Raw genomic sequence first — 112913 nt, forward strand, 5'->3', positions numbered from 1 at the left:
CATTTATTTCAATAATATAAATAATTTTACAAACGTAATAATTATATATGATATACATATTACTGGTTTTCATGTTAACAATTAGTTATTAGCTACAATGACGTAGCTAGGATATGTGCCGCCCAGGGCGATCCATAAAATTGCCGCCCCCTCTCCATACATTTTTTGCAGGGTCATAAAATCAGCATTTCTTAAAATAAAAAATGCTTAATATTAAGCTCTAGTTATTCGTAGATTTATATATGTTTTAGTGCATTCAGGGTTAAGAACCGCATTAGACGATCCCATCGCGAATATGCCGCCTCCAAGCAAGTGCCGCCCGGGGCGGCCCCCCCCCCCACCCTAGCTACGCCACTGATTAGCTATAATTTGTTTAAAAAATAGGAATATATAAAAAAACGTTTCGAATTTTACTCATTTACTATTCGATGTTCAAATATTTGAAAATAATGAAAACTCAAATGTCAAGTATTTTTTTTTATCAGAACTGTAAAGTTCTGAAAAAAATTTATAAAAATCTCGCGCTTGCTTTTTGCATAACCATTTCTATGAGTAGTTGATAACATAATCCCTAAAAAACAATTATCTACTTTACGAATTAACAATGCCATTATAATCACACACCACTACTGATCAAATATCAGTTAAATTATAATTTTGGATTCATAATATTTTTTTCCGTTTTTTCAAACTAATTTATTTGGATAATGTATTTTTTAACGCATCTGTACGAACAAATCGAGAACCGTTGCTGACAGGCAATTCTTAATGAACCGAAACCAGCTTCCCTACATACTACGTGACCGAACAATTGCCCTCCAAGTGCCTTTTGTCTGTAGGCGACCCTCTGGCATAAACAAAAAATCGAGATCAGATTAGTTCGACCGACGAAAATTCTTATCGAGCCAAAAAATATTATGATTTTTTCGTTGACCATAAATCATCCGCAAAGCGAAGATGGTCCCCCGTTGCAGTTTGCGCGTGACGCAGGAAACAATAACAAGGGATTATATGTAACATGGCATTAAAAGATGCGACAATAAACTGTTGTCGGGGATTATGTAGGGTGCGAGTCTACCCCAACCGGCTGCCCGGGGATGCGGAATAAACGGTTAGCATTAAAATTGACAGATCAAGACACAATGGAGGAGTGCGCCTTGGCGAATGCAGATTTAAATACATACACACGTTTGTGTGTTTATGTTTGAAAGCAAAAAATATTTCATATTTGTGTAGTAAAGCACATCCCGCGGAGATTTCGCACATTTGTCGAAAAAGATATTGAAATATGACAATCAATAGATTGATTTTTAAATGCTGTTGTAAAAAAACTGTATCATGGCACCGTGCTCATGATAATATTTAAAAAAAATATGATGACTCTGCGTTTTTTAATCTTTGCGAATTTAATACAACTATCAATTATTCGACAAAATGCACCAAGAACTGCGATGTCCGATCTCTGCACTCGTCAATGGAAAAGATCCAATTCTCTTACACGAGAATGTGCGACCTCACATTGCACGATCGATTCTCCAAAAGTTGAATGAGATGGGTTATGACATATTTCCTCATCCACCATATGTTTTGACAATTTATTACGGGCTGCCAAAAGTATATGAAAAGATTTTATAAATTCCAGAACTCACTTGTATTTTATTTGCAAAAATGTATGGACTCGATTTAATACCTGAGAAAAATGTATTTAATCCTCTCTTTTTAGTAAACTAATTTAATTAAATCCTATCTAAAGCACAGTATAAATTTCATGATATTTTTAATAAATAAATATTTAAAAAGTGCGGAGCTTAAAGTATGTGACAATTTGGCCCTGCTTTAAAGTAACATAATTATTAATATTTTTTCAATGTTTCCATATATAATAAGATTGAATCTACAAAAAATAAGAATAGCAAAAATAAAATATCAGAGACATACGAAATCAGTGAATTAGAAGTTTTTAAGTCATTTTTACTATTAAAAGCTGCAAGATAAATCATACGTATATGATTTCGATTATTCATTGATTTCATCCTCTAATACTCAATTTAGTCATGCTATTAGATTCGTTTTACAGAATTCTTATATTTATATTTTTCTTTAGGCTTAAGCTTAAAAAACATATAAATAAAAGAATTCCATCCTTCAAAGACCGCAAAAATTCGGTATATTTATATATATCTACATATATTATAATATATTACAAGTGTGTAAAAATAAGTTTTGTATTTAAATTTTTATATTGTTTTGATTTAATATCAATTAAAGGATTTTTTATATTTTTTTTTAATTATTAGCTCTTAATTTATATTTCTAATGTTTTACCTATTGACTTTTTTTAATAAATATTTTTTTAACAAAATTATAATTTTTAATATTTTTCAATAGCCGCTATTTTACAACGGTTCGGTGATTTTTAGGGACAACGTGTTTCTGGACATGAATTTAGCAGATAGATTTTAACGGATACATCAATTTTGTGAACTATAAAAATAATTTTAATAATGTGTTGTCAGTGTACCAATCAATTTGAATTCAATGAATCATATTTCATATTTCGTGAAACCCCTGTTTTTTTAAATAACATTTGTTGGTATTTTGATTATTTTTATAATATTTGTAACAAGTTGGCGTTTATTTATTAAACGAAAAAAAAGTATCCGCTAAAATTATGTATAAATCTATCAGTAAAATTCGTGTCCGGAATAACACCTTTTAAAACAAGGTAGCCAATTAGGTTGACTAACAAATTGAGCTATGATACTTGTTTGAGCTATTTTTAGAACAACTTTCATGTCAATTACCACGGTAGTTGTCGTGTTTTATACCACGCAAAAATCAAAAAAATATATTTGAATTAAATAAATATTTTAAAAAGTTATTTTTATTTTAAGATATTGGCTGTCATTTTGAAAAATTACGGCGAGTCAGACTGGCTGACGAACATAAATAAAATGTTTAAAATATAAATAAAATTACAGCAGTTATCGTTTCCTCAAAAACATGATCAAAATTAAAAAAAAATCACAATTAGTTACCAAAAAAAATTTTTTTTTTATAATAATTTTATTTATATTGTAAACATTTTTAAAGAAGTTATGGTCATTTATGTTTTTATTAGCTGATATTTTTAATCTAGATAGCAGATTAAGTAAGCTATCAAACTTAGCCGAGTTATTTATCAAAGCTATTTAAACTAGTTTCAGAGCTATTTAAATAACAAAAAAACTATTTAAATAAAAAAAAACTAGGAACGGACGATAACCATATCGATGTCAGAAAGACATTAAACAGAAAAAAATACACTGAAAAAAATTAAACAAGGAATAAATTACGCATGAAAGAATTATAAAAGAAAAAAATACAGTTACATATTAAACCCTTTCAGTGTATTTTTGCTTCCTAACATAGAGAGAGAAATTAATAACAATCCTGAATTTTTAGGCGTTGTTTATGTATATGATCAACTTTTTTTATAAAAAAATAATATTAATGGAAAAAATAATTCTATATTTTAGATTTGTATTAAAATGTTTTATTAACATTTTATATATGTACATACGTTTGTTAAGAAAAAACTTCTAAATAATTCAATAGATAAATAAATATTTAAATAATGCATTAGGTGCGCTGAAATTAAAATAAATTTCCAATATATTTTAAATTAAAATAAATAAAATCAGAATAGATATGTAATAAAATAAATACAAAAATGCCAGTATGTATGTCACGCACTATACTCGTTCTTCGAGTTAGTTACCGTAGTAACGGCTCCTGCTTATTTGCCCTTACTGAGCGATTTTTTCGGACGAGCGCACCCGCCACTTGAGATCTTCGGGATTACACGCAGCCTCCTTACCCCATAGACCAGCCGATCACGTCCGTCGACTAGAATTCTCCCTATACATATACATATACACATCTACCCAAATACAAAGTACATGAGTACACATATTTTCTGTCAAGAAAATGAAAAACGCCTCTCCAAGTGAATATACAAAATTGCACCAAGATGCGCGACAAGCGAAATCCCAGGAGCCAAAGGGGAAGAGCAACCCCTGTGACGAGCGAAGGGTAGCTAAGACGTAAACGGTGTCAATTTGGCGATTCATGAGCTCCGCCCCGAGACTCTGCCATTATAAATACAAAACAACAAGACAAGACACGGGGGATTTGAATAAATTTCGCCTAAATCACGACTCGGGACATGAATAACAAACTGCGTGATTTCCTCGTGGAAATAATGCAAACGGCGTCGAAAAGATCAAAAAGGAAAATCTCGATTTTATTATGTCGTTTGTTCGATGAAAAGGCATAGAAGACGGCAATAATGCGATCAATTGAATATTTAAAATATGCATGAAGCATATCCATTATAATTCTTAGAATAAACAAGTTAACGTGATACAAAAAGGTTACTCGCGCACATCAATTATTATTATTACACACATACACACACACACTCGCTTCTATGTCAAAGCTTTTCATTTTGTATTGACGTGAACAGAATTGCAAGTCATTTTGGGCTCTCCATTATTTGTTTTTCGTTCGTGGGAGGTACGACCGTGTGAAATTATACAAAAATAGTTGAACTTCCATTAATAACAATAACTAATGATTATAAAATAATTATATAAACTGACACGCAAAATTTATTTATTCACTTCCAACTTAAATTATTTTTTGTCGTAAATGTATTTTTTTTTAATAAATGTGAATGTGAATGTAAAAATAGCAAGAGTAAAATTAGAACTTTAATAGTCGATTCTGGCTTATATACGGTTGAGGAAATGAAAGGAAACCGACGTATTTACTCTTCTGAGATCTTTTGAGCAATTTAGATAAATATTCAAGGAACCGGGATAAATTTTGCAATCCTTTTGGAAGTATTACTCGACAAATTAGACAAAAATTCATTAGTTTTTGTACCATTTTTAAATGTTTATTGGCCCGATCATTATTAATATAATTTAATAAAATTAATATTAATATCATACATAATCTGATACATCAATATGATATCTTTCTACAAAGTTTCAAATATCTACATTGGATTTGATGGCATTTGAGAGTAATAAATCATTTCTGTGGATAACCAAGCAAGTCATTCTAATATTTTTTAATAATATTTTTTTTATATAAATAAGATAATATTTTTGCGAAAAAAACATTTATTCTTTTTAGCTGTATTACTAATGATATTGTATCTAAAAACCGTTTTAAGATCTATAATGAGTATATAAATTCTGATATTTCAATATTGAATAAAACACAAATAAATCGTAACAGAAAATCATTAGGTATAAATTCTACTATAGTATAATAATTTAGTTCAACGTCTGTAACATTACAGTGGTAGGTATATTTATTGTAATGACAATAATAATTTATAAATATAAGTCCGATATATAATTAAAAATAAAAAAAAATAGCTATAGTATAGTTTTATGGTAAAAATTATGTATAAAATATTATAAAAAAAACAGATGGATATGTTATTTTAGATACGTATTTAAGTGCAAATTTTATAAAAATATTAGGTTCAGATCTTACTAGTGGCAATGTGACATTGTGGCATTTCTTGCTTCTTTTACAAGCACATTTTCTGTTTTGATACATCGATTTCGATCGATAATCTAGTTAAATTAAATAGGCAATGTTAATATTATTTTGTATTGTATTTGTAAGTGTTGCATTTGTTTAATTCATAAGAAAATCACATTTGTTTTTTAAATAATAAAATTACTCTCAATATAATTAAATAATAATTAATATTAATATTAAATATCATAGGTTCATTTTTTAATATTAAAAATAAAATAGATACCCGTGTCAAAAAAATTTTGATATTTACAATTTTTTAATACACTGTAAATTATTTATATCTATGCAAAAAAATAAGGTGACTTTCTGATTATATTGTTGTTTCTTGATATATTTATATTACTAAAATATGGTTTACGTGCAATAAATGTATTTTGTCAGTCATTAAATAGCTTGTTTTTTTATTGTTTTGTATTTTGTGACTATTTTTTTAGATTGTGTGTGTGTTCATTTCGTAAAAACTAAGTTCAGTGTTTTCTTAAGAATTTAGTACTCTATTATTCATTAATAGATACATTTGTCAGTGAAAATAAAATGTGTTCATATTTAAGCAATTTTTGGATTTGGAATTCGTTATTAAACTGTAAATTATAATTTAAACTAATTTTAGGGTATAGCAAATTTTTTCTCGATGTATTGCTGCTGTTGTATTGTTATGTTATATCTAAAATATGGTCATATACATACATAGTTCAGAAAATCATAAATCATTAATACATCTGTTATTTAAAGTACATATATAATTTACTATAAATTATTTTTATCGATGCAAAACCAACAATAAAAGCTGTTTTTTTTAAACAAAATTAATTCTCTATACTGTTTTACTTATGTTCCATGTATAAAATATATTATAGTTAATCCATATCTAAAAAAAAATATGTTTTGTATAATGATATTTATTTTAAATATTTTTGTGATTACATTTTATCATATTATAAAAACAAACTCTAAAACAAACACTTTTTATTTTAACAATTTTATTCGAATTTTCGATTTAGTAGATTGTACAATAACAACTGATAATTTTAATCATATTAACGTGTAAATAAAACTAAAATATAAAAAGTATAGTTAAGGAACATATCAATTGACTTCGTAGTAAATTATTGGGCTGTGACCCAAACATTGCCATCTATTTATGAGTTATGAATATTTATGAATAAGATTTTACTCTACAGACTGTAATTTTTAAATTGCGTATGTTAGTATGTGGACATTTATTTATTTAATATAAATATTTTATTGCAACGGAGTCAACGCAGTCAACAACATATAACACCATATTGAAATAAAATATATTTATTAATTATAAACTATTATTAGCTCGATTTTAGTGTATTGTTTATCTTTGAGATTATAAAAATATAGGAAAAAATTATAATTATTTATTAACTATTAATTCTAATCTCCCGAACACGATAGAAATTGAAATACCCAAGAGATCATATGGAATTTAAATTCAGATTTTTTGGTATCTATACCATTGATCTATAGTGCTTTGACATATAAAACGGTAATCGATTCTGCATCATAAATAAAATGAGTTATGTGATATATTATCACTAGATCTTGAATAACTCGTTTCTCTCGCACAAAACGTTGCACTGAATCTTTTGACAAATTATTTTTGCCGCTCCTTGTTAACAGCGCCCTGTGGTCCTGCACAACTCTATTAGAGTACTGAATAAAATATACTTTTAGTAAAATAAATTTTATGAGTTTGATGATCTTTTTTATCATGAAAAATAATATAATACGTACATAGGTGTATCATTTTATATGATAAAGAAAATTATAAATTTTGTGGTGGGTGGTATATGCTACATCAAGATAAACAAGAACAAATCGCGTGTGGCCCACTTGGGACCGTTTAAATCGATGTTACAAAATAATGATGACAGGTTATTGGAGATAATCATCTGTTGTGAAGTGGAGTTCCTTTTACTAGTCTGACTGCTGTTCTTTCATTCTTTGCTTAGTCACAACTGACTTTTTTTGTCGCTATTGTTCACTAACATTGCTATTTATTTTAATATGACTTTAAATATTAATTGATTATTTAGTGATAAAATAAAAAAAATCTTTTCTAAACGATGTGCAATAACTGTACTATCATCTGATTCTTTGAACGTTGCATTGTGTTAATTTAATCGAGTCAAATGTTTAATGTTATACCCTCTTGTCACGCCCATTTCATTATCAGTAAACGACCGCGTCGAATATTTAAACAAGAAAACGTATTGACTAAGCTCTGAAGTGTAGGAATGATAATTAGCAACCGCCGGGAGATGACTGGCATTACCGAAGGCACCTGGGCGGCCATCTTGTCAATCAAAACTAAAAAGGTTCAACTATATACCTTTGTGGAAACGTCACATGTTTTTTTTATAAAACGAACGCTATTGATCAAATTATGCTGAGAGCTTAAATTAATTTAGATACATAAATATATTTTTATTTTAATCGTTACATCTTTCAACAATAATTGCGGTATTCATGATCGTGCCCCGTACATGAATTTATTCATTTTCATACTCCATTGTTAAAAATCTATATAGAATTGGTCCATTTCGCGATAGCATTTTGCGCGCAGCGATAATGGCGATAAAAAACTGTGATGTATTTATTTATGTATAAAATATATTTTAGGGGGTTGCCAACATACAATGGAGGGCACTCGTTGTATTTTCAAGTGTCTGGGGGCTGAATTTTAGCAGCAGAGTCCAAAGGGCGGACACCCGGCGCGAATGTACGCGTATTTAAGCTACTGGGCTGAAAAACTTTTTCCTACTACAAAAAACGCCATCTTTTTAATCGATTAAAAAACAAAAATACACACGAATCATATGCTATTTTAAAATAATATGTACATTGATATATTTAAAGTTATGGTAAAGAAAATTTTAATATGATTTAATATTTGTTCATGTGAATAGAAAATTGTGGTCATATCATTTTTTATTGCTAAAAAATATTTCATCGGATTCAGTTTTATACCCCTGGCATTACCGGTCGGCATGTGCGCCAATAGTTGCGACACAAAAGGGCATTAAACGCTTCGTGAAAATGTAAAACAGCAGCACATCACTTCAGATGTAACAACTGCCGACTGAATGTAAAAAATCGACATATTATTACAACAATGTCGAAATCGCTAACCACTCATGCGTGCAAATCGACGACATTTTTTTTCTCTACTCAACCATTAGATAGGCATTAAGCTTATATTATTAAAAAAGGAGATAAAATCAACAGTATTTAAGCGCAATGCATATTTATTAGACCTATTTATTATCATTATAATAATACTGAACTGACAGATGATTAATTATCGCAATGAAAAAAATATATATATATATATATATATATATATATTTTAGTTGGAAAAACTAGTTGTGTTTTTTCACTCTTACATAAAAAGTCATCGACTATCTGAATGATTTGATTAATTGATTTCCATGATCCTAATAACATATTTATTTCCTAGCCTGCGCAATTTTAACACACAAGTAATAAACGTATATACTGGTTCAAATTTTAATGTGGCTCGTTTGTATCGGATCAAAAAACGCAATCGATTGCGAGAAACACAGTCGCCATTAGAGGGAAAGAGAAAAGCTCGCAGGGGCGGAGCTTTGCGTTGATTCGTCAGCGCTTAGCAAAGTTAACGCCTATTGGTTTTTCATTCCCCCACCACCGCTCGACCCTCGCGTTATCACATTGCTAAAAGCTAGTGCGGAAGCTTTTGTCAATTTGTGGATAAATCAAGTTTGACTATAGGAGTTTGCACTTGAAATTGGCGATTTCTGTACGCATGATATGATTATTTACTGAATTAAATATCTATATTTAATTCAGTAAATATAAATATCTTCTTATCTTCTAGGTCTAATCTACTAATGTCTACTAATGTCGGTATTATATTCATTATTATCTTAATGCAAACAAAAATTTTAATAGCTATGAAGTATTATTTGCTTAAATTTAAAAACAATATATTATTGTCCTTAAAAATACATGGATTCTAAATTGTTATATAAAATAACCTACAGTAAAAATATTATTAAATCTTCTGTTTGATTAGTTACTAAACCACGATGCTATAATATATTTCTTATGGAAAACGAATGAATTTTCTTGGTGTTTAGAACTGAATTTATACAACTGAATTTCCGTGTCGTTTCTATCACGTTTTGTAAGTTCTGAAGCATCTGTCAATAAAACACATACAGTAAAGTCTCTTTTTAATGCGATTTAAAAAGTGTAATTTTTAATTAGTTGCTTTTTTATAATCATTAGGCCTAGGTGACTGCTGCTCTATTTACCAAATGGTTCACGAATTGCATTTTATCAGAAGTAGAAAGATATAGGTAGTAGAAGGCTCTCGTTTTTAATTTATTTTTAATTGTCAACAATGCAACTTTTCCTGCTTCGTGTATGCTAAGATTTTAACAAAACGGCTTTTTATTTTATAGGGTAGGTTCACAATCAACCAAGCCTGTCGATAGGGGAGGGGGAGAGGGAACAAATTCCCGGAGTCCATTCTCCTTGAGGGGCCCAACTCTGGAAAAAATCACAGCAAGAATATATTTTTAATAAAAAAAGTAAAAACGAACATCAAATAATGAATCTGAAATCAACTACAGTTGCTTGAGATATACCTACATATATACTGATGTATTTTAGGTATAAGTTCCTTTAGCCCTTTTTATATTATATGAAAAAAAGAGAGAAGCGGAACATTGCCTTCAAAAGCACCCACTTTCTAGGTAGTACTTCCACAATAAACATCATTATCCAAAAGGACAGATGGTAGTTTTTGACGTTTGTGCTAAAATTTGTTTGCAGATTATTTGAGAAGTGTATGGATATTTGTACAGATGGTGCTTGAGCAATGGTAAGAAAGATGAAGGAAGTTGTATCACGCATCATGCAAGTATCTACAAGAGTCACCAACAGTCATTGTATTTAGCATAGGAAAACACTGTAACGGAGCAATATGGGAGATGCGACATCTGTCTAAAATTTTTCTTCCGCTTATTCTTCCTTGAGAGAAGAGTATAGTTCGAAAACTAAAATTAGTTTTACAATTTTTATCAGGTTAGGTTTGGGTTTGAACACCATTCCACATGAATCGTTTTAGCTATTCACAGCTATCGTTAAAAATCATTGTGTCTGGCTAGCTTATTGTGAAGCTATACTAGATGGCTCGTGTAAAGGAGCGTTCACGAGCGCTGACGCCTTAACGGCCTAGGGATGCAATCGCGACTCTCTAGGGCACTCTATAGCTCGTAGCTAAAAATGCTAAGCATCGACGATACTCCTTAGACACTTTAAAAGCTTCATTTAAATACATGCAATGAATTGTATTTCAATACTCCTAGCAAAAGGTTACTAGGATACAAATACGGATACTATCCGTATACCCAATCTTGCAGAGAAGTCTGAGAAATTTTCTCCTAATCCTCTCTATCAAGAAGGAGTACTTTACTTTGCTGAGATTTCAAGCAGTAGAGCCAAATAAATGATACGAACTAACGTATCGTACAGAAAGAAAATCGGCAATAAATTGTTTAAGTGACACGCGCTCCTCATAATGAAGCGCATCAGCTCCTTATAATGAAGCGGAGATCCTCATAATGAAGCGGGGCAGATTTAGTATGTAAATCTTGGCGATTTACATACTAAATCTTTATCTCCCCGACATAAATATTTCTCGATAAAAAACTTATTCTTAAACTATATAGACAATGGAATAATACTTTTTAATAATATTTTTTACTTTTTTAAATGTACTTTTTCTGAAGAGGTGTCTTTTGATCTGTGTATATGTAAATATGACAAGAAAAGTTCTTCATGTGCACTTACAAGTTTATTTGCATTAAATCTTAATCTCAGATATGATCCGCTAGTGATCAATAACGTACAATGTTTTTTACAATAAATGGACTTTGTTCGTTGGTTGTTTCATTCGATGGGTTAATGACACCAAAATATATCTACAAAAGTATACAGATATATTAAAAATAATCCGTTGCTAATGTTTCAAAGGACTGAGATGAAAATAATGGACTCATGAATCTATAATGCTGAAAAAAACTTTTCTTTAAAACATCGAGTTTTAGTGAATGAGCGATTGATCTACTTACTACTTATTTGTCATATAGTATATTTAAAAATATATATTTTCATTTCTCATAAAAATATATATGTCAATATAAAAATATATTATTATAATTTATTCGCTCGAAAGATGATGAGTTAAATCAAAATCTCCAATTTGTTCTCGTCTCGTTGAGATCTCGCCTCCTTTGCCTGAGTCGCGAATATCGAAATCACCGGAGCGAGCAGACGCGATTTCCTTTGACGTTTGAACAATCGAGACTACACGAACACGGCGGCAGTTCAAAAAGTCACGCTTGATTCTCTCAATAACATCAAAAGGCATTTGGCTTCGCCTTTCATGTGCAATTATGCAAATATGTCACTTCGCGTTTCTCACGAAGCAACCGAACGCGTTTCTCACGAAAATCGCTCAGATCAAAACACGTCTTCCGCCTAGTTGGTCATTTGGCAATCGAAGTGTGATTAGAGTCAGGAAAAGTCCAATAATGACGCGTTTTTTTGGCGAGGTGTCCCGGGCGATGCTGCGAGGCGCAATAGGACCCCGCGGAGCGACAAAGCAGCGCCGCGCTGAGACTACTAAATGTCTGATGTCAAAACTTCGCGGGGGGCACCCCTGGGATGGAGGCGATCTGGCGATGAACCACCATATCCAAGGGGGAATATAATACAAATAACTGCGAATCAATAATAGGGATTGTGTAGTTAACCGCATAAAGAGTATTTTCGGTATCGATTAGAATTATGTATAACATTTCTTAAAGCTAGATAACACATTTCCGTTAATTTATTATTCATATTTTGACTGACTATGAAATCCATTCTAAAAAGAAGATAAAATAAATTGTGTATAGGTCCTATAATACATGTACTAGAGACGTGATGTGATACTATAAAGAACTTTTTATTATTTTACTAAAATATTGCCTTTTTATAAATATTTATTAGGAATTGTGAGAAGAGTTGTTCTCAAATTAAGTTTAAGCAACCTGCTGCAAATAACATGTATTATCAAAACTCCTGCATCGCGTAAGTATTATACAATATTAATTTAGATCATATTACCTAGATTTCATCTCATATATCGATACATCAATTTGTTGTTTAAAATCAATGTGCGTGGTCATCTGCTAAAATAGATTAGCATTTAGCAGCAAAATATGTCATTACATAACATATTTTAGAGAAAAAAACACTACTAATCTGTGCTTATTATTATTAGCATAAAGAACTTTTTATTATTTTACTAAAATATTGCCTTTTTATAAATATTTATTAGGAATTGTGAGAAGAGTTGTTCTCAAATTAAGTTTAAGCAACCTGCTGCAAATAACATGTATTATCAAAACTCCTGCATCGCGTAAGTATTATACAATATTAATTTAGATCATATTACCTAGATTTCATCTCATATATCAATTTGTTGTTTAAAATCAATGTGCGTGGTCATCTGCTAAAATAGATTAGCATTTAGCAGCAAAATATGTCATTACATAACATATTTTAGAGAAAAAAACACTACTAATCTGTGCTTATTATTATTAGCATAAAAGTGGTAATCTATTTGAGTGTCATATTTTGAGAGGACTACAGATTCTATCCGTATTTAAAAAATACGTGCAATAGACGTTGGGAATTGAGGAGCTCAAGGGAAGTGTATGCCTTATATAATCACCTACTACGCATTACCCTTAAGCATTCTTCTCTAGTCTCAATGCCAAATATTGCAACCGATAATCAAAAACATGCAATTTGTTAATTGAATAAAATATATACATATATCTATAAAATAGGGAATATTTAAATTATAAGAGTAGACTGAAATCTGAAACAGAATTCATTTAACACTTAATCGACGGGTCATTTTTTGCCGCGTGATTTTCGCGCAGCACAGAGTTACATAAATAAAATTATTTAATTAGTGAAAAATTAATTTAAATAATAAATTTCGATCATCTGGGATTTAAAATCAGAAGAGGCGGGAATAATGCCAGTTTAAGATATATTTTATTGCTCTGCTTGCGATTGAATAAAGTTTCCGGTGACATTTTGCGATCTCTGTGTATAAATTATACAAATAAATAAATATATTTCCATACCAGGAAAAATAAATCGTCGAATGAGTAAATGTCATAATCCGTTTCTAATCGGTTGTAGTCGCCAAATGTCAGAAGCAGAGTTTTTCAGCTTTTTTATGCTATATGTATATTTTTTGCATTTTCGTAATATTCGTCCGTTCACGATATTTGGTATACAAAATATTTTTTAAATATACTTGAAAAGTAAATTCCATTACAATTTATTAAAATGCCAGAGCGGCGTCTTGGCTCAAAAAGAAGTATAAGGGTGACGCCCTGGTCTCTGATCATATAAAAGACATTCCCTGGGATTAACTGTTGGGGGATCAATCGTCACCGAACAGTATTGGACAACTTCACAAAAAGCATAGACCACAAAATCTCTCTCTGCCCTGCGCATGTTTTAAAACAAAAAAGAAAGGCATGTGAATGTGGTAAGGAACAGCGATATATAGAAACACATCTCTCATTAATACTGTTTCAAGCGCAATACCACATTCATAGCTTAGTCTTGATCATCCAAATCCAAACCACTTTCCATTTTGCATGAAAAAGCTGAAATCACTTAACCCAGTGCTTACCCACTGGCGCGAGGGCGCAGTCACGTTCGGCGGCCGTTTTTATCGCTCTTTGAACGTGCGCGAAGTCCTCCTCAGCCTCGAGGCTTTCCAATAGAACAAAGGGCGTAGGTGGCACTCGGCGCGGCCCGGGAGCAGGGTAATTTGCAGCGCGACAAATCCTCGCGCGGCTATGCCGTAGGGTGAGTTTTCTCCCAGCCCCGACCGACCATTGTGCCGCGTCGTCGCGGGGGCAGATGTTCTCGCTTTGTGCTCGCTCCGCAAAATAATCACACAGGCTTCCTTGCTCCTTGTCGAGTGGCTCGCGGGCACAAATCTCGAGTGTTCGGCTGCTGCGTGCCAAGTACTCTGTCTCTCTCTCTCCTGTCTTGGCCCCGACATTGGCCCCGCTGATCAACTTTCGAGCTTTAGCGGACGTGCCCGCCCCGGCAAATTTGGATATCAACGATTCCCTACGACGTTGCTGATTTTGCGAAATATGCGATGAAAGTTTATTGAGCTAGTAGATATGATGCCCAAGAAGGCAGACTGAAAATTCTGATTCTCGGCACTTTTCGGACAGGGATGTCAGAATAATGCATGTCATTTAACCCAATTTTGCCCGGTGTTTCAATATTGCAACATTTTTTTTATCCCTACTCCAATACAAATTTAAATTGAATCAATCGATAGCTAGCAAACGTGGGGAGCGTCTGGTGCAATATTTTTTCAGGTTTGAACCTGTCAGAGTGAGCAGTGTTTTTTATAAGCATATTCGTTCAACAAGAAATGTCATCTGACTTTTGAAGTTTCATTTTTATGACAATATTTATCATAATTAATTATTGTTCTAGATTCGTTATGTGTAGTGCTTTATTTTATTTTTCCATCTGTATTTCTTTTTTCACAAAATTTTCCATGTTCCTAAATTGGATTTTTGGAACTATAATTTAAATAATTTTTATTATTTGTTCAAACAGAATTTTAACAACCTTGAAAGTTGTAGAAAATGATAATTTTTGGGAGAGTTTATACCCGGTGTGGTTGTGTCAATAAGGAAATTGAAAAAATCATCCATAAAAAAAGATCATTTTTTATTATTAACGACACTATAATCCCGGTATATTTATTTTATTTTATGTATATTATTATATTAGGTAAAATTTATGAATATTAACACATAGTGCAACATCATAATAATTTTTCAAATTTTGCCTCTCCTTGTGCAATGTATTGCACACCACGACGAACAATTTGTAGAGCATTATTTTTTTTTCATATAATTTTAAGTTATATTCAGTGGCGGATTTATTATCAGCCCGAGGTGTTACAAATTTCTGGGGGTCTCTATATACATAGGTACAACTTTTTAAAGCCCAGTTTTAACCCCCCCCCTCTCTCTATTACACATAAAATAATTTCTACCAAGAACTGATATTTTATATTGTATTATATATCATGCATAAAAAAGTTTTTCTTTGTCAGAAGCGTTAATAAAAAAAATAGAATGATCAACTTTGTATTAACAAATTCGTTCGGTGAAAACCACGAAAAGGTGAAAGTTAGTAGGTGATAGACAATTAAAGTAAAAAATATGTAGCATGACCCGTGAAATTGTAAAGCGATTATATAAAGAGAAAGGGTTTCAATAATTTAAAATGATATTAAATCGTAAAGCGATTATATAACGGGAAAATGTATTGTATTTCAATTCTATCAGTAAATAAAACCGAATAACAGGGATTTTTGTGTTCAGTAGCATTATTAAATAAATTTTAATTCTTATTAATGCCAAGAATTATATTTCTTTAGATCCACTATAATTAAAATGTTGCTAGTTACATAATAAAATAATTAAACTTAAACAGTTGATTCAAACTTAAATATTGCGAGCACTTAATTTAAAAAAACGTTTAAAATGTAATATTTGAGAATCAAGCGATAATCAAATGAATATTACGTCATAGCATTACGTAATTATATATTTAAAAAAATTATATTTTTTTCTAAATAAATTATAATATTAAATTCTATTTTATGATTCAAAATTAATAAATGTGCCAATTATTTAAAAAAAAATCATCTGAGAAAATAAGTAAATTAAAAATTATTAGACAGTTTTCATATTTACAGTAGTATTTTTCTACTTTTAGCTGCAGCAAACTTATCTATGATGACATCAAAATTTAATTACTATGTGAGATAATTTTCTATAAACATAATCGAAATATTTAATATATTATATTGTTCAAGATTGTCTCTTAAATGAATTTTAATGCGCTTAAGAAACGAGAAAGTTGTATTAAATAATGGTAATAATAAAAAAAGTTCAAAACTGTTTCGATATTTGGGAAGGTTGACTAAGCCATCAATGATTGTTTTGCATATTTCAAAAGCAATTGTAGTGTTACTAAGATATTTTATAATTTTGTGATTCGAATCGCTAAATTCAACTGATGTGTGGATGAAGAAAAAAACACATAAATGCTTTTAACAGATTCGAAATAAAATACTGCTTCTAAATAAGCGTTCGCAGCACAATCCTCAACTGAATTGAGGGTATGACTCGAACATGGAATAAAAATTGCGGATTCGCTCAAACTTTTAATTCTCGATTACAAACCGTTTTATTTGCCGGCCATATTAGCTGCATACTATATACCTAAGCTTTTTTTAGAGATTTTTTCATAACATATTTGCACGATCAAGCTTCATTTTAACTAAAATAAACAATTAAACAAATATTAAAAACTAAAGTATTTCCTCCTACACTTGTTCACAAAGTCTTCAGTTAAATCTTAAGTTTTCATTTCATTCGCTACTTTTGTCTCTATTGCTAATATTGAAACACCATGTAATTGTAAACGATTCTATGTAATCGAATTTTCTAAATAGTTTTTCATTATTTTCTATTTTGAAAACAACCTTTTAGATGTTGCAACAACTGGCCTCACACGGGAGGAATAGGTAGTGTTAATTGAAGTAATAAGAGTGTAATTCCTTCTAAAAAACTAGTCGAAATGGTTACTTAAAATTTATTTTTTTATCTACAATTCCTCTTAAATATTTTAAATTATCAACTATTTCTATAATAGTTATCTACAACTATTTTTGTATAATTATCTAACGTATTTTTTATAATTAATAAACATTTAGTTTTATTTTAATTTGGTTTAAGTATATTATTTTCATTATTTAATTAGTCCACAAAAAGATGTATTTTACATTTTTTTTATTACTGATTATATTATTAATATATAATATAAACAGCAGTTGTTCCAATTTTGACCCCTGTGGTACTCTGTAAGATAATCTTTCTTCTTAGGAATAAGCATAGTTAGCTTTTTGCTTTCCTTTTTTAAATAATTATTAAACCATCTTAAAACTATTTCACTTATACCGATATACTCGAATTTCTTCAACATTATTATTATGTCTATTGTTTCGAAAGCTCTCTTGAAATCCAAGAAAACTGCTCCTATGATTTTGATTATATTATTGGCTAACAACAAATCATTTATAGCTACTTGTAATGCAGTCTCAGTGAAAAGTTTTTCTCTGAACCCCGATTGTTGTTCACATAGAATGTTTTGAGAAATAATGAAATCCTTTAATTGTTGATTACTACTTATTCCATCACCTTTTCTATACAAGGCAACACGTTAATTAGTCTCATTTCCTTTTATTTTAGGTATAGAGTATAATAAATAGTAGCATTCTTCAAATTATCGGGTACTTCTCCTTCGGAGAGTACTTTTTTTACTAAATAATAAAGTTCCTAGTATTTTGCAAATTTCTTTAATTATACATCTAATTTATCAGTACTGGTTCCTTTTTTTATTATACACTTTTTTAATCGATATTTTATTATTATTTATATTTTTTAAATTTCCTACTTATATGTTGTATTTATTTCCGAATATTTTTACCGCTTTTTCTTTTTTTCATGGATCCTCTTTAGTCACAGGTTATAATTAAACCACCGTTATTTATGGATCTTATATTTTGAATGCCTTCCAAAACTTCCAATTCTGTTGATCTTATTAAACTTTTGTAATCAATTTTAGTTTTTACATATTTTGTAGATTTTTTGGTATAATTATCGCTTTGTTGTCGCCTTTTTAAACCATATCAGTCATATTTTAAATATTGTTGTTTAAATTTAAATGTTTTATATTTAAACACATTCGTTACATTAACAAATAGGTTTTCTAGCGCAAGGCGCGAACTTATGAACGTGCTAGTTAATATTATTTTGTAAAACTAAGATTTTAATTGTCGTATCTTTTATATTATTTTACTTGTAACTGTGACGCATGTTCAATCAGCCGTTAAAAATATATCGTAAATCTTTTGTCGCCTATTGTGCGTGGCACATTTTATACAAACCTTTCACGAAACGCAGATGCAGGATCGTGCGAACATTTGTTCTCGACGGAATCAAGTGGCTTTCGAGTGGACCGCTGATGCTGGGCGCTCGCCCTATGCTTGCACCCATTCCTGGATCATTGTATGTTACTTGCCCGCGGGCCCGGAACAAAAACTCGGCCGTTAACACTCCAAGAACAAATCGTTCGGAAATTAACGATTTCCTTCTGTTCCCTCTACCGTCGAAACGAAATCTAGAATAATGCAATACCTTTATTTGTATTTAGGAAACATATTGACCAATAGGAGAATAAGTAAAATGACAAATAGATTTAAATTAGATTTTATTTATTATACATAAAATCTACAAAACCGTTCAACTATACATTTATTTATTTAAGATCAAATTAAAAATATGTTTCTATAATTTTAATTATACGCTTTAGATCACAAGACAAGAACGATTTCAAAATAAAATTATCGCTATAATACCTTTTACGTAAAAAAATCGCACAATTAAAAAATCAACACATTGATCAATTTATAAACTTAAAATTTTACCCACTATTGGAATGATCAATATGAAGGTCAATACAAAATTGCAGTACTTTTCCGACTCTAATAAAACTGCACGTCTCACGTAAGAGATTCGATAGCAAAAAAGTGCGACCCTAAAGTGGAGTCTGTTAAATGTATACAAGCTTACTTAACGCCTTTGGTAACCGTAATTCTGTCCGCCGCCAGGCTTTGAACCGTAGCCCCACTGATTCTGCTCGGATCTTCCATACGGATGATTCCTGTCTCGTCCGTGTCCACCTCTGTTTGTATCGTGCCCTGGTCTTGAATTGGAATAATCTCGATCGCGATTACCACTATTACCGCCGCTACCGCCGTAACCTCCTCTGTTGTTATAGCCGCCTCTACTACCACCTCCTCTATCAGAATTGTATCCTCCACCACCACCGCCGCCGCCGCCGCCGCCGCCGCCTCCTCCTCCTCCCCTAGAATATCCAGAGCTTCTTGAGTGATTCCCGTGACTGCCTTCGTCTTCATACCTCCTCCTCTTGTGCTCGGGCTGTCCTTGGTTGTAGTCGCTTCGTCCTTGGCTGCTGTAGTCACTGCGTCCAGAGTTGTATCCTCCTCTTCCTCTATTGTCAAACCTCTCTCCTCGGCTGTGGTAGTTGCCTGTAAAAAAATAAAAATGTTCAATGTTTAATCTCTAAAAGGACTATCGAGCGGCGGGAAAGAAGTGGTTCGAAGAGCCTTTGCCGTTTGGAGTGTTTAATCGCGGATTTGCATTAGGGCCGCATTGTGGGTTCCAATTGCGGCGGGCGATTACATCCAGTTACGATCCAGGGCCGCTTTTGTGTGACTAGTGCCTATTCATTTTATCACTTGGCTCGCGCGAGCATTAGTTCTGGGTTATTTTCATTGTTCGATATGACACAGTTAGGGATTGCAATAATACCGGTATTACCGAGAAAGAAAACAGTCAATACCGGTATTGACTTTATTTTTTTTTATTTTTTACCCGAAAAAATAATCCGAGTGCCGCTCGCATTATACACCGTGTTTATTAATAACTTCCTAAATTTTTATACCAGGTGACCAGAGCATCAGGCACCGCAAAATATATTACTTATTATTTTTTGTCAGTTACGATTATCCTAAAAAATGAGAAAGGAGTGCGTAGAAAATTGTAAATATTCATATTAAAAAAAAACAATTGATTAATATTATTGATGATTGTGATATTTATGTGATTGACGTATGATATATTTATATTATTGTATATTTAATACTTATTTTAGATATTTATTATTTATTTTCGATTGATTATTGATCTCTCGTATATTTATTTATTTATATTAATGTTAAAAGTAACATTAATTAAATTTATGTAAATAAAAATACGTAAATACTGCATAACCATTTTAGTTCCAGACAATTTGGCCAAACATACGCGAATTTTCTATAAAAAAATCATTGAAATACATTTTTAAAACAAACTTTTTTGTGTATTCTCAATAATGTACGGTTATAAAAAGCAATAATATTTAGTTTTTACTACAATAATAGATAGGATTATATTTTTAATATTTATTTACTCAGAAAAATAGAAGATTTGATGTAAAAAAACACCCGTCAACACATTTTAATTATATCGTCTAGTATTATACAATATATTTTTAGTTGTTAGCAGAAAAAAATAACATTGCAATACTTTGCTTTGTTCAAAAAATAAACCGGAGTAATGATAAAAATATCGAACGTATATCCGTATCGTGTGCTTTAGAGCTAATAATATGAGCGCGTAAACCCAAATTTGCCTTCTCTTTTTAAATTATGAATAATGATGAAATGGATAGCTCTCAAACTGGTTGTGTTAATGCAAATATAGTGTAGTGCAATTATATTTTAATATTCATCCGTGAGGTTGGAAAAATCTAGGTAAGCCAAATTTTCGATAATCGATCGGATCGAATCCATATAAAAGATCCACACGGAAGAAATTAGAAAAGTTGTTCTTTAACGAGTTGACTAACGCCATTTTCACATAATTTGATTCACTACTTATTCCCCGCGGAAACTTTATAATGTAAGATATATGTGCACCAAATTCCCTGCAGACGCATATTTCCGCACGTTGTGGTCTCGTTTAAAAATAAATTTGAAATAGCCCGCAGTGTATTTCTTACATACACAGGCCACCTGTAAGATATTTTGTTAGCCCTCTAGACAAATATCTACATTTTTATTGGAAACGCATGTGAACTATGCTTTTTGAAAGTTAAACATGTTATATATAAACATCAGCTTCGCTCGTGATAGATTTAAGCTCATTATTTATTCATTATAGTTCATTTTATTCATCCAGTTATTACAAATATATTAAAATACTTGACTAGTCACAATATTTTTAGTCTCCTGTCTCGTTCAACAACACTGTTCAGCTTAACTTTAAACTTAAAAGCTGAAAAAAAACAGAGTTGACCTAGTAATGGCAGCCATAATGACATGTGCAAATGTCACATCGCTACTGTTCACTGTTTGGGAGAAGTTATTGTGACAGACAAACACGTATATTTTCTGAAAGAATATTTAAAAACGTTATCAAACAGTACAAAATCTGAAACCTTCCTTAATTTATTGAATACTAATAATAAAATTATTATTATATTATTTACACGTGTGGTTTTCGCGTCACAAATTGCGTGCAACCCAACGGCATTGTGCCGCAACGGGGTGCTGAAAATTTAAACTCTATTCGCGTGTACTATTTGTTCGTTTTAAAAGGTTTCCCTTTGTCAGTTGTCGTCTTTGTGCGCGACGGCTTCCATTCCACTCATCTCGTAGTAATTTCGTAATTCCCTTTGTAGCGCTCTCTGACGCCATTATCGTTCTTTCGTTGCGCCCCCGCCCGCGACGCCTCCGCCCCCTTTTCCGTTATTATGATTTACAGCCTCCATTACGGGACCTGTCGAACGCCTCCTGGCGAATGAAGCCTTTAGCTTTTAGCGCCCGTTCTCCCGAATTACGCGCAATCTGGGACGGATAATGGATTTTGTATGTGAAAGAGTTATATTTAGATTTTTTTTATTCCTAATTATATTATAATAAATGTGATAATAAAAGATTCAATCAAGTCAAAAGGATTTTATTAACCCTTAGGTTGCCGAGATAATATGAATATTATCTTGGTTAACCCTGATATATAATATAATACGGGAAACAACCAATGGTTTATAAAAAAACTTGTACATCTTGTTGTTCCATCGTCTTCTTTAGTTAATCGATTAGTGACAATTAAGAGGAACTTGTGAATATTTACATATAAAAAACCCTTCGTTAACTTATACAAGTAATGCATACCTATGTATGTGGGGTATTAATCACATATGGCGTATTATAAACCAAGCGGATTAGTCAGTGTTTAAAATATAATGTGTTATGATTAGTTTCCAAATATGCGTTATTTTTAACTATTATAATATCGATTAGTAAATGACACGTGTTTAAGTATAAAAAAACTAGTTACTTCTATTTTAAAAATAATATAAGAAGTACGTATTTAAATCTTTAAATTAGTACGAAGTTTAATTTTAAATATACCTGATTCTTAAAAATTGGTACCATAATAAACTACTTCAAACAGATTTTGAATTAAACATTCCTATTGATTCAAAATATACACAATCTACATCAATCCAATCATTAAAAAAGTCCACAGCAACACAATACTAACTTAGTAATTTCTGGAATTTCGCTAATTAAATTTTTTTTTAAAAAAAGATGAATTTGCAATATAAAAATGACTGATTGTAGTACATCGAAAACATATATCACTACCAGCGATATACAACTATGTTTTTAGATGGAAAAAATTCAAAATTTTCTGCTACAAATCTAATCGAATAGTCGGGACACATAATTTATTAACATGGAGTTTCTAGTTGTGATGTATTGATTAGTCAAAAGATTTAACATGATACACGTAACAATAAACACACTCCTAGTTTCAAGTAACAAAAAAAATTTTGGCACAATATACTGTAGCACCGTTAAACTGATATTAAACCGATATATAAAATTTCATAAAACATTTTTAAAGCAATGCTCCACGCTAATATATAATATTATATAATGAAGTCTTCTTCTACGCCTCACCGAGTCGGCAAACGAAATTAAGCCCGACGTCTAGCAACTGTGAAGATTGGCTTTGCGGTATGTGGCGGCGGAGCGGAGCAGTGATTTGCGCCAGCGGAAGATCAGCTACGTGCTCGAGTGGGACGCCGCCCCAGGGAGGATCGGGGGCGACGGCGAAGGGATGACACACAATTAGCGAGAGACGGCGCCCGGGGGGTGGAGGCGAGCATTCGACGCCGCTGACAAAAAAATATGAAAAATCCCAACTATATCCATGTCTATGAAAACTTTTGTTCGTTGTTGCGATTAGTTTGAGAACCACCGAAAAAAATATGAAGAAACACGCCCAACATAATTGTAATATTATACTAATTTACCTATTGTAGATAGATGAAAGGACACTATTATAAATATTTCAAGCAGTTCCAAACAATGACGCATATATGCGTTTCCCGACGATAATGTGATAAGCTTAAAATTACTGCTGTTCTAAATTTTGAGCTAATATCTGGAACATTTAGCTGCAGTAAGTAAAGCAAAACGAACCCATTCCCCTTTAGGGTTTTGTATTATTTTCTCAAAAAATATTGGAATAGCGTAGTTCCTAGTCTTAGGTGGTAACTAGAATTTTATTTATACAAATTTGCTAATAATAAAAAAGGGCCCCAGATGCAGTGACATCTTATAAATTATAATACACATAATCATTTATAGTTGATTACATAGATGTCACAGATTCCCAGACTTTTATTTTGGTTATTAGTACTTATTTGTAGGAATTCATTGTGTCTGATTGACTTAATAGGTAATCTGTTGGTACAGATTTACTCGTTATAACGCATTAGCTTAAGCTGGGACGTCATTTCAACTTTTTCTACGATGGGCAAAGTCGTCGTCGCTTTTTTTTAATATTTTGATAATCCGAGAATTTCAGATTTTTTAATGGGGGGGAGCAAAAGATGGCCAGTCAATGGTCGTTTTTTCAATATTTCGATTTCAATAAAATTCACCGTATTTCGATCTATGACATGCTTTTTTCTGGCGATACTCAGGGGGGAGGGTCAAATGGCCCCTGCCCTCCCCCAAATGATCACCCAGTATTTAAGTCTGTCAGGTTACAACGTATAATTAAAAATAATCAGTGATTAAAACGTTTATTTTTTTAGGGAAAAATACATATTGTTTATTTTACTATTCGATATTTAGTTAGTAAATCCAAAAGAATGCATTCAAAGGTTTAAAATGCAACATCATTTAGACGGCATTATGTTTTTTATTCTTTTAATTTGTTTGAAGTCACCTCTTAACATAACATGTAACAGCTTATAGTCGACAAACAAGCAATCGCATACAAAATAATATAAACAAATATTGTAATTGCATTTTTATAAATTACTCATATTTTTAATGCCTAGTATTGAATATTTCACTTATTTATTATAAAATTCCACAAAATTGGGTGGCTATCAGTGGCGTAGCTATGGGGGGGGGGGGGCGCCCTGGGCGGCACTTGCTTGGAGGCGGCATATTCGCGATGGGATCGTCTAGTGTGGTTCTTAACCCTGAATGCACTAAAACACATATAAATCCACGAATAACAAGAGCTTAATAATAACCAATTTATTATTTAAAAAAATGCTGATTTTATGACCCTGCAAAAAATGTATAGGGGGGGGGGGCAATTTTAAGGATCGCCCTGGGCGGCACATACACTAGCTACTGGTGGCTATTAAAGACTAATACGAATATATTCGCCAATTTTAACTTTTATATATCTATATTTTTTTTGAAATAATACTATAAAAACACTCAAATTTTTGAGTATTACAACAACGCAGGTCACGTTTTCTATTTGTCCGATTTTGCCCATTTTTATTATGCGATATTTATATATTTTTTAATATCTTTATGTTATTTATAACAGCTATGGCCATAACAACAAATAACCGTCAAATAAAATAATACTTTGTAATTGCCGAAATTTCAGAAATTACTCACATTTCCGAAATTTCAGAAATTACTCACATTATCGAATAGTTGAAAATATTATGAAGCTGTGTCATTAGCATAGCTAGATATTTTAGAATTAGATCAAATGACTGATGAATTTTCGTTGAACTACTGAAAATAATTTTAAAGATATTTTAAATTCATTTTTTTTAAATAAATTATGATACACTGGACCAAGTAGCGAGAAATTTCATGATATTTGTTTTAATAATACTATTTTTAGTTTTGATTAGCCAACATTTAGTTAAAGCAACTATTGCTTTCATAGACTAAATATTCACCATTTTAGATATATTTTTTAAAGGAGTAATAAGAGCAATGTGACCTTAAAATGAAGTTATTTACACTTTAAACATTAGCATGAGAAATTAAGTATGAAAACATATTAACCATTTTTACATTAGGCTGCGCAACAAAATGTTTTACTTTACATAAAAATGTGACAGTTGTCTTTATTATAAAAAACAACTATATTTACCCTTGTAAAGACATACCAATTGAATAAACCAGATAGCGGCATAGAAAAGCAATACCCTTAAAAGTTCTAGAACTGGAAGCACTGGCCTTATTGATTAAAATAGTAACTACCCTTAGTACACACTTCCTTCCGAAAAAATTCAAATAACAATGAAACCCTAGTTTTATTTTCAGCTCTGGGAGTTCAGCGCAAATCCCGAACCACTCGATCCGGTGCTTTCTGGTGTCGTCGCTGCGCTCATTTGTCTTTTCATTATTCGTACGTGATTTTTTTCCCATTATTTTTCGCAGCCGCCGCCGACGTTCCACTTCCGAATTTCCTTTTGTGATTTCGATACGATAGCGCTTTTTATTCTTCACTTTGCCACCCCCTAAAACCCACTCCCCATCCATCCGTCGACTTGGTTCTTTTGTTGAAGGCACGCACCGGTGCCGAGAGATGGAGGATAACGAACACCTCCGGCTTCCTCCTTTTGTCATTCCCTCGTTCCGACAACCGCGAAATTGAAACAATGAAGGAGAATTTCTGCTAAAGCAGCTGATATCGTTGGGATTTTTTATTATTGGCTTTCGGTAAATATGCATGAAAACTATTTTTTCTGTACTAAATACAAAAAAATCATGTTTTATGGCTGCAGTCAAATATGAATAGAGATAAATTGGCAGCAGAAGAGGTAGGAATCATACTCATGTGGAAGTCGCATGAACATTACTACTTAAAACTCAATCCACTCGGATGGATTTATTTCGGAAAATATTTTTAATCCAGTCCTTCAGATTCAAACATGACAACACACCTGCAATTATGAGTTGATTTGCGTCAATTTGAAGAAGAGAAAAAACATTATAAGACATTATAGACAGTAATAAGTTTAAATAGCACTCGTATTTGTTGAATGTGTGGCATCACCTTAACATTTGACCCGCAAAATCAATGAAACCGTCAAACGACAAACGCGCCAAAGATCACCCACTCCAAATTCCGTCGCCAAAACTACCAAAATTCAATTTCACGCAAAGCCCGGATTTGAACTTTGAACCCCGCCCCCGGTTAACGAATGCAAATTGTGACCCTAAAACGAAATTTGCGCCCCCCGAACCGCCGCCCTTGTTAGCGGTGCGCGCGCTAATTGTTATAGTGATCATTAAGCGGAGGCGTGCGGGCGTCAATAGGGTGAGAACGTCCCAGCGACGTCCTGCGGACCTTCCCTCGAAAAGACTGAAAAATACTAGGCATATTTATATACACATATATAAGTACATGGAAGAAAAAAATACGATTTGAGAGCCGCATTGTAAACAATATTTCCGATTTTTTACAAAGAAATCTTCAAGTATTCCTTTTTTCACTGACAAAAGAGTCGCACAAGTAAATAACTCGGAGGAGATTACGTCGCCCGCAACAACGAGGCGAGGCTCTAAATTTTTTGCCAGAGAATAATAAATGCCTAAGTGCAAAAGTACGAACGAATTTAGTTATTTTATTTAAATAACGCTTCTCAAATAATTTGTAATACGCTGATAATATAGAAAGTAATAAGTGTCTAATTTTAAATTTTAAATTCGACATCGTCGATAAAAATCAAAACCGATGGAAGTGTTAATTTATTGATTTTTGACAAGAAAACTGCCGGGACTATCCGTAATCGTTGTTACGAAATAAGGATCGTTAAAAGGATCTTAAAAAACGAATTGATTTATTTGTGCCCCTTAGATATTTTTTGGATGTTGCGTATCAGAGTGCACGGATACATTAAGCAGTATCCATAAAAAGTTTCTAAGCACTTTTATAAAAACCGTAGACAAAGCCGAGAGTTGAGGCATGATGCACGCCGATCAGTCTAATACAATTTGTACTGCATAAGAACAAAGAGTCTGGTTCTGCCCCATATCATCGAGATTAGTAAGTGAACCAAGGACTGGAAGTTCTGTTTGAATTCCTTAAATTCGCAATGGTATGTTAGCCAAAATACTGCCGCCCTGAATCACTTTTTCAAGACACTTCAATCATGCGCTTCATAAAGGTTTCGAATAAACGAGTTCAGCCAAACTCGTGCCTCGTGCAAAAACGACTAAGACGACCATAAGAAGTCTTGAAAAAACTTGGAGGCCAAAAAGGCCGAGATCATACACATATTCATTATTTCACAATTTTAAATTTAAAACTTTGTAATTAAAAGTGTCTCCAGTTGGAATTTTCATAAAAGCATTTAAACAATTCCATAAATTAAAAAGACCACATCTCATTAGAAATAGCTAATGTTGTTTTAATAAAGGCATGCATGACAACACCACGAATATTTTTAACATAAGTTCATGTCTTACTTTTTAATAATATTTTTTCAAGTATTTCTTAAAATTCTAAATCCAAACGTCAAAACATGTTCATGACAAGAATATGTAATTAATAGTTTAAAACATTCTTGCTGCTAATAATATATTTGGCTTCCTTAGAAAAATGCAGTTAAAACGTTCTTCACTTTCTGATTTCACATAGTTCATTTGAAAATTGTTTAAATATCAGATAACATGTTATTGCATTGGTATCTTCGTGTATTTAAAGAAACTCGTGACTTGTAACAAATGCAAGAAGTAACTTGAGTTCAAATAATATTTTGTCACAAGTACGAAATATTAACATATAACCCTTTGGTTGCCAAAAATCCTATGCGTCGACTTTTGCTAATTTGGTAAGAATTGCTGGACCTGACGTCGAATATATATTAATATATTATTAATGGTTCGAGTATTTGCTTAATGGGATAATAATAATCATATTTTTTTATTATGATATAATACTAATATATAATATTTAGATAGTAGTCTTAAAAAGCTCGGAATTCAAGGGTTACAGATGAAATTTGAACATAGGCATATGCTGAAAATATCCTGTATACATTTATTTATGTAACACATGGTTTCCCAAACTATGTTCCGCGGAACACTGGTGTTCCGCGGAGCCGAAATAGGTGTTCCGCGGAGCCGAAATAGATATTTCACAAAAATTTGGAGTAGATTAAAAATATTTTTAGTCTTGCTAATACATAAAAAATGTTTATAAATCTGATGAAAAACTTTAAAATATGTGCTAAATATTCAACATTGATGTGTACAAATTCTGGAGGGAAAAGTTACATATGTCAGTGTTTGTTATGAAAACTTTATTTATGTGATGTCACTTTTATGCAATTTCTTTGGTGCCACGAATGCCACTTTTTACACGATTAATTTACGCAAATTCACTTGTACGTGATTTTTATACAAGATTTTTCAATCTTAGGATCCAATCTGTCAAATTTACAAAAGGTTATGGCGGATAATTTTTCACGCCATTCTACGTATTAATTTATTGCGTTAAAACAGGATTGGGTGTATACTTTTGGAAATGTAAATGAATTAAATGAAGTTTGCATAAAAATGAATCGATTTTCTTGTACATTAATTTAGTCTGATTGCTACAGATTTTTTACATTTTGCCAAAAAAAAAAATTACAGAATTTACATATTATTCAAAAACTACCCATGGATCTTTGGTTGAAAACAGGAAATTTGACGAAATAAAGGCCAAATACTTTTACTAATACGTCTACATCGAAGAAGAAAATAATCCAAAAACTGTGATTTCTTCAAAATCGAATAAAGAACAAGTGTCATCTATGAACAGACCAAAATTAAAGTACGATGAAAGTTATTTAAATTTTGGATTTACGTATATTGGCAATTCAGATGCTCCTGATGCAATGTGTGTTTTGTGTCAAAAAATACTCGCAAACAGTTCTTGGGCTCCAGCTAAGCTTCGAAGGCACTTCGAAACGACACACTCTGATTCCAAGGAAAATACATGCAATATTTTAAGAGACAGCGTGACTCACTAGAAAAGTTCAAATTTCAAATGATTACAATGGCTGAAACTGAAAATGAAATGTTTCACGACGCATTAAAGATATTTCTACTAGAGTTAATTCGTCGACATGGACTTTGCAGTGAATATACATTGCAAATAGATAAATCTACAGATGTTGCAGGACTAGCTGTGCTATTGGTATTTGTTCGTTACACATATGATAAAAGTATTGAAGAAGATTTACTCACGTGTGCATATATACATGGAAAAACTACAGTATTAATGATTACATTACAAAACAAGAGATGGGCTGGGAAAAGTGTATTGATATTTGTACAGATGGTGCTCGTGCAATGGTAAGAAAAATGTAAGGTGTTGTATCACGTATCCTGAAAGTAGCTACAAGAGATACTAGCAGTCACTGTATTTTGTATAGACTTGCACTGTTGACTAAAAAAAATTCCACAAATTTAAAAAATGTTATGTAGAAGCCGTGAAAATGATAAACTATGTAAAATCTAGACCACTTCAATCCAGATTAATTAAAATTTTGTGCGATGAAATGGGTAGTAAACATAAAGCACTTTTATTACATACTGAAGTGAGATGGCTATCCAGAGGAAAAGCACTATTAAGACTTTATGAACTTCGAAATAAATTATTAGTCTTCTTGAAGGCACAAAATAATTTGCAACATTATTTTATCAAATTTTTACCAAATCCTTCCTGGTTGATACATCTTGCATATCTGGCCGATATTTTTACAAAGTGCAATGATGTTAACTTATTACAAGGAAAAAGTATTATAATTTTTAATATGAGAGATAAAATTGAATCTTTTGATAAAAAATTACAATTTTAGATTTTATCGGTTGAATCTAATAATTTTGATTGTTTTCCTGTCTTGTTTGAATGTTTAATTTAATTGAATTTTTAAGTTGATAAAAAAGTTTCACAAGTATTTTTAGAACACCTATAAAACTTGAAAATAACTTTCGGAATATTTTCCGAAAACTAGTAAGGACGATTCCTGGGTTCGGTATCCATTTTCCGTGACAGTTAAACCAGTGGACTTAAGTGCAAGGGATTATGAGAATTTAGTTAAATTAATTAGTGACTCTGATTTGAAAGAAAAATATAAAGATCAGCCTTTAATGATTCTGGGCGAGTGTGACTGAAGATTTTCCCAATGTGTCAAAACAAGCTCTGGTTTGTTTACTTCCATTTTCCACGACGTATTTATGCGAAGTGGGATTTTTTAAATACATTTCAAATAAAACAAAATACAGAAATAGACTCGACGCTACGGCAGATATGAGAATACAACTGACCAATATTGTGCCTGATATAATAAAATTGTAATTTAAGAACCCAAAATCATCAGAGTCATTAAGAGTTTTATTTTTTTGGATATTTTTATGTTTATTAAATAAATTTAACCCAAAATTTTTTTACCCAACCTAAAAAATAAGCTAAGTGTTCCGCCAAAATTTTCGGATTTGCCAAGTGTTCCGCCGCTGAAAAAGTTTGGGAAACCCTGATGTAACATAAAAGGGCATACATGTGTAACTGTGAGTGAAATATTACATATTTTTATTAGATTTAAATTTTTTACACTTTACATGGTTTTTAAATTAAATTATGTAATATTTTTCCATAGGAAATAAAAAGGGACGACTTTCTACTTGATACTATACTACACTATTTTTTATTTTAGAAAGCAAGGCAGCAAACAAAGACGTCCATAAAATAAAGGTTTGACTAATTTATTCGTTTAAAGTGGACCAATTATTTTATATATCACTGACTGTGATTTCTGGACAGAATAAAAAACAAAAGTTTTCATTTGAAAAAAATCTGATTTTCTTATATTTTTAATTTATTAAAATTTATATATTATACAAAGAGCTGAATTGAAAATATAATCTATTTATTAGAATAAATAATATATTTAAAGTTCGTTTTTAATTATAAAATCATTTGCAACTAGAAATACACGCATAATTTACGTAATCGCTAACAACACGACTAAATAAATAAATTAAATTAAGAAATTCACGTAGAGCAAGGCAATGCGTATAATTAATACAATATATACATAACAACAGTGAATTATAAATCATAAGCTCGATAACATAAAACAATACCGCCCTGTGTTCTTACGTACACCCGTACCACCCCTCAGGGCGATCGACTACTCACAAGGCAGATATTTGAGAGCACTAATGATCACACGTTAAACGATTTTTTTGTACGTCGACGAAAGTTAAATACAGCATCAAAAATGATATCATTAATATTTAATGTTAAGGTTTTTTTATTATAAAAAATAACATTGAAACGAAACATATTGTAAAAAATATGATAATAGAAACCCCATCGACAATGACACAAAACCAAAAATGTACCACAATAAAAAGGTAAGATCTAATAGAAAACGCAGTTGAATAAACTATTTATAAGAAAGGTATTTCAAGTAGGTATCTCACGCAAGAAATATTGCATTGAATTGTGGATTAATAAGATTTACTAAATCGTACTATATATAAAAAAATTTATACAGAAGCATTACAATATATTAACATTAAAATTAAGAAAAATAAGACAAATAGGAATAAATAAGCAAACCAAGAAAAGCGAGCGACATTGAGCAAACATCTCACAATGGTGTGTATGTATTTATGGGGTGTAGTCTGAACTACCCCAAGCGGGGGCGCACGCTCCGTCGGGCACGATAAATTGAATATCTGGTGGTTGGTTATTTGAATTAAATCGTGTTATGATTCCTCGTGAATGGTCCCGTAGAAACGGCGTTCCGCCGATCGGGGGATAGCGAAGCCGCAGATCGTTAAGCGAGGGTGACTATCCTGAGGGTCACCCTCTGAGGGAATTTTCGAGATTGTATCATTATTGAGCATGTTATTAGTACGCAATCTTAAGAAGAATATTAGGCTCAATTATTGCTAAAAAGTGCATCACGAATGGTCGGTATCTGAATAAAGACACTTGAAAAGTGGATGTATACTTACATACATATATATGCCGAGTATAATAATAATAATAATGAAACGATATAGTCATTTAATGGACGATCAAAGTACCGGAGCACAATGGTCGATCCTTCGCCATGAATGAGGCGATCCTTTGCAATGGTTTTACGGCCGACGAAGAATGGAACGCATAGAGATTTTTTACATATGGATGTGTGTGTATATCTTTTACTTATCTTTATTGAAGGGTCCATTGAATCGTCGGCGGATAAATTGCTCGCTGTCAAAATATTTTACTCGGTTTTTGGTGAATGCGCGTTAAGTGGGATGGATGCGTTCCCAGATAAAATCACTACGAAGATTCAAATTAGATAAATGAGAAATCAGAATACAATTTGTCAGATACCTTTAAATGTTTTTAGTGATATTTAATTTTACATCAAATCTCACACGCCCACCCCTTAATTTATTTAATAATCAATTGAAAGAAAAACCGCATCAAGAATGTAAAAAATTATAGCGCCCTAGCGTAACTTTAGTTGATAAAAATATATTATCTGAGATGTAAGTATAATATTCTTTATCTTAAAAAATTACATCTTTTAAATAAGAAGTTAGTATATTTGGCAAATTTTGGTTTATATTTATAAACCATCAGGTCAGCGATAATAATGGTTATCAAAAAACCGGAAAAGAAAAACTGTGTACTAATAAAATTTATATAATTTTGTTTATGTGTATTTACAATGAAGAAATTCAATGGCACTTAAGTCGATTTCATGGCGCAAAATTTTCGAGTTCAAAACCCGCAATCATCTCGCTCACCATATAGGAAATGTGTATCATTAGGTCGCATTACGCCAAATCGCCTCATTGTCCATAATGCCACTTGCCTCACTTGAATACGTATTAAGGGGTTCTTCTTTGTGTAAAAGGTGCACCGCCTAGTGCACCTTATTCACAATCGGATTAGGCTTTATCATTTTTTCGTGCTTTCGCAAAGCAGTAAGGAAAAAAACACCCGCGTGTGAGCGCGCATACGCTCAGATAGAAATCTCACGAGATAGAGCATGCTCAGTGTATATAGTCGTGCGAGCGCATAATAAACTTGTACGGTATGGCAAAAAAATCAGATGCGGGTTAGAGGATGAGTGCGTAGGAGAAAAATAAAAATACGGCCGGCGTTCGTAAAGGGTCCTAATGCGGCGTCGGCCTCTTCATAGAAATAATCGAATACAGTATGATATTAAGATCATATATATATATATAGACGGTCCACCTAAAGTGACTATCAAATTTATATTTTTAACATATTGATTACCATGCGCACAAATTTGTGCTTTTCGTCATTTCAATTCCATAAAACAAAAATCACACGTTAAACTGCATATTAACAGTACCATAATAATTTAGTGTTCTAGCCAGAGATGTTACTAAAATAATTGAAAAAAAATTGATATCCAAAACTCCAGAGGGTCAAAACTATAAAAAAAATGTTGTTTCAAGACAGTGTTTATAGATTTTTTTTATGAGAATATATCCCACATATCATTTTTTTTTAATTTTAATATGTTTATCTAATTTTTTAAAATAAGCCCGGCCGCATGGCTTCATTTTTAGGAACAATTCCCAGTGTGCAATGTGTTAAATAGCTATAACTATCTATACAATCTGAATTTAAAATAAACCGTAACCTTCGCTACCAATAATTAACCCTTGACATTTACATTAAATATAAATACATAAAAGTAGTAATTCTATCCCGACATTTCTTCTTTATGCGTGGACCCATTTGAAGTTCCGCCTCACAAACAAGTTTACCAATCGAGCCGTCATTGCTGCTGTAATCTCGTTGTACGTTTAATTACAACCACCCCCGGGCGTTTGAGGGTTAGTTACCTGTGCCGTCCGAATCCTAGGACGTCAATTACGCGCTCGGCCGAGCGCACTGATTGGCCAACCGATCGGGGGTGACAGGAAAACGACCCGATCGGTATTACGCGAGGAAACGGAACGACGATATTCCCAAGTCGACAATGGACTATCGTGCAGAAGCGGAATAATTGAAAAGTCCGATCCGAAAGTTCGACCGGAGGAGTCACTCGACAATGAGGGAAGATTTCTCAATGGAGAAGATGAGAAACATTATTAAACGTTTAGTGAAATAGCGATTTTCTAAACATTTGCATTCCCTTTATTTACTTCAAGTTGACCGGCCAACGCACATCCCTAGCCATAGTTTAAAATATTGCGTAAAATCAATGGTGTGTTTTATAAAAATGAAAATAAAAAGTAGTAATGGGCTCGGCTGCAAAAATACTTTTATTTTCTTTAAGTTCGGCGATTAATGAATGATATTTAGCTCTCCACGCGATGTTAAGTAGAGAACACAATTACTAATGAATTATTTTCAAGAAGAATTTGTATTTTTTAATAACAAGCAATTAAAAGTTTGGGTTTGGCCGGTCGTAAAATGCATTTTTTCATATATTTTCGAAAAAATCCGCTAATTCATAAAAAAACGAAGAATTACTGCCCTTGTGTTTTAACAGACGTGTTTATTATTTGACAAGAAAAAAATCGTTTTGTAATAAAATAATGTTAATGGATCAGATGGTCCAAAACTTTTGCACAGTTCTTTGACGAATAGTTTATAAATTGCAAAAAGTTGTATCTTTGGGTATTTCAGAATATTATTCGTTAGTATACTGTGAGATCTTGTGAAGTTCAGTTACATTAAATTTGTCTCACTCCAATTTCATGAATTGTAAAAAATGTTATATCTTGATTTACGCAACGTAGTAAAAATTAAATTACGAATAAAACATTGAGCAGATTTGAGTTAACAGGAAAATGAACAGTCTATTTAAATCACCAGTTACTGAAATATCAATAAAAGGCAAACTTCAGCAAATTATAAACCAAAAAAGTAATGGTAAGTTAAGCCACTAATACATAAACATAAACGATTCTGCAAAGAAAGTAGGATGAAAAATGATATACTTCATCCATCATCAAAATATTCATCCAACTAGTGTAGAATCAGATTTTTCTTTTCAACATAAGTGATCTACACTAAATAAGATGACACGTTAAACATGTTATGTTTTTTAATGTTCATTTTAATATTTTTCTGAAAAATAATTATTTTTATAAAAAATATTAAATACTGTTGAACTCATCTTTTTTGATAAAAAAAGAAAATGGGGACAAAATGGACAGGATTTTATTATTTTGCGTATTGCGATAGTCAGTCATTGATTTATACATGATTACACATACACAAAAGTGGTTTGAGTAGCACTGCTATAATGCTTTCCATTTGCAAAATATTGCTGAATACGATTTCTAAAATATTTATAAGTAAGACAATATGCTCACCATTGAGAGCTGATGGCTCTAGATTAGATAACACATTCTCCAGACCTAAATCCACTAAAAAAATTGTGATATAAACAAGGTTGACTAAGACAAAAAAAGGAAAAGTTGTCCCCGTACATTTATATAGCATATTTTTTTAATATACTTATTAGGGTGTCCTACTGTATACAAACACTTGCTTGGTGTTTGTCTATTTAATATTTAGAATGCCAGTTCAATAGTGACACCATCGCTACGCACAGCCAAGACGCGCGAATTAACATACGGACAAGATAAATAAACGTTTGGTTATTTTGCTGTGAGTCGTTAATCGAATTCGCCCCCAGTTCCATCCCGTCAGTCCGGAGGGACTACCCTTCTGGCTTCGACAACCTCCGGTGTTATTGTTGTCGACCCCTTGTCATCAAATACATCGGGGCGTTAACCTTAAAAAATTACCACCTATATTACCCAATAAGTAAATTTTGAGACCATGTGCCAAAATACATGAATATTTTATTGATTGAAAATAAATAAATATTGATTTATTTTACACAATGATCTATTTTGAAGCTTAAAACCACGTAAAAACAGTTAGGGGTAGCGGTAGGGGTCGCATCATTGTGTGTTGTGAATTTTCCGGAAGATAAACGCTCAAACGCCATCGCATTGTTAATGTGTGGCGTTGTCGTCGCCAATTGCCGACGATTCGCACATACACAAATAGGGGAGACGGATAAAATTATCGCGCCTCCAGCCATGGCCGCAATTGTGCGCGTTATTGCTTCCTCGTTAACTTTCGGCGCGTCCGTTGTCTACGGTTTCGATTCAAAAGGGGCAACGTGTACAATTTGTCAGTCATGTGTGTTTATTTTTGTTTTGAATTCGTGTCAATTTTGCCATGGAAGTAAAATAAATATTTGGTCATGAGCGTTTTGATCCTAATTGGCCGCCATTGTAAACTTGTCACGATCAGTAGCAGTCTCCCCCACCCGGTTTTAGTATTAGGCGAGTGGAGACATTTCTAGGAATTTTATCGATTTTGTTTGCTTGTCCTGCTTATTTGTTCAAACGCGTGACGAACCTTTAGTTAAGATCTTAATTTAATACACAATGAATCGCATGTCGAGTTGTCGTAAGTGGTGAATCTAGCAAATCGTTTTTGTTAAGCCGCGCCTTAAAATGTATATAATATATACTTCAAAAGCTAACGCAAAACTTACGTTGGTTTTACCTGAACCCGATTTATCTCATGTATATATATGAGTTAATGTTGCGTGTGAATATAAGCTGGGAAATCTACACGGTAATAAGAAGTTAAAAAAAATTGAAGTGTGAATTCGTTTCGCTCTTTTGCAGCAAAGTGAAAACAGAAATTGCACTTAAAACTCAATTATCAATTGCTTAAATTTATTATGAAACTGGTTTCTCTAGCATAAATTAAATTGAAACGAAAATATTATGCAAAAATATTTATTAAATATATGCATATTTAAATATTTATTTTTATCTATGATATTGAGGGTACTGGGAAAAAGTTCTTTAACCTAGGTCAATTGTGACCTGTTTGCCAGCTTGTTTTTTAATTCTTTCGGAATATATTCGACGCATACATATTTTTAAACAGTTCAAACAAGAACATTTTGCAACCACAGCATCCTAAATGCTGGTTTAAATGATTCGAGCAATTATTCAAATCGGGAGATTTTTGTGTTGAAGAGAAATATCAAAGAGTAACCCATAAATTTAACGATGAAGATCAAATATATTTCAATTCAAAAACAATTACCAATACTGGGTTATTATGGCCGAGTGTTCAAAGGTTCATTAAAAAATCTGGAAAGTTTGAAAAATGAGACACGGGTACGTGCATTAAGGGATGATAGCGTACGAAAGCTGTTAATAAAAAAACACCAATATCCTGAATAACTTAAACAGGTCAGTGTATATTTAATAAAACATTCGTGGAACGATTAAGTTTGAATTCCTTAAACAAGGAGAAATAATACTTTTTCTGTGTATTATATATTTTTTAAAACAACATAATATTTTCTAAGAAATCTGTCAGTATTTCGTTAAAATTTTTTAAAATACCCATATTTATCCTATGAACGTATATCAACAGTAAACAGTTTGTTTTCAGAAACGGATTAAATTTGGAAGACGTTCATAGACGCTTTGGTGCCAAAAATATTTTTACAGATGCTTAATAGTAAAATACTGAAAAACATGACTCGACCAATTTCGTTTAGGTATTTTAATTATTTAAAATAAGATTTGTTTAAAATATCCAAAAACTTTGTTTTTTAACATTTAGTTGACTGTGGTGTACACCGAGTGTACATGACATTTTATTATGTGAATATCTCCATAAACGTGTTAAATGAACTATTCATATTCTAGGTATTTTTCTGTAATACACACACACACACACACATTAAATCAGATAGTGACAGAAACATATATTCTGTCAGCAAAATCAGGTATCCATTCCCTAATACAATCAAATATATATGTAAGTGTTGCCAGCAGAGTTACTAAAGTATTTTACTGAAGTTACTAAAGTATTTTACTGAAGGTGCAATATATTTTCGAGTCTACATTCCGGGTACGAGTTGACTGCGTCACTATTAGATATTTTGACAGATAGACGCACATTTCAATCTGGGAGGGCCTCCGCCCCCGTTTGATAATAATCACGGCACGCGCCGCGCCTCTTCACCTCCCGCAGCCGGCTTTGTGCCCGTGTCACTCGGCACAATGCGATCAATTAGCGGGGAAACATGGCGAACGCCCGCCGAATCGTTTATTAATCGTCAATCTATTATTTATTATGTGAGCAGTAGTAGTAGTGGGTACATGACACGGTTCGGAAAATTGATCTATCTCTCTTGTGCCATTGGTCGAAATTCGCAAAACGGAAATTCTGTCGGTCCCTTTGGAGTTGTCCCCGCCCGTGGCGATCGCTCGCCGTCCATTATCTCGTTAACGCCCCTGCAAATAATCGCCTGTGGACGACGATCACCCCTGCCCCTCTTGATGCCTATAGATTGCTGTAGATTGGCGTATGTAAAATATATCACTGCCGGTTAAAAGTTTAAGACCAAAACATATAAAGATGTTCATGTCACGAATTCACACTTGGTGAATAAAAAAATATATACCAAATTAAATAACAAATTATTATTTATATTTACCATAATATTATTATATTATATTATTTTTTTAATCGCTCCTTATTTTACGCAGAGTCATAAATGCGGACAAGCGTGACTAAAGCGCTTCAGATGTTAATTATGCGTCAGTGAAGGTTTAACGACTCGTTTAATTTCTTTTCTCAGCACATTGATTGACATGAATTCGAAACTACTAAAAGCCATAATCCGGAGAGTATTTGTTTTGATTTAATTTCATTCAAACGATTGGACCTTTTACATTATGTTGCTTTTGTTTACATTCAAGTTTAAACTCTCTTGCTATAATGGAGCGGAAAAATAATCTGACACTAAAAAAGAGCTTCAATCATTACTCTTCATATGGAGAGCAAAACTCCATATGAAGAGTAATGATTGTAATGATAAAAAAACTCGTTACCGAGAGTTCCCACTGCGACGGCATGATTTTATTGCTTTTGACGTGGATTTTTGACTTCTGAGAAGGGACAATCGTTTGTTGCGCTATCCTATTGAGTAGCTCAAGTAGACCGCGACTGTTTTGGTTGGATGGAATAGAGACAAGAGGAAAGAGCGAGGTAGAAAGCCCCACAAGAGCTATGATAATGCAAATAGTATAATTATGGGATTTGCTTACGAAGCAAAGGTGTCAAGCTCAATTGTGATACGGTAGTATGACATCGAATGTCTTGACAAAAAATATAATAGACTCGAACGCGTTTGAATCGAAACCCGAAACTGAAAGCACGCTGTGATGTTATCCCCATTTTTCCCTTAACGACATGCAAATAGGGCATAATTTATTGCAGGGAGCACGTGAAAGAGCACAAGTGGTCCGGGCCATTGTTTCTACGGAAGGCGGCAGCTAATTTTCTCGTCAGAGGACGGCTTCCTTCGACGGGGCGCCCTATTGTTGTCGCACTAATTACGCCCGCGCCCCGTCAGAACGCCGGAGCACGCTCCCGTCCATTGTAGTTCGTGTTTGCGACACGCGCACTCGGTTTGCTTTCGAGAAAACTCAGGAAATTGACGGCATCCCCTTCCACTTTAAAAATATCTACGAGATACCCCCCCCCCCCGTACACACACATATGTAAATATTTTTAATTGATCTTTAATTAATTGTGAATAGCCTACGCAACTTCTACAAAAGGACAATACTTAAATTTACGTTAGTTATATCAGTAATTAAATGATATTACTCTTAGATATATGTAACTTCATTGATAGAAAAATTGAATAACAATAAAAGATAATTCAACAAATTACACAGGAAGATTTCGAGAATTAGGTAGTACCTAGGTTTTTATTGCATTATTTATTAATAATCTGCACTGATTGAAACTAATATTTCAATTAATTGAAACCAATATTTTTTTTCAAAAGGAAATGATATCAGTACAAAAAATATTAATGAAAAATTAACTGTATTATACTTTGTACATATTGTAAATATTATATTGAATATGTGAAAGATCCAACAATGGGCTTTTCGGGTTTTGATGCTGAAGAGGTGTGACTTTGCAGTCAAAAATAGACGCCGAAAAGCTGCTAAAAAATAAAAACGTAAAAATCCAGATGAGGATGGACTCGTAGAGCCCCAGTACTAATGACTATAAACAGGATCACGTGTAACGGCTGAGTCGCTCGCCATCAACCGTGCATGCTGGCGACGTTTTGAATCTATCACATGTATGGACGACACGTCACTGATTTGAAGATATACAAAAAATTAGAGGAAACCTTCATATTTTTTAATTATAAATATATATACCTAAGTATCCTGTATACTTCAACTGTGAATATACGAATATATACTTTGTTTACATATGTTTCATTGAATAAATTATATTGTTATCATATATTATACACATACTTGTGGTTCTAGTTATTATAACTTTAATTAATTATTAATTATTGTAGCATATATTTAATACAAATAAAAAATTTAAAAAAATAATTACTAGGAGCTGAACCGAAAACTAAAAACTGTAAAAACTGATATCTATTCCATAACGAAAACCGGAACCGAACCAATTTATATATTTTTTAATTAAACATTGTTTTTTCCTGTAAGTATCGTTTAGTTAACCTTGGCGTTAACTGCGTGAGTGTATGAAGACCCTCCCATAGGCTGTCAAAAATCAAGAACAAGAGTGTATGGCTAAACAATCGTCATTTAGGAACAGCCAAGAGTTTGCTGACAATAACCATACAGACTTTCAAAAGCTTCGAGGCACACGTCTAGAAACAATACTCAAAGCCTTGTGCAACAAATAGTATTATTCCAAGTGTCCTGTGTAATTGTCTAATGATCACCCACAAACGGCCACTTTTAAATTATATGCTTTCACCAGAGATATGGTACAAAAGGTGAAGTTAAACAATATTGCTATTGGTTCTAAATTGACTTCTTTCCCATTCGTCCAAACTTCGTCCAAGAGAATGTATAAAATACTTTATATCAAACAAGTACTCCGGCATACAAATCCCCAAAAATAAACCTATATCAGGTTGTGCCTTATGGAATTGCCGGATTTGTAGGTGAAATTAAAAATGCGATATTTTCAACATTTACAAATCTATTTAATCAAAATAAGCTGTACTCGCTTCTTACGTCTAATTCTAGCGAGAAAAAAAGTCAAAAAAACTTGATTTTTTTACTCTATCAAGTCTTCGAACCCCTTAATTACTTCCGCCTGGGCTTGGAACGTTTTATTCCATATAAATGTGTTTTATATATTATGACATACATTGTAAATGTTTCTCTGTCGAACTTTAAGACTGGAGAAAATATACTCCTCAATATAAATGTGAATTATGTTGAATAATATCAGTTACAAATTTTGCACATTTGAACTCAGGAATTAAATTACCTCAGAATGTAACAATAGTTTTTTATCCTAAAGCCGGCTACAGACGTAACGAAAAATCGTAGTATTTTAACTGTGTAGAACTGTGAGTCCAAACTGCGCAGTTTTATCGAACATCTGGATGATAAATCGTTGCAAAAAAATACAACTGCACAGTTCATTGGAGCCAGTTCGTTTTTCGGTCAGGCCAAAATCGTTGTTGGTTTCGACTCCACAGTTTTATCGTAAATGTGTACTGTGCAATGAGGAATAGCTCAGTTCTTGTCGTTGCTTGCCACGAGTCATTGAGCATTTTCAAAATGTTGCAACAAGAAGACCGCGAATATTGCGACCATTTAACACAATTTATTACTTATTATAAAAACGAACCATCCCTTTGGAAGGTTAAAACTAGACTACTATAATAGAAATCGGAAAAAAGCCGTCTATGACAAATTTATTCAAGTATATAAAAAAGCATCAATCCCAATTCCAAAAGGAAAATAATTGTTAAAATATTAATAATTCCAGATCTAATTACAAAAAATAATCAAAAAAAATCATTAAAATCGACATGTTAGCGCGAGCGTTCGCTGAAAACTGACATAGATGCAGTTATAACTGCGCACGTGTTGGCAACAGTAGCGTTTGATTTTACCGTGCAATTCTATTTATAATGATTTTTACGTCCGTAGCCAGCTAAGACACATTAAAAACACAATCAAATTTCTACAAGATGACTGATGCGAAGTAAAAACTGAGTCGAAGATATGCAAAAAATATATAAATATAAGAATGATGCGTACAATTTACTCAAAGACAGACTAGCGTAAACATTTACTCATCAAATGAGGGTATCAAATTACCAGACAAGTTATACCACATGATGAGCGAATAGAAAGCCACTTATACACCCACTTACCTAAAAATACTTGTATGGATTTATTCACATATATAATTTTTAACGCAATTCGAGCATTCTCATTTGAATATTTTCAAAAGCCAAACAAACAATAATTCCGACACTAGAATTACAACTATGACATTTTATACATCTTTATGAATAAAATTATTATCGGCTTGGTAAAATAAATATAATATGTACTCACTCGCTTGCATATAAGACGGTGGTTGTATAGATGCGTATGTGCGATCGTTGGGTAACTGATGACCAAGCATCCTGTGTCCTGAACCTCCCAGCGATGCTTTTGTGTTCGAATGAACCATACCTATGTTAAAAAATCATATATCAAATCATTGTAAATGTGTCTAATTTATTTTAATATCAGTTTTTACTCTGCTTTTTAATTTAATACAATAATAAAAGCTCTCACCGATCATCGGTCGCCAGTTTCTGTTCTCCTCGTGCGATAAATCACCGGGTTTCAATACTCGCTGTGGTTCAACGGCACCCTTTAGTCGAATTGCTGGAAAGATGAAGTCGACAGAATAGACTGGATCACTATACCGTGCGCAGATAGCTCTGTTATCAGTTATGTGCTGCAACGATGGTATCGGCGATAGGAGTTTTCTTAAAAGAAAAACATAATTGAAACAATTTTTTTATTGTGTTGTTCATATTCTTGTATCAACTCACCCGCCTTCAATAACGCAATCGTCTGCAGGCATTATAGTACCCCTCATGTTATCGCAAGCATAAGGAACTTCAACTTCGGGCATTAGATTACCTTTGCTGCTCTTGGATTGCTCCATGTAGAAATTCTTTACGAAAGCATAAGACGAGCTTCCAATCCCGACGTAAATTCGATCACTCCCATTTGCGTTTCTCCTCTCTAAAATTAAAAATAAAAGTTTGAAATACAAATTTAAATTTTTTAAATGTATAATTTAAATAACATACTTTCCGCTGGCGTCAACATATTGTAATAGCTTTCAAGAGCTTTGAATAGCCTCTTTTCTTCAACGAATGGCAAAAGTGCCACTCCTTGCCACGCAAACTTCTTTCCGTTCAAATCAATCTTAAAATCTTCCGGGTAGAAGTCAATGATGGGTGAATCCTATTTGTACATACATATATAATATTAATTTAACGTCCGTGCACATAATCTGATTTAAATTCTTTTAATAGATCATTTAGACAAGATTTACGGAACCCAACAAATTGACGGTTTCTGATTTGATTTGTATAAGACAGTATTTTTCTGGGTTTTCTATGACTTTTTATATTTGAACAATGCAAATAATTAACACTATTTTTATTTTTGAAAATCTGGTCACTATATACATATTTTTATCAATTTACCCGTAAACTGAGTGTTAACCACTTCATGTCTTAAATATTTTTCAAAAGTTGTTCAAAAAACCAATATTGTTTTCTTTTCTCTTTTTTTAGGTAAATAATTTTTTTTTAGAACATTTACTCGAAGAAACTTGTTTTGTAGAGGACAAACTAAATGAGCAATATATAAAATAATTGTTTCAGAACAGTGAGGACCCATGAATAAAGCTCTACAACAAATCCTTTTCCGAAAAAAAAATCCGAAGATTTACCTTACATAAATGTACAAAGAATTAATTTTATTGTTCAAAGTACATATTTAAATGCACATATCTCTTAAAATAATTCCCTGTTATATCGCACTCGTTTTTTATTATATGATAATAATAAAATTGAAGAATAGAAATAATGATTCATGATACATAATTCCATCTTTGTCAGATTGTTTTAAATTCTGAGAAATAAAACAAAATACGCATTAGAATAATAATATGTTACTAAAATAAATTACTAAACGCAAAGGAAAAAATCATATGAAAAATTCGCACATATGTGTATAGTTTGAAGAGTGAGTGATAGGTGGCAGTACGAATCAGGCATGCAACATGAAACACAGTAGTAGCGTAAAATATAACAAAACAGAGCAGGATTAGTGAAAGGGTTAAACTATTTCAAATTTTTAATGAATACATATATGTACAAGTAGACCAGAATGTTCCAAAATAGCATGAGTTCTGCAACACCTCTGTAGACTACTTGATTAGGACTTGATATCAGAGTCAATCAAGGCAGTTTTTATGAAATAAAATCACAAAGTATCAGTAAACAAAATTGCCTTATTTTTTGTTCAGTTGTTAAGTTATTTATCAAGGTTTTTATTGTTAAAATTCGAGCAGTTTTTAGAATATAGTCCGTCTTAATTATAGGTTTTGAATGAGAGATGTTCTACTAACTGGTTCGCTCATCAATGTGGCCCATGTTTTAGGAACCAGATTTCCACTTGCAGCCGGAAAGACGCTCATAAGTTGCTCTAACGGACGGATCTAATTAAAAATAAAACGTTTGTTAAAATATATACTTATACATTAACCAGTTAACTGCTGAATATAGTTTTAGAAATCTCTTACTTTTTTTATATGAAATACATAGCAGTTTTATTAGTAATATAAAGAGAACATACACGAGTTTTTATAGTAAATGGTAAGTTTTTATTATTATACACGACTAACACAGTTAACAGGTTAATTTAGTACATATCCTTTGTACTAACCGGTTTAGTGTCTTTGTCAAATTGAGTAGAAAGACCACCAATATTGACAAAATCTGAAGCAAACGGAGCATAGTGATATGGGAAATGCCATTTCCAAGAGGCACAACCTTGATAGTAATATCGTAAAACCCAACACAATCCTCTTACATATTGTAGGGCAACGTTATACCTAAAAAAGACATTTGAATCAGATTTTTATTATTTATAGTAAAATAAAATATAATAATCCATACCTAAATTCAACGTTATCAGCGGCTACGTCAAATTTGCTCTCGTAATATCGGTCTTTAAAACCATCTTCCCAAAGTCGAACTTCATCATGAGCCTGTTCGTCTTCTTCATCAGATTCCTGCTTATTATCATGAGTGTTACCATGATCTGAATCATCAGATTTCCTCTTTGTGCCTCTTTGGTCCGTACCTGAGTTTGATGGCTACAAAAAACATATATTATTTTGGTATTTTCATATATTAAAATTCGATTTTATTCAAAATAAAAATATTACAGCTTCAGATCCCATTCCAGCCAAACGTGTCTTGAAAGCTTCGCGTCTAGCATTCCTCACTGGATTTGCTGCTTCACTTAAAGTCTAAAAAATGAATGCAATGTTAATACATAAATTAAATGCTTGTGCTTTTCTATCCTCACCATGGGTGCAAACTGAGTTTTTTCTAAGGCACCAAAATTTGGCTTTTGCATCTTTTCTTGTCTCTTTCTAGCCTTATCTCTAGCTTTAAACATGAGCTCGGTTTGTTGCCTTTTTTTGAAAATTTCATCTTCAGCTTGTCCCAAATCGGACATGATCATTTGCACACTATCCAAGTTAACGTCGCCAGAATCCGTCAACCAGCCCTTTAAATATATAAATTGTACGATTAATAACTAAACTAACGTTATATGTATTATAAATACGTACCCTCGTTTTATATATAGTCTTCTTGTACAAACTAACTAATCGATTTATAGCACCTTCTCGAATTTCCAAGCTAGGCAAGTGTGGCAAAAAATCATTTCCTACAAAGAAACACATGAAGACCCAATCGTCGAGTGCTCTTTCGAAGTCATACTCGAATGGTAAGTTTGGTAACTGCAACTCCTTCTCCAAATATTCTCTGAGAACGTTAAGACGAACAAATATGAACTGATCTCGACCTGCAGCTTCGATATTAGGAGCTCCGGCCTCTTCCAGCACGTTACCGGCGCATTCTTTCATCTCGTGGCCTAAAAGTAACATATTAAATATAAACAATCCTATTAAATATATGACTTGAACTGAAGTATTTACCGATCTGTCCGCAAATATCGCAAGGTCTCGGCTTATTCGGCTTAAACTCTTCCCTGATGATTGTAAAATTTGGTTCGTGAGTGGCTAACCCCAACATGATGAGATCGGCATCGGCTCCGCATAATACGTGACTCGTGTTCGGATCGTGATCAGGTTGAGCTATAAATACAATACGATTATTATAATATACAAGTATTAATATTGTAAATATAACTTACCTCTCTGTTTACGGATATAATCCATAATCTTGTGCTCTCCTTCGCCGGGAACGGTCGCATCCGAGAGAATAATTTTGATTCCGCGCCAACCAGGATCGTTATTCAGTCTGTAATATAATCAAAATATGAATACTCAGCAAATTTACAAATAATACAATTTTTAATAACCTCTCATGAATATAATAATGAAGACATTGACTGAGCCTCTCCATAAATTCAGTACCAGGAGTAATACAATTCAAATCGAAATGATTCTCTTTTGGCTTTTCAGGCGGTAAAACGACACCCTTACTTTCAAGTTCTTCGCGAATCCGTGCAATTTCGATCCTTTTCTCGTGAGATTCTTTAGACGATCTGAATCTTCTTGATCGTTGTTGGTTCATTTTAGCGCACGGAGCCTACATTTATTGTCTCAAATTATTAAATATCCAAATTAGAATATGCAATACATCTTGGATCAATTTATACTCACAACGCCATCAATAGCCATGTACAGCAACTTTCTGGGTCGCACTATTCTGAAGAGCCTGTCGACGCATTCAAAGATGGCAACCATCATCTCATCCTCGTTTTTAGGCGCTAAAATAGCACAATAACAAATAAATGAATGCCAATAATCATAATCTTGATAATCGTGTATAAAAATTTTAATACCCGGTTTATCTTCAGGATGCGTACACGGATGAATAATACCGTTCATATCCAAGAATAAGTTATCAAACTCCATTCCATTCGGATTCGGCTGTGAAGCGTCGATCGGTATTTGCTCTCCGTCGACATCTGTGGGCTAATTATTAAACTTTGTTAGTAATCAGTAACTAAATTATCGACAAAATAGACAACACCAAAATTAGAAAATAAAAAACAAAGCCATACATAACCTCAAAATTGATTCGGTTAACATATTACAGTATGCGTTAAATACACATTAGTCTAAAAAAGTGTCTATTTAGTTTAATATTATAATAGTCTTAAGCGCTGTTTTAGTAAATTTATAAAGAAATAATAAGGTAAAATGGCCGCTCAATATGTAAGCAATAAAGTGCCTTTTTTTGGTAACACAAAAATGGTACATTGTTCAGAAAATGAATAAATAAATGCTTTATACCATTTGCTCGATGCATTCTACAATAACGCTGGGATATTTGCGGCTGAGCCATCGAAAGAACGCCGGGACACCCATGGCGTCGGTGACAGCTCTTGAGACCTAACCTAACTAATGTCAACCATAACAAAACACATATATTTATTTTGCTAATATTGCAAAAACATCACAATAAAACTCTTTTAATTCTATAAAAATCAGTGTAATTATTAATTATTATTAAATAAAACTACAAAAATTCGTCTTTTTTTAACGTATGTGGTGTGGTATAATATCGAACAGTGTCTAATTCATTTTATCACTAAATTATTATTTGTAAAAAAATAATATAGCCTCTACTTGTGTCGCTCCATTGTTTTTTTATTTTAATAATAAGTCGAATGACTTCAATGTCATAAAAAAATATTTCATTTTATATCAGAGCAGGATATACGCAAAAGTTAACGATTTTTATAGTAATATGATGTACGTGCTAAAATATTTAAACCTTTATAACCATGTAACTACTGCGTTTCCCCAAAAATAAAACCCAGACTTTTTTATTTTTTGAGCAGGAATGGTATTCCAACTTTTTCTAGGGGGGAGGGTAGAACTAAGCCACTTACCGGTCGTTTTTTTATTATTTTTATTTCATTAAGATTCATAGTATTTAATTAAATACCATACAATAAAATCGTGCCGTCGCCGTCATAGTGAAAACGTTCATATTAAGACTTTTTATAACAATATTACAACTTGCTAAGTGAAAAGATGGTCAATAACACAAAATAAAACATAAAACAAAAATAATAACACAAATTAAAATAATTAATCGAATTGCATATAAACCAGGTACGTGTTAACCGTAAACATGTTACACAAATTTACTATGTACGAGGATTAAAAGTTAACGTCGCTCAAACGTATTTTTTTATCTTTTGATATTAGAAGTTTGTCATGCCGATCGTGTAACAATGATTATAAAGCAAGCGGTTATTTAACTAAGTAAGTTTGGTTCTATTTCGGTGGAAAGTTATCTTATTGATCGTTCATGGCTTCTGAAAAAGTATTATGAATAATAAAAACTATATTCAATAATTAAAATTTTGACCAGTCTAATTTCATAAATATGTTTTTAACGTTTTAGAGTGCTACAACGCTCGGCATCAGCTGTGGATACAGGTGTCACTAAAGTAATTTTAATTAGTTTTGCCACATTGGAAAAGGTATCAATTTACTGTTTTGTATAAATCGGGAAAAGTCATTGATGTGCATACATACGAGTTGTGGATAACATGAGTATTATATCATTCATATTCGAAAACAGTTATAGAATACTCGATTATGTACACTGAACATATCATCTTATGCAGTGAGTATCTTTATAAATATTAAAAATAAATTGTTTATGTTTTAGGTATTTCTCATTTTAAAGTGGATTATAAAATCATATAATTTATATTAAAAATAGTACTTAAGATAAAACAATGCCAATAATATCAGAGTAATCACATTTTTATATAATAATACCATATGATTTGAATAATTGTTCTTTTAGTCAGTGGCAACATTATTAAAATGTCAAACTGCTTTTTTTAACCTAAAAACTTTGTCAAAATATAAACCTATAATGACTATAACGACAAGATACTTCCGCGTTGCAAAAAATATAGAAATTTTAAGACGATACTTTAATAGTTCGAAAGTTAGCTATGTGCCAAATAAAATAAGGAATATTGGAATATTAGCCCACATTGACGCTGGTAAAAATATTATCTCTTTATCATGTGAATAATATATAAAGTACACAACTATTTAATATCATAATAGGTAAAACCACAACCACCGAGCGAATGTTATTCTATTCTGGAACTATTAAGTCTATGGGCGAAGTTCACCATGGAAATACAGTCACCGATTTTATGGACCAAGAACGTGAACGTGGAATAACTATCACATGTATGTGTCAAATATTGTCAATACAATTTAACAATAATTTATATTTATATACATATATTTAACTTTTATATATTTAGCTGCTGCCGTTTCGTTTGAATGGAACGATCATCAATATAACTTAATCGATACACCTGGTCATATTGATTTCACTATGGAAGTCGAACAAAGCTTATCCGTAATAGACGGCGCTGTTGTAATCCTTGATGGCTCTGCAGGTATGTGAGATAATGTACTTAACATGTTTTAAATTAATGTTTGTAGATTATTTTTCTTTTGTAACATTACCTTAAACGCTAGGTTTTGTTTTCATTCAACCAGTTTTATTTAGGACTTGCTCCAATCAGGTGTGGAAGCCCAAACGTTGACTGTGTGGCGACAATGCGACAATCATTGTCTACCTAGGATCATCTACTTAAACAAGATGGATAGAAAGGACGCAAACATTGTAATGTGCTTAGCGACGATACACGAAAAATTGGAAGTTGTCCCACTTTGTATACAATTTCCAATTAAAGACGAAGAAACAAGGCTAAAAGGTAAAATTTAATATTTACCGTGCAAAAAATAACATATTACAAGATATTTTTAATAAATATATTTTTTTTTAAAACTTTTTATATTTAAATAAATGATAAAACTGTATCATCGGGCAATAATTTAATAATCCCTTGAAATTAATTATTCAATTCTTAAAAATCTTGTGGTATTTTTATTCGTAGCCTTGAGATCCATTAAAATACGGAAAGACATGGAATTAATCAATAATTCAACTAGTTTACGATTAAATTTGTTGAGCCATACTCTTTCGATCACTTCTGTAAGATTTTGTTTGCTCATTGAGTTGTGCAATCGAATTTTTATCTTAATTATAACTCTAAGATATTATATTGCTTTAATTACGGATATTATAGAGTCAGCTCAAGAGTCTTCCACATTTTTTCTGGTATATTTTATTCAATTTTTAATCTTCATATTGATGAAATTGATAAAAAAAATTCTGAAGTTGCAGTCCAAACATCAATGAAGTTGCAATCCAAATTTTAACACACATGCTTTTCTATTGAAGGGACGGAAAAAACATATCTAGAAGAGTTTTTATATCTACCGCTTTCACTTGTCGATAACCTAATTGACGAATACACAATAATATCGCATTTTTTACTCAAACTAAAATGTGGACGATTTGTCATTTTAATTTTTGTAAATATTTTCATCACAAAAACTGACTCTCATTTGGCTAAGTAACCATCAAAAAAGAATATAGACTTGTCTCTAAATGAGTAATAGGATGTTTTATTTTAATATAATTGTATATCTTAAATTCTTATGATTCGAGATTTTTTCACGCTAACGTATGTATTTATTTTTTCAATTTAATAACCGTAATTTTGCTTTCAGGTGTGGTTGATATTTTAAGTTTAGAATATGTCAGCTGGAGCAAAGAAAATGCTGGCAGAAAGTATACACGACATCAATTATCTGAAAGCGAAAATCCGAAAATTTGGGAAAAGGCAATGGAAGCCAGACGTGACATTACAGACACTCTATCGTCTCATGATGACAATTTAGCTGAAGAAATTATCAATTTGGATTCGTTAGACAATATCGAAGCGATCGTTTTAAAAGATGCACTAAGAAGAGCGACTTTGAAACAAAAAGTCATTCCAATTTTGTGCGGTAGTTCTTATAAAAATGTCGGAGTACAATTATTGATGAACGCCATTACGGATTACTTACCTTCGCCACTCGAAAGAAACGAAATTTATAGCTGCTTCAAAGACAAATTATGCGCACGGGCATTTAAAGTGCAACACCACGATCAGAAAGGTGTTTTAACGTTTTTTAGAGTATTTTCTGGAAAGATGACCAAAAACCAAAAAGTGTACAACATTCATAAAGATGAGAATGATCAGGTATTAATATTGTTTTAAAAATGTATGTAATTCTATTGTATTGTATGAAAACATACCAAAATCTATTTATTTAATTATGACATGATAATAATATTGTTTTGTTCTATAAAAACAGAGTATGATATTACATAACAATCTATTATAATTTATATAAACTTTAATTATTTTTATATATGTATATATAGATATATATATATATATATATATATATATATATATATATATATATATATATATATATTATATATATATATATATATATATATATATATATATATATATATATATATATATATATATATATATATATATGTATTTTTTACTTATATTTTAAGAAAACCCATACATTTTTTAGGACATACTATTGACTAACTTTTTACGTGATATTTCCATTATATATCTCGGTCACGTCCACTGTTCTTGCCTGTATAGTCTAGAACTGGAGCACTTGTCAACTCTTCTCTGCCAAAGGCCGTTCGTCTGCTCAATACAATGCATCGAGATATTGACATTTTCTCGTGCACATATGGGGTTTTGATTCAATTCGTGTGGGACAATGCACACCTTTTGAGGTGATTTGTATCTGTTATTTTATCTTGTTTTCGTGTTTTTACTTATATGTGTATCATGGGCGGGCGGTAAAATACTATTCCTCTCGATCGCTTGCGTGTTAAGTGACGAGAGTGAATGATAATCACTCACTTATCATGCTCTTGTCACGTAACACGCGAGCGATCGAAAGGGAAATTATCTCACCGCCCGCGCCTGATGTGTATATGTACATATGTGTGTGCGTATATGTATTTGTATGTATGTATACGTATATATGTATCAGGCGCGGGCGGTGAGATACTTTCCCTCTCGATCGCTCGCATGTTAAGTGACGAGACAAAGGCATGTGATTCGCATGCCTTTACAATTATTTTTAATTGAGCGAACATTTTCTATACTCCATTGTGTTTGACTTTGGTGATGGTATACGTAGGGGTGGTCTGCCATAATGAATCAGAGGCCTGAAATAATCGTATTGTCTGAGATTATAAATGAGATCTCTTATACTGACAATCCTTTTTTTTCTTTTGTTTGCTATGTGTGACAGTAGAATTGTAATGGCTTGACTGCCATTTATTACTTTAAAACACCCAGACTATTATCTACGAAAGGATTAATCAGTAGCTGTATCCCATATACGATTGTTTTGTATCATGTCAAATCATGTAGGATCCTAAAATACAAAATTATTCTATATCAGAAATAATGTAACAAACAACATGTGAAAACTGATGCTGTTAAACGCTGTAACTTTGACCACATTTTCTAGTGCAATAGTGAGGTGCTTAACATTAATAGAAATGATACCTTATTGATTGAAAGAAAAATAAATAAAACAAAGTGCGAGTCTTTGTACTATGAACATAAATTAAGTAGCCAAATTATTAAAAAATGTATTCTATATTTTTATACAAAATTCAGTCGATGAGCTCAATGTTAAATAATATTGATATAATTTTAGGGCATCAATTTATTTATACCGTACGCTGACGAATATAAAAATGTTGCCGAGGTTGAATCTGGAAATGTTGCTGTATTGAGTGGTTTAAAAGTAATTATAACAAATATTTATTTTGTAATGAAGTTGTTTGTCTATTTTATATAATTACGTTTATATTTTTAGTCTACCATGTGCGGTAATTTGATAACTTCCTCTAACTTCAACGCAAATGCAGCGAAGGATGTATTGACCGAATATTTAAAAGATCCGTTAAAAAAGCAAAAGCTGAATATTCCATTATTCATAGCGAATAAAATTACGTTGAACGGCCAAGATGAAGATCATGCTGCAGCCGCTTCGACCATCTTAGGAATAGGCACAACGATACCCGATTCTGTGTTTTTATGTTCGATTGAGCCACCGAATCTGAGTAGTCAGATCGGTTTGGAAGTCGCTCTGGCTGAGCTGCAACGCGAAGATCCTAGCATGAGAGTCATCAACAATTTTGAAACGGGTCAGACAGTGTTAGCTGGTGTGTATTTATATTAAATTAACATTAAATATATCTCCAAGATGTTTTATAATGGAATGAATTGATTATTTAACAGGCATGGGTGAATTACATTTAGAAGTTATCAAACAGAGAATATTAAATGAATACAAAATAAAGGCCGAGCTTGGTCCATATCAAATAGCTTATAAAGAAACAATGCACAATACATTAAAAGACTCTCATATTATAGATAAAAGAATAGCAGGTCATAAGCACTATGTGAATATAACACTCACGCTGTACCCTTTGGATGATCCAAAAACAGATACTTTAAAGTGATTATTATTTATAATATATTTTATATAGTAAAGTATAAAAATTACGAGTTAATGGTGAATTTTTAAGGTTTGATAATACACAAGAGAGTGCCTCGAATTTGGCTCACCTTTACCATAAGCGATTGATAGCTATAAAACAAGGAATCACATCTGCATTTTTAAATGGACCAAAACTTGGATATCCGGTTTGTGTTTTAAAAGTTTATTGTCTGCTTATTTTTGTTACGGCTCTATAGTAATTGAATTACTTGTTATATGTAGGTAGAAAACGTTGGTGTGATACTTCACTGGTTAGAAGTTGAAAGAGGAACTGCGGATTCGGTCATCGCTGCTGCTACAACACAGTGTATCAGAAAAGTATGCTAAATTAGTATTAAAGATTAAATTGAAACATATGTACAAAGAGTAAACTAAGTAAAAAAATCAATATCATATTGTTAAGAAAAGTAAAAGAACATTTTTTTTATTGGTATTTAGCTAAGTTGTATACATATTTTCAAGTGATAAAAATTTCTCACTCAAAAATGTACTTTGTCAACAGATGCCACTATTGAATAATATTAAAAACGCAAAAGTGCGGGAATGGTCGTTTGCGTTATTTAATATCGTTGTGCCAAATTTTTTTTATTAGAATATAAATATATTTGTGAGGATTTCAAAACAAATAATTGAACCAATCTAATCAGTAACAATATATACTTGTAGTATAGAAATGTCCCATTTATACCATTAAAATCGTCTTTATGATTTTGATTCTGATTTTGAACACTCGTATTTCTTAAATTATTCTAATGAATTATTTCCATTTTACAGATTTTAGAAAATGCAAACACATCTTTGTTAGAACCAATAATGTTTGTGGAAGTTGTTAGTCCGACATATAATTTTTCTACAGTGTTCAACGATTTGAGTAAAAGAAGATCTATCATACACAAAATCAGTTACAGAGGACAAAATAAGGTGTGTTTTACTTTCGTAATATATTGTGAACGCAAATCTCTAATGTTTACTTATTTTTATAGGTATTGCAATGCTTTGTCCCATTGTCGGAATTGATGGGTTATTCCACAGATTTGAGGACAATAGCTTCTGGTATGGCGACGTTCTCTATGGAATTCCACAGCTATCAAACGATGAATTCAGCTGATGAACAAATAACCATAAAGCAACTCAGAGGATATTGATGAATAATAGTGTAACTATAGCATATTTATTAAAATAAAAATTTGTTAGTAACTTTTGAGTTTTATTTCCATATACACATGTATATTATTATATATCCATATACATTGGTAACTATACATTGTTAATGTTGATTATAATAACAATACATAATAAAGAATTTATAAAACATTCGTAAAATAAAATGTGCATCTAAATGTTACATTTATTTGATATAGAATTGAAAATGCTAATTTCAAACGAAGTGTGTTTAACATGTGTCATTAAAAGCGATCATATTTAAATAGTACATAATATGGCTAAAGCATATATACTTAAAAAGTGGTAATATCTTAAGAGAAAAAGGAATGCGTTATAAAGATTTCAATGCATGCGACAACATTTATATTGAAATAGGAAGACAATGTTGAGGGTTCTTTTTATATTTAATAAAATATAGCTCGTAAAATTTATACTTCTGTGTAACGTCACATATTAAAAAGATTTGTTAATATTAAAAATTCATTTGTGTAACTATTACTACATAACTTCTAATATAGCAGGACTTTAAGGCTTCATGTTTTATCTAGTGTTTTCAATTTGTTTTCTGTGGTTCAGTCTTGAATGATCAAATTGTATAATAAATCTCTGTGTTGCATAATATTATTCATAAACAAAACTTGTTTCTGTCAGATATCTATCAATTATTAGGATCTCTTTCGTTAATCAGCAATTCTATCACATTCTGATATCAATCTTACGATATCTAATTATCACAATCACGAATAGTTCTATAAAAATCATTATAAACACTATGTAATGCATATTTCAGAACAAAAGTAGAAAAATATGGTATAAAAATTATACTCCTTACCATAACTAGTTTAACAAAATAATGTTTTTATCTAAAGCTATAGCATAATAACACTGTAAAACAATATTATTGCCATAAAGATAAGATAACTTAATGTTTGACAAAAATGTATATATATATTAAGTTAATTGCAAGCAAAGTTTAGGGATTTTACTGAAGATACAGTTTGTAGTCATTATATGTATATTTGTAGCTAAAAAGTGTACAGTGTAATTGATAAGAATAAAAAATAGCAAAATCTATTTATTAACTTTAATTATAAATTTTCTTTAATAAAAATGCTCGTAAATATTAAAAATCAATAAGCATTAGAGTGAATAATTATAGAGAATCACCTTGCAAGTTTATTTAATGATAAATTACACCTTGAATATATGTAATGTGTAAAATGTTTCTCAAACTAACAATGCGATAACAAATATAAGCACCAGCCACCATAAAGGAACGTCAATACAGCGGTTTAGTGTGAAAGTTAATACAAAAATGTCCAAGTTAATGAAAGTGAATAAAATGTAATTTTTGACACAATAGGAAAAAGGTTACATACATAACAACATAAACTAATAAGGATTTAAACATTAAATATATTTTAATATATATATATGTCTGTGTGTGTCGGTTGTAATTGGATATTTAGCGTTTACACCTTGTCAGTAATCTCTCCCTGAAAATAACAATGTTAAAAAAATTATGAGTGTTATTATTGTAAATAATGTCCAACTTAAGGTAAGCATGTGGATAATAAGACAACATTTGTTATGTTAACGGATGTAACATTTATAATGTATTATAATAAAAAATAAAATAAACAATGACAAAAGCTAAAGCAATTATAACAATAGTAACAGTGAATCTATGAGAAGTTCTTTCGTTTGAAGATTTCCTTCTCATAGAATGAATACTGAACAAAGTTATGCATTAGAAAGAAAAAAATACCATTATAGTACCAATGGGTTTAAAGTGATTCAGAATCAAAAACTAAATTGTATTTTTCAATAAATTGTAATACTCTATGTATCATATAAAATATACATATTTCAACCAAAAATATAAATAAATAACTAATTTAATTAGAAACAGAAACCTTGAATATATTCGATAGTTCGTCGATAAGCGTCTCGTAGCGGAAAGCCACACGAATGTCTGGCACGTTGGTTCTTGTGATGTCATTACCGGGCACTCCTTCTTTAGTATAATTAGGTCCGAGCCAATATTGTTTAGACTGCAACAAATTCATGAATTAATTCATCACATATCTACACAATGAGAAGCGTAGAGCTTACCTTATGAGGGAAGCCACTCATTATGACACTGTTAAGTGCCAATTCGCACATGTCGCATGAGCTCAACTTCCATACTTGCGCGGCAATACTATACTCTTCCATCAAAGGTTCCTAATTAAAAAAAGTAAGCGATAAATATGAGATAATTTCAAATGATATTATGTTTATATAGTACCTTGGTGAAGTGGAACTGCAACGGATCGTCAGTACTGAGAGAGACGCATAATCCGCGAGCTAAATACTCCGGCAATGGATTTCGATGATAGTTAAGGAATAGTGAATTGTTGCTGAGCGGTGACATAGCTATGCCTATTTGCGCCAAGTAGTAAAGGTATTGTAAAACAGGAACCTGTATAGCATCAATTTTAATTAGTATATATTATACTTATAAACTACATAATGGGCAAAGAAAGATATAACTTCTGTAAATCTACCGTTGCAACACAACAGTTAGTTAGCTTGATGCATTGCAACAGGGTTAACACAATCAACAACTACTGAGTAAGTAGTGAGACACCAAACTGAAATACAAGTCTGTAAAACAGTTACATCTATATTAATAATTAAAAGTTATTGTTACAATCAATAGAAACATGACAGCTCGATTTTATTTTAATTATTCATCAGTGAGACTAGAAAAATCTAGGAAAACTTAGTCCGTGATGATCAATTGGAATTATAAACTAAGCAATGAACCAGGTCTAAAATAATATTTTTTATAGTCATTAGTATAAGAGGAAGACTGGCAAGAATAAAAGGACGAAGAGCATAAAATAAGTAATGACATTAATAATTGCAATAGAAGACAATATAAATAAAAATTTAATTTAGTTTAGTGTAATCAATTCTGACCGATGATCTTAGTGCAAAATTTCAGGCTCGTTTTTCACTTCCTCAGGGCTTTTAACAAATCGACGACAATATGAATGTTAATAATCGAGTACATCAAAAGCAAAATTTTGTCCCATAACAAACAGTATCTCAATGATATATAACATAAGAGATAAAGAATATACATATGTCTCACTAAACCCATCCTGTACAATGTATTATTTATATAACATACTTTTCTAAGTAGTAAACCGTGAGATATATTTTCAGCCATCATGAATCCGCAAACGAGATGCTGCACAGGACCAGCTTCTCCACAATGTGGTCTGAACACAAACGTGTTCATTCCTTGTTCCCTAAATAGACATGTCATTAAAAATAGATATATCAATCAATGTATTATCATTTATTAATTATTTATGAAACTTACTTTCTAAAATGGTTCAAAACAGTCATATTGGCGTAGACATAATACGCGTAATAGGCATACGGTGGATTCTCAATGTCGTTCCATTGATGCGGAACTGAAACGTCTTTATCGAACAGTGGGTTTTCAGGTTTGCTTTCGTCGTCCACTGAATCGAATCCTACCACATATTGCAAAAATTTGTTCAATTCTGGATGTTGCTCAGGATTATTGGTCGCTTCGAACAACGGTAAAAATATATTATCTAGAATATCTTGGAAGCAGGTCATCATCTTGTTTAACTTGAATATGTCACTGTAATGGTTTGAAAAATATGTATTATAAAAATGAATCATGATATTATATTTACAAATAAAAACTCACTATAATCTAGGAATTTGTATCAACCAACGAACGTTGTCAGAGTAGACATTGTAATCGATTGCCCATTTAGCCAACTTCAACCATTCAGTTTTGCTTTTACCGTAAATGGATAGTCTAAGTTCAGAGTTTTGATATTTACTCTCTTCAAGATCGGACGCCACCTCCTTAATTATTCTTGCGAAATATTTGCCTCCCGAATAATTGTCCGTCTTGAGGAATACTTCTCTTAATCTACTCTCTCCAATTGGATTATATTTGGCATTAAATTTATCAAATCTATGGAAAGTGTTGCGATCCTATAAATGCATATAAACAACTAATTTAATTATTCAATTAATATATTAATAAAATAAATCACATCAAACATGTCACATTTACTTATTTTTAAGACATTGTATCAATATTGGTTATACATCAGAATAAATTTTAAGTTTCTGCATATGTAATAAATAAAGTATAAAACTGGACATATTTGATATTGATTCTATACGTCACAAATGCTTACAGCGTGCACATCTAACATGTCTACAGTCAAGTCGTAAGTGGTCAAGTTCATAGATTGAAATACGTCTTTTAGTGTCATTGACACTCCCCTTTGGAATGTCACCACCTCATCTGCGTGATTCTTCAATGTTTTCTTGATAAAACGGAGCAAATGTTTCTGGTTCATGCAAGAAGCTGCGTGAATGTGAGTATCCACTTTGCTATAAAATAAAACTTCATCACATCATCTCTTACCGTCAATATTCAATGAACTATTTACCGAATATTATAAAAATCGCGATGCGGTACTGCTTTTTGAGAAGCCAATTCACGCAGTTCGTTCAGCAGCACGTGCAATTGAAACTTTGACGATAAATAGCTCAATCGACGGTAGCAAAATGACTTCCTAAAATAATAAATATTTAGAGTAAATCTTTTCATAATAATATATTGTAAAAAATAAACTAAAACCATACAATGGTCCATTTGCAATCATAGCGCAAAGTACATTCATATCTTGAACAAACTGCGCCAATCTAGTGTATTGATATACGAGTGGTTTATTATTTTCTACGTCTTCTTGAGTTGCATACACGTTGAATACACCGTCGACTGATTTTATAATGTAATTCTTGCTAGGAGGAAGTACACATTCCCATGGGTCTCCCACAGAAGCCGGTACATGTACCGGATGATCTGTAAATAATAAGGCATACGCTGAACGTTTCTGATGATCTTGTATGTAAATATATATATTTTAAAATACCTTCAATAGTCATCTTTTCGTCATGATGCACCTCGATGTATCCATTTGAATCCTGCTTTTCCTGCGATTCCAAATTTCTCAGGAAACGGTCAGTCATTGAAGGGAAAGTCTGGTGCGAATCGGCCATGTAACGTTTTCTAATATCCAACGCTTGCACCAATAAACTGGAAGCTTGTTGCAAATCTTCCAATGGTACCTATAATAATGATTATATTTTAATTGTGAATAATCTTCTTTCTATTAATAGACAAATAGTCTTAAAATAGTAATATAAAGAATAACACGAAAATATAAACTATGCAGTTCAAAACAATATGGTATTTTTTACATAGAAATAATCAGTTGTAATTTTTTTTGCTTCATGATCAATTCAAGATTTTTTCACATCAGTAATTTTGATGTATACGGCAATTGCCAGTAAATAAATTGTTAATTGCAAACGACTGAACTTTATGAGCATGTACTAAACTTTTTTTGTAACCCCAGCGGCCGATCAAGTTGGACGCATGTAAGCCGACGCTGCGACAAATTGCTTAGCAATAATAAGTGATCCTTTTGTTTCGATAATTTTTTTAACATTTCTTCTAAAAGCAAATTCATCATTGCGAAAAATCGCAACAGTAGTTAATGACTATTTTCATGATGTTCAAAATTAGTCAATTCTTGATAAAATTAAGAAAAAAATCTTTTTCTTTTTGTGAAATTCATACACAAACATCCAAAAACACCTTACTCGGAACAAATCTTCTAATGAAATTTGGGGTGCTCGTAACCTTCCTCCAAATGTTAATCCAAACACTACCGAAAGAAAGACATGCGACCCGAACAACAAATAGTCACAACTGACCGTCAAAGTTATTCAGTATAAAAAAACGTATTTTTTTGGAACCCATATTATACAATTATAAATGACAGTTTTTAAGTAGATTCGTTGCAGATAGTTATTCATGGGGCATTTACGTTCTGATCAACGCTCACTCGCTACCGCTCGTTCTCATCTAACCGGTTTAAATTTTAAAACGTATTTATGTAGCAAAATGTTGTTTTGCTACATAAATACGTTATAAATACATAAAATGTATAAACATATGAACAAATATTTTTTTAATAAATTTGACACCCGATAACATGAAGTACCTTATTTTATCTTATTGTTTTTTTATATTACATTTTTAAAATGATGTTAAAAAATTACCCATGGTACAAGTATTTCTGCTGACATATCAATGATTCGAGAAGAAATAGAATCAGTCAACGTTGCTACTGGGATGTATATATGTGCACGAATTTGTCTCGTGTTTACAAAGTGAGAAACGAGACGAGTGCCAGGAAATACTTTAAAGCATAGGTAAACAATATAGTTGTCAAAACAATAAAATATATGTTTAAACAACTTCATATATTTTTTTGAAAAGAGTGTTTCGAAGCTCGCGCGCAATGTCACTTGTGTGCGGTTTTTTTATTACTTGTCCCTGAAACTTGTGTTTCAATGAGTATTTGTGCAGTTTGTGTTTACGAGGCTTGTGGTGGTCATTGATGCTGAGCAGATTTTTTGTGTAACCTATTTTATCCGATTTATTTTTTCAATTGATTTTTTTTAATATGAGAGCGCAAAAAACATTTATTCCATCTCAGAAGTCAAAAATCCACGTCAAAAGCAATAAAATCGTGCCGTCGTCGTCGCAGTGGTTATTTTTATTATTTAGATTTTAATAAGATTCATAGTGTTTCATTAAATGACGTGCATTTTTATGGTCAAATTCAAGGGGAGGAGCCCCTCCCCCCGCAAATGACGTCCCTGTATACATATCAAAAAAATTGCAAAAAAATAATTTAGAACCACTCTTGTTTCGCGTTTTGTCCGTTAGCGTGAGACAATTTTGATAAATGAATTTTATGGTAAAAAACACGTGAAAATGCTCACCCGTCCCAATATATTGTTGATAGCAAAAATGTGTCAAAGGATTAACAGAAACTTTATGAAGTGTCGACCATTGTCAACTCTCACGATTTATAAATGAAAATTGTATAAGCTTCTATTTATGGATCACCTAATTGTACATGCAGAATTTACTCTTTTCATATTTGCAAAAGTGAAGGGTAAATATTTTTTGTTACTTCTTAAACGATAATAAATTCTAATTATATAATTAAATAATTTATTTTGTGTAGTTGATATCAAAATCGCATTGGAGTATTTAAGAAAAATCTGTTCATATTTCGTACTAGCGATGCTAACCATCAACCGATGGATAACGAGCGAGCATGACTAGCGGTCATAAATCACTGACAGTAAATAACAATAGAGCTACATGTTTTTGCTTGTGTATGGCCGTCCCTCGAGTATGCCGTGTGTAAATACATACAAAATATAAAAATGCAAATACTCGCATTTTAATTTTTTTGTTAAACGGCAAATGTTTGAGGATGCCGAAACTTAATGTGTCATAAAACTTACATTGTAAAACAATACTTTCAGACTATTAAATAGGTATTTCCTGTCCCTTTCTGATACACCGCTCTCACTACTCACTTAATCTCTAAATGGGTTTTGCGAAATAGAAGAATAGCCGAAGAATTTTTCATCTTGAAAATTGTGTGAAATATATATCTAATATAAAGAAAGCAAATATTATATTGAAATATATACCTGTTAAAAATAACAGGGTATTCGGTTCTTTTAAAAACATGCGGATACCCGGTTATTTTAAAATAAGTGTTCCGTCGTAGGAAAAGCTTAAAAATCTCGAACTGCACAATGAGATTTAATACTAATTTATATTATAGCTTTCAATCACTAGGTTTTTATTAATCCATTTTTTTCTACCTCTTGGCTTTTGATTGTATGTTAGGGGTTGACACGGTTGACGACTCATATTGATCACGATCTTCAGGGCGGAGTAAGGCAACAATACAAAATTCTAGAAGAAAAATATTTGTTTACCAGTCAACCCATTCCAAGTTGACCTCAAACAATTACACGGCCACGCGGCAATTAAAGCGCGACACTCAATTGAAGACGTTTCAATACGTTTTACGGACTCAATTTCGTTCAAAGTACACATTGTTCCTGCGAGTGTCGTTCGAAGCTCCTAAAGGCAATCTAAGAAAGAGAAGAACAGGCGTACACACGCTATTTTCACATTTGGCCGCCACTTTTGTCGCAGGTCGCGTGCCGCCACAACTGACAACGTGCTCATGATATACACATAAATTTATATTTGAAAGTCGTCATTAACGGCCATAAAGGTATCGTGCACACGACATTCGATGGGATTACTTAATTTGCCTAAAATCATAATTGTTCCATGTCGTTCCAAACAAACGTTCGTGATCAAAAAACGACTCACCCCAGAAGTATCTTCTCCGCTGATGGAGATCCTCTGGAAATGAGGCACGTACTCATGTTCGTCCACGTGGAAATATTTTTCGTCCAAATCGTCCACGCTTCCTCCGTGCACAGAGCGCCTTTCTTCAGCAGCTCTGAAAAATAAATATTTTTAATTATTTGGGATCGAATTATTGAACTGATTGAAATAAAATATTCGCGTCTTGAAACCACAAATACAAAAACGTCACACAAACCTCAAAAAAATTTGCGACACACACATGTTTTTGAGGTAAATGTTAAACGATAATAAAGGGTGGGCCTTTCCAACATTTTGTTTCGTTCAACGAAGAAATTCTGCGAATTTTAGTCATAGTAGATACCGCCGTTAAACATTCTATTCACAAATGTTTCTAAATGCCGTAAAAGCATTTTTTTTTTGTTGAGAAGAAGCGTCTTAATGTCTCGCAGGTATCAAGTACCAGGAATTTTAGAGCGATACTAGCCACTCAAACTTCATTCGAAATAGTATAAATGAATATTTTACGAATATTCATATCGACCTCCCTTTTAGTGTCTAAACTAGCAGTAGCTCAAGTTAGCTTTATAAAAATTGTACTACGCGGATATTCGCTCAGTTTATATTTACTGACAAAAGCAATTCATGATTTTATGACGATTTTTTAGGCTGGAGTTCAAATTAACGTCTAATTGACACAAACCGAATACAACACATTTTTTAATGTGTAGCCAAAGAATCTCAATATAAGCCGAATGAAACTGTACATTAAATATTTGTTTAGGTTGTAGGGCAATTTTGTGATATGGCAAATGTATAAAAAATATGACGCCGTAGCAATAGCTCGTGAGACAAAACCGCGCCGACAATATCGCGAAACGACTTTAACGCGTAAGTCAAAAAACGAAACACTAAAAAATAGGTAAATAAAAAAAACTTATTCTAGCATTCAATAAAAACTTGAGCACAAAATATCACTAGGCACAAAGAAATAATATTAAAACTATTATACCGTAATTCAAATAATTAGCTGTGCCGAAGAAAAACTTACGTCAGTCAAGAGATAGATAGTTGTTAGCCCTATTATGCTACTGAAGAATTTATTTTTAAAGGCATTGAACACCGTACTATATTCATAATTGCATCATTTTAAAAGAACAAACCAAAACCAAAGTTTTACAAACAAACCGCCTGAGATCGTCGCCATTCAAAAACGACGTATGTATTAACCGCGACTAAATGATTATAAAAACGTACAAGAATCGGCGTAATTATTTTTTTAAGCCGTACTATTCATATAATGTAACGCGTTGGTCTCGCTCAACGATAGCGACGAAAGCGACCACAATGGTTTCGCACATAAAGGGTCAACCGGGATTATACACATGCTTCATTAGAGAGGATGTAAATAATAAGCTGATTTTGAAAATGCCACCATTAGTCTAAATACGTAATTTCTATTCGTCCAAGCTTCTGTAAGAAAATATATAAAAAAGCCTGACACTAGAGCCGTGGTAAGATCAGAAAACACAGAGATTCTCTTCGAAACACCCTCACAAATTTTGAAAGACAACAACAAGGGCTTCTTCAAAGATTCTGACACTTGCTATACTGTCGCTCGCTACTCGGTATCGAAACCCCAAATATTTATTACATAATTATAATACTGGCGTTAAGCATTTTGACAACAAGTGTATTTAATCCCAATTGGCCTTGCTTTTGCCGTTACTCACACGGTCAATTGTATGTAACTGACAAATTAAATACTTAATCTAACAAAAACTACACCCAATTTTTTATCAAGAGTCAATAAAAGCAGGATTACTTAAAAAATAAATAAAATTACAAAATACATAAGGGTAATGATTGTAAATAATAAAACATACACAGCAATAAAAATAGTGAAAGGAACGATAAGATAGTAAATTTCTAAAACTGCGTACTTACGCATACCAATTCCACCCCTTACGGCGACCGACCAATCACAGGGCATAAATGTTAGAGCACATGATGATCACGCGTTAAATGGTGTTTCTAAGCACTGATTGTTTAAAATAAATAAAGCGCAAAGACTATCACAAATACTAAATTAATGAAAATCCAATTTTTTCACAAGACGATTTGTGTTTGAGGTATTTTATTAATATAAAAAATTCTTTATTCTAAACTGATATTATAAGGTTGCAAAAAAATAATCATATCATTAAATTGAGTATATCATGCATTAAATATGTAACGAAATCAAATTAGCATTTTTATTTCACAAAATACATAAGCGATGACAAATGTAATATAAAACTGTATTCATCGTTTCTTTAAATAGTTTATTAATTATACTTAATAATCCATGACTCATTAAAAAATGATTAATGATATCTTGTTTCGTTATTTTAACACGTTTACATTTAGATAAAGTATAAAAATAAATTAGGAATAGAGTAGATAAGGTTTATGAGCTATAACCGTCAATAGGGATCAAATATTTTTGTATCTGTTTTACTTACATTGTTACAAAATCATTAAAGAAATGATCTAACCACTAGCTAAATTCAGACATTTGAAAAGAAATTAAAGCATCATTCTATTTACTTGAAAAATATCGACTTCTTCTGCTCTTCGAACCAGCGTTTAGCGTCTCTTTTATTTCCAAACATATTTATTTAATCAAGGTGAAAAATACTATTATATGACTATTAATTAGTACACCACCCCGAGAGCGGTCAGAATGGAAATGGACATAAAATTGCAGAGACCCTGTTCTTTATACGGCTTCGTACTTACCTATATTTGTACAGTACCATCGATCAGGTGGCAGAGGTCCGAAATATTTTTTTTTAATTAATAAAATATACGCATTGAGAATGTTAACTATTATTTTTAATGCAATGACAAAAAAATATGTAAATACTTTAATAATAATAAAAAACAATGATCAAAATGTTTTTGTTAAGAATATATGTACCTCAAATTGAAACTAGTATATAAATGAAAAGAATCAATAACTTCAAGTTTTAATTAAGAGTTATTGTAATCTATAAATATATTAAAAACGTAAGCAATATAGTTGATTTAAGTTGTGATTTTATATGGTTTCCAATTATATGATAGTAAATGGACGTTTTCTTGTTTATTACATTCGTTATATTTTTAAAATATAATCGATTATTTCCACTCGTATACCTAGTTACGTAATATAGAGATAAAGAAATTGAATTGAAGGGAATAAATTAAGGCTCATAAGAATAAGAAAAGCTTTTAGTATGAATATATTGACATCGTTTAAAAAATAATATCAATTAAAATATCAGAACTTATAAGATCAATAACTTTATAAAGTTAGTTATATAGTAAAATATAATTGAAAATAACTAAAAACAATCAATTTGAACTCAATTAAGTTGAAGTTGCTTCTAAACTAATATCAATAAAAACAGCGTTCCCCAGAGTTTAGGGGTCGAGGCCATTTATTTAATGGATCGAAAAAATAATTAGGTCGCACAACCAGGTAAGAAAATGCTATTGATTTTTTTTACTTAATATATTTATAGGTTTAATTAAACTTACTTGACATTCAGCTGCCTCTGTATAGCAAGTTTCTTCTCAATCTGCTCAATGGGAAACTGAGGAACTTCGTACGGCGCAGACAGTTCGTTTGTAACTTCCCTGTCTTCTACACCGGCGGAAAGCTGAAACGAAGTAGTCGGGCTATCTACGTCTGAAAACGTAAACAGAGATCGAATTTTAAAACAATAATAAAATACGCAGATAACGCTAAAGATAACCTTGGAGATTGGAGAAGAACGCAAATGTTTACACGCCGAGATCTAGTGTAAACTTAATTAGCAAATGTTTTTTTTAGTATTTCTAATTTCACTTTCAATTTATTGAACAAATAAGTTTGTTTTTGTAAACAACGTGACAACAACTTCAATTGACAAATGTTTGTATCTATATACATATTGTATAGTTGTATATGTATGTGAGACATTTATATGTGACTTTGACACGTACTAAAATATTCTCTTCAAGAAGATAAATGATGTCTAAGTAAAATAAAACATACATACATATAATTTGGTGCTTTAAAATAATTTTAAAATAAAAATTAGATTTTTTAAGAAGGATCTTTCACGAGTACTTTCTCGTATTACTTTAAAATTGAAATAAAATAAAATAAAATCAATAAATAATTATTTAAGTTATTATTATTTATTATAAATCTTTTCGTTGTGATGTGACCACTTTTATTTCTTGAGAATATGATTGACACGTTATTTTATTTTTACTGTAAATAAATAGGTAATGAAATTTTCACACTCAAAATACCTTTGATTTTATCGAAAACAAGATTAATCTATAACATTAAGCACCAGAGATAATGATGAAGATAAATATCGGTATGTAACTAAAGAGTTCAAAGTATTTGAAACGATAGTAAAAGGACAGCATAATACAAAACTATAATTAAGCCTACATTATACTTAAATTCAAGCTAAGTAAAAAAACATCGTTCAACGGGTAATCATCACGCGCTCGTAAATCTCTGCCATGTGAATGGACGGTCGCCCTGAGGGGCGGTACCAGTATGTGTAAGTACACAGGGCGATATTGGTTTGATATTTTTGAGGTACTGTTATTAAGATTATTATATTATCTACCCTTTCATTATATATGTCGTATTTATTATAATCTTTCCCTTGCTCTAATTGTTTTTTTTTTGTTTAATTCTAAAATCATTACAAATTTATTAATTTTAAATTTGTTTTAATGTGTAATCTTTGCAAAATGAGTGAAATTTCTTTTTGATTGCAAATAATTATATAACTAAAAAACAAACTTAAATATTGAATGCGCTATGTTTTCTAGCAAAATAGTCGATTTTCAAGTAAATAATTTTTAATTATAAATTTAATTAAGATTAGAAATAAATAAAAACTTTTTTATTCTGTTATCAGAAATCACAGTCAGTAGACAGTAATCAACAATATAATTTAATTTATCTGCTTTTACCGAAAAAAAACATCATGCACTTATGTTATGTACGTCTTTATAAAAATGTGCATACCGATTCTTTTAACCGATTAATATATTGTATTCAGGTGTATTTTATTGCTATTTTGATTTATAAAAAAAAGTTGATATGCAATAAATGATTTATCACACCCTTACTAAACTTAGTATGAAACTAGCTATGAACATTCATATCAAAACAGAAAAAACTAGAAATATTTAATGTACTGATAAGTTTTAGAGTAGTAGTTCTTCAGAAGTTAAATATGCTTGAAAAATATTGTTTTTTTTTATATCAAAGTTTGCCAGGCAGTGGTCGTTTTTTTCATTAAAATTCATAGTTTTCATTTTTTCTATCTAAATTCAAGGGAGCGTCTCTATTTAGAATCCACGTCAAAAGCCATAAAATCGTGCCGTCACAGTGTTTACTTTTAATAACAATATTACATTACGATTTACAATAAGTGAGAATCAAACGAATCATATATAAACAAAATTTTGATAAATAGGAGAGCGCAAAAAACAATTCAAAAATCCACGTCAAAAGCAATAAAAACGTCTAAAAAGGTTATTATCAGACCATAACGAATAATTTGTTTCTGCCATAAATTACTGAGATTTGTAAGACAATTGAGAACTGGAAAAGGATGTAGATTCACTAAAAATTTTAAAGTGACAATATCGAATCACTTCCACCAGATACTTCGAATAAACGAGAGTTCAGACGAACTTTCACCAAGCAAAGCTACGTTAAATTGAAAGACATAAAAAAGCGGATATTTTTTACTTCGACTTTCCAGTCGTACAATTACTCGAATTCCTTAGGGTTTAACCCGATATTCGATATGACCTGGAGACTACATGGCGTAATATCAGTAAAGTCCAATCACTTTTAATACGTGTATGTGTATACGTAAATATGTTTTAATAAAACAATTATAAAACTGTATACATAATACATATAAATAAGTAGTAAAATTATAATTTTGTATGTATATTTATCAGAATTACATATTATAATAAAAAACATGGTAAACGATAAGAATATTACATAACAAATTGACTAAGATAATGAAAAATGTATATTTTATTAACTAGTAATAAATGATTTCTTAAACTTGAGTTTTTATTTTATTCTATAAAGGCAATCAATACAAAGGCACGTAATTTAACATTTATTGTGCACAAATTTGGGCGTCTTATCATTTTTACTCATACAAAAAATAAAACACACGTTAAACTGCGTAAATATGTCAGTAATTAATATTAATAAAAAAATAGATAAAAATCAATATCCTCCTCTTCATCTCCTTTGTGTCTTTACACATTCAACACTCTCTAACTTATATTTGGCTATGAATTGGCTTCGGCCTGAATTTTATGTAAATCAGTAGTTCTTAACTTCTTAAAAAAACAAATTTATTTTTAATTTAATTTTAATCTATAATTGCACATATAAAAACGTGTCAACGATGAACTCTAGTGTCTGGTTTCAATAATTGAACTATCCACTTATCATATTTTTAAAACTTAATAAATAAAATAATACATACTATCGTCATTGGTCCCTTTCTTCATATCTAAATTATAGTCATCGCGATCGAAACTATACTTCACCAAGGAAGATTTTCTATTTCTTCCAGTGTATTCGTCATCATCACCGTTGTATTCGTCGATTCGATACATTTCCACTTTAGTGTTTGTTCACAGATATTTAATGTTTACCATTCATGAGTTTACAGCATAGATATGCTGAAAAAACACGGTTTGGCTATAAATAGATGTTTCAGATTTTATATAATAATAAAAAGTGATACTTCTAAATTGATTGATTTTTTATAAAATATATGGATATGTTCCAAAAAAAGTATAAGAACATTTAGTTCTATACTAACATAATATGATAATGTTACACAAAGTTCGTCAGCGATTCCCAACCAAATCAAGCGGGCGGTAATTAAAAATTCGAAGGTTGATAAAGCAGCTGTTTGTATCGCGAGTGATTTTTATTAGTTCATGCCACACAATGCATGCAACAAGTATCGTTCATCAATCGATGATATCGACACACGCATGTAAAAAACTGGTATACCGAAACAGCTGCTGTGAAATATTATATAAATTTAAAATTAGATTCGCGATAAGGATTTTGCGTAGTTGTTGAAATAACTCAATCTTATACAGTAACCGACGTGTCGCAAAGTTTATGACGTCATATGTTAATAGATGTTCGTGCACTGAAAAAGTTGTCGGACAGCGAAAAGGTTGGTGACCGCTGGACGAGTTGCATACCGACAACAAAGTCTAGAATATGGACAAACTGACAACTGGCAACACGCGACCGAACGCTGACGAGTCTATTCGACGACTGACTTGCCCTATGTTAGTTCGCGACCTGCTTCATATGCTTTGGTTCTCGACTACCGTGTCTCATCTGGAAGTTCACAGAGGGGAAGTGTTTATAGAATCTATTGAATCAAGAATCCAAATCATCTCACAAAGAAGCAAAAGTAAAGCGTGTTTCTAATGTTAAGTGTTTGTAACGATCAGATAAGTCAAAAATTGTATGATATGTTCTAGCAATAGTAAAACATGAATAAAAATACGATAAACGTTATCTGTGTAATATCTAACTATTCATATCTGTGTATTGTGTTTATTAAATTAACTTTGTGCTACAAATTATTTGATTGATTGGATAATAAGTAATCAATGTTCCAAGCCTTCCAAAATTAAAGGAATATATTCATTACTCGGACCTGAAGTACAGCTTAATTTCACGACGAATGTTTAATACATAACGACATTGGCAATGAAATTGTTTGCAATGATTTCCTAAAAGGTTATAAAATAATTGTTTTATGTATTTGAAACTATCTATGAACGAAGATTTTTTGGTGGCTTTATACAAATCACCCATTGTAGTTGCGACGAAATTGTTCGTATGGATTTATTTATTTTATTTTTTCGTCGACATTATATAAGCGATTACATACCTCGCAAAAAGGACCTGAGCAAAGCCGAATGGTCAGTGCCAAATACATAAGGATGCGTTTGATATACCAATTGCTCAGACCTCCACATTCCACACAGAACTACATATATCAATTGACCAATTTTCGTATCGCTCTTACGTCTAACAAGATTTTTATCTGACATTAACAAAGAGTTTATTTCTGCCTCGAATCATTTAGATTAGGAAAGGACTGTACCGAATCACTTCATCTGAAACCCCACTTCGCTTTCGGCTTGGAAAAAATGAGAATGCAAAATATTCAAATTTTTCAGAACTTGTCATTCTGTACATGAATTTTATTTATTAGGAAGTGCATTTTCAGCTAACTAATTCTTATTAATATTATCTAATATTGTACCTGACTTTAAATGACAACGTTTCACTGTTTATCCTTTCTATTACGGTGCTAAAAAAAACATTCGGTGACGTACACGCAATGTATAAAATTAGTGATTAAAAATTAGAAAAACATTATTATTATCTCTAAATAATCATTAACATGTATTGGCAACTATGCCAAAAATATATAAAAGCAAAAAATTAACGTATTTAATATTTATTTACCAAAAGTATTGACAAAATCAATTTGAAAACTCCTACGAAGCACCTGATTTTTTAGTAAAAAATATATTTTTGTAACTTCTGATATTTCAATATAATTATAAGTGTATACAAGTAGTATAATATGAACATTTATTTGACATATTTACAGATATATTCTCATAATATGATGATATGTACACTCAGTGTACACCACAGTAAAGAAAGCACATTGAATTAAAAATGTTGGCTAGGTGATGTTTTTTTTGTTGAACAGTTTTCACATAGTAACATATACATATATAGAAGTACATATAGTGTGGCATTATGAGACAAAATTTACCACGAGTCAATTTATTTATGCAATCGCGAATTCAACTTACATAAATTTGAAAAAAATTAAAAGATTTAGAAATTATTAAGTTAGACATACTATGAAATATATAAGTATAAACTACATTTTATTACTCTATAATACATATAATCCAGTGTAGTACGAACATATAGCTAATAATACTTTTAAAAAATAAACTATGTTAAAAATTACAAAAAATAAAAACAAATTCTCATTATGTCATTTACTCTATTTTTAAATATATTATATATTACCTATGATGGAGGTTAAAAATTGATATAAGTGCGAACAGGGGGACGGCTGGACCCCAGATCTGTTGTAAATTCATACATGAATACTAGATTTCAGCGTATTCAATAAATAAAGGCATTTAAAATAGCTATAATTTTGATATTCGCGAACTGCAAGTGAGAATTAAATTGAATCATTACATCGCATGTACAAAATAATGCAAAACCATTTTTTGGACATTTTCTTTCGTCTTTTTCAACATAAGAATCGTAAAATTTTGTTGACAGCTTTATAGTTTCTCGGGAAAACAACACTAAAATGAGATTTTACACATCAAGTAAAAACCATTACAATATATTTGTAAAAAGTTATTACAGAAATACATAAAACATAATTGTACTATAGATATGAAAAAAACATTGGGGTACTAATTTCCCCCGCTTTGGGTTGCTAAAATGTAATTAAACCGTTTAACTCAAAACATAATATAAGCGAAGAACAAACAATCAATATAATTCAAAACATTATATAAGCGAAGAACAAACGAGCAATGTTGGGCTCCAGTTCCAGGCTTCATTCCAAAAAATTAATAACGTCAGAACTTATGTATAATACTATACATCGGGCGCGTTTCGCACGCCCTTATCTCTCACTCACTCCCGTTACTTAACACGCGAGCGAGCGAAAAGGAAAGCATCTCACCGTACGCGGCTGCTATACATTCATATGCATGTTTAAAGAAACATTTTCAATATTAATAATTAAAATAATTACACATAACTATACAATGATGTCAGTAATTAAACAATATGATTTTAATTTATTCTTAGCTAACTTCATGTTGTGACACTTGTATATTGTTGTTTAAAAGCAAAATAAATCACTTCGAGAGAAGCTTTAGTATTTGAAGCATTAAATAGATGGAGCATTATATATATTTAAATTGTCACAGTTTACTATCACGGAAATACAAAAAATAGTCTAAGAGTAATTGAACGCCCTCGCTTTTTCAAAGATTAAATTCATGACAACAACCTACGCAAACAGTAAAATAAGTGTGGGCATTCGTCGAGATATCGATTCATGTGTAAGTGAAGCTCTTTTCATATGGCAGATTGCCTAAGTCGGACAACGAGATGCAATCGCTCATACATAAAGGAATTCTTATAGATATTAAGAAGAGTTAAATATATTTGTAAGAGCATAAACATTATTCATCAAATGCGCAATGAGTTATCCTTTTAAATAAAGAGATCAAAGCTCATGTACTAATACAAAGATCAGCACGTGTCAAACTGTATATCGATTGTATTCATGATGCCAATTGTTTACTCACGCTATATAATGAAAGGAAGACAACAAATTTTTGGCAGAGATTGCAGTCTTTCGATTGACGAATTTTCAATAAGTATATAAAATAAGAGAAAATACGTTGTTGTTTAAAGAATGCTATATTTTGGGTCCATGGTAATATTCTTCATATAAAGTAAAATGTAAGTAGCTAGATTAACTAGAAAATGGTTATAGTGATTATAATTATTCTAACAAGAATTCCAAAAAAAATATAGAATTTTTTCTTAATCACAGAAGTTAATGTAATTGCATAACAACAATAATTGCTGTACAATTTCGTGTTTACTTTTTGATATAGGTAAACAAACCAAAAATTAATTAACCTAATTGATCAGAAAACAGCCGGCGCCAAGAAAAGTCGTTTTCAAACGAAAACAGCTCAACGTTTTGCTATGCGACGAGGTGAACGTTTTTATGACGATGCGTTAGAAATATACAAGTAAGTGGAAAATTCTGAAATAGAACAACACTACCAGTGTCACAACAATATGCGAATTATCTCTTGGCAGCGATTTGCTGCGCCTACTGATCGCTCGTAAATCCAAGACTATCTATCTTTATAGATCTCACCTGCAAATTAGTCACAAACCTGATGCTACAAATTGCTTGCCAAAGAAGCAAGAAACGTGTAATGTATTCGACATTGATGCCCGAAGAAAAACGAATGACGCAAATAGTCTAGTCGACTGAGGAAAAGTGATGACAACGCGTGTTTTAGAACTAACCAAAATACTCCAGATGAAAATTTATATTAGTCAGAAATCAAAAGATTTGCAATTAACTATATAATGCGACTATTAAGTATATTTTATGTATGTATATACATAACTCTTAAGCCCGAAATCCACATTCAAACTAGTTTCAAATATAGATATTAAAAATAGTAAGGTGTGAAAAGTGACAATATGTGTAGAATTAAAATTAACACTTATATTTTTTTAATAAGTTGTGTTGTGGCCATTAGTATGAATACGCTGTGTCATTCAAATATCTGAAGCATAACTAAACAAGGTCTTTTTTCAATTTAGCGTTCCATCAACCGCCATATTTAATGAAAGCAACTGTAAATAAAAAAATAATGTATTGTGGTTACCTTCTTCGTCGTAGAAGAAATCTACGGCTATTTGCAAAGGTCTTCCGACCCCGACTTCGATGACACCCCTTTGCGACATCTTCTTCTTCTCACTCGCGAGTCACAATAGTTCTAGAACCTCAAGTGTACTGAAGTTGGACGTCTCGAGTGTTTCTATTTCAAGACAATTTTGTGCGAAATAACGTTCGTGACATAAAGAAAACGCGCAGAGACACACACACACACACACACACACATTTGCACGATCCTGTATAATATTGAAAAATGCAATGTTTTGACGAAAAGTGTTAGTTGAAAGTTATCATGTGAAATGTTATCTTTTTACACGTCGACCCACGCTGAAAAGAGCATCGCCAATTTAGAATATTAGAATTATCTTAGGCGTTCTAGAAGTGAAATTCCATATTTGTTTTTAATTTACTTCATAGACAAAAATTGCTATATTTTTACTTATAGATCTAAATTATAAAGCAGAAATTCTATTGGCGTCTCAACAATACGATTTATAAAACAAGAACAACTCTCGAGTGGTGAGAGAGTTGGTGTCTTTAAATTTATACAGCTTCAATTGTATTTAAATTTCTAGCGCAGCGCAACAATTTTCAGCCCATAATGTTATTTTTATCATGGCTTTGAAATATTCAATAATATTTATCCTTACGCGTGTTCTTGTTTTTAAAAAATACAATAACATTACAATTCCCAACCTTTAAATACATATTTAACATTATAAATTATATTAAAATTTAATTTAACCAGCTAATACTATTCTGTATAATTGATTAAAGTAACAATATGCTTAAAGATATGTATATATTTTTTAAAAAATCGTCCGGCAATGGCCGCAAGAATTGGGTAGATTTCTGTATATTTTTGTATTATTTTAATATCCATTATAAAACATTTTTGACCTCGTAACGATTTTACAATACGTTATTTAAACTTGGCTACGAATTATTTTTTTAATATATCATTTAAAAAAACTTATTGAGTTTTATTTTTTTGTTTAGTTGCCATTTTGAAACAATATGCAAATCAGGCTGGCTTGCAAACACAACTGAAATATTTTTAATATAAGTGAATCTATTTTTAGAATAATTTTCATATCGATATAATCAAAACTACGTCAGTTATCGTGTCCTAAAATTTCGTTGATTCCTCATTATATAACAAAAAAAATGTATTATTTTTGAATTGTCTTAATTGTAATATATACAAGATCTATTTTCAGAAAAAAGATGCATGGCGATATCATTAAAAATACAGTAGTTACCGTGTCCTCAAAAACCTACATAAATGACAAAAAAAAGCAAAAAACATTTTTTCAATTTTAATTTTATTTAAATTTGTATTTCAAAATATTTTAGACCTCTTTACAATTTTCTCTAAGATTTTTTAAACGGTTTTACGAATTTTGTAATACTTTAAATAGCCATAATTTTGAATAAAGATTCAGATCAGATCAAACTGGTTAGTGAACTTAGTCAATATATTAATAGGATCTATTTTTGAGAACGTTTCATAAATATAACATTAAAACTACAACAAAACCCAAATAAATAACAAAAAATGAAAAAAAAATTAATTAAACTCTTATTTGAATTTGTATCCTTAAACCTTTTTTACTTTTTAACTTTATTTTTTTTAATTTTTAATAGATGCCATTTTAAAACAAGATCATTTTTCATTTTTATAAGGCAAACTATCTTGAGTTTTCTTTATAAAATACATACTTCAAAATTTAACTATATGGGTGATCTAATTCGAGTTTCCTATATTGGCAACACTGTTAATCAGATAGCTGTTAATAATGTGGTTCTAATAACCCATACATCGGGTTGGAAGTTTTGTATTATTTCACGTTTTGGTAACGTCAACTGGCCGCTTTAATGCCGTTGGAGCACCTAAAAACCAACATCCGCCAAGTTATAGTCGAGATACACGTCACAACACCAGAAAAGCCTGAAGGACTGGCAGAGGCAATTCTTGAACTTCGTTATAATAATGCATTCGCATTGAATTGGTAAACAAAGCAGATGTGTATTATTTAACAATGCAAGAGCCGTACCGGTTTTTAAAAATATGTACGAGGAAATGATAAATAAGCCACTGCCTTTGAAACAAGTTATCTATGTAAACAAGTACATTCTAGTTTAATGAACATGAAAACAAAGCACAGAAGTCGACTGAACCCCGAAGATATGTCATTGTTTTTGTTGAGATATTGAAAAGATCTATTTAAAAATAAATTTAAATCAATATGATTAAATCGAAACATAAATGATTACAAAAATGTGAAATACATATATATTTTATTTTTATTTTAAAACGATAAAAATTTATTTTATTTAAGCTTCTATAATTTTTTCTACAGTTTCTCAACAAATATATATTTTTTATGAATAGTCGCCCTTTTAAAACTATAACCACAAAAATGTAAGCTTTTAAACGCTTTTCACTACTTTACATTTTTCTCTATAATTTTTTTAACAGTTATAATTTTTTTAATAGACGTCATTTTTAAACAAAATGGCGTTAGGCTAAGCCTGATAGTTTAGCCGAGTTTTTTACGATACCTATTTTCAGAAAAAGAATGGGTCTCATTGTTATATTAGATAATACTGCATTGATTTTTGTCGCGTCATGAATATATTTGCCTCTGCTATAGGTATATTTCTAAAGAAATCTACCTAAAAATACAGCTTTTAAGCCATCAGTATTTTAGCACGAAACAGACATTGACGTATACTAATTTTATACTCTCATCGTGTGCCTATTCAATATATAAACAATTTTAGTAACATTCAAAATATACTGAAAAAATAATTATTAATTTATTTATATTGAATACGCTTCACTGCGAAACAAATTTCACACATAAGTGTAAATAGGTTACAACTTTGATATGGAAGTATATAGTATACATACTACATACATATTTGGCAATGCTCCAGTATAAATGTGGAATATATACATGTGTAAATTAAAACATTTCAAAATTAATATATGTTCTTAAAGCGATAAACTGAAAAAATAAATAATTAAAAATAATACAACAAAAAAATAATTTGAATCAAATTAAAAACATATAAAATAGAACGGTTTTGAAAATTGTAAATGATACAGTTTTATACGTAAATATGAATCCGATAAACACGTACCGGAAAATCCTAAAGCAGTCCACTCGCGCTCAGTAAGCGCTATTTATAATCAGTGTTTATTTACGCAACGAATTAAACACCGAATTCGCTGATTGATAAGTTCAAACCAAAACACAAATCGAAACTTATAAATCGTGATTTTTGTAAGACAATGCGCGATATTATCAGTTGTGTGTATGTTTGTGTGTCGTCACTCGATTACAAAATCTTAACGGATCCAACCTGTGGAATCTGTTACACAATCATCGCACGTGGATTGAGCTGGTAACGACCGGTCTGTTTTATAGTGTTCGAAGCCGATTTTCAGGCGTCACAACGAATGTAGTTTGGCAGGATGGAACAATCGCGCACGTCGTGCTATTGTCGACTGAACGTCCCGATGTGAACCGAGCGTCGCCGCCTGGCACCGATCAACTTTTCGTGTTAGCACCGCCAAAAATGCGTCGTTATCTGCCTCGTATCTGTACACGTGGTCACATCGACAATTTCCCATCGATTCCCATCAAGCACGAAGAAAGTTTTTGCAAGAAAATGTATATGGGTCAAATGTATACATTTTTAAATTTGAGTGTTTAAACAAGCGTTTCTCAACCGGGGTATACGTAGCCCCCTTGGAGCCACATAATATTTCAAGGGTGCCTCCCTTGAAATATTATGTGGTAGTCGGTTAGTGGTGCGGAGCAAGTAAAGACGTTAAGTGCCTCGATCTTTGTACAAAGAATTATAATTTTCTACAATTTATGTGAATATGCGTTTTATATTTATTAAATTTAATTATCTTTACCGTAATATTCTTAAAAAGAAAAATATATTTTAGATAATCAAAGAAAAAATGTCGACAATACTCTGTCCGGGATTTTTATTTGGTTAAGACAAATATGAATTGTTTGTTGCTCAACAGTTGAGGCGCGCTGTCTGTGGATGCGTCCGTGGGCTGTAGATGTCTCCGAAGTGAGTCGCTCTAGATTCTGGACGTCGAGCTGGACTAGTAGATGAGGATAAGAAAGCGGTGGTTTCTGCGATCTTTGCTGGTCCAACGTTTAATCAGCTTCCTCTCGGTAACGATCCAAGTTGAAGATCTCTTGAAGTGGATGTTCAAGTCTGTGTCAGAATAAGCGTCGAAGAGGAAGTGATCAGGTGAAATCCCCGAGTAAAATTCCTCAGATTAACTGTCTGAGGGGAAGTAATCACTTCACGGTGGACTCTGTAGTCTGCCATTTTTCGGCGGGACGGCCAATCAGAGAAAGGTGGCGAATTTCTACGAATATAAATTGTTGTTTGCCAATAAGCAGATTGCAAACGACAACACTCGTTATCTACTCTAAATGCGATTAATCTTAATCCTTTATTATATATGGCGCGTATATAATTCGTTAAGTGGTCTCCCGCGGCGTTTGTTTTTAAACGCACACTAATTTTTATTTCAAGGTAAAAAATGCTTTTATCGCGAGTTGAACTGACCCTTTTTATTATGGTATGCGTTAATCTTTATGTCTATATTAACAATCGATAGCATGCTACCATGCAAGTTACGAAAAAAGAAAGACAAACCAGTTGAATACTTTTAAAAGCTTTGAGCAAGAAAACCTGTTATGAAGGTTCTTATTTTTGAAACTCATATATAAGAATAAATTAAACAATAGAATGTAACGGATAGGACAACACAAAAGCCCTCGTTACGTTAGAAAGAAAAAATCCCAAATGACCTTTTTTTTAGAGCCAAAGGCCACATCTAATTTCGTTGAATCTGGATTTAGTCGAGTAACTTCTCTCAAAAATTCGTAACTGTATTGATGTTGTAAATAGGGCGATCTTCGTTTTTCGTTAAAAATATTGCGACCTGATATCAATAAACTTGCTAATTTACATTGCACAAGGATCACATTAAATAAAGAGATATGTAAATGTATTACTTATTTTGTTTTTAAAAAATAATATATTATATAAGTTCATAAGAAATATATTTTGTAATTTTAAAATAAACGATATAATTTTTAACACGTACTTCTTCATTTATTTTTCTCGAGCAACTATTGTGAGAAGGGGGCGAAGAAAAATATTACACAGGCCCAAAAAGGTTAAGAAGCGCTGGTATAAACCAGGGGTTCTAAACACGTGGAGTACGTTCCTTCGTGAGAGGTATGGAGGTGTGAGTTTCCTTTTGACTTTAACTGTTATATCGCACAAAAGCGGTAACCGGTTTGGGTGTCTTGTTTCAAGCGAACTATAAATTCCATCAGTATAAAAAAACATATGTAATAAAACCCCTAAGATGGGATTTGCGATATGCGTATATATAAATTGGAAGAGTCAAGGAACCAGTGCGGTTACATTGTAAATATAATCACCTAGTGCAAGCATGCTTCTCTGGTCTGGTTGCCAGATAATGCAACTGACTTACTTCTTACAAAAAAGGTTTCTCAGATGCTTGTACATGAGAGAGTATAGAAATAGATCATATCTGTTTTTAATGGACACAAAATATCTACAGGTTATGTTGGGATATGATTCTCTTAAGTCGCATCGACGAGTGCATTTAGCAAAGCGCTTTATATTTGCATGCCACCTAATTACCAGCGCTTGCGTTCCCCAGCTTTGTTTAAAGTATAGCATTCAATAACAGGAATATTGAAAAAATCCACAATAAGAACAGCTATGTAACTTTTTAAACATATGTTGGATAATAGTGACTTGTTCTCATCTAGGTACTTACTAGTCTAGTCCTTAATGATATTATTGTAAATACTTTTATATGTAGTTGTTTCTGTGCAGGGTGTATTGGCGTAATGTTATTCCCTACATACTATAGTATATGTAAGTGAATATATAAATATTTTTTAATATATATAAAACAACGAAACGTTAATAATATAATATAGTAAGAATTACTTTAAAACATAGCAAACTGATAAAATATTTTTTTAAATTGCACACAAAAAATTCTGAAAGAAGAAAGTTTAATTCCACTACTATGTTTGTACTTTAAAGCTTTCATATATAATATAATTGCAAATAATAAAAAGTCTTACATTATATACAAAACACTGATCAACAAGCCATGTTTGTGAAATGGTTTAATTTTAACCTTTTAAATTGTTTTCTTCTCGCATGAAAACAAATTTATAAAATACTTATAAATATTCTAGAACTGGGATATATCGGCCGATGTTTTGGATACATTTCGATGGAAATCAAATATATATTAAACTGACTGGAAAGTTTTATTACAAACACTATATGTGTATCAATCACAATGGAAGAAACGTGGTTTTCACACTGTGCGGCATTTTATTTAAGAATTTTATCCCATAGTTCCACGGTTCTTGATTCTGTACTTGAAATTTACTTAACATAAAAATACATTTTTAAGTAGAATACTATTATATAAGTTCAGATGTTGAAAGAAAATTGAAAAAAGTGGTAATCCCAACGAGATTTTATCCTGCAAAGAAATCGTTAAAGCACATTTTAGGAATTCCTAAATCGAGCCATTGCTCAAGTTCTATGGAGCTAATCTACAAGAAAATATCGTACGAGACGACTACCGAGAGTTGAGATAGTTCTCTATCTTATTTTTAGGCGGTGAATTTGATCAAAGTAGATTAAAAATTAGGCCACCAGGTGCCATGCACCAAACTCGTTGGATGGCAAGAGCAATTTGTACTCTCTGAAAATATTACTACTCAGCTCTCAGTTCAAATTGACCAAGAAAGACAAGGCAGCACTGCAAGATGTGTGCTTTTTTATTGTGACATCCTACGTTAAGCAATGAATGCAATGTATTTCAGCATTAAAAACTCCTTACCAAGATCTGTGCTACATAAAGTTGAAGGTATATAAAAATGTTAACGAAATCATCTAAAAAGCAGCCTTAAAGAAGTTTAACTGACTTTATGGTATTTAACTGACGAAATAGCTGTCTTGTCACCATTCGACGAGTATCTTAATCAAAAAAAAAAAAAAATTCCTAAGAATTTGAACAAAGGAAATATATTGAGTTTTGGGCATTGATACATTCCGTCAACTGAAGAACTTAGCGGCTCATTGTATGGTGAGTTTATTAATAATTTAAAAGTTGTTCATATTTACATATGTAATTTTTTTCCCTAAAATTACTATAGATTTTATTTAAATAAAAAGTCGATGATTTTATATCCATCAAGAGAAGGAATTTATTCTCTAGTCTTAAACTTAATGATGGTTTTCTCCATCTTCATGAAAAAGCAATGATACATTTTTGAAAGGCAAAAATACTATATCTTTGATTAAAGCAGTGAACGATACAGCTGAAAGAACTGTAAAGTTGATGCAAGACTCTCATGCCTTGACTGCAGTAGAAGAGGAACAAAAATAATATTTACTTCGATGTGTACAAGACAGAGAGAGATGTACCCCGATAGTAAAAAAGATACTTTAAAATGAAAACATCCACAGTAATTACTTTGTTTAAATGTAAAATGTTAATCAATTCATGATTTAAATACATTCTGGTTTTGTTTTCCTGAAATTGCACGAAATTTGAAATTTTATCTTATCAACTCAGTGCAAAATGTCATTCTTTTAAACATAGAACGTGTTTTTGCTCTCACCAACGAAACGATAATCAGTCACGACTAGGGATTCCAATCCCGGGCCAAAATTTTGATCCCGGGATTTCGGTATTGCAATTAGTCGATCCCGGGACCAGTCCCGGGATAATTTTCATGTTATTTTATCGATAAAAATAATTTAAAATGAATAATACAAAATATTATTACATCTGTTTTTTATAACGTATAATGTATGAAGTAGTCTTAGTCTTGGGCTTAAAATAGAAAATAATATAATAAAAATAAAAAAGGGAAGGTCTTATATATTTATTTGAGAAGATAAAAATGAACTTTTGACAATGTATGTACATATGTACATTCATAGACAAAATTAATGGAAAACATTATTTTTAATAAAACTCACGAAGTAACATCAAAGCATCAAGCGTTTCATCATTTAGCCTTGATCTGATTTTGGTTCCTAAGCAGCCTGCTGCTGAAAAAGCACGTTCAGACTCACAGCCTCAAAGATTCACAGATGACGATTTTGTCAATAATAATTCGATTTTACTTGATAAATCAATTAATCCGAAAAATTCGGGATTATGTTTTATAATCCCGGGACTCATCGGGTATTGAAAATCGTTCGGGATCCGGGATCCCGGGATTGGAATCCCTAGTCACGACATATGGAATAAGTGTCTCATTTATTACAAACACATGATTTATCAATCGAAAATTTTCAAAAGTATGTTCCATGTTCCTCGATTCATACGTTAATAGGTAAATGAATGTCACCCGGGAGTCCAGAGGGGCGGAGACCCACGGAGAGGTGCAAAGCGCCGATTTTTTCTTTGTCGGTAATTTGGCACGGGTTGGGAGCTGATATTTCACTAATGAGTGTTAAGGGGCAATTAGAATATATTTAGAGGGTATGCGTATTAGATTTCGTAAAAAATATTTTTGTTCTTTATAAAGAACACCCTGTAATATTGATAACTTATAGTGTAAATTTCCGCTTTTGAATGAAAATTACTTAACAATGTAATTTTTGTACATTTAATCAAAATACACATGCTCAAAAATTTCCAACTGGACACTACAAACTTGAGATATTATTTTATTTTCCTATTTTCAAGTTGTCGAATATGGAGTTAGCAATTTTACACCTTAAGCCATTGATATGTATTGTATGTACATATAAAGAGTGATCCAACTTGTTTCCAAACTTAAAAAAAAAAACACAAATTTAATGTCGTCGGATTTTTTTCATTAATCGAACATTTGCTGTATTTCATTAACTATGAAAAATAATATTTATTAAATGGTCGCCTTCGCATCTTTTGCAGCTGCTGACCCGTTCGATATAATTTTCGATGACTTTTTCGTACATTTCGGGCGGAATCTTGGTTATAACTAGGCCGATGTTAGTTTTTAAGTCCTTCAATGTTTCGGGTTAGTCCCACAAAAAATCCAACGGCGTTAAAACGCATGATCCTGGCGGCCAGTTGATGTCACCAAAACGTGAAATAATGTGAGCTAGGAACGTTTTACGCAAAACTTTCAACGTTTCACCCGATGTCAAAAAAGCAAAAACTTGAAACATTCGATATACGTAACTGTTCCGTAAAGCGAAGACAATTCTATACCTGAATTATTTATACACATGGCAATACTAGTTTGAAACAATTCGAATAACAGCTGTTATTCGAATAAATTATGGCCGAGTTTGCTACTCTTACGACCTCTTTTTCGTGAAACGTCAAAAGTGACGTAGCGCGCAATGCAGCTGAACAAAACGTATTATGACACGAACGCCCGTTTAAGGGTGGCTCGCTCGTGTCGCAAATTGTGTCGTCGGCGTCGCGCGTGAAACTCTCCGTGCACGCGACGTCGCGTTTTTCCACTTTTCACCTTTGGAGTGTATCGATCGATCGAAAGTATTCAAGATCCGACTCACCCGATCTGGACTCTTCGACGTCGTTGTCGAAAGAAAAGGGGAAGCGTTGCGTGGAGCCGACCAAGTGCTCGCCGTGTAGCTCCTGTTCGTGTGCGTGCAGCCTTTTGGCAGGCGAGAGGCCTTCGCACTCCATTTCGTACGCACCCTCGCGGGACACTGCCACTCTCCGCCGACCGCTAGTGTTGCCGCTAGCCACCCGGTGACGTTTCGGCTCGCGATCGGGCGTCCCAAACTGCGGTTCGCGGTTTTTCCAATCGCACCCTTCGTAATTGGAAACTAATATCTTTACATAAATAATATATTTTCTTTTGTTGCTTCCTTGGGAGCGCCGAGATCTTTAAAACCGTCTAGAACTCTCAAGAACCACATTTCCTTGCAATAAAAACGGGACATTTGTTTTCTTAAAATAAAAATTAGGAAATATGTTTTACTGTGTATTTTTTTAAAGAATCATAGTTTTTTATAAATTACTGTTTTATTTAGAAAGCGAAGTAATGTACTTGGTCACCCAGCGAAAAATTGTAAATCGTTTTGAATTGTTTTTATTCATTTTAAAAAAAATTATGCTTTATTTTACCAAGCAACGTGAAAATTTTTCTCCCGTTTCAAAAGTTAGTATAGTGATATTTTATATTACAGCCGATTCCGCTCAATCGGGACACATTGGGCCCAAAACATTTTGTCCCAAGTAAGCGGTTGGCGAAATTTAAGGTTAAATTTAAAAACATAATTTTTTAACTTAATTAAATTATTGAAAAAAATATTGAATTACAGAAACATAATACATAATTATCAAGTATACGTATGAATACGAAAAAATAAAATAATAATACTAATAAGGACGGAATAGCTTAGTTTGTAACATCTCAGACTAGGAACTCTTGAGCCCCGGCGGCGGTACTCAAATTTTTATTTATAAAAAATCCGCTATTATTAAAAAAAACGGCCTCTGTTGAAATGACATCTATTGGTTATAAATTATATTACACATCGTAATTTATAATTAGATGTGTATTTATAGATGTCACCGATTTCCAGACTTTCCGTCTGGTGGTTACTTACTTGTAGGTTACTTACTCAGCTGGTACAGGCTTACTCCGTTGTAGCGCATTGGGCTTTCGCTGTCAGGTTACAGCGAAAGATTTAATTAAAAAAATAATAAAACAAAATCTTAAACAAACAATTATAATAACAGTCGACAACAAAATATACATGAAAATAATGTACATAATACGTTTTTCATTAAATGGCGCATTTTTCTGGCCAAATTCGTAGTTCTGTGCACGGCACGGCAAAAGCAATAAAATCGTACCGTCGTTGTTGCAGTGGAAACGTTCAGTTATTTAAGGTTCATATTAATACTTTTTATAACAATATTACGACTTACAATAAGTGAGAATTGTATGAAACATATCTAAACCGAATTTTGATTAATAGGTGGTCGCAAAAAACAATTAAAAATACACGTCAAAAGCAGTAAATCGTTACTGATCGTTTCAACTGCAACGGCGCCGACACAATTTTATTGATTTTGATGTGAATTTTTGACTTCTGAGAAATGATAATTATTTTTACTCCCTCATATTGACCAAAATTCGGTTTAAATATACTTTGATCAACCCTCTTATATCCGAAGTCTATAATAATATCGGTAGGGATAGATATTATTAAAACATAGTGCAATATCGAAGTGCAGTCAAACTACGGAGAGAGATGTGACATTTGTCTGTACTTCTTCTTCTGCTTATTATCCTCTAAGTCATTTCAGTTTTTTTAATATTTCTATTTCATTAATCAGCTAATGCATTTTTTTGGCCAAATTCAAGATGGGACAAACGCCTCCACCTGCTTCCCCCAAATGGGTCCCTGTTTTTTTATTACTTACGGCCTTCGAGTGTATTCATTAATCTCTAGGACATACCCATACCACCGGGTGAGAGTCTTTGAAGTAAGTCATTGTTATTGATATAATGCATGAGAAACTGGGTTCAAAACATGTAACGATGTATCGACATTTTTTCACTGACAACAGTATCAAAGTTGAACGGTTGTGCGAATTCGTGCTGTAACGTTTTTATTTTTAAAATATGTAAGTTTGGCGATTCTAAACATAAATTTATTTTTTATTGTATTGGTACGGAATTGCAGTTTGACGTTTGAATTTTACGTTACAACGTTAAACGACCTTTACCCCCAGAAAATTCATCTTTTTTATTTTGCAGTTTTTTAAAATAATTTTTAATAATTAAAAAAATGTAAATAATTCGTTTACCTGTTTTAAAAAAATGTGACGTTTAGTGATTCAAGCAACTGTTTGTTTTGGTTTCTGTACGACCTGGATATTCTATTTGGTGATTTTAAATCTATACCTGGTAGGAGATCCAACTTATCCCTTCTACATTTTTTGAGATTTGGACAAATAATAATATAATAATACAAACTTTAAACCATAGTTTTTTCAAAAATGAAAACAATTTTATTATTTTAACAAATATTATCAAATGGGTTTGAGATTGCAGCCGCCCCCAAAATTGGGCCGCTCCCAAATAACTCTAGAATATTATTTACATCCTTAAAATTAAAACATATTTCACTTATTTCAGTGAATATTTGAACTTATCTATCCGGTACAGGAACGTTTTCAGTATTCCATTTGTCTAAATTATTATGAATTATTAATTTTATATGTGCCCAATTGGTTAAATAAATTAGTTTTGTTTGTTGCCGTGCGTGTGTTCCTCAAAACTATGTTCATTAAAGTACTATTTCAGTAGAATCCATTGATTATTTCCAAAACGTTTGTCCACACCTTTTTCTCAAAAACGAGAGGAACCAAGCATAATTGCGAAAGAGACTAGACGATCAATACATTTGAAAAAAGGGCCAGTCTCGATGAAAACGAGACATATGGTCACTCTAGTGCCTTTTTTTAAAGAAAGTTTTGTTACAATTCATTACATCCTCGACTTTACGTGTATTCAATGAAGCAGTTTGAAGATTTCGACAATCCGTCTATGCTTAGTAGTTTTTAGCAGTTTCACAAACTTTTCAGTTTAACAAATTATAAAAAAAAAAATATTTAAAATATTTCAATAAATATTTTAAATATTTCAATTTTATAACTCAGGACATTCTGCTTTGGCATATTATTTATTTAAATAACAGCATTACACTTAATGCACACGACACAATAAACACTGATTCCTTCAATGCAGACTCTTTATTGCGTTAGAGATAGTTGACAACTTTTTTCCCCAGTAAAAGTGTTTATATATTACAAAACTAAAGTGATCCACCTTTTAGAAACCAATGCTATATGGTAAATCATTTAAAACATGGCCTCTTCTATTTTTACGTCCGTCATGGTTAAAAAACATTGCTTACATCAGTAGGTGGTTGAAAATTGAATTAATTTCATAATTTATATTTCAGTATGTACTATCAAAATGTAGAAAGAATATACATATTAACCATAAATATCATTTATAAAATAGGAAAACTATTTAGATTATCTTTTGCTACTATTTTGATAAAAATAAATACAACCTATTTTTAGAACTTTATTTAAAAAATCATATTTGTTATTTAAAAATAATGAGTTATAATATTATCACTGCCACGTTCTGAGATAGTGCGTGTCATAAGACTTATTTTTTGGAGATATTGATTCAAATAAAAGGTCATATAATTTATTAAACATTAGAACTACATTCGAAATAGAAATTATAAAACAAATTATATAATTTTACTGGTTCGCTCATTAACTAATCCAGGATTTCCAAAAATTTATAAATTTCCAAAAAGTTATGATTCTTACCTCAGACAAAACAAAACATATTTTTCAACCAAATAATAACATTTTTCGTTATTCGATTATTTATCAACAACGCAGTTAGTTTTTTCCAATATAATCAGTTTTGCGAAATATATCTTAGAACACCCATGGACATAACAGCTAAAAGAAAACCAACTGTTGCATACATTTTTATTGCCGAAATTCTAAAAATTATCTATATTTGAAAGTTAATATTATGCAGTTGTAGATTGGCATTGAATTATTAAAGCATACAGGCATATATTATTTAATGCATTATTAAAGCACGGTCTTAAACTCATATAAATTGGAATAATTGTATTATTATAAATTTTTACAATAAATTATTCAACACCACTGTTATTAGTCTTTATTTATTTGAACTTGTTTTTCATTAAATGTTTATTATTGTTAAATCGATTTCATGATTTAAGAAGTTTATTTTAATTTAAATCTCAGGTATGATAAACAGTGTACAAGTATTTTAAGCGTTAATTCACAAAATTTAATTCCATTAGAACCACGTCTTCTAGATACTATATGTAGATATTCTATACATTAGTCTTAAAGAAAATAAAATATAATATATTTATGCACACAAAATATACTAAATATTTTCGACGTCCTGGCGTCATCGGTGTAAGGGATCGTCATTAAATACATTAAGTTATTATTTAAGTTAAATTCGATTATTTACAAACGTATAATTTTGTCGTTTAAGGGGTACGCGAGTAAAATAGTTTGCCGACCACTGAAATACGCATTATGATTTAGTATTTTTATTTTTCAAATCGAAACCAGTACCGAAAGTACTTATACACATTACAAGTACTTTCGACACATTAATTTTCAACAATTAATAATTAATACGTCTATGTTACTTTTTAGTAGTCATTTAAAAAGACATAAATTCTACTTCAATAGAGTATAGTCTAAGTTTATTTTTGCATTCCTAACATAAAAACATCTAGAAACGACATATAATATATATTTTTTAGCTATTTTCTTAGAACTTCTGCTGACCTAGTACTCACTTGTTTGTTTTTAAATAGAAGGCAAAGATATATGCTATTATTAAATTTGCAACAATTTTGAATCCCATACATTTTGTGTAATTACTAATAGATACATAATGCGCTTGTAGCTTTGTTTGTGTCTCGTTCAGTGGTTGAAACAGAGTTGATGTGAAAGGGGAAGCGGCGGCTTTTCGGTTGATGATCGGCTTTGTTCCGCTTTTTGAGGGTTCAGATGAACTATCGCGTGTGCTAAGTCGTGAATATATAGTAAAAAATATTGGTAAAAGCTGGTCAATATAGTGGAGATTCTTTTGCTCTCCTTACTCTCGACGTTGGATCAATTGTGATGATTGTGATGATTTGAGGTGTCTTTCTTATAAGAAACCACTACGTAACAGTCGTAGTTTTAACAGTTACAGATTCGGCAACATGTTATTCTGGATAGCGTATTGTACCAGCTCGTCGGCAATTGTGAATACTATCATTTTTGTGTACGCAACGATTAACTTTTGTTTGTAGTATATTTGTGTATCAATCTACCTAATCTCTGTGCGACAAGTATTTTCCAACAATCGTCGATGTAACATACAAACAACATACTAATATATGTATTTAGCCTACCCTTGCTTTTATTTATTACTATTAAAATATATGTCAATTATTTTATTAAAACAAAATATATACAAATTCACGTATTCATTCGACGCTTAGAAAATATTTATTATCACTGCTTAATGGATATATTGAATGATAATTTGCTATGAAAACCAGGATTTTCAAACCAGAGCATCTAGATTATCTTTGATCTTATACGATGAAATATAAATATAGCTAGTTATAACCGACAACGGATAAAATTAAGGAATCGCCAGCAGTGCCAACCAAAATAAAATTAGAAGTTGATTTTATCAAATTATCATAATATAAATCTAATGATGCTGAGGAGGGCCGGATAATTTGACCCTTTAATATACTAATAATTTTGTTTTAAAATAACATTTTTATGTAAGCAAATTATTTTGCATGTTAAGTATGTATTATTTATCAAAAAACTCAAAGATTTTTATTTTTTGAGAATTTTTCAACAACAACCAGCATTATATTTCAGTAGTATAAGTCGATGACTAATACCCGAAAGATACGGGTTCGAATCCCATGTGAACCGTAGGGTTTTTCAATCTAGCAAATCAGAATAAATGATTATTACCATATTATTATACCGATCTATTATAACAGATTAGGTTTGTCTAGATGTGTCTAAATTCACTGATAAATATCGTGACGAATAATTAAAATTAAATCATAAATTGGTGGTAAGCTGTATAAAAGTTTATAATTAATGAAATAAATGTAACTAATTCATAGACCTTAATTTCAGATTTTTTTGTAAGCTCCCTTTCAATTTCGTTTGTAGTTCTAAGTCTTGATTCAAACATTTTTTTATGTTTTGTAACCATCTTCCATTTTTGTAGGTGTTCTATGCCTTGATTTATTATAATTCAATCTACGCGATTTTTTTGCGAAAATCAAGTTGTGACTATGTATTATTGCTTTAGCTAGTTTCTTGGACAAAATACCTTCAAATTTCAAGAGCCCTCTATATTTACTGTGCCCTCAATTTAAGATCATAACTAGATCTACTGACAAAGTTAAAATAGATGAGATATAAGCAGCAACATTCTTGTTGCAATATATAAATTCGTGCCTGTCAATCAATGTATATGACATAAAATATACATATGTAGATTGAAAGCTGATTTTTCAGTTATTTATTTTAAATTTCTTATTAATCCAGGCAATTTAATAACACAATTTTTGTAAAAATCTAAAAATCAAATAGTTTTGATATTATTTATTACATAATTAGGACTAAATATTTTATTAGAAACACAAAATTGAAAATATTTTGAAATTAAAATATATGTATATAATATAGTTTATGATCTTACCTTGTGAAAAGTTGTTGAAATGCTAATTTAACTATTAACTTTCGGCGATGTACACACAGTATAGATACAATAAAAAATAGTTATTTAAAATTGTAAAAGCACGACAAATAATCACTAAAATAGTTGTCGATTATTTTAATATAATTTTTGTAAATGAGACTACGCGATTATACTGTATAAATCCGCTTGATTATAAGATGGATGAAAATGTGCTTCATCGCACAGAAGTAGTAACTAATTTGGGTGTTTTATTTCAAGCGCATTAGTATTATATATATAGAAAACATATGCGATAAGCAGAAAAGTCATTTAGAGGGGACAGGTGTGGGTATTTCGCCCCCCCCCCCTCTCTGCAGCCAAAAAAATGCATGTCATTTATTGAAATACTATGAATCTTAATGAAATCAAAATATTAATAAAAACATTACTGATTGGCGAACTTTCACCCCCCCCCTCCCTCACTGGAAAAATATAAAATGACGTTCCTGATTCTGATCCTAATATTCTCGGGCTAGCCCTCAAAATAAATCTAAAAACAGTCTCAAATCTATCTTGAAAATATTTTCATTTCAGTGAAATCATATCGGAATACATTTTCACCAGTAGATATATATTTTTATTAGTAAAAAAATATAATTTATTTGTCAGGCGTTAGTACAATTATATGATTTCAATTTTTCAATGTGTAGTAATTTATATATTTACATACTTATATTTATTTATTTACATTCGATGTATAAATATTTTTTTAGAGAAGTCCAAATACATTTTCACCAGTAGATATATACTATTTCTAGCATATTTGAAAATATAATTTAACGGATAGAGGCTAATTAAATGAATGCTGCTCTATAATTTATATGAAACTCAATTTGACAGTTGCGAAACGTTCATTTGCTGTTCAAACACAAACCAAATCTAATGAAAGTTATAAAACTAATTATAGCTTTAGAAACAAACTAAACTAACTTATCTTTCATAAGAAAATAAACGGAAGAAGAAGTACAGACAGACATCGCAACTCGCATATTGCTTCTTAGTTTGTCTACACTTCGATATTACACTGTTTTAAAAATATGATAGTTATTCTTACCAAGATATTTACGGACTTCTAATATGAAATTATTGGTCAAATTATATTTAAAGCGAATTTTGACGAATAGGAGAGCAAAAAAAAGAATTATCACTTCTCAGAAGTCAAAAATTCACGTCAAAAGCAATAAACTCGTTACCGAGTGTTTCCACTGCAACAGCATCAACACGATTTTATTGCTTTTGTCGTGGATTTTTGCCTTCTGAGAAGGAATAATTTTTTTTGCGTCAAAATTCTGTTTAGATGTGCTTCATTCGATTCTCACTTATTGTAACTCGTAATATTGTTAAAAAGTCTTATTATGAACGCTAGATGATACGACTGTATTGCTTTTGAGGTGAATCCTAAACAGAGACTACCTTGAACTTTTCCAAAAAAATGCATGTAATTTAAAGAAAATCTATGTTAATGAAATGGAATTAATATAAAGACGACCAATAACTGGCCAACTTTTGCTCCCCCCCCCTCGGAAAAACTGAAACAATCTCCCTGGCGACAAATCTTCTAATATATTGTCTTGCGATATTTGCATGAATTGAAAAGTTCAATGAGAAAATTTAAGTACAACTGCATCAAATTTTAACATCTTAACATCTTTAACATTTTTATTCTCAACTTTAACACTGGCTGTTTAATTATAGAACAGTTTTTTAATAAATAATTCCTTTATCCTTTTATATATGTAGAAGTTTCGTAAGTTGAACTTTGGCAAAAGCTTCAAAGCATATAAATACATCTTTGTACAATAATTTTTACATTAAATATAACTTATCAATTTGATTATCACATAACAGTGATGCTATTAAAAATCTACTTTTGTTTATTTTTTGTTGTAGCCTGCCCAATGCGTTACAACGTGATAAATCTGTATTAACCGGGTAAGTCAATCAGACATAATAAATACTTACAAGTAAATGTTAATCACAGACAGTCTGGGAGTCGGTGACATATATATTATTAATTATACATTTTTTTCTGTAATACAGCTTATAATCAATAGGTGGGTTTCAATAATAGCGAATTTTTTTTATTAAAATTTGAGTGCAGCTGCTGGGACTCGAACCCGCAACCTCAGATTTACTAATCTGAGACGTTACAGACAGCACTACTCCGTTCTATTTTTCAATGTTAGTATAAAAAGTCGTGTATATTATCAGTTGTAGGCGATTCGTCAGTTGTGCTGCGATCTCACGTTTGGCTAATGCATCGTTGTCCGATCACATATTGTAAATAAATGATATAACTCAAGCGTATATAGACACAAGGAATGTCAGTTTAAACTGTTTAGTCAAAACTGGGAATTTCAACTGATGGTGTGTTTAATTGATAAATCCCTAAGTAAAATTAAGTTTATCCTTAAGTAAATTCAAGCATGGAGTTCAATTGAATACCTAAATATTTGCAGCTCACTCTCAATTTTACGTAGTTTCTTTGTTTAATCTTGAATCAATTAAATTTACAATATTATAAAATGATTATATTTTTTGTAATATAATTGCAATTGTTTTAAGTAGAATCATTGTATTTAAAAATACTGCCCTGCAGGACCCTATTTTGAATTTAACGCTATATTATGTTTATTAATTAGAAAGACATGAGTAATATGGTAAAAAATATAGTTAAAGAAGTTCAAAACTCTATGTAGATTTGCTGGTATTTTGGCATCATTAGTAGACATTACATTTTATTTATTAATTTTTTTGTTGTAACCTGACAGGCATAAGCCCAATGCATTACAATGGAGTAAATTTGTACTATCTAAATTAATCAGATATAATGAATACCAACAAGTAAGTACTAACTACAAGACTAAAAGTCTGGGAATCGGTGAAATCTACGATAATAATTATAAATTATTATGTGTAATATAATTTATAATCAGTAGACGTCACTGCAGCTGGGGCTGTTTTTTTTTTTATTAATAGCGCTTTTTTTTCATAAATAAAAATTTGGGTGCCGCTGCCAGGGCTCAAACTCACAACCTCAGAGATATTAGTCTGATACGTTACGGACTATGTTATTCCATCCTTATATAAAGTATAAGTCGTTTCATGGGAAGTGTAAAATCAAAACACAATTCGTAACTTAACAGAAGTTTATTCAGTATTATCCAGCTATTGTAAATGACATCTTTTTATGGAAAGAAATGTGTTTTTACTAAACATACAAATGTTTGTCGCAAAGCGATATTACAGTAGAGCAATGACGACAATTACATTTATTCTAAATTGATGGGATCCAATTTGGGTTGATCGAATTTAAACGTCGGGAATTGAGTCATGTCGGTTTTGCCATCACCGCCATAAATCTTGGCTAACTTTTCTAACTCTGATTTAAGTTCTAATTCGATCTGAGGTGTTGGGTCAACAAATTTTCCACCTCTGAAACAAAAATAACAAGTAATTAATATCTGAAGTGACATATATATGATCGATTAATTAATATAACGCTATTAAAGAGCAACCAAATTACGTACGGACTCTTCTGTTTGTATTCCCTGACTTTGTCGACGAAGAGCTGTTGAATTGGATCGGTGGCTTTTTGCATAGCCGGAGCTACGGAGCCAAGATTTCGGCTGCAAACCACAACGCGTTTGACAGCTTGCAATCTGTTCAACATGTTTGACACCAACATCTGTAACAAAAAGATAATACTTATATTATAACCTTAAAACAGTTACATAATACAAAAAAACATACATGGCTATATTTGACAATACGGTGACGTCATAATATAAAATTATATTAAAAATAATTACCGATTATTCAAACTATTGTACAATAAACGTGAAATACGATTATTTCAACTTACCTTTGCAGAACGAACGAAAATCACTAGGGTTCTGCTGTCAAGGCAGTGTTGCCAGCATTGAAAATAAAAACAACAATTCGTTTTCTCAAAAATTCAATTCATATTACTTTTGCTTTTAATTAGCATGACATAATTTCTATAATATTTTTAAAAGTTAATAATTTATATTTTTATATAAGATAAGAGGTAAGAGTTGTTATTTATTTTGTTTTACCCAAAGAAGGGAGATAAAATAAATGATAAAATTTATTGGTAAATAAAAGTTTTCTTATAAAACACTTTAAACCGTAAGCTTGATTATATTAAATTGTTTTACATTTAAATTATACTTAACTATAATGGTATAAATTTATTTTTAACATACTAAAATAATAATATCAATTGCTTTATATTCGGACTGTGCTGTAAACAAACATATAAAAAACACTTTACTGATATTTTTGTCGAAAATTAATTTTAGTTCCCATTAGATCAGTGTTTCTCTAATATTTTTCTATCGTGATATTTTATATCCACCTCCCCTCCCTTTATAGGTTTTAAATTCGGGTAAAATAAGTATATTAAAATACGAAATCGAAAACATATTAACCCACTCCCTTCATGTGTTGCAGATGCATGCTCTTGTCACTAGAGCATGACAACTTTAACCCTTGCCTCCCTCCCTTCCGCGTTAAGGCTTTTTAGCAAGCCAATACTGCAGCGGATCATAATTTGACAAACCCTGGGCTTGGCCAGCGCCTTTTTTTCAAGACTCCATCCGAAAATGCCCCGACGCTGTGCTTTCGACTAAGGCCTCTATCAAATCGTTGAAACTGCAGACATTCCAAGCCTTCCAGAGCTGCATCCACGAAGGGAAACTAAATTACATGTAAGTTATCATGCTCCTGTCGTGATGTCTATAAATAAAGTACATATAATATCACCACAGCAACCTTGTTAAATTAAAAAAATCTATAAATATATATATATATATATATATATATATAAAGATGAATCGGACTTATAGAAAAAGACAGTTGGATAAAATAAATGTTTCTTTATTACATCACAAATTAATAAAATAATGTTATATTATATTTTTGGAAATGAGAAGTCGACCGTTATTTGTTTGGTATTTGAATCCGAGCTGGAATATATTGGAGTTTTTGGTGAATATTCCTGTTCAACAATATCTGTATATAGCGGCGACAATGACCTAAAATCAATACGCTGATCCTTTGAAAGTTCCTCAAACTCTTTTATTTGCAATTCCGATATAATCGAAAGTACTTTTATCTTAGCTAAAGCTTTATTACACGTCGATAGTTTTTTCACAGTGCACGCAAGACTCTCAAAGAATAGGTCTATTTCATTTGATTCCAAATTTTCTGATTTTTTATTGTTTTCATTTTGTAATATATACTTGATCAGCGTATTAGATGCGCTCTCTTGCACTTCGTTACTTTTTTTGATCTCGCTCGGAAGTAGAATTTTAGAAGATATTTCATTCGTACCACTACCATCTTTATTCAACTCAGTTTCGTCAACATCTGTTTCGCTCAACATTGTATCGCTATTTTTCTCTATGTCCGGCGTTGAAAACGGTTCCCTATCTCTGATACAAATATAAGGCGCAAGAAAAGAAATACTTTCTTCATATCTCCATTTTTTTATTTTAACCGACGATAGACCGCTTTGACAATCTCTTTTTTTCTTTAAGTATCTGCGATACGCATCGCGGACACCATTCCAAGCCTTTTTGCATACTTTATCTGTAAAATAAAAATACAACTCCATTACTGACAATTATTTTTTCACCGCTAAATTATATGTTTAGTTTTATTCAGTGTGCCACATGTATAAATATATGATTTTTATTAAAAAAAGAATTTTCTTGTATGAAAAATCTGATAATGAATTGGCCTTAGGCGCAAAATATATATATTATATATATACATATAAATTTTATAAATAAACTCAAAATTTCTAACCTTTTTTCTTTAGAAATTGAAATGATAATTTCTATTTTTACATTTTTTAACAGAGTAAATTTTTTAAAATAATCTGTAAACGGACATTGTGATTATCGAAAACATATTAGTTCATTCAGCCGCGTAGCATATTTCTTTGTACGAATTAATAGCATTGCGCACAATGTCATAAGAAAATGAAAACTTATTTTGAGGAAAGATTGATATGACATATCGCTTCAGGAATGCGCATTAGATATTTTTGGTCGACAGGTTGGATCCGGCTCTCGGACCGTAGATCGCCAATATGTGATTTAAATTTTTGAGACTATTTTTATAGCTCTATCGATTTGCCATAATTTGAGGGATTCGAGAGTTGCAATTAAAATTGTCATGTTGAATCTTATATTAAATGTGTAGAAAATTAATGATAACTTCGCAACTTTATCGGCGATACGCCGTGTATTATTTAGTGTTATCGATGACATTGATAAACGGTTAATTGCGATTTTTTTACCGATGTTTGGGAAATAAATACGCACACATAAAAAACTAAGTTATAGATTTTAAAACGTATTTATATAGCAAAACGTTGTTGGCCACTTTCGCAGACGATAGGGCTAAAAGCATAAAAAATGAGAACAAAATTTGTTTTTTTATGCTTATGAACATTTAGTGTTCATAACAATATGGTTTATGAAGAGCGTGGCGCAGATAAAATTGGCAAGTACCAAAAATAGCAAATAAAATTGATTTTGTTATTGGCATAAGAATACGGGATGTATAGCAACCCTGTTTTAATACAGTATCACTAAGTCGAAGAAAAAATGACGAACTTGTATATTAAATTTAAAAAATTATGTATATATATATATACGTACATATATTAGTAAACAAAATAAATTATAAATGTTCGGAATATGGCAACACCGGACAAACGTTTCTGTCACGACGTGCTGCGTGCGACGAGTACAGTACGAGTCAATTGACACAGTACGTACAACAAAAATGACATGTTTGTATTATTAGTTGAGAGCTAATGAATGTTTAATGTTGAAAGGCACTGATAACTTTATTTATAAAAAAATATACAGACGAAGTTACAATTGAATCGGATATCGGTTAATTTACTTGCCTTCTTTGTTTAATTTTCTTCCGATATCCTTCCACACTGCTTCCTTTTTTTCAAAATTATTGTACTTCTTATGTTCCTGGTCGTATAGGAAGGGATATTGCTTCACAAGCTCGATTAAATTCTCGCAGTCCATGATACTCGCATCGACCGGCCGCGCACGTAACGATATATGCAAACGTTCAGGCGCTGTACGTGCGAGATAAATGCCGGTTCGCTACGCGACTGCGCGGACACGCTAGGTTTGGTCACTGCAGCGATGACGAGGCATTCGTACAAGCAAAACTGGCAACACCGCGACGTTCATTGTCGCGTGGATTTTTTTGGAAAAAAATATATGTATATATATTAATATTTTTATATTATCTTGCAGGTATATATTTGATTTTTGTAATTAATAGTACGATTTCACTGCAGTTCTTCTTTTGCACGAACGTTTTCAATCGCAATGTGGCGATCATTTTCAGATGCTGAATCGAAAAAAAAAATATTTTAGGATCAATTCGACGAAAAGAAAAAAACATTCAAAAACAGTCCAATTGAGTTTCAACACAATATGGTAACGCATCACCTGTTATGGCCAAAACGTGTAACAATACAGTTTCATTGATATTGGCTAGTGAAATTATAAATCAATTGTTTGATACCTTCTCACTTGTTTAGTTAGTGATATTATATTTCTACTAATTTATACTCACTGAAAAATAGCCCTTCACTGTAACATATACATATGTATAGGACTCATATGTAATTACAAGTTACTTACTTAAACATACGACCTGTCAAAGTAGAACCAAAGTGTTGAAAAATACCCATTAGGTATAACATACATATGTATACATATGTAATGACTGTTTTACAACTGACCTAATTTCTACCAAATACAGAAATATTGTATTGATAAAAAATATTATTATACAGTTTAGTTTATTTATGCATTTTGCTAAAAAAGAAGAGAAATTTTATTTAAATTAAAAATGGTCAATAAAAAATACATTATTTACAAATTATCAGTTCCATTTGTGCAATGAAGCAAGTTGGTGTGTTGGCGATTGGTGTTAAATAAAGTGCTTAAATAATTATAAATAAACTATTGTATACCGTAAGTTTTAATGACTTCATTAAATTTGTTTTATTAATAGCTTGGCATTATAAAACTTATAACGTAGATCTCCCAAATAAAATCATTGCTACGTTATAAAATATTTCATGTATCGCAGGTATGTTTCTTCTTTATAAATAAAAATATATTTTTTTAAATAATAATAAATCACCACAAATAAACTACATAATATATGTATATGTAACGATATTTAACTAAATTTTAATATTTTTTATTGTTATCTGAATTTTTTAAAAGCGTCATGCATTTATTTTAGTAAGTAATAAATTTAATCATATTAAAGGATTAGTATAATTTATAAGTTCTCTTATTTTTATTAATAGGCTTATAATTTTAATTATTTACAATTTATTGATAAAATAAACCATAGTCGTAAAAAAGCAATTTCCTGTCTCATAAATAAACAATGCTATCTTATTTTTTTCATTCACTCGAACATAAATAAACGATATACCCATACATTACTATTTATTTAGGTTAAAATTTTATAGACGTGTAAAATTGCCTAATACCTATTGCAATTTGTTTAAAGTAAATATTTAGTTTGTTCAGTAAACTACTCAAATAAAACCTTGATTCTCAATGGACGTTTCGCTTACGTTCGTTTCATTTTAGTGCAATTCTAATGAAAATACACAAGGAAGATCAGCAAGTTGTTCAAGGAAATCTAGAATGAAATAAATTGATCGTGAAATGAATTCGTCAATTTTATACTGATAATAACCTTTTAATTTATAATAATTAGGATTAACATGAATTTCTCGAGAGATTCGTTTTCACGTACAATTACGCCGTTGCTCAACAAAAAATTAAGAATCATTTTAAAATTGTCGGAAATTTAAATAAAACAACACGTCACAGATTTTTGACATTTGTTTGGATAAAGTTCAAAGTCATCGTTTAAGCCTCGTTGTTATGCATATATAAAAGTGATGCTAGTGAAATTGGATATCATTTTGTACCACATAATCCGACTGGAATCACCGCGTGAAAAGTCGACTTTATGAGAGATGAAAAAGTCGATCGTGTTGTGTTTTGTGGGTTTGTTTGCTCTCTGTAGTGTCAGTTGTGATGGATTCGTCTTTGAATTGATGAGCATGAAGCAAGAGGCGGTCCTTCTACCAGCCATCAAGATCGGCTTGAGTGTATTTTCGGCAAAATGTAACGTGAAATTTTACTTTTACCACTTCAATTAAAAATAAGTATGAAAAAGTAAAATTTGAGTTAAATATTATTTTTGAAAAATTTTAAAAGCAAACTTGAACTTTCACTGTTGTAACGCATTCAGCTCAAAATATTCATTTCGATAATACAAAAAAGTGTTTTATTATGCAATAGTGTCGTAATTCTTATTTTCAACTTTTTTAAAATTGAAATAAAATATATTATATTAATATATATTTAAATGAAATTTATTATATATAAATATATATTTAAATGAAATTTATTTTAAAATACTTAAGAATTGTAATTTGGCCTTTATATATAAAAATAATGGTCGTTTTTTTAATATTACGAACAATTTTCAATAATTTAAATTACATAAAATATATTTATAAATCAAATGCATTATTATAATAATTATGGGAGTTGTTTATATATCTTTGTATTTTTTATTGAATTTAAAATGAATTAATAAAAAATAAGTATGCTTAAAATTTGTTCAAATATAACAGTGATTTCCATTGATTCTACTGGTTGCTTATTAAAGTTCACCATATACAATTAGTCTCATAGGTACATATATTTATTCACATTCATTAATTATCATGTGTAAAAAAAATTACATTATTAAAGCTTATTTAGATAGGTATATACACATATATGGGTTTATTTATATATTTTATTGGCACACGCTCGGGCACCAACTCTAAGTCATCGCTATTTTTTGTAATTTATAGTTTATAGCAAAACTATGTTTTATGGTAAGGATAGTAATTAAAGGTTTTTGAACCTTACTTCTTTACTTTATTTTACGAAGTTTTTAATTATTTGAATATCTGCCATTTTGAAACAAGATGGCACATAATACTGGCCCTTTATGTATTTAAGATTTTTTAACAAAACTATAATTTTTTTTATTTTTTTAGTGATTTTCAAACAAGATGAGGGGTCAGACTGGCTAACTAATTAATTAGCTAAGATTTTCACGTGGATTATTAAAAAAAGTTTCATGTAATATAATGAAAACTACGGGAATTAGCATATCCTTGAAAATTGTTATTAAGAAAATACCACATTTCATTATATCAGCTAATGGTGTTATGATAGAATGACAAATATCATTATTTTGAATAAAAATGTTCGAAAAAATAAGTGTAGCTAAATCTAAAAATATAAAAATAGTATATATATAACGGTAAAAACATTTGAACAATTACTTAACACTGTAGGCGAGAGACGAAAATCTTCGTTTCGTGACGCTTATCGGTTAAAAGCGGGAAACAAGGACGAAATATTTTGTACTGCACACTTTCAATTTCGTTTGTCTATGCCAAACTGTTGCCGTAAATATGGTCTGGTTATAATTTGTCACATTTTTATTACGGGAAAATTTTAATTTGATTTTTGTTTCAAAATTTCTAAGCTAATCATATTATGTGGATAAGTTCAACTCTTTACATTTTTTTCCTTTAAGAAGTAATTTTGATTAAAAACATTATATGTATTTGAATTCATTCTTGCCTAAAATTAGGCAATTATTATGTTTTTCTATTACTTAATGGCTTTACATATTTAATGGTATTGTGTATATTAAAAAGAGAACACGAAATCTAATAGATATTATAACTCATTTTACAAAGGGAGATTAAAAAATTGACCTAACATAGAAAGGGCAGTACTAAACGCACATTTATATTTTTGAGGTTTAGTGAACTGTTATTAGTGTTTCTGCAAAGTTACGATACTTCACGACTTTTATAGAATACTCTGAAGTAAAGTGTTTATTATAGATAAAAATGAATAATTGTAGACATTGCACTCACTTTAAGCATATCTTGTCATTTATACACAATGGTCAAAAAGTAACCAGCCGATTTAAAAAAATAGGGGAAGCAACTGCTACCACTAAAGAAAACATTAATTTGATTTACTACATAGTTGCGGCAGATCGATGAATCAAGATTCGAGAAATAGTAGAAACTGTGGGCATCTCATATGAAAAAAATTGACCAATTAGCTATGAATGTCAAACATTTTCTGCAGAGTGGTTTGATAAAAAATAGTTATGAATTCATCTTGAAATTTACCTACAATTGTTTGGCTTAACAAATATCGGAATACACAATAATTTGGTTATCGCCTATAAACAATACGATTGCATTGTTGTTGGTATTCTTTGACAATATCGGTCGGTCGCCGACAAGTGGCCACCTGGGAAGTTATGCTTTCACTAAGGAATGTACCGGTGGTGGGGTTAAACATTCTCGCGATTGGTCATAAATAGCTTCTCTCTCATTTGTACATTTAGTCACAGCACTAATTACTCTCGCAGTTAAGATACGAACTAACTCTCAGCGAACACGACGAACACCGCAAGAAAACCAAAAAATATTTTTTTTCACAACTGCAAGGCTTAACGACTTATTTATTCGAAATTTGCTGCCAATATATCAGTATAATCTTATATTTGTATAATAAACTGAATACGTCGAATCCCAAAACTAGCAATGATACATGTATTCACCACTGTTGCCTTAATCAAAGCAACAATCATAACAGTGGTGAATTACTAAATGGCTAAATTATTAAGGCTAACTAAATGTGTGCCATAAAATTTACATTCAAACACACATCAGCAGTTACGATAGCGTCGGCGTGGTTTAAAATTGCTACTGCATCCTCTCTATCCAACGAATCTAGCTCCATCAGACTTCCGTTTATTTCCAAGCCTCAAAAAACACCAGAGATGAATATCGATTATCTTCCTTCAAATAAGTTGTAGCAATCATAACAAAGTATTTTATCAGACCGGAATAATGGCATTACAGCTTTGATTGCCTGTGTGGATACGTAATGGAAAGTAAAAAATAATACACAAAATTCTTATTGAGCTCATTTAATCTACCCTTACCTGTTGTGCAGTTATGTTTTATTATTTTCAAGTCAACTAGATCTACATTTATTGTAGTAATAAAATTTCATATAAATATTTACCTCGTCGAGGTGATCCTATTTCTATTTTTTTATGTAATGCATAGGATTGCTAGACGGCATTTTTACAATCAGCTGATTTACACTATTTTTGTTTTGTTTCAGGTGTAAGTCTAAATTATGCCAGGTCGCTTGCATTAAAATCACTCGTCAAGCCTAGCAAATTATCAGTAAAACTATACACAGCGAATGGTTTCTTAAACTATACGTTTGCTGAAGCTATAGACAAACTCACCAACAACAATTCCAACTTTAATATTAAAGCTAGAACTATGCTATACATGCATGGTTTTACCGGATCTCCGGATTCGAACAACATCAAATATATAGGCCAATGGATAACAAGCATAGGTTGGAATCTGTTGTCTGTGGATAGCACAAATTACTTGGACATCGTAGACTACACCAAAGTGGCCGGATTTGCTCCGTTCATCGCTAACATCGTGGGCGACTTCATATACGATCTCTATCAAAAAGGAATGCCTATAGCAAATCTATACTTGGTAGGTCACAGTCTAGGTGCTCAGATGGTTGGGATGGCTTCCAGGAGATTCAGAAGCAGAGCAAACGTCACAATACCTAGAATAACAGGCCTAGATCCAGCCTCTCCTTGCTTCCCGTTCCCCGATAAAGCTTTAAATCTTAATGATGCCGATTATGTAGATATCACGCATACTAGTATTTTAAGTTATAGAGAGAATATGGCAGCGCACGCAGAGTTTTTTGTGAACAACAGAAAAGGCAAGCAGCCTGGGTGTACTGTAGGCAATGTAGCCTGTGCTCACTCCAGAGCGATTTCTCTTTTCGCCGAATCCACCAAAAACTACTATGGATTCATTGCTAAGAAGTGCAAAAATATTGCTAAGTACGACTGTCAAATATGGGATCTGTCGTTGATGGGATTTGCATCAAAACCAGAAACTAGAGGTGTATTCTTTCTCAAGACTAAAATGCAAGCTCCGTTTGCGAAGAGTATAATAGGGGTATTCTAGCTACCAAAAAATGTAACGAAAAGCCAAAGATAAAGTTCCTCTCTTATTAATGTTAGTTAGAATATCAAATATGAATAAAAATATTTGTAGAAATGTTTGCTATTTATTTATATCGGGATTTAATGCAAATAAATTTGTGAGCCATTCTTGTTATATTATATTTACATACATTATGTTTCTTCGTCAATTTTTATAACATATTGTTCGGGCAGGGGGAAGATTGGGATAACCGGGGGGTGGTGTAGTGGGTTGGCTGTTTTTTTCGGTGTCTTAAAGTGCAGCTGAGCAAATATTGTAACAGTTGCCATTCAATTGAATACACATTTGGGTGACTATGTTTTCAACATTTTATTTGAATCAAAGAGTATATAGAGTTACCATTTTAAATAAAAATATAATTTAATAATTGTGAAATAAATGTGTTTTTAATGTATATATTGTGACGCAAAGACATTTAAAATACACATTAGACATGTCAGTAAAATACAATTAAAGGGATTCCAAAGTAAGCTTATTTTCTTGGGTGCCGCACCAGTGCTATTACTTTAAAATTAAAATTTGTGATTTAATATTATTTTTATATTTTTATGTTTATATAGGTTTAAGATACATATATGTGTAATAAATATTTTTGTATTAAATATGACTTATTATTATATACGAATTTTATAATATAGCTACACCTTTGTATTTATAATATATTAGTAAAGAAACCATTAACAATTCATATCAGATATTAATTCTAAACGTCAAATGATTCAAAGGTTGAGCCCACGATGTTTTTATTTGATATTATGATTTAATATGACATAATAATTAAAAATTAATTTTTAATGCTACAATAATTTACTTGCTTATATTTATTTATATTTCAAAATGAATAAGAAAAATAATTGGTGTTATTAAAATGTAATATCATGATTAGATAATAGATGGCACTATAATTTTACAAAAAATAAATTATCGGTTAAGCAAATTATTTATATTTTAAATATTATTAAAAATTACGCTAATAATATACAAAGAAAAATCGGTTAAATTTAAGTAATGGTAAATGTGTGTTACTGGTTCTGAGATGATTTATTTAATTTATACATTCTTAATTTAATAACCTATTTAAAAATATGTGCAGATCTAATGCTTACGATTTAATTTTTCTTTGTTTATTTGTATTATAATTTTGATTCAAGTACAATTTTAGAGTAACTCGTTTATACGTAGCCTTGTTTGCTTCTTGTAGAACTATGAAGCGGCTGCTTGAAGTCGATGCTTAGCGTACCTCCGCTTGATGCGAGTTTGAATGAACTCTCGTGTGTTCTAAGACGGGAGAAACAAAAAAATTGTTTGTTAAAGTTTCTGACGAAAATGTATTCCAAATGAAAGAATCAAATGTGCTTTATATAGATACGTACATACATACGCTGATCAAGACAGTGAGACATTATTCGCTTTATTTCTTTAACTTTAAATATCTTTATTATAGAACGCGCTTGAAGGGCTGCTTCCAGATATTTTTCTGTCGCAGGTTCGTATGATTTGAATGGTTTATTGCTCATGGCAACTAATCACACGAACATTGGTCACTAAGCAACCAGCTCACAAGAAAATTGTTCACGTAGCGATTGCTCATTCGAATATTCGTCACACGGAACATCATTCACACGGTTTAAGGAAAGGTAAGATTTTTAAGGATATTTTGAATTTATTGTATATACAATAGCTAATTATGTTTGAAACGAATTTGCTATACATAAAGATCAGATCAGTATCGGTATTTGTTTTGTATGGAATTTCATATATATAGGGTGTCCCAAAATTAACGCAAGATTTGAACTAAATAAAAAACACATTTTTTAGTCTTTAGATTGTTATTTTTTTTATTGAATCATAAAGTACATAGGATAGGATTATTTATGATTATTATTTATTTTTACTAAACCTAAAGTCTCAGCTGTCAACATTTACTGCACAAATGACGGTAAATTCAAATCTTGCGTTAATTTTGGGACAACCATTATATATACATATATATTAAATAACTAGAAATAAATTAATCGCGACCGAATTATTAAACTGACCGAAATAATAAATTTGCGTTTTGAAACAATAAATACAAAAACGTAACACGAAGTTCACAAAAATTTGCGACGCACATCTGTTTTTGAGATAAGCGTTAAACAATAATATACGGAGGGTTTTTCCAACATTTTTTTTCGTTCAACGAACGAATTCTGCGAATTTTAGTCATAGTAAACACACCGACAAACAATCTTAAAGCCACTTTTTGTTGAGAAGAAGATTCTCATTGTTTCATAGTTCGAAACAAAATAAAAGCGCATAAAAGATCATGGATTTCGGAGCGACACTAGTCACTAGGATATTTTGAAAAATAGTGTTGCTCAAGTACACAAAGTGTTTCATTTTTTCAAATTTTATTCAAGATTTTATTCAAATGAATATTTTTCGAATATTCGATCAATTATTCGAATATTCATACACATAAATAAAAATCAGGCGAATAATTTGAATTTTCGAATATTCGATTTAAAACTATACTCTCGATGCCTTGATTAATTGTAACGATTTGGGGGGTGGAATTAGATTTATTACATACTGCTGTCTTTTCTAAAAATACGCTGTAACGGGGCACTTAGAATCACGGATAGCTAGTTAATAGAATGTCAGTTGTAACGAAATGACGCAACCCGTCCAAATCTCCGATCGTCACGAACGTTAGTGCAACGAACGCATTTATTTTAGTACGTATTTTCAAAAAGTCCTTTCTCTCACTCGGATGGTAGTACTTTCCATATCTTTTGAGGCATGGCACAAATTATTATACAATAAAAACAGAACAGCTACTTACATACATGTAATGTATTTTATAAAATAAAAGCATACAAATCTGGTAATCTTCTCATACATTTTTTTATATAGTAGTTACGATAATATGCAGAGAATCAACTAAAATGGTTATATGTTCTCTTAATTTCTATATTAACCCTATACCTGAGGAGCGTTTATTGATAGCTATTAAAATATCACTACTATTAAAAACATGCGTGGATAAGAAATTAACTAAATATATACATAAACCGTGGTGTATGTAAATTATATTGGCATTGAAAAAATTCTTTGCTATTTTCAGAATTTTTTTTTTATTTGATTAGTTTTTCGCAATTTTTCGTTATCAGAGTCAATTCAGATTGCCACTAATTTGCACAAATAAGTAACGCACTTGATATTCAAGTTTTACCTTCTATCAAACGCTACTTTAAATGTTTATTGTACTTTTATCAAATTTATGTTATCGATTAAAAATAAAAACTCGTTTAAGGAATTTTTAATATTCGTGCCCGAATAAAACGTATAATATTCTATAGAATTATTATTTCCTCCCAAACAACTTTGATTTTTAAAAAAATAATAAATATGCTTTATAAATCATATTTTTTAAATTAATAATCTGGAAATTTAATCATGAAAATGTCTCTTTAATAATTTAAGTATTTTTTTTAATATAATAACAATAAAACAATAATACAACACTCAAAAATTGTAGATGGTTAATCAATTACATTCATTTGAGTAACCACAGTTTTTAGATTTTTCTTACAAAAAATAAATGAAAAAATACAAATCTGGAATTTAAGAAAAATTGCTTTCTGATTATTCAATATTCTCATCCTCAAGAGTTTCTAAAAAAATATGATATATAAAACAGTAATAGTACAAAAAAGCTTTAATTTGCTATCTAAATATGGTATGTAAATATTTACATAACCTCCATATTAAATATTTAAGCAATATTAAGTTAATTCACGTAATACATTTCGATAAATAATAAAAGATAAAAGCATAGAAACTCGTATAAGTTTTACCAGTTTGGGTTTTCTTAAATATTATTTAATTTTTCAACAGATGTCATTTTATTATTATTTTTTTTTTTAAATATTAAAAATATTTTAATTGCTTTCTCATAATAATATATAACTGAGAAAAATTTATACCAACCTTAGTTAATTTTAAATAAATAATAATGTATACAAGAATAACAGCAAAGAGCAATGGCCTATTAATTTATCGAACTATTATCTCATATTCAATTAGAAATATTGCCTAATGAATGCGATAACAATAATAACAATAGTCATTATGAATGTAAATTATATATCTATAGAAGATAAGTCATTAAATCAGTTTTTAACATAGGAATAGGAATAAAGACCTCAAGACAATAATATATTAATTGATACAAACGTAGTTTAGAAATATTTAACAATTTATTAATAATTAAAATACTAAAACACATATGTGCTTATTATTTGATGTATTTATATCTTTATTATACGTATTTTATCGATCAAGAAAACCATAGTTAATTACCGCAGTATATATTCTGATGTAACGCATACTACATTTTTATTGTACATAGTTTAGTATAAATATATTCATATGAAAAGCTTGTATAACATAACTTCAAATATTTTTATTTAATTTATTGTGTAAAAAAAAATAATTTTAATTAATTAATGAAACGTAAATATATTTATTTTATTAATATATTTTATTAAGCCACGTTTAAGAATATTACAAAGCGTAGACGTCAAACTCACAGTAATTCTAATTCTAAGAACAAAAAAATATTAAGCTCCTCGCTTATCGTCCAATTTGCTTAGCGACCTTGTCATAGGAACGAAACTCGATTCCTGGTTTTCCTAGATTTTCCCAAACTCGCGTTTAAATATCGTGATAAATAATTAAAATAAAATCGAGCTAAGTCATGCATAGAGTCATTTTTTAATGTAAACTGTAAAAAAGTTTATAATCAATGAAATAAATATCTCTAATTCAAGTCTTTGATAACAATATTTTTCCAAGTGAATTTATTTGCTTTGTCAGAATCATCATAATCAGATATTTCAAGATACGATTTATTGGTTTCAGTTAGCATAGTAATTACCTATTCTTCTTCGATTTCTTGGTCAACGAATAGCTCGTCAAACGAATTATAAATTTTCAAATCCTGTTACAAATGCATTAGTTAAACATAAAATATAATTATATTCTTCATCCATTGTTAGAGTTAAATTGCCACGATTAACTACTTTTAGGCATATTTCTCTTAAACCGGCATTTAAAGTTGACTGTTTAATTTCTTTGAATACAGCTGCAGTATGCTTTACACAATTTGAAATTGTAAAGTTTTCATTACTGGAGTGATTCGTTATCATCGTATTTATATAATATATGCAGTGGCATAGCTATGGGGGGGGGGCGGAGGGGGCGGGCCGCCCCGTGCGGCACTTGCTTGGAGGCGGCATATTTGCGATGGGATCGTCTACTGTGGTTCTTATTGGTTACTTATATACATTTACGAATAACAAGAGCTTAATAATAACCAATTTATTATTTTAAGAAATGCTGATTTTATGACCCTACAAAAAATGTATGGGGGGGGGCGGCAATTTTAAGGATCGCCCTGGGCGGCACATGCCCTAGCTACGCCACTGAATATATGTACATATGTCCGCTTTATATAGTGTATCTGCATTTCATACAGTTAAACGTCGAATACATACGATTGCAATATATATTAAAAAACTGTATTTTTCTTGACCGCGTTAAAGTGAAACCGCGTAAATCAAGATATGTGAGTATTCCTAAAAACTTTTATAAAAGTCTATGGCATTCTAGATATATATCTATAATTCTATAATGTGAATGTGAATATTATTTTTTATTATACTCGAAATGGAATTTTCCTAAATTTAAATTCCTGTTTTTTATTATAATATTTAACAGCAAAAAATAAGCAGAATGTTGAATATTGAACAATGTATTTTCTACAAAAAAAATTTAAAGTCGCGACCTCATCATAATATTATATACATACATTTATGTAAATATGTATATGAGTTTTGTAAATTAGTTTTATAAACACGCATTGAACAATAACTTATTATAAATACTAAAGTGCGAGAATATATTTAAATGTGTCAAGTTTTAATTATTATTACCGCTTAACTACTAAAAAGTATTACACACTATAAAACAATTACAAACAACCATTATTGAGCTCAAGGACAGTACTTACATGTAACTTGTAAATGTACACCCGGATAAAATACACCCTAAATTATTTGAGATAAAAATGTTTATTGGAGCTATCACTATTATAGTGCTTGCGAGATAAAAGATAACTCCCGCACAGGTGATAAATTTAATATCATATATTTTTATTCAACTTATTAGTTTCTCTTTTTAATACACATATGTATATGTATATTAAATGTATTAGTTTAGTAAAACAATAAGAAGACCTAGTGTATTTGTGAATACATTCATAACAATTTACTGTATTTATCAAGTAAAAGTAATATTTATGAAGCAATTTGTCACTTGATCTCCTTGTATAAATATATATTAAAATTTGGTAAAAAAAAATAAGAAATTATATCAATATATGTTGTTAAGATAATTTTTTAATATTATATGCATTTTAATTACTAATTTACATTAAACAAATTTCAAAACGCGAAATGTAAGCTTTAGGTGTCATAAAATAAGATAACTAGTAAATTTATAACGAATAAATATTATAAAAATGTTAATTTCCTTACGAAATAACGAGGTCACATCCGATTTGAAGGATATATCCTCTTTGTCGTTCTAATTAAACATACGTTTAGCAAAGTCAGAAGTATACAACATCTTGATATTAAAAAAATATTTAAATATATTACGAATCTAACTGTACTTTGTACACACAATAATAATTAAATATAATAAATATAAGTAAAATAGTAATTGAAGTTGTTATTAAAATATCAGCTTTAATTACTATTTTTTTCAAATAAATTTTAACTTTAATTTAGTTTATCTTGTTAGTTAAATTATAGTAAAACTGTCTCAAATAATATCATTTCCGTTGTCCAATAGCGACGACGAGTGGCGGTACGCAAGATCATTTATCGATCACAATTATAACAAAACACCATTTGGCCGTTAAGTTAAACACGCATAGCGTTGCATTTAAATGTGTATAAGATTCCTGTTGTCCTACTCTGAAATATTTAACACATATATTAAACTATTTAGCAGTAAATAAGCGCTCATACTTAGGCTTGGGCTACACAAATACATATGCTCCCTACTATCCCATTGAATATTCGATGCGACTCATATTATATATCATATATATGTATGTATATATTACATATATACACGAGTATATAACAAAACACAAATATTAGACCATTTGGTCGTAAGTAGCGTTGCTCTCATGCATGTGCTTGCGTAATACATATACAGTAGTACCTTGGTTTTCGTTGACATCGGTTATCGTCGATTTTTTCTGCGAAAAATTTGCCTCGGATTTCGTAGTTTTTTATTGATTGCGAGTGTTAATTCATACTACAATTACATGCCTCGTAATGTTATTAAATACTACAAATAATTGCTTCGGTTTTCGTCGGTTTCACGGAAACAAACATTCACAAAACATAGAGAGCATCGTGTACGCTTACAACACGATAGACCAGTGGTATAAATCGGTTATTAATACCTGAAAGACCTGGGTTTAAATTCTATAATGATCCTACTGTTTTTAAATGTAGGTCATGCTTCAGAGATTAGAATTATTATATAGTTATAATTCCGATCAAACATCACATATGAGGTTTTCTTAGATTTTCCTTATCTTACGGATTAATACCG

At 31.1% G+C, this 112913-nt stretch overlaps 6 protein-coding genes across 16 annotated transcripts; 2 read left to right on the forward strand and 4 right to left on the reverse strand.

The window, feature by feature from the left end:
- Window positions 1-19062: 19062 nt before the first annotated feature.
- Window positions 19063-48316, reverse strand: Rat1 (5'-3' exoribonuclease 2 Rat1). Its single transcript, XM_088192270.1, has 17 exons — window positions 48207-48316; window positions 47753-47885; window positions 47571-47677; window positions 47267-47496; window positions 47099-47205; window positions 46881-47039; window positions 46512-46816; window positions 46244-46447; window positions 46101-46184; window positions 45829-46028; window positions 45596-45764; window positions 45279-45368; window positions 43948-44104; window positions 43684-43879; window positions 43421-43617; window positions 43196-43315; window positions 19063-19918 (listed from the first exon to the last, which is right to left on the reverse strand). The coding sequence occupies exons 1-17, from the start codon at window positions 48279-48281 to the stop codon at window positions 19440-19442; spliced, it is 3012 nt and encodes a 1003-aa protein (XP_088048396.1). The 5' UTR covers window positions 48282-48316; the 3' UTR covers window positions 19063-19439.
- A 1426-nt stretch (window positions 48317-49742) lies between these two features.
- Window positions 49743-55613, forward strand: mRRF2 (mitochondrial ribosome recycling factor 2). 3 transcript variants are annotated; one of them, XM_088192366.1, is made up of 12 exons: window positions 49743-49945; window positions 50013-50141; window positions 50219-50356; window positions 50460-50677; window positions 51540-52054; window positions 53568-53657; window positions 53730-54078; window positions 54155-54374; window positions 54445-54562; window positions 54639-54734; window positions 55191-55337; window positions 55400-55613. In XM_088192366.1, the coding sequence occupies exons 4-12, from the start codon at window positions 50563-50565 to the stop codon at window positions 55559-55561; spliced, it is 1812 nt and encodes a 603-aa protein (XP_088048492.1). In that variant the 5' UTR covers window positions 49743-49945; window positions 50013-50141; window positions 50219-50356; window positions 50460-50562; the 3' UTR covers window positions 55562-55613. The 3 variants fall into 3 exon arrangements, with proteins under 3 accessions (XP_088048492.1, XP_088048482.1, XP_088048473.1); XM_088192356.1 differs by having other exon boundaries at window positions 50470-50677; XM_088192347.1 differs by having other exon boundaries at window positions 50486-50677.
- Window positions 55603-85318, reverse strand: AMPdeam (AMP deaminase). 8 transcript variants are annotated; one of them, XM_088192288.1, is made up of 16 exons: window positions 71115-71292; window positions 70818-71025; window positions 70476-70674; window positions 67477-67627; window positions 63916-64048; window positions 60566-60761; window positions 60276-60495; window positions 60080-60205; window positions 59822-60020; window positions 59317-59612; window positions 58957-59247; window positions 58762-58882; window positions 57871-58044; window positions 57696-57806; window positions 57497-57634; window positions 55603-57076 (listed from the first exon to the last, which is right to left on the reverse strand). In XM_088192288.1, exons 3-16 carry the CDS (start codon window positions 70606-70608, stop codon window positions 57053-57055), a joined length of 2313 nt encoding a protein of 770 aa, XP_088048414.1. In that variant the 5' UTR covers window positions 70609-70674; window positions 70818-71025; window positions 71115-71292; the 3' UTR covers window positions 55603-57052. The 8 variants fall into 8 exon arrangements, with proteins under 8 accessions (XP_088048414.1, XP_088048408.1, XP_088048460.1 ...); XM_088192282.1 differs by having other exon boundaries at window positions 71105-71292; XM_088192334.1 differs by lacking the exons at window positions 70476-70674; window positions 70818-71025; window positions 71115-71292 and adding exons at window positions 75511-75663; window positions 78894-79056.
- A 9795-nt stretch (window positions 85319-95113) lies between these two features.
- On the reverse strand, window positions 95114-95887 carry ATPsynCF6 (ATP synthase, coupling factor 6). The gene is made up of 3 exons (XM_088187449.1): window positions 95844-95887; window positions 95509-95666; window positions 95114-95413 (listed from the first exon to the last, which is right to left on the reverse strand). The coding sequence occupies exons 2-3, from the start codon at window positions 95664-95666 to the stop codon at window positions 95251-95253; spliced, it is 321 nt and encodes a 106-aa protein (XP_088043575.1). The 5' UTR covers window positions 95844-95887; the 3' UTR covers window positions 95114-95250.
- A 977-nt stretch (window positions 95888-96864) lies between these two features.
- Window positions 96865-99231, reverse strand: LOC148238809 (uncharacterized). Its single transcript, XM_088205766.1, has 3 exons — window positions 99202-99231; window positions 98928-99141; window positions 96865-97594 (listed from the first exon to the last, which is right to left on the reverse strand). The coding sequence occupies exons 1-3, from the start codon at window positions 99229-99231 to the stop codon at window positions 96915-96917; spliced, it is 924 nt and encodes a 307-aa protein (XP_088061892.1). The 3' UTR covers window positions 96865-96914.
- Window positions 97989-105850, forward strand: LOC148238810 (phospholipase A1-like). 2 transcript variants are annotated; one of them, XM_088187471.1, is made up of 2 exons: window positions 97989-98785; window positions 104308-105850. In XM_088187471.1, exon 2 carries the CDS (start codon window positions 104475-104477, stop codon window positions 105192-105194), a length of 720 nt encoding a protein of 239 aa, XP_088043597.1. In that variant the 5' UTR covers window positions 97989-98785; window positions 104308-104474; the 3' UTR covers window positions 105195-105850. The 2 variants fall into 2 exon arrangements, with proteins under 2 accessions (XP_088043597.1, XP_088043588.1); XM_088187462.1 differs by lacking the exon at window positions 97989-98785 and adding an exon at window positions 100732-101208.
- The last annotated feature ends 7063 nt before the right edge of the window (window positions 105851-112913 follow it).

This window comes from Plectrocnemia conspersa, unplaced genomic scaffold (assembly GCF_051122295.1).
Source record: "Plectrocnemia conspersa isolate PC_06_02 unplaced genomic scaffold, ASM5112229v1 ptg000001l, whole genome shotgun sequence".
Classification (NCBI taxonomy): Eukaryota; Metazoa; Arthropoda; class Insecta; order Trichoptera; family Polycentropodidae; genus Plectrocnemia; species Plectrocnemia conspersa.

Coding starts and splice junctions, on each gene's coding strand:
- Rat1 (XM_088192270.1), bottom strand. CDS start 48,281: ATGGGTGTCCCGGCGTTCTTTCGATGGCTCAGCCGCAAATATCCCAGC. Junction 47,886..48,206: donor TAGAATGCATCGAGCAAATG/GTATAAAGCATT, acceptor TTTAATAATTAG/CCCACAGATGTCGACGGAGA. Junction 46,448..46,511: donor AGACTATATATAAAACGAGG/GTACGTATTTAT, acceptor ATATATTTAAAG/GGCTGGTTGACGGATTCTGG.
- AMPdeam (XM_088192326.1), bottom strand. CDS start 85,293: ATGGAGTGCGAAGGCCTCTCGCCTGCCAAAAGGCTGCACGCACACGAA. Junction 59,248..59,316: donor ATACAAATTCCTAGATTATA/GTGAGTTTTTAT, acceptor AAACCATTACAG/TGACATATTCAAGTTAAACA. Junction 57,807..57,870: donor TGCAGTTCCACTTCACCAAG/GTACTATATAAA, acceptor TTTTTTAATTAG/GAACCTTTGATGGAAGAGTA.
- mRRF2 (XM_088192347.1), top strand. CDS start 49,813: ATGACTATAACGACAAGATACTTCCGCGTTGCAAAAAATATAGAAATT. Junction 50,357..50,485: donor AATCCTTGATGGCTCTGCAG/GTATGTGAGATA, acceptor TGCTCCAATCAG/GTGTGGAAGCCCAAACGTTG. Junction 54,735..55,190: donor CAACACAGTGTATCAGAAAA/GTATGCTAAATT, acceptor TCCATTTTACAG/ATTTTAGAAAATGCAAACAC.
- ATPsynCF6 (XM_088187449.1), bottom strand. CDS start 95,666: ATGTTGGTGTCAAACATGTTGAACAGATTGCAAGCTGTCAAACGCGTT. Junction 95,414..95,508: donor GAATACAAACAGAAGAGTCC/GTACGTAATTTG, acceptor TTTTTGTTTCAG/AGGTGGAAAATTTGTTGACC.
- LOC148238810 (XM_088187462.1), top strand. CDS start 101,058: ATGAAAAAGTCGATCGTGTTGTGTTTTGTGGGTTTGTTTGCTCTCTGT. Junction 101,209..104,307: donor GAGTGTATTTTCGGCAAAAT/GTAACGTGAAAT, acceptor GTTTTGTTTCAG/GTGTAAGTCTAAATTATGCC.
- LOC148238809 (XM_088205766.1), bottom strand. CDS start 99,231: ATGAACGTCGCGGTGTTGCCAGTTTTGCTT. Junction 99,142..99,201: donor CGGTGTTGCCAGTTTTGCTT/GTACGAATGCCT, acceptor GCAGTCGCGTAG/CGAACCGGCATTTATCTCGC. Junction 97,595..98,927: donor AAGAAAATTAAACAAAGAAG/GCAAGTAAATTA, acceptor TTTATTTTACAG/ATAAAGTATGCAAAAAGGCT.